We start from the raw sequence: 144179 nt of genomic DNA, 5'->3' as shown, positions 1-144179 counted from the left end.
TATATATACAGGTTTCCCAAGTGGCTCAGTGGCAAAGAATTCACTGCCAATCCTGCCTGCAAATGCGAGACATGCAGCAGACTTAGACTTGATCCTTGGGTCGGGAAGATCCTCTAGAAGAAGAAATAGCAAGCTACTCCAGTATTCTTGGGAAATCCCATGGACAGAAGAGCCTGGTGAGTTACAGTCTATGAGGTTGCAAAGAGTGGGACATGACTAGCAACTAAGCATGTATATATGGACTCTAGTTCACTGTGCTATATGGTAAGACCTTGTTTATCTATTTTATGTGTAGAGTTAAACCTATATTTTAATATATAGAAGTCATAGATGCTCATTGTAGGAAATTGAGAAAATGTGGAGGAAATTTCAAAAAAGAAAAAAAAATCACTCATATTCTACTATCCATATCCTTGGGTATGTGGCTCCAGATTGCTTTTTCTTTATACATATATTTGTTAATGTTTTAACCTACTCATTTTATTCAACAATACGCCAAGGACACCTTTTCAAGTCCCTATAACATGCCTTTTAATGGCCGAATTAACATTCCACTGAATGGCTATACCATGGCTTAGCCAACATATTGTAGGATATTTGAGTTACATAAATGGTCATTTTTAACACTTTTTAAGCAATAGGTTTTTTGTTCTATTATTTTGTCAATTGAGGGCTGTGTGAGTGCTTAAGAGTAATATTTGATAGGAATACATAACTAGTCTGCAACTAGAGATCCATTATGATGTTTGCATCTAAGTGTCAACAATACTACAGCTGGAGAAATGCCATTGATGGAATTATTAACAGAACTTACCAAAAGAAGTCTGACAAGATGGCAGAGTTTTGATCCTGAGTAGCCAATCTTGACCCAATCAGAAAGGTCTGTACTGGTCCCAGCACTTTTATTTACCAAATTACCAAAGAGGAATCCTTGGCATTTTATAACCAAACATCATTTCACACTGTCCATACACAAACTCATAATAATTATTGGAATTAATTACTCTTTACAGCAACTGCATGAAACAGCTTTCTGTTTCCAAGTTCTATAAATGGAAAAAAATAGAGATATATAAACAGTATGAGCTTCATAAAACAACAGAGGAAATCATGAGCAAAACAAAACAGAAGTCCTTACTTTTTTCCTTGTTTCCCATTTAGAAAAGAATTAAACTCACTAAACCTCGGTTAAGAATATTTTCTTGAATAAGACCTATTCATTCTTCATGTGGATCTGAAGCTACAGACCCTTAGAGAGAAGCTTATGCTTCTCAAAAGCATCTATATGGTCAGGGCTTTAAACCAAACAACTTACTTGATCAGGCATATGCAAATATTAGTTCATTTGAACTGTAATCGTCAATCTGGTCATTAGTGATGATGAGATAAAACCTCAAAGAAAGAGGATATGTACATGTTTATGTAAGTGTAGAGTATACAATTTTTATCTTTTATTGCATTTTTTGATTAAGCCATTCAATATTTTTGAATAAGTAAACCAAAACATTAAATATAACAGTATTATCAAGTGGTCATACGTGTTGATTAAGAAAAGTCCCAGTGATAAGGACTGCTAATGCAAATATAGATATCTGCTGTATGGGTGCAGTATAATTGCTTTTTCCACCATAAGTATGCATATATCTTTTTGTTTGAAGGAAAAATGCTGATCTATCTATACTATAATGTTACCGCAGACATTACCAAATGTCTCATTCCCAGAAATCCAATGAACAGACAAACCCCCAGTTCTTCTCCATAGAAATCCTCTGGAAAATACTACTAATCATGACTATTTCAGTAAACCAAACAACTAGTAAATAAATTTAGAAAAAAAGAAAAAAAACCTCTTTCTTTGATCAAAGTCATCAGTAAACTCAATCAGAATAACTGAACTCAGATCGTGAAACAGGCAACACTCTAAGACTCTTCAAAGGTTTTCCAGGACAGAAACAATTTTGTTTTCAAGGCACACAATGCAGTGGAAGAGAAATTGTAAAAATATCCTCCCAACAACAGTGCTCAACTAAAAATAAGCAGCAGAGATGCAGCCATGTGGAAGACTTTCTACCTTAGAAATCCCTAAGGATTTGAATAAGAAAGCTTAGACTAATAGCTGTGTGTGGTTCAGCGGGAGAAAACAGCCCTTCAGGAAAACTGTGTGTCTGGGTTAGGATGTGTCCAGTCAAGTTATTATGCCTGTCCTCCCTCAGAGAAACAGAATTCTTGAGCTATACAAAGAATAAAGAAAGCTAGATACATTTCTGTGTGGCACTGGAAATGTGAATTTTTCTTTGTTCTTAATATATAGAAACTGGGTACTGCTAACAGTGCATGGGCTTCGGAAGAAAATGAACTGGGTTTCAATCCCAGCATATCAGTGTATGACCTTGAGCTAGCAACTGAATGTCACCTTTCTTTCTTGTAAAGTAAAGATAATAATACCTGCCCATCTCTCAGGGCAAGATATAAGCAGTAAATTGCCCACTGAGGGGGGCAAAAACAGCTTATCATAGTACCAAGCACCTGCTAGATACCCCACAAATGTTAGTTTTATTTTTTCCTTTTTATAATTCTCAACTCTAAATACTAACACTTGAGTGTCTATATGAAAGATAATTTAGGATTGGGCATTTCTTTTTTGGCTGCACCATGCGTCATGCAGAATCCTAGTTCCCAGATCAGGAATTGAACCCATACTCCCTGCACAGGGCGCATGGAATCTTAACCACTAGACCACCAGGGAAGTGCTAGACTTCATAAGTGTGCGTAAGTGTATGCTAAGTCACTTCAGTCCTGCCCAATTCTTCATGATCCCATGGACTGTAGCCCACTAGACTCCTTGTTTATGGAACTCTCCAGGCAAGAATACTGGAGTGAGTAGTCATGCCCTTCTCCAGGAGATCTTCCCAACCCAGGAATTGAAGCCAGGTCTCCTGCATTGCTGGCAGATTCTTTACCAGCTGAGACACCAGGGAAGCCACTCCACAGCGGGCTGTCAATAAATATTCGCTGAAATAAAGAATAAATGCCTTATATGTGTGTTTTATTTAAAGCTGCTTCCATTATTTCTTGCTGAAACCACTGGCAACAACAACCAACTATTCGTAAACAAATATGTACATGAATAGATAGTATCATAATATATACTTTTACAGCTCCCCATAAGATTAATGGTACTCTGAGTGTAATCAACATTTAATCAATATTTGTTAAATGTGTTCTGACTCTTTGCAATCCCATGAACTCTACAGTCCATGGAATTCTCCAGGCCAGAATACTGGAGTGGGTAGCCTTTCCTTTACTCCAGGGGATCTTCCCAACCCAGGGATCGAACCCAGGTTTCCCACATCACAGGCAGATTCTTTACCAGCTGAGCCACAAGGGAAGCCCAAGAATACTGGAGTGGGTAGCCTATCCGTTTTCCAGCAGATCTTTCTGACCCAGGAATCAAACCAGGGTCTCCTGCATTGCAGGTGGATTCTTTACCAACTGAGCTATCGGGGAAACCCAAATGTGTTACAAACTCCTTATTCAGCCAATATATATGCGTGAGTATATTTCCAGCTGCCAGAAAGGTATTGTTTTTCATTTTTGTACAGAGAAATGACTGCCTTGTGTGAAGATAAAATATCATAGTCATGTAATGCTTAGTAACATATATTCATAATTTACCATAATAAGTACTGGAGGAGTCTTGTAAAAAGCAATAATCTGGGATTGAGTTGTCATTCATACATGTACAAACAAATATAATGTCAATAAATGTTTAGGTGTGTTAGGCATGCATATGTGTACATGCTTGTTAAGTGGATCCTGGCTGTCTATTTGTTGAATAATTTATTAATATATTCACATATGTGTATATAAAACAAGCTATAAAAATGCATAGACACAGTGGCATGGCACCATAAATGTTGGGATAAATGGTATATGCCAAATGTCACTGAATTGAGTTGTGAAGGAAGAAGGATGGTAAGGTTTGATTAAAAGAAAAGATAAAGTATGTGAGATGAGCTTCAAAGAAGCAAAGTTATATACCATGCTTCATTTATTTACCATCCATTTAATCTAGATGTTTTTGCCATGGATAAACGAGAGAAATGAAAAAGTCTTCCACTGGTTTTTCAAAGACAAGGAATCTTAGAAATGGGGGTGGCAAGCTCTGCACATTGAGACATTTGTAGCCAACCTCCCTCCCCCACACCCTCAGCACTTCAACTCCTGCCAGGCAGGAACTAGACTCTTTTGTAGAGCACCATTATAGCATTAGAAAGTAACAGGATCACAAAGGAGAGAAGAAAAGCTTCATCTATGTGACCAGGACGCTAAAAGGCTCCCCTGCGAGGAAGACTGTGGCAGCCTTGAGTCAGAAGAAAAGACCTCCCCAGCCCAACTGTCAGTTCCAAGAGAAGCCCTGAAGCTGCCTAGGAAAAACATTTCTCCCCCAGACGGCTTTCATTTATTTTATTTTTTTAAAGTTGGTTCAAGAGAGAACTCAGTACATTTGTATCATTCCATCCCTAATCTTGGCTCCAGAATAAAGGTTCTTCCATCTCTCACATACATATCTGGATTCTCATGTTCCTCCCACATCAGGGAAAATTCAGGTGTCTCTCGTGAAATGTGCTTGGCAAGTTACTGAACATTGGCAGAGGACGGCAATATAGATAAATACACACACACACACACACACACACACACACACACACACACACACCGGCTTGAAGGCATCTTTCTCCATTCAACTCTGTCGGTGAGAATATTCTCCTACAACTCTCAGCCCACATCACCCTCTCCAGGCCCTTTTATTCCCCTCAAGAACAGTCTGGGATCTTCCAAACGGGTGTGTGACTTTCTCAGCAAAGAAAAAGAAAACAATCCAATAAAATAATATTAAAAGTCTGGTAGCACCACCTCCCCCATAGCTCCCCATACACACAGGCACACACACAATGAATGGCACATATGATTATTTGTCCCACTTTACAATGGAACTCTGGCTGTTTCATGGGCCTCTGCTGGTGCTAAGGCCCCGTACATGTGAAATCCAGAAGCTGAAAGAAAATTAAAACTTAGGTGTGCAAAGGAGCCAGAAGGAATTGTTGCCTTTCCCGGGATTAGAACTGGAGGACATTGCCTTCTGTGATTTGCTCTTGCCATAACAGGGCTGCGAAAAGTCTCCCTGAAATGGGGCAGTAGGGGAGGGGAGAGAGAAGGTGAAAGAAAAATGGACAGCCATAAAAAGATTTATAATTTACTTCTGAGATAAATCAGCAAAGGGAGGTCCAAACTGCCACGTGCTCTGAGGCCCTGGGCTCCTGCCCTGACTAATGTGCTGCAGCCCATTTTGATCTACGCTGAAATTAACAATCAGCCAGCCACTTTATGAAATATTATCTTTGTTAGCTTTACCACTAACAAAAATACACTTCCAATTTTTCACATGCACACACTACATCTATTAAAGCAATCTGGGAAATTAGTTTGAGATAAACTGTACAGCAATTTTATTCATAGCTTCCCCATATCTCACACTGTTAATCTGCATCACAGCTCACTAAATAGTGCCTAATGTTTATTGCATTTAACTGAATGTATACAATTCTGAGGGTACGCCAGGGACCGATTATCATAATTATACATGTTTCTATGGAAACCCACAAGTCTATCAGTTTTGATTCATTATATTGTTATACCTTCTAGCACTTTCTAATTATTAGGTGCCCATAAAAAGTCTCTGTCTTGCTGTTACTATAGAAATGAGCTATAGACAGGCTTCAATTGTTAACCCTTAAAGGACCAAAATATATAGACTGAAACAGCTGGTAGCTATTCATGTAACTGAAATAGCTAATAATTTCATTTAATACTTAAGTTCATAACTGATTTTATGTAAATTTATGAAAACATTTTGCATAGCTAACTCATGAATGATTATCTCAGATTTTAGAAAACTGTCCTGACTTTGAGTTTCCGTAGTCTGGACATATCCCTTCAGGTCTGATAAAAGACACACAAATGCTAATGGAACCCAGAATTAATGATTACACCACAAAATGTGGACTCTTTCAAGACTGATTTCTTATTTCATAAATAAAGATGCATTTGCTGGTGTAAACATAGAATTATATGCTAAGTAATAAAACAGGTAACTCAAGATATTACAGGAAAAACTCAAATGCATTGAGAGCCTTTAAATCAAACATCTAAAATGGCTTCAGAGCAGTATGGCTATTTAGGTATAATTTAATATTACTACTTAAATTGCAATTTGTAATTTAATATTTTCATTTTACTTTTTCTCCTACATTCACTAACAGAATCCTGTGAAAATTGAAAGGGACTGAGCAGTTTCATTGTCTCCCTAACCCTCCTGCTATTACAGTTTTCAATTAGAAGTGCCTTTTAATTTAGATCAGGAAAGCTCTCCTAAAGTGACAGCTCGCCCTTCACACTGCATATCTATTTATTTCGGAAGTCAACACACCATTCAATAACCTGAGAACAGCCCTGATTGCTATGCTAATAGTATTCAGAAATATGTCGACAGCGATCGAAACAAGTAAACTAAGGCTAATTCATAAAGTGAATAATAAAAGGCAAAGGAAAGCCTTTCATATCTTCTGCTCCTTCAGCTGGAATCTTAAGCTTACAAATTTAATTTTTTTCCCTCCCTTAGGGAAATGAACACTATATGATAACCAAACTGAAATTAGATTTTACCTAATATTACGGCTTGCCTTTTTGACGCGGCTTGTGTTATTATATAAAGCTGCCATGGGAAGCACGGAGACAATGACCGTGTGTGTATATGCTAGTGTGATCCAGGAGATGCTTGCTCCAGCCACAGTCTCTTCAGCTCAGAGCTAAATGCATTTTGCTTCTCAAGGTGGGGGGAGGAGATGGAGAGCCATAAGAATTTTAAACGGGTGCCCACATGAAAAACAACAGCACATGCTAGAGAACCATTTTCTTCATATTCCAGGACACCAATGCCCACAGCAGCTCCCCACCAAGTAGGAATAAACCAGACTGCCTCAGGAACAAAAGGTATAGATATTTGCATGTTGATATTCAAACTCATAAGAAAACAGAGAATGGATCAAAGCCTTTTGTTCCCAACTCTTATACCGCTATTAGCATCTGAGAAAAGTAGATCTACCACTAAACAGAAAATTTAAAGTAGTTTAAGAGCAAATTAGATCAGATAATTTAAAAACTCTGTTCATCAATACATGCATATATTACTACTTATGTATATATAGCCTGAAATTGATTATATTTAATTCACATGAAAATGTCTTCTCCATATCACCAGTTATTGGTTATCCAGAATAATTAAATGTTTGTCTGCATATTTTTTTTACTTATCCATAGAAATGAAACTAACCTTCAATAATAAACATCTTATTTTTATCGTGTTTATACATTCATTCCCACAATTATTAATTTCTCCACCTAATTCAATAGCCCTCTTCAAAAATCTAAAGATCTTTTTCATATATTTTAAGCCAAGCAAAAATATACATTAATGGATAAAATGTAACCAAATATATGTGCAGAAAATATATGAATATTTCTAGATAAGTCAAAGAATTCTATGAGAAGAACAATGATACTAGGGTCAAGATTTCAAACACTCGATTAATAAGCCTTAAAAGTGACAATAAATGCTTCTGAAAGCAAGCTCACAACCCCTATGTGCTTTTGGAGAATACCTTTAAGATCCCTGTTCAGTTATTGAATCCTGAGGGGGAGGAGGATGAGATGAGGGTCAGATACGGAGGTCAGGAGGGTGATTAGGCAAAAAAAAGCAGAGCCAGTAAGTCATTCAAGCAGCAAGCATATTACCACCTGGGATGTCATTTATTTCCTAGAGACAGAGTCGAGTAAGTTCCCTGCACGTTAAGACCATGAATTAATTATATTCTGCCCCTCCCAGTGAGCATAAAGTGCTCAAATTTTCTTTTTGGGTGATAAGGGGGAAAGATGCCTTATCATTCATGGTTGGATGTTAAGATCCCAGAGGAGAAAGCCAATAAAAACAGTTCCTAGTGACAAAAATCTAGGAGCTGTACCATACTATCAATCAAACTGAAATGTTTTAGGATTCATATTTATTTGCACCACTTTGTCATGAGGAAAATGTCTAGTCAACTCAAGGATGTATAAAATTCTAGTTTTTTTGGTGCTTAAAAGAAAGGTGGAAAGACATTAGTGAGCTGTGATTCCCTTCAGTGGAGCGGATTTTTTTGGAACCCGTCCATGGCTAGGGTTGTTGAAGGACCCATGTGTCTCAGACGGACACTGTTTCCAGCCTCCGGGATCAGTTTCTGGGGGGCCAGCACCCACCAGGCCCCAGGACAGAGGCGCCCAGCTAGGATCCCCTCCTTGGAGTGTTGAGGGTGAAGCGGGAAGATAACATAATTTCTGTGAGGTTTTAATGGCCCTTGGGCAGTGGATCTTATTCTGATTGAATTATGAGAAATCAGAGAAGGTAATAGATGGCTTGCTCCCAGATTAGGAACAAGGTAGTAAGTGTAAACTAATCCCTGGTAGTACAGATGGTAAAAACTCTGTGTGCAATGTAGGAGACCTTGGTTCGATCCCTGGGTCTTGAAGATCCCCTGAAGAAGGGAAGGGCTACCCACTTTAGTATTCTTACTTAGAGAATTCCATGGACAGACCATGGGGTGGCAAAGAATCAGACACGACTGAGTGAGCAAAACACACACCGTCAGTATAACAGAGTGGGACCAGATAAAAGAAAACGGATTCTGATCCAACTTGAAAGAAGATGTTCTGGGGTGAAAATGTTGGAAGAGAAAGAAGACAAGGAGAGGGACTTCCCTGGTGGTCCAGTGGTTAGGACTTCACCTTCCAATGTAGGAGAAGTGTGGATTCAATCCCTGTTTGGGGATCTAAGATTCCCACATACTTCAAGGCCAAAGAACCAGAATATAAACAACAGAAGCAATATTGTAACAAATTCAATAAAAACTTTGAAAATGGTCCATATTGAAAAAAATCTTTAAAAAAATGAAAGAAAGATGACAAGGAGCTTGGCAGACTGCTGTGCTTAGTCGTTCAGTCCTGTCCGACTCTGCAACCCCATGGACTGTAGCCCACCAGGCTCCTCTGTCCATGGGGATTCTCCACGCAAGAATACTGGAGTGGGTTGCCATGCCTTCCTCCAGGGGATCTTTCCAATCCAGGAATCGAACACAGGTCTCCCTCATTGCAGGTGGATTCTTTTACCCACTGAGCCACTAGGGAAGCAGACACCACAAGCCAAAAGTTCTCACCTGCCGTTTCTTCTAGTACCATTTTTGGCTGATTTTCTTCCATATGCATTTAACACAGACATACGTATGCCTTTCAACTGTCAATTGTCAAGAGGCTATGAACACTCAGGATCTGAGCAGGACTGGGCTGGGTAACAAAAACAAAGAAATAAAGCCACTCCCACAGGAGATGAAATGTAATCACTAGACAACAGTATTGCAATACTATCAAAGCATTTTAATGTGCTTACTTTTAGCAGGCTCTATGCTTTATTTCCCTTGTGGCTCAGCTGGTAAAGAATCTATCTGCAATGCGGGAAACCTGGGTTTGATCCCTGGGTTGGGAAGATCCCATGGAGAAAGGAATGGCTACCCACTCCAGTATTCTGGCCTGGAGAATTCCATGGTTTATAAAGTCCATGGGGTCACAAAGAGTCGGACACAACTGAGCAACTTTCAGTTATACTTATATGCATTATTTCTGAAAATATTATATTGCTTATGCTTGAGGAAGTCAAAAGATCAAATATTTTAGTTTCTCCATTTAAGCAAATAAGAAATATAGTTCTTACTTTCTTTCTGTGTCTCTCATGTTCTCTTTCTCCCTCTCTTTCTCTCTCTCTCTAGCTCTCTCTCTTTTACACTTTCTTTTATGTTATCAGGGCATTATCCAAACACTCATTATTATTCACTCTGGAAAACAGTCATTTCAAAGGCTAATCAGCAATGCTCACAGTTTATATTTAGTTTTTATTCTACTTGAAGTTTAAAAATGAAAAATCACCAGTGTTAACACATGTTCTTTTGACTCTCACTGTCTGGCAGTGAGACTATGGATATTCTGCCCACAGCATATATGGCATATGTATGTTCCCTACCAGCAAACAGCTTACATTCTCTCCTAGAGGCAGGACGTGAGACTAAACAATTACGTATACGAGGGACTTACTGCAAACAAGTGTCAGCCAGTACCTGCTCTTTGACTCAGGGAAGGATAGGGTGGTTAGTTAGGGCTGAGACTACCTAGGGACTTGAACTTGAGCTTCAAGGAAGGGTAGGTTTAGCACATGGAAGACAGATTCAGAAATCTCTTTGACAAATCTGGACATTATAATCACCTAAGGTGGATGGTTTATTTAGATGCAGAAGAAGCAGGGTACTGACTGATGGTACAGAAGTTTGAGGATGATTATTATTGTAATAGAAAGGAAATCAACACTGAATATTCATTGGAAGGACTGATGCTGAAGCTGAAACTCCAATACTTTGGCCACTTGATGCGAAGAACTGACTTATTGGAAAAGACCCTTTTGCTGGGAAAGATTGAGGGCAGGAGGAGAAGGAGGGCAACAGAGGATAAAATGGTTGGATGGTATCCCTGACTCAATGGACTTGAGTTTGAACAAGCTCCCAGAGATGGTAAAGCACAGGGAAGCCTGGTGTGCTGCCATCACAAAGAGTCAGACATAACTTAGCAACTGAACAACAGCAATACTTTTGAATAGAAGACAGAGCTTGTATTTGTGGGAGAAAAGTTGAAAATTATGTGCCAGAACACTCAGATGAGGAAAGACTTTGTCCAAAAAACTCAATTAGAGACTCACATTCTATTATAGAAGAGAACTTTATACTAGAGTGCTCGTGAGGAGAGAAGGAAGAAATGAGGATGATAAAAGAGAAGTCAGATGAGCATATTATGTGAAGAGAGGAAGAGATAAGGGGTGAGCCAGGCAACCAAGGCAAGTCACAAAGAGATGAGATGCATTGGCAGAAATTGGTTTTGGGAGCAAGAGAACTAGCTTGGCTATTGACATATTGCAGGAAATTGTGATGAAGTCTTGGGCTTGTCAGGTGGCACTGGTGGTAAAGAACCTACCTGCCACTGCCAGAGACAGCTGGTTGGATCCCTGGGTCAGAAATATCCCCTGGGGAGGGCATGACATGACTGAAGCGACTTAGCACACAGCAGATACATGATAAAGTGCAGCAGGCAGTAGGACTAAAGATCAGAAAATTTTCTCTACAGACAGGTCACTAATTTTCATTCTCAGAGTCATGCACATGTTTTGTCTGTGTTTTAAATGAGCAAGTAGGTCAATGAGTATGAATAAATTTTTTAAATGAATGGTATATGCGATTGATATTTGACATTGTTAGAAAAAAATAAATTCTACATGAAGATATGGAGTGAGAGAATTAAATAAAAGTAAGAATCGGCTCAATTTTGACCCAACTATAGACAAAGAAAGAAGTAAAATAAGGAAAGAAAGGAAATAGAAGGAATCACAAAAGTGAAGAAAAAATTTGCAGCACTGTGGTTGGACTTGGAGGGTATCATGCTAAGTTAAATACTGTATGATATCACTTATATATGGGATCTAAAAAATACAACAAAGTAGTGGTCAGACACACAGATGAGATACAAAGCACCAGCGAGTGGTTTCCAGTGGGGAGAGGGGAATGGGTAGGGGCAACGTAGGGGTGCATATGTGCTGAGTCACTTCAGTCGTGTCCGACTCTGTGTGACCCTATAGACTGTAACCCACCGGGTTCCTCTGTCCATGGGATTCTCCAGGCAAGAATACTGGGGTGGGTTGCCATTTTCTTCAGGGGATTAAAAAATACAAGCTATTATGTGTAAAATAATCTATGAGGGTAAAACATGGGGAATTAACCAGTATTTTACAATAACTGTAAGTTGAATACAACCTTTAAAACTTATGAATCACTGTACTGTATACCTACACTATATATATATATATATATATATATATATATATACACACACACACACACACACAAACGAAGCCAAAAAGTATACTATATATAAGTATAGGTATACAATATATACTATATACTATAGTATATCTATACATATATATATAGGTATACATACCTATACCTAAACTGCTGTACACCTGTACAGCAACTATACTGCAGTTTAAATAAAAGGAGCAAAGCATAACGACAAGAGGATGTCAAGAAGAGAAAAACAGGTGGTGTTAGTGGTGAAGAATCCTCCTGCCAATGCAGGAGATGCAAGAGACGTGGGTTCAATCCCTGCATCGGGAAGACCCGCTGGAGTAGGAAATGGCAACCCACTCCAGTATTCTTGCCTGGTGAATCCCATGGACAGAGGAGTCTGGTGGGATACAGTCCATGGGACCGCAAAGAGTAGGACACAACTGAACACTGAGTTACTGGGTTGAACTTACCATGGGTATAAAGGCTGAAAGAATTTTGAGTGATGTTGAATGTGTGTGTGTGTGTGTGTGTGTGTGTGAAATAAGAGAAAGCTAGATACATCTGAAGGCACAAGAAGAGACACCAATGGAAAGATATTTTAAAGATTAAATGTTTCATTTTTTACAAGGACCAGTTGATGCTCCCAAAGACAAGGGAAGAGGGGATAAAGTTGGGAGAGTCCCAGAAGGATTTTAGACCTGGCAATGGTGGGAGGGTAGATTATTCTCTTGATAAGGAAAGAAGAGAAAATAGGTGATAATCCAGAGATATTTTGAGATTTGAAGAGATATATACACAAAGATATAAGTAGGAAAGAAGGAATGCATGCCAGATGGTCTCAAACTAGGAACAAAATGGCTGGGTAAACCAGGCATTAAAGAATCAAGCAAATGAAGCCAAAAAGTAAAATTAATGTTGAAGAGTGAAGGGCATGACCCTGGCTTTGCTACCATTAACAATAATCACCTGGATTTTTACTGTTCAGTAAAGTTTACATCTGAAAAACTTGGAAGACAACCAGGTAGAACAGTGAGGAAAACAAAACTGTCAGCAAAAGAAAAAAAGAGAGAGAGAATCTATCTTAAAACTCAATTCAATTAAAAATATATCTGGAGCATTGATTACATGCCAGGCACTATATTAGATATGAGCAGGAAAATTTTAATGGAATTCTAGGACTTGGAAACTTGCACACAAAAAGTTGTGCTAGTTTCTTAAAACTCTATAAATGAGTTTCCTTTAACCAGGATGACTCAAGATAGCATGATACTGGCCTCAGATGACCCCTCAGTTATTTTCAAATCTGGTTATTGGGAGAACTCTGAATAACCAGTAAAAAAAAAAAAATTTAATTTAGATGAATTTAGATGCTACTAATAATAATGCTATTGTGCCACCAAATCCAGAAAGAAATAATACTGGCCCATTACTCACTAATTTCCTTCTCATCCATCCCAACAGCTATAGCTTTTCTCATGACAATCAATGCTAAAGAAAACCAACCCTAAATTTTCATTGTAAGGGCTGAAGCTGAAGCTGAAGCTCTAATACTTCAGCCACCTGATCTGAAGAGTTGATTGGAAAAGACCCTGATTCTGGGAAAGATTGAGGCAGGAGGAGAAGGGGACGACAGAGGATGAGATATTTGGATGACATCACTGACTCAGTGGACATGAGTTTGAACAAACTCTGAGAGATGGTGAAGGACAGGAAAGCCTGGCATGCTGCAGTCCATGGGGTTGCAAAGAGTTGGACTTAGCGACTGAAAAAAACAACAAAGCATAAAAAGGAGCACAGTGCAGTGATGTATAAAGATGCAATCGACATTAACTTTTGAATGACCACTCTTTTAGGAACAGTATTCATGTCATCTCCTCTAATCTTTATATCTTTATGATTTTATCCCCATTTTAAAGGTGAAGAAATGAAAGCTAAAGATAATAAGTAACTTCCCAAGATGACTCAGTCGGTATGTGAACAATCACCAATTCCAACATAACTGCCTCTTTTTTCAAAGTCTATAATATTTTCCCTTATCCTAGTAACACACAGTCTTGTTTGCACATCAAAATAAGGTAGAGAAGTTTCAAAACATATCCATGCTGAAGTCTCATCACAGACTAAGGAAGTCAGAATGTCTGTGGGTGTGGAATCGGCACCTGGGTGCTAAACGATTTTCCTGAGGGGACTCTCTTGTGTGGTCACCACTGGGAACCACGTTTCTACATCAGGCCATCATCACTGAATCTCCTTTAATCCTGTGTTCCTCTGACTTCCTCAAAGTCAGCCTACTTTTTTTAAAATTGGTGTTTACACTCACAATAAGTGCAAATCCTGTCTTAGTGATCTTATATTTTCAAATTCCTGGTTTTCTGCAATTGCCCCCTCTAGATGAGAGTTTATGATTCTATACTTTATATGTATAACATGCCTTTTACATTTAAGTGAGTTACATTTGTATCTCTCATATACATAATATGCATTATTCTTAAAAACTTATTTGTCAAGTATCTACTATTTTTCCACCTATATTCTGGGGCTAGGGCTATGGTAAGAAAAAGAAAACACAGGATAATAAAGAGAGTCAACTCCTTTATCCTCATATAAAGTATACTTGTGTAGCTAAAATTAATAGGGGGAAGCTAATATAATCCTAGGGTTGCCCATGCAAATATTATGTTTATTACAATATATTCTGTATATGAGGGCTTCCCAGGTGGCTCAGGGGCAAAGAATCTGCCTGCCAATGCAGAAGACACAGAGACTTGAGTTTGCTCCCGAAAGATCCCTTGGAGAACGAAATGGAAACCCACTCCATGATTCTTGCCTGGAAAATCCCGCGAGGAGTCTGGCAGGCTATAGTCCAGTGGGTTACAAAGAGTTGCACATGACTGAGTGACTGAGCACACACCGTCTAGTTTTTAGACAAGAAGTAAAGTGCCGATGATAGCTCTATGTATCTGGAAACATAAAAAGAGACTAAGGATTTCAGCACCTGTGATGGGCAGTAGGGAGGAGCCTGGTAATACCATGGAGGGAGGAGTCTGGTAGGCTGCAGTCCATCGGGTCACATAGAGTCGGACACGACTGAGCGACTTCACTTCTTAAGCATTACTGTACACGTTTTTATGTGGACACTTGTTTTCCTTTCTCTTGGGAATATACCTGGAAGTAGAATTTCTGGGTATATATTAACCATTTAAGAAATTTCCAGAGTGTTTTCTGAAGTGGCCACATCATTTTACATTTCTACAAGCAAGTGATGAGGGTTCTAATTTCTATACATCCTTGCCGACACTCATCTTTTTTTATTCTGGGTGTACTAGTTGGTGTGAAGTAATACCTAACTGTAGTTTTGATTCACATTTCCATGATTACTAATACTATTGAGCATCTTTTCAGGGGCTTTTGGGCCATTTTTATATCTTCCTTGTAGAAATGTCTGTTCAGGTCTTTTGCCCATTATTAATTGGATTATTGGTCTTTTTTTATTGAATTGTAAGATTTCTGTATATATTCCAGACACAAACATAATATTAGACATATGCTTTATTAATATTTCATCCCATTTTTCACTTTGTTGATACTGTTTTCTGAAATATAAATATTTTTAACTTACATTATGTCCAATTTATCTTGTCATTGTGGTTCATGCTTTTAATATCATATTGAAGTATTCACTGCCCGATCCAAGGTCCTGAATATTTACTGTGTTTAATCCTAAGAGTTCTGTGGTTTTAGCTCTTCCATTTAAGTTTTTGAACTATTATGAATTGATTTTTGTGTATGATGTAAGGGTACAAATTCATTTTTTTTCAGGTGGTTATCCATTTATTCAAATGACTTTTGTCCATTCAATCGTTTCAGCATCCTTGTTGCAAATCAGTTGACTATGGACACATGGGTTTATTTCTGGACTCTTCATTCTATTCCACCTATCTATATGCTGGTACCACACTGTCTTGATTACTGTTGCTTTGTTGTTAAGTTTTGAAATCAGGAAGTGTGAGTCCTCCAATTTCATTCTTTTCCAAGATTGTTTTGACCATTTTGAATCTCTTGCAATTCTATATGAATTTTAGAACCAGCTTGCCAATTCCTGCAATGAAGCTAGCTGGATTTCTGACAGGGATTGCATTGTATCTGTAGATCAGTTGGAGAGCATTGCCATCTCACCGAGAGTAAGCCACCTGATCTATAAACTGGTTCTTACATTGTCAACACTTCTTATTATCTCTGTTTTTGCCATTGTTCAGTGTCTTTTCACTTAATTGGTCATGTGTAAAAGAGGAGAATAGTAAGGAAACAGAGAATCAAAGTATGGGGGTATGGACAAGGAACCATAATTAAGGAATAAAACATGGTTCCTGTGAATAAATCCAGGTAGAATAGTTTCCTGCAAGATCAATCTTTTGTGTTTGAGGGGAAATCCTGGAGGCATTCCATTCCAGTGCCTCATTTGGGGTCATGTCTCTTTCATATGCTGCAGCCCCGGGCTCCCATTTTTTCCTTTCTTTTTCTTTTTTTTTTATTGCTGTGGCTACCATGGCAACGGTTCACATGGGCTGGAAGAGAGAAGATGAGGCCTCTGTGGAGCCATCATTAGTGCTCCTGTGGCCAGCAGGGGGTGCCAAGAAGAGCAGGCACTTGCACCTTCTCTTTCTAAGTATTCACACCCACCCCCAGGAAAGCAGAGGACCTGCGACTAGCCGAAGGTGGTGTGGGCACCACTACAGAAGGAAATTTTGAGCTTTCTGGAGAGGTTTTAAAGATTTGTGAGGATTTCACCAAGAATTCACAACCTAACACGATGTGTGAGTGATTAAATAGATAGTAAAATGAAAACTTCAACATGTTCACTATAAAAGATAATCTTTCCAGCAATCAGAGATCATCTTCTTATTTTTACTTACTCATTTTTGCTACACTGATTTAATTTTTACATATCCTGCCCTAACAAGATACACACAGGTTAGCGTCTCTTTGTGCATGGTAGTCAAGCATCCCAAGGAATTAATAAATGTTTATTAAGGTGAATTCAAATGTCTGTTCTCTAGATACTGAAGCAAATTCTGTTTCCATTCAGTTAAGAGCAGTGGATCACCCATCAGTGCTTTCCTAGCACCATAGAATGAATTTCAAGAGGACACTGAGTTGTTATTTTACAATTCCATTCCATGTATGCATCAGAATATTGTACCTCACACACATAAGCATGCAGGCAGCTATTAAATTAAAATGTGATGCCAAATACACGTTAAAAGAACTGTGGAGAATAAAGTAATGGCCTTCTATCACCCTTTCCAAAATATCACATGGATAGTCATGGATGTATATTTTGGGGTTTATATTATGTGGAATAATTTGCACATCTCTGGCCTGTGAGCTTGAAATCTTCAGATCTTTGATGCCTGTGACTGGCAGTTTTTACCTTTGCAAATTCTTTGGTATGCAACCAGTGCTGCATGATACACGGAGTTGACTAAATATTTATCAAATATTCATATAGTTACTCAGCGGATTAATTATTGAACAAGCTTCCACTCAACCATCCTTCTTCTTGCTACAGCTAATTCTCTGTTGCTCCATTGACATATGTTCTGGGGAAGGCAGAGAAAGAGCCAACTCAGCAACTTTTATCCCTTTCAAGGTTATGCATTAAAGTGTGAGAAAGCCAGACACCCATGAAAGCCCACATCACTGATTTGGTGGTCTTAAAAGTTTAAACATATAGATGAACCTCCCAATGGGTTTCTGTATTTTGCTTTTGGAACAAATTTATATTTTAAGGCACTGTTTAATAATGTATTAACTGACAAAGAAGAAATTCTTTAAATAGCTAAATATAATTATCTTCATAGAGAATTATTATAGAATATTCCCCTGTACATCTGTTCCTGTTTTTTTTTTTTTTTCCTGTAAGAAACCCAGGCTAGCTTCTGTATTCCCATTTTACAGAGGAGCCATTTGAGGTTCTGAGTTACTTATTGATTTTTCCCAAATTCACATAGCTGATAAGTGGTCATATTGGTACTGAAACTCGTGCTCTGTTTTATGCTGGGCAGCATAGCTATGTATATTAAAGAAAAAATGGAAATATTTGCTATAGGGATCCATAGATTTTCATTTTAGCAATGTTTTCATCATTCTCTGTATTCAGAATTGAAATTACGTTATGCACAATTCTCTTCTTTTTGATAGGCTATACCAAAAAGAAGTTACTGTTCCCATAAATGTAGATGAGAAATGGGGAGGAGGGAACTAGGAGATCTTTGTCCCCTCATAGAGCCGCTGTGCAGCTGCATGGGGGCAGTCCGGACCATGATGAACAGATCTTCACTGATTAAGGGATGGGATATCACCACCAGTCACCCTCAAATTGGTAACTTTAGAAACGATTGTAGGAATAAGAAAGGTGGAGGTGGGAACCAACTTCTATTGATACTCAACTGTGGCATAGTCTTAAATAAAAGGACTCTCTTTTGGATCTTTTTATAAGTGTGTTTATTTTTTATGTTTGGCTGTTCTGGGTCTTTGTTCCTGTACAGGCTTTTTCTAGCTGCAGTGAGTGGGGGGCTACTCTTCTGGTTATGGCGCATGGGATTCTAATCACGGAGGCTTCTCTTGTTGCAGAACACAGGCTCTAGGCACACAGGCTTCAGTAGCTATACATGTGGGCTCAGCAGCTGTGGCTCCCGGGCCCTAGGGCATAGGCACAGGAGTTGTGATGCACAGGTTTAGCTGTCCTGAGGCAAGTGGGATCTTCCTGCACCAGTGATCCAATCCATGTCTCTTGCATCGGCAGGCAGATTCTTTACCACTGAGCCACCAGGGAAGCCTTCTTTTGGATTTTTAACATAAAATGTGTACTTTAGGGGAAAATATCAGTTCCCTTACAGAGTCTGATTTCTGCTTTCTATTAGTTCTAGGTAATCATATCTCTTTCACAGAAGGACAAATCTCAAGCTACAATGCATGTATCATGCACCTCAGCATTTCTATATTGAATCAAATACAGTGTTCCCATTTCCACACCTTTTAATTGGGTCATCAAGACTTTTTTCCATCAGACATTCTCAACAAGACCTTATAATGCACTACTATATGCTACATCTTTTAATTTTTCCCTAACAACATTATCATCATCTACCTAGTTTGGCAATCTATTTAAAATCTTAAAACTAGGGATTTAAACAATATTCTTGGGATCAGAGTAAATAAAGATAACAAAATACTTGAACATGCTTCCAGATTATCCTTTTGTGAAGAAAGAATTTCAAACAAACTATTGTTCATATATGTGGTAATTAATATCTATTATAAATAGGTCAGGATTTCAAGGTTCCTGACCAACCATTAATTATGAATGTGTTGTTTCAAACAACTAATAATACAGGTTATTTACAATATTATCAGCAGATGTGTTTGTGTTGTAAAACACTGATGATATATTTAATTACTTGTAAGTAATACAAATGCATGACATAAACTCTTGAGACTTCAAATGTGGAGATGGTTTGTGAAAAGCTTTGAAATCAACTGGCACATGCCATTCTTTCATTCAAGACAAATATGTGGGCGAATCAGCAGGAGTCTGTTCTGGCTTTCCCGGGAGTGCCCTGGAGCTGTCCACAGGAAGGTGCTGGAAAAGGCAGCCGCAGATGGTCTGGGTCCACAATTATTTCAGCCTGAAATGCGGCAGAATAATCAGACTCATGTTAGGGTATTGCTACAGTGTACATGACCTGGAAATTGCTTCATGAAGGCTTTCAGGGCCACCTTCAATCTCCTTTGATAATTATAAAGAAAAGATTTTTTTTTTCCCTAGCAAGAAGATTTACATAAGATAAGGAATCATTTATTTAGTCTCAGAGATTTAAATGACATTCCTAATAGGTACCTGGCTGAATTGCTAAATAACTGGCATTTTATTCCAGAAGATTTAAGGTCTTTATTGAAGAATGTTAAGTTCAGACTCTATGGATGTTTCTAGAATTTCCAACTCCAGATTGGAAAATAAAAGACCATTTAAAAAATCTGCTATTTACCCCCAATAGAATTGCCCTCCCAGCATACTGAAAAGAAAGGGGGATGAAAGGATTGATAGTTTTAGCAATATACAAGGACTGACTTTCGGATCCTTGGTAAAGGTCAGGTGTAATATTCAAAAACAAATTAAAAGGCAGACATTCTATTGGACTCAGAAGATTCCAGCAAGTGATGGGCACCCATGGGCATTGGCTCAAAATGTGTTTATTGTGATCATACCCCAGTTGATGCTGCAAGCACTATTAAGGACCCTATTCACCACCATCCTTCTTGCATTATGTATGCAGTTATTGTTTTGCATTATGCACTATCTAAAATGATACAAAAACATTTTGCTGAAAAATAAACCACTGGTTTTATGCTTAACACCAGGATTACAAAACGTGATGTCATGAATTATTCATATCATTCGATATAATGTAATCATTTTCTCCCCAGTGCTAAGCCTCTGTGAATGGTGTCCTCTGCAGCCACTGTTTTGAAGAACTTAATACAAGGGGGAGAAACACCTGGCATTAACTGACAGTAAATTAGGCTCATTGTCACTTTGGGGGAAAAATTGCAATTTAATCTTTGATCTTCTATACATCCTAATTCCAAGGAACATTTATCAGCACTATAAAATGAATCAACCTTAGGAATTTATAGAAATATTGACCTCAACATTTAGATGCAGACATACATAAAAGTACACATGCACATTTGAAATTTGAACTATAGAATGGAATTCATCTTTGTTTCTTTCAAAGCAACAGTGGGATCTATTTTGAATGTGTTTACACTAATAGCAAATAGATTCTGATACACATTTATAATTTATTTAAATCAAATCTTTCAAAGAAAGACTGACCTTAGGAGAAAGCATGTTGGGAAAGATAAATACATCAATGCAACTTAGCCTACAGATTAAAGTAATTTATCTTCAAGGCAGTCCAAAAAAAAAAAAATTAAAACCAAGAGAATAGAATGCTTCTGAATGTTTGAAACTCTTTAGAGAAAGTACAAACATTGGCATAAAACTGGTAGAAGCAACTTTTAAAAATCAGCATCCCTTCCTGGAGACCTATTTTCAACTTTGAATTCCAGGTTTTAACTAGAAAAGTTATAACAAAATATTTCTATTACTCTTTTAAAAAATACAATTTATTTATTTATTTATTTGGTTGCACCAGGTCTTAGTTGCAGCATGTGGGATCTAGTTCTCTGACCAAGGATAGAACCTTGCTTTGGGAACATAAAGTCTTAGCCACTGGACCACCAGGAAAGTCCCCATTTCTATTACTGTTAAATTAGAAGATTCTTCATTCTGGGATTGGATATATGACCAGGTTATAGTGAAAAGAGCAGAAATCCAGCAAAGCTGATCCTTAACCACAGTCCCCTTCAAAACCCAGCTCCTGAATATCTCAAAATTGTGCTCTCAGCTACCCTGCTACCCTAACGATTAGGTAGGGAGACTAAACAATACCATTTGAGGTAAAGCATATCTGAAACTCTGGCCTGAGCCACAAGTATGAAAAGTTATCATTTTAAATCAAAATGTCTGTGATCCCTATATGTTTGTAATCTACAGAAATGTTAGAAGGGATATGTAAAGATACTTATAGGTATCACTAAAAGACGGGTTTTTTCAAAAAAAGGAATTGGCTTAATAAGGAAAAAAAAAAAAAGCTTAGCAATGTAAAAATCAAATGGTACCCAAATCTGTATGGAATGTCTCACCCAGACAACCAGGAAAAGAAAGAAAAGCTGTACACAGTGCAGTCAAGATCATAATCCATTTCCAGGACAGTTTTATCTCTCATAGCACCTACTGTAGCATCTTGCACCTTAGTTGAGACTCAGCCCCTGTGGTCTGACTCACAATGAAGACAGCTACCATGGTCAACCAGTAATTAAAGGTTCATTTTTTATAAGGTCAATTTAAAATCTGTCAACTGCTCCTCTGTGATAACAAATGCCTGAAAAACTTAAAACTCGGGCTTTAGCAAATAATAATTGACAATGTTCATCACAGCAGTATTTTAAGGAGGTGAAGTGGTGGGAGGGGTTGGAGGGGGGAGAACAGAGGCAGAGTGGTAGATGGAAAGTTTTCCTTAAACTAATGGCTTATTTGCTTTGTTTCTATAGCATACTCTCTTTTCTACTTAATAGGTAAAGGGAAATTTCTCTTTCCCCTAAATAAAAATTATTAGGCACTTTGTCTCAGAAGCAGGCTTCAACTAGTCTCATTAACATCGCAAGCTGGGCCAGAAGAAACCGTGTCATGTTATAAGAACTGCCTTCCTTTCATTTCAAGAGCACGTTGACCTTCTCTAGCATCCTGCACACCCATCAGGGTTCTCACCGCTTCCCAGGGTGACCGTCTGGTCTCCCAAGAGTCCATCAGAACAGAGTGGTCCCTGGAGACAGTCTACACAGGAAGCCTCTGGGGTCAGCTTTTCATTTGCTCACTTAGACACTCACTCATGGTTTATTTGAAAAAAAAAAAAAAAAAGAATCATGGCTTCAAATCCACCCCCCCAGACAAAAAAAAAAAAAAATGTTTGTGCTTTAAAAAAAAATCTGGAGAACTGAGAACCAGAGCTGGTGCTTTAAGCGCTCGGTGAAGCTACAGCCTAATTACTGCCTGCTGCGTGGCGCAGTTAAACACAATCAGTCAGAAAGCCTTAAAGATACAATATCCCTTTTCACAAACTGTCTGCTTGTCAATTCCGAGTCACCCCCCTGCTTTAAATCAACCAACCACAGAGCTGTTATGAACAGCAACTGATTTTCCATGCAGTGCTGCAAAACAAAATCACACCGTATCCTATTTTTAATGGCCACAGTTTTTCAACTACATAACAAGAGTTAGCTGGCACTGCTGAGCTGAACGGTATCAAAAAATGGGTTCAAGTAGAAATAGCATGGAACCCTTGAAGTGAACAAGTACAGACCCAATTACAAGTGCATTGTCATGCTCAGTACCAATTACATCGAAATAACAGTGGAGTGAATTTCCCCCTTCATAGTTATATTGTAGACATCAACTTCTTTTATTTTTGTTCCTCTAGGATACAGCTTGATATTTACAAGGTGAGGGGGGGCAAGGCTGAATCATAAATATTATTAACACAGTCTATTTATGCACAAAGGCTTTTCTATGATGTCAGCTTCTAAGCTGACATGGTACCTTGGTCACCACAGAGAGGTTTTTTTCTTTCTTGCAGAGTTCATGATTTGTTGGAAATTTCACTTGGGAAAATCAGATTTTCTTCCTTGTGTACTGCTCCTTAGAAGCAATCTCTCCTCAAACAATACTCTTTTTGTGCTCACTTCGGCAGCACATATACTAAACAATACTCTTTTCAATTATTTGAGCCTTAGAGATATACACAGGCAGTATTAGGGATTTTTTTTTTTTTTAAGGAAACTTGGCCTCATCTCCAAAGTGTCAGTAAAATTAAGCATTCCACGAATTAAGGAACCTGCCACTTGGGCCCCTGGGGGTGAGTACATGACAGGTGCCTTAATAGGTAGAGAAAAAAAGGAAAAGGAAATAGGAAAACAAATGAGGCTGAATGGGAGTTGAAGAGATGCAAAAGAAAGTGCAAATACCAAACTGGTCCTTAAAACCCAGAGACACTATAGGAGAAAAGAAGCAGCGAAGGAGACCAGATTAAAGAAGAAGCAAGGGAGACCAACAAAATGCAGCAGTAGCGTTATGTGTGGTGTCTCTTTAAGTATCAAAGAGTCAGAGAAACGATGTGTCTTCCACGTCATGCTGTCTAACCCTGGACCACGTACCATCCTACTGGCCACTCTGCTGGAATGTTTTGCCACAGCAGCCAGCATTCACTTATTCCTTGGGTATTAACTTCACTTTCAGTTTCTTCCAGGCCAGGATGAGCACTAGAGTTGTCCACAGCAGCAGAGGGCCAGCCCCATCTTTCCATGGCTGGCCACTCAGGCTTAAGGAAGGCAGCAAGAGAAATTAACGATGTCTCCAGGGCTTCATCAACACGCTTCAGAGGATGGAAGCACAGTTGGGAGCAAAGAGATACCTTCCTTATTTGCCCCTTTGCTCTGCGCATTTTCTCTTTATTTGGAACCATGAGTCAGAGCATGTGATCCAAAATTTCCCACCAGCTTGGTATCCTGTCCTCTTTTCCAATTTAGTGTGAGCTTCATCCCTGAAACATGGTGAAACAGAAGAGTCTGTTTCAGATGTAAGATAAAATGAAGGTCTTTAAAAGTTTTCATTCAGAATAAAAGTTAAACAAGAGACATGCCCCTGATTACAAATAAATGATAGAGATTTCTTTTAGAAATCTTTTTAGAAAACTCTCTCATTTTAGAGATGGGGAAACTGAGGCCTCGCATAACCGTGGGTTTTACAGCACATGTCATCAGCAAGCAGTGGCATCAATAGCCCTGACACCTGGCATTGATCCCAAGACTCATGGTAGCAGGGGGATTGCTATTTATTGTCCATAGTGACTCACAAATCTAGGTTATGTGAACTATAAAAAGCCTGACTCAGAACTCCAGAGAGCAAGGAGCTAATACTCCTTGAAATATAGGCCATGCATCATGGTATGAGCATGTTTGTAAGATTATTTTTCAAAGCAGCATGATCCAGACTGCATTGAATATAGTCCAACCTCCACTAATGAACAGATGTCAGGAATTTCATGACATTAACCATGATTGTGATGACAATCCACATATATACTTCCGGGCATTTTGGGTGAGAGGAAGGGAGAATCGGGTTATGGCTGAGATTTGGGTGTTGGGGAGATGACCATAGGATGGGAATGGAGTTGGGGGTGGCCAGAGAGGGCAGGAGAAGCTGGGACCCCAGACCCACCAGCAACCCAGGACCAAGTCTCTGCCTGTCTCTGCTGACTATCTCTTTGTCCCTCTGAAAGGTCAGGGAGAAAAGTTATAAATGTTTCCACTGCCCGAATTCAACAGCTCCCCTGAAATGTCAAATCAAGTCTACCTTCAGGACCTCTGGATAATTCCAACCCTTCTTGCCTTGCCTCCAGTTTCCCCAGGCTTTGCCAATTGCTGACGTTCCTTGAGACTCTGAGAGCTTAAGTGACCTAAAATGCAAATGCTTGGATGAGGTAATGTTTAATCAGTGAAATAAAAAATAGAACCAACCCATCAAAAGGCAAAGACTGATGTGTGATTTTCTTTTTTCCTGTTTTGATGGACGAGAAAGTCTGTAAACAGTCAGAATATACTGGCTACCTCACATAGTGGGGGGAAGAAATCAGTTACAAAGAGAGGAAGCTGAAGACACAGAAAGAACACTTCAACAGCACAGCACAGCAAGAATATGCAGGGAGACTTAGCACCCAGTATATTTTAATCTGCAGCTAGGAAAATGGAGTTTTATCCTCAAATGATTTAGGGAGATTTTTGAGGGGGTGTTTCGGGGATGTTAGGCCAAGTTTTATTGTTTGCTTCTTCTGCTGTTTTTTTTTTTTTTTTAAACATTGCTTGCTTCCTATTTAACATCACTTGCTTCCTATAAAAGAGAAATTTTTCCTTCAGGGGATTCTATCCCTGTAACTATATTGACTTAATTCTGAAGCACCAATGCAATTAAAAGATGGTTCTAATTAATAGGCAATAGAACGGTTGTATGTGAAAGATTTAAGCAGTTTATGCTTGGTGCACTAAACGAATCTGAACAGTCACCAAAGGCGTCGGAGCTCCATTAGAATTTATCAGCTGAGATGCTTGGGATATTTTTCACATTGAGTAGTCACATTGCTCCCTGCCTTTGGGACTGGACTGAGAGCGGGGCGGTGGGGTGGGGAAAGGTCAAAAGGTTTTGTTGTACTGGTGGCAGTAAAACACTTCTCATTTCAGCTGAGAAGTGCCAGCCGCCGGAGCAAAAGCCCCTCTGCTACAGGAATGCCACTTCTGACCTGCCACAGGGAAAGCTGATAGCATCACTGTGCGTGATTTTCTAACACGTACAGTGAGTGGGTCAGACTCTGGTTTCCAATCTGACTCTGGCCACTTACAAGATGTAGAACCCTGGGTGGGTAACTTGCTCTCTCTGCTTCCAGGTCCTCATACGCAAAATGGGAGAAGAGCCTTTGTTCCTTGGGCGGTTGTGAATTACGTAAGTTAACTCATGTAAAGGACTCAGAATGATGTCTTGCAGTGCCCTGAGCACTCTATGTATTCTGCATTATTATTATCCAAGTCTGTCGTTACAGATCTGCCAGGGTCTTGTAAAGAAACTGCATGACAAAGCATATTTCATATTTCATATATTTTGTCCTGTGGATCTAATCATGCATGGTCAGGGATGAAGGGAGAAAGGTTCTAAACTCTCATCTCCTAAATAAATAAAGATCCCCAAAGGAAAGCTGTACAAACTATTACAATTCCATTTTCTCTTCTTTTAATGCCCATGATTTCTGAGCACTTGAAAAAAGATGATCCCTGGTTACCCACAGGGGCTAAATGCAGTAAATCTTAAATATTGTGTCATTATCACTTATTTACTTTTAAAAGTAATGTCATTAATATTCTTACTCCTGCATGCAGTCTGTATGTAAATTAGCAAGAACAAGTATTATTTAGAAATGAAATTATTTAGTCTCCTACCTCCTAGAGAACATCTTAGAAAAGTAACAAATGTATAGAGAATTTTGGTCTTTGCAAAAATCTAAGATGAGAAGTTATGAAGTAAGGAGGTAAGAGGGCATCAAGGATAATTTTGCCAGTTTTGGTGGCTGCCCAGCTTCTGAATTCTCTGCCTGTGTTTCAAGAAGTCTTATTTTGCGCACTGAGCTATCTTTACAGGATTTCCCAGGTAGTTCCGTGATTAAGAATCCGCCTGCCAATGCAGGAGACTCGGGTTCAATCCCTGGGTAGGGAAGATCCCCTAGAGAAGGGAAATGGCAATCCATTTCAGTATTCTTGCCTGGAGAATCCCATGGATAGAGGACTCTGTCAGGCTACAAGCCATGAGGTTTTCTAGAAGTTGGACATGACTGAGCATGCATGCCATCTTCACAGCCATTATACCTGCAGGAGTCCTAGCAGTTACCAAGAGCTGGACTAGGATGAGCTGGACAGCCTCTCTGCAGCATCCAGGAAGTGACTGCTGTGATGCTGGGAGCAGCTCCAGGCTCCAAATTCTGCAGGGGAGGAAGTAAATCTCTTGGAGTACACTGCCCATGCCAGTGATCTCTTCACTGGAAACCAATTGAAACCTGACACTGGGCCTTATTCCTGGCTGCTTAAGCTCTGGGGTTAGTTTTCTGGCCCTGGTGGAGATTCTGTAAACTGCCCAATTTATCTTTTTGAAAGAAAGTGAAAGTTGCTCAGTCATGTCCGACTCTTTGCGACCCCATGGACTACAGTCCATTAAATTCTCTAGGCCAGAATACTGGAGTGGGTAGCATTTCCCTTCTCCAGGGGATCTTCCCGACCCAGGGATCGAACCCAGGTCTCCCACATTGCAGGTGGATTCTTTACCAGCTGAGCCTTTTTAGTAAATTTCTTTTCTGCATACATCAATGACAGTAAGTTTCTGTTGCTCACAGCTAGAGACTTTGGTGGTCTGATATAGTGGCCCTGGATCTTTTTTTTTTTTTTCTTAGCCAGTTAGTGCTTGCTAAGTTGCTTCAGTCATGCCTGACTCTGTGTGACCCTATGGACTGTAGCCCTCCAGGCTCCTCTGCCCATGGGGTTCTCCAGACAAGGATACTAGAGTGGGTTGCCGTGCCCTCCTCCAGAGGATCTTCCCGACCCAGAGATCTAACTCGTGTCTCTTGTGTTTCCTGCATTGGCAGGGGGGTTCTTTACCACAAGCACCACCTGGGAAGCCCTTTTTGAGCCAGACAGTCTCATAAATCTTGAAAAGTAGGAAGTGAAGTAACCTAAGCAGTTTTCCCTGGACTATTCCTGATGAGAGTATATTGGGAAATTGCACAAATTTCTCAGTGCCAAGTATTGGGAAAGATATTGTCTTGATCCCAGTAGGTCAAAGCTAGGATAACCATGCAGTAACAGGGTAGGAAAACTATCACCTAAGGATGGTCCATAGGCTAGTTCTCCAGCTTGCTGCTTCCAGGCTGAAATAAGATAGAGGAACTGTAAGCCCGCTTTCCTTCAATAATCCAATACGATCCTCAGGAAAGTGTTAACCTTTCCTGGAGTAAATGTCCCCAGGGACTTCACCTTGGAGTAGTAAGCCAGATTACATTACATCTAAGATCTCTTCCCAATATAATACGTTATTCAAGCTTTGGAAGACCTAAAGTGCAAAATATTGTCTGGTGTCCACTAGCTATAATCTTAAACTTCAGTACCACTTACTACCTAATGGGAAGGAGAAAGAATATTTGACATCACCAGTAAAATATCGTATGTGTTCACCAATTTTTCTTACCTAAGTTTTCAAGAAGAACTATATTCAACACCTAGTAGGAACTCAATCAATACTGGTCTGAATTGAACTGAATTATGTCCGCGGCTCCATTCAGCCAAGAACATTTTTTCCATTTTTTCAGCTTATCATCCTCACTGGTTCCCTGACTCTGTGTTCACCTTCTTCCTGACCCTAAATTCATTGGCATCGCTTTAATCACTCAGTCTTCTTTGTCTATCCCCTACAGACAAGCACATCTCAGCTTCAACCTGACCCCAGATCATCAATATTTTTTCCAACTTTTTTTCTTCCTTTTCATCCATCTAGTCCAAAAACCAACTAGTCTCCAATTGCCCGAGCCTCTTTCTCAGAGCAGAGGGTCAGAAAATGTTTGTTGAATAAATAGGTCACTATCTCATAATGACTTTTTAAAAGCTCATTGGCTAAATTAAAAAGCTTATCATTTTTCTGATATTTCCTGATGTTAATGAGCACATATTTTAAGCTCCTCTTGACAGGTTAAAAAAAAAAAACAGATTTAAGATCTTTAAAACATCACTTAACATTTGTAATTTTTATTTTGGGTCTAAGAATATGCCTAGAAATAAAACTTAAGAGGCTGTCTGTGGTAAACATTCTATAAACTTTGAAAATGATAGCTCATTTTCAACACTATTGTTCATAGCTTAACATATTCCTCAAATTATGTGATATAACAGTGAAGATTAGCATTGCTGTAGGCAAAGCTTACAAATAAATGCCTCTTTTCATAGCACTAAATAAATGAAGACTATGCCCTTTATTAATGAACCAGGGCCAATTTGTCCTTATATAAAAAGGTACTGGTGTTACATGATTAAGTAGGGACTTTCCCAATTTGGGACTTCCCTGGTGGCTCAGACGGTAAAGAATCTGCCTGCAATGTGGGCGACCTGGATTCAATCCCTGGGTTGGGGAGATCCCCAAGAAGAGGGACGGCAACCCTCTCCAGTATTCTTGCCTGGAGAATTCCATGGACAGAGGAGCCTGGTGGGCTACAGTCCATGGGGTTGCAAAGAGTCGGACATGACTGAGCAACTTTCATTTTTCCAGTTTGCATTTGAACACTGAAAGTACTAGTCAAGTTGTAAGTATCTCATCTTAATCATTCCATCTCAAAATTTAGGGAAATAGTGCTGCTTCCACTTTCCTCACAATTGCCCAGTTGTTTGATAAGATATGGGGCTTCCCTGGTGGCTCAGAGGTTAAAGCGTCTGTCTGCAATGCAGGAGACCTGGGTTCGATCCTTGGGTCGGGAAGATCCCCTGGAGAAGAAAATGGCAACCCACTCCAGTATTCTTGCCTGGAGAATCCCATGGGCAGAGGAGCCTGGTGGGCTACAGTCCACGGGGTCGCAAAGAGTCGGACACGACTGAGCGATTTCACTCACTTTGATAAGATATAGAGGAGCTGGATTCATTGAAAGGATGACATCAGGTAGCCTTTAAAAATTTTAGCCACTAAAAAAGCATTTCTATTAATTTTTATCTTTCTTCCTTCAGACATTAATAAATAGTTCCAGTGATAATTAGCAGTCTTCCCTAATTACAGAAAATTGGCACTTCACAAATAATAAACTCTGATATTATCTAGTATAGTGCCAGTTTTCCTATTAATCTGGAAATTCAGCAATTATCACCAGTACTACATAGGTTAAAGTGTGTTGGATCCTGGGTAAACACCTTAAAATACCCAGCAATACAAGGTTTATTGACAAGGAAAGTTTAACATCGACTTTTAAAGAGAAAAATTTATTAGTGAGCACCCCTTGCTATCGCAGCTCTGTGGAAAGATGTTCCCAGTTTCTTTAATTTCAGTCCAGCCCCTCAGATAACATCAGTTGCAGAATCTGGACAATGTGCCTCATGGTCAGTTGGAAGAAAACAGCAACAAAAATGTAAATTCTCAAATTGGAAAGTGGCATATTCAAAAGTGCTGTTGCTGCTGCTGCTGCTAAGTCGCTTCAGTCATGTCCAACTCTGTGCGACCCCATAGACAGCAGCCCACCAGGCTCCCCCATCCCTGGGATTCTCCAGACAAGAACACTGGAGTGGGTTGCCATTTCCTTCTCCAGTGCAGGAAAGTGAAAAGTGAAAGTGAAGTCGCTCAGTCGTGTCCAACTCTTGGCAACCCCATGGACTGCAGCCCACCAGGCTTCTCCGTCCATGGGATTTTCCAAGCAAGAGTACTGGAGTGGGATGCCATTGCCTTCTCTGCAAAAGTGCTGTTTCAGGTCTTAAACGGAAGTTGACATCAGTTTTCTTTTCTGGAGACAGAAATTCTCCAGGACCTTTGTTGGGTGAGAAATAATTGACACAGTTTTGGACTTGTCAGTTCCTAACATGCAAATATTTTTTTCCTGAATGCAAACCAATCTTTATGTGAACTGTGTTCTTGGGGTTCACCTTGCTGTTAAGAAGTCAGGAGTTGGAGAAGTGCAGAATAACTCAGTTCATTTTGTAATAGCTTGTTTCATGCTGGCCCATCACAAGCCCCTAATTAACTCTGGTTAACACTAGGAGTCATCAGGTTGACTCTTACTTTTTCATCTTAATGTGTGTCAGGCTGACTCTCGGCATAGTGTCACTTAGTTTTATCTGGAACCCATCCTCAGAAGTTCAACAGCTGAAAGCAAATGCTTGTCTAGGCTTCTCAGCTTTCAGAAGTCTTTCCTGAACTCAGCAATTCTGAGACCAAAATTTAGGCTGCATTTGCATGTCATAAAAATAACTATTTTTTTCTGAAATGTAGAAAATTCAGGCAACTGAATCAATCCACAGGAAGCCAAATCAGTTTGACAGATTTTTTTTTCATTAAATTGACATGTGTTATGTGTGTTATTCAATTCTCCCTCAAAAAAAAAAAAGAAAAACAGGGTCAGGTGACAAGGGTGGTCAGATGTCTATTACTGTGATAAATAAAACTAGGGACTTCCCAGGTGGTTCAGTGGTAAAGAATCTGCCTGCCAATGAAGAAGATGCAAGAGACACGGGTTCAGTCCCTGGGTTGGGAAGATCTCCTGGAGGAGGAAGTGGTAACCCAGTCCAATATTTTTGCCTGGAAAATTCCATGGACAGAGGAGCCTGGCAGTCTACAGTCCCAGAGGTCACAAAGAGTTGGACACAACTGAGCACACACACACACACACACACACACACAAATAATATGACAGTTTCTGATAATGCCATTCAGCAATTAAGAACATATGGAAAATCACACTATGACTATGTTGGAAAGCATCACAATTGATTTTCCACTTTCATGGAGGGAAGACAAGAGTGAAGTGAACTTAAATTCCAACAAAAGTTATTTAACATATACTACTCTATATAAAATATCTAACCAACAAGGACCTCTGTATAATACAGAGAACTATACTCAATATTCTGTGATAACATTTACCAGAAAAGAGTCTAAAAAAGAATGAATATATTGTTTATGTGAGTTAAATCTTTACCTTGCATCATGTGGCGTCATAAGACAGTATAGCATTTAAAAATCAAGAAATAAGAGTATGACAATACTATTTAAAATTATGGGCATACAACCAACAAAGCTAACAGCAGACACCCAAAATTGTCACCTCTGGGGAGTAAGAATAGAGTAGGTGGGTGGGAGAACTTCTTCTCATGCACTTTTGAACTGTTTGATCTAAAATCAAATGATAAATCAAAATGTATGTTTTTCCAAAAACAGAAGAGTATGTGTGGATGAGAAGTAAAGATAGCAATTGGAATATAACATATTTCCAGTAAGAGGAACAGGTTAAGGAGTGTCTGAAATTTTAGATCCTATTTTCTTCTTCCACTACCAAGCTGCCTTCGTTATAGTTGACTGGGACAGGCTGACCACAGCACCAGGACTTGTATACTCATAGCACCATGTCGGTCCTTGCTCCAACCTGTTATCTTTTTCTCAAAACACCTGTCAAGGCTTTGTCATAAATTGTTACCTCCTTTCCCACTTTGTTTTGTGGCTGTTGAATTACTAGAATTATTGGTTTAATGCACCTGTTTCCTCATCTGCTTTTATAATAATAAATATAAATGACTTAATATATGCAAAGAACCTAAAACACGGTAGATACCTAATAAACACAAATTTTCTTTTCTCTGCCTGGGCTTCTGAACCCACTCATTACTTCTCAATGGAAGATTTACAGAGAGAGATATAATCAAATTGAAGTTTATGGACTGCAATGAAGCAGTGCCATTTTCTTAAAACTTATGTCCTGTTATTACTAGAGTCCATAACTGATATTTGTTATCCAGAATTTCTGTTAATACATAAGTACTCCTTTTTGTTTGTGTATCTGAAAAGAACTTCCCCAGTGGCTTCCCAGGTGGCTCAGTGGTAAAGAATCCTCCTGCTATGCGGGAGTCATAAGAGATGCAGGCTGGAGTCCTGGGTGGGGAAGGTCCCCTGGAGTAGGGCAGGGCACCCCACTCCAGTCCTCTTGCCTAAGAAATCCCATGGACAGAGGAGTCTGGAGGGCTATAGTCCAAAGGGTCACAAAGAGTCAGATAGGACTGAAGCAACTTAGCACACATAATAAGAACTGGTATATTGAAATTATCTTAGTGTATAATATTCTCAAACGGAGAAGGCAATGGCACCCCACTCCAGTCCTCTTGCCTGGAAAATCCCATGGATAGAGGAGGCTGGAAGGCTGTAGTCCATGGGGTCACTGAGGGTCGGGCACGACTGAGCGACTTCACTTTCACTTTTCACTTTCCTGCACTGGAGAAGGAAATGGCAACCCACTCCAGTGTTCTTGCCTGGAGAATCCCAGGGATGGGGGAGCCTGGTGGGCTGCCCTCTATGGGGTCACACAGAGTTGGACACGACTGAAGTGACTTAGCAGATAATATTCTCTAAAGGACGTTCAGCAGTTTTGTGGAGTATTTAAGAGGCTACCAAGATTGAGGAGCACCCAAACAGTTAATCTATGGAGGATCAACGTCACACCATCATGTTAGGACAAATTGAGAAAATAAGGGATGGGAATTCAGAGTTCTTAAATACTTTTGTTTGGTTGCTCTTACTATATGCAATGAAAAACAAATCCTTTTGTGATTCAAACATTTAACAAAAACATTCTAGAGAGCTCACTGTCATTGATTATGTATATTGCTGAAAATGTTAAATTATTTAGTTATTTTCTTAGCCATATGGACAGTTTATTCTTAGCAATGACAGCTAACAACACTCTCTTTTTCAGGTGGTTGTGTGGCCGCTAAGGCTAGTCCGCCAGGCTCCTCTGACGACGGGATTTCCCAGGCAAGATTATTGGAGTAGGCTACCATATCCTTCTCCAGGAGGGGATCAAGCCTGCATCTCCTGCACTGCAGGTGGATTCTTTACTGACTAAGCCACCAGGGAAGCCCTTCAGTTACTGGAGTGTTAGCTAACAGATGAACAAAGACATCAGGATATCTGGCTGAATTTTCCTCATTTCTTCGGGATTCCTGGAATCACAGAGGCGTTGAAATAATCCCTTTGAGTCAGATGCATTTTACTTTCTGGTAAATGACTGGTGAGCATCTGCTTAAGAAGTTCACTTGAAAGAAATTTGATGAAAGACAATGTCTTGATCACCTACAGTCTTCCTCAGTTTATGCACACTGGGCTCTGGATAGGAAAAAAAAGAACTTCCCAGAGCATGAACCAAGTACCTGTACTATTTTTCACCCCACCTCAATTCTGAATCCTTTGAAAAACAGGAGTTTAAAGTAATGTTGTTAGACTTAGAAATGAACTTATGGCCACTGGGAGAAAGGGATAGTTAGGAAATTAGGGATAGACATGTACCCACTGCTATATTTAAAATGGATAGCCAACAAGGATCTATTGCATAGATCAGGGAACTCTGCTCGGTGTTATGTGGCAGCCTGGATGGGAGAGGAGTTTGGGAGAGGACGGATACATGTGTATCCATAGCTGAGGCCCTTCACTGTTCACCTGAAACTATCATGACATTGTTAATGGGCTATTCCCCAACACAAAATAAAAAGTTCAAAAAAACAATAAAATAATGTTATGAAAAAAAAACTGATCTCAGTCGTCATCATCTAAAAGACACTGTGCTATAGGGAAATAATCACCTGAGAATTTTCTTTAAAGAGAACACACTTCCCAGATGCATTAGCTTCATACTTGGTTGCCTTCAATGTCAGTTGTCACACTTTATAACGTGGGATATCTCTGCTTACACGGAGCTATTTCAATAAAGTTGTTGAAATTCAGATTGTGAAGCCCACTAGTCACTGGCTTATGAAAATTTTTATATTAGTATATTCCGCTACAAAAAAAAAAAAAAAAAAGCTTTATCTGTGGATGGAGTGAGTGCTACCTATTTGTAAAATCCCAAACGGGTCTCCTTGTGCCAAAGCCTATTATCTTACCATTACAATCCCATGTCTTTGAGTCCTAAAAACTTTCTGTATTCAGAAGTTCCCTATTATACTTGTATGCACAGCTCTTCAAGCTTGTGTTTCTAAAATTGTAGTAGATCTACCACCTGGCACATGCAGAATTGTGTCAAGGGAATGAGAAGCTATATAATAAATATGACATCTCCTCCTGGAAAATAAATTTCACTTTAAGATTTTAAGGCAGTAATTTAAATGAAAATTTAAACATTTTTATATTGAAATATATATATATTTATATTATTGAATAGAATTCTAACTGTGTGTGAATTGTCTGGCTAAAACCCAAAACTTCAAATAATTTTGAGGGTATGGAGTTTGTGCTGGTGATTTTTATTTGTTTATTTCAAGTGGCACAAAGGACCCAGGTGGCTTAAATGCAAAAGGAACATATTTGCTTTATTTTATTTTATTTTTTTTTAATTTATTTATTTTTTATTTAACTTTACAATTCTGTATTGGTTTTGCCATACATTGACATGAATCCACCACGGGTGTACATGCGTTCCCAAACCTGAACCCCGCTCCCACCCCCCTCCCCACAACATCTCTCTGGGTCATCTCCACATACCAGCCCCAAGCGTGCCATATCCTGCATCGGACATAGACTAGCAATTCTATTCTTACATGATATTATACATGTTTCAATACCATTCTCCCAAGTCATCTCACCCTCTCCCTCTCCCACTGAGTCCAAAAGTCCGTTATACACATCTGTGGCTGTCCTGCATACAGGGTCATCATTGCCATCTTTCTAAATTCCATATATATGTGTTAGTATACTGTATTGCTGTTTTTCTTTCTGGCTTACTTCACTCTGTATAATTGGCTCCAGTTTCATCCATCTCATCAGAACTGATTCAAATGTATTCTTTTTAACGGCTGAGTAATACTCCATTGTGTATATGTACCACAGCTTTCTTATCCATTCATCTGCTGATGGACATCTAGGTTGTTTCCATGTCCTGGCTATTATAAACAATGCTGCGATGAACACTGGGGTACATGTGTCTCTTTCAATTCTGGTTTCCTCAGTGTGTATGCCCAGTAGTGGGATTGCTGGGTCAGAACTACCTTATGACCCAGCAATCCCACATATTTGCTTTATATTCAGGTATAGCTTGTCCAGAGGCTCAAAAAAATGTCTCCTAGATGTTTATTTTCATCCTCTCTCAGAATATTCTCTCTTCCATATTGACTTCATTCTTATAATCAGAAGATGAGTGCCAGAGCTTCAGGCTGTACATCTCTGTCCTAAATAACAGGGGGGAGAAAAGCAAGTGTCTCTCCTAGAAATCTCAGGAAAAAAGACACTGTGAATCTCACTGATTCCAGCTGGGTCACCGAGTGAATAATGGTGGAAAATTATAGAATTAGCCAAACCTCACAGCACCCTAGAACTTCAATGGAAGTCTATAAATTAAGAGTGAAAGAATTCTCACCCTACTGGAAAAATTATGGGGTGTTTTCCAGAATAAAAATGAATTAGGGGACTTCCCTGGTGGTCCAGTGGCTGACTCCATGCTCCTAGTGCAAAGAGTCTGGGTTCGATCCCTGGTCAGGGAACTGGATCCCACAAGCCACAACTAAGAGTTTGCATGGCACAACTAAAGGTCTTGCAGACTGCATCTAAGACCGGTGCTGCCAAAATAAATAAATACAAATTTTAAAGTTAATAATGCTACGTGTTTTACATACACATGCTATGTTTTAATGCTATGTTTTACATACACACGCATCTCTGTTACCATGCCTCATCTCATATACATGTACAACTTCCCAGGTTCAGTTCTGTTTCTCAAGAGGTATGCTGATGTAAAAAAATCTGAGACACACTGCTTTAACTTACCCATCCAAACTTTAGCAGGGATTAATAGCTGGTGGAATCTAGCCATGCTCACCAGCAATAGAAGTACTCAGATTAGTAGGGCGTCCCAAGTGGCTCAGTGGTAAAGAATCCACCTGCCAATAAAGGAGAGGTGAGTTTGATCCCTTGGTCTGCAAGATCCCCTGGAGAAGGGAATGGCAACCCACTCCAGTATTCTTGCCTGGAAAATCCCATGGACAGAGGAGTCTGGTGGGCTACAGTCATGGGGTTACAAGGGTCAGACATGACTTAGCGATTAAACCACCACCTGGATCAGAGGCTTCTAGCACTACACTGACAGTAGGTGCATCAGAGACCCTTAACTCTGTTCCCCCTGACTCCTGATTTCCCTTATTTCTTGTCTCACCTAATGACTTGCTGTGTGTGTTAGTCACTCAGTTGTGTCTGACTGCTTGGGATTCCATGGACTGTAGCCTGCCAGGCTCTTCTGTCCATGGGATTCTCCAGGCAAGAATACTGGAGTGGGTTGCCATTCCCTTCTCCAGAGGATCTTCCCGACCCAAGAATTGAACCTGGGTCTCCCACATTGCAGGCAGATTCTTTATTGACTGAGCTCCCAGGGAACCCTAATGACTTACTGATGGGAGGTAAACCTTGCTAACTTAGCATAGGCAGAGCTGGAAGAGTATTTTCAGGATAAGAGGCTATTTTGAACTCATCTTCAAGGTTGGCCAAGACAATTGCACACAGTATAATGAACTATAATAATGACGCTGCAAAAAGTTGCAAAGTGCAGGATTATCAGTGCTGAATTCAAAGAGCATCTGATCCTCTGGGCAGATCATACAACTGGGAAATTCTTTGCTAACTGGATAAAACTGTTTCTCTTAAAACATCAATAGCAGTGAGTTTTATTCCATGTACTATATGCAGCATTATATTTTCCCTCACTCTTTTTCCTCCAAAAGTAGGAATTCCACTCTGCCTCAAGAGACTACATTAAGAGTATGGTAGGCAATTTATAGTCTGGTTAACTACTTGTTAAATATAGGTCAGGCAGAGGATCTTGCTAGTTGTCTATCCATTACCCAGTCTTTTCTTCTCTTATTAGGAGAGGATACAGATTTTGTTTAAGGTGGCAATGTGCCCAGAAAAATATACCTTCCATTTGTTGTTTAGTCGCTCAGTTGTGTTCAACTTTTTTGCGACCCTGTGGACTGCGGTACAACAGTCTTCCCTGTCCTTCACTATCTCCTGGAGTTTGCTCAAACTCATGTCCATTGTGTCAATCATGCCATCGAACCATCTCAACCTCTGTCATCCTCATCTCCTGCCTTCAATCTTTCCCAGCATCAGGGTCTTTTCCAATGACTTGGCTCTTCACATCCGGCGGCCAAAGCATTGGAGCTTCAGGTTCAGTATCAGTCTTTCCAATGAATATTCAGGGCTGATTTCCTTTAGGATGGACTGATTTGATCTCCTTGCTGTCCAAGGGTCTCTCAAGTGTCTTCTCCAGACCTATAGTTCAAAAGCATCACTTCTTCAGCACTCAGCCTTCTTTACAGTCCAGTTCACACATCTGTACGTGACTACTGGGACCCTCCATAATTCCAACCTTAGTCACAGATCAAGGTGACCTTTGGGCACACTTCTGTCCATAGAGATATAAGCAGGTTTCTGTAGATTTCTGGAAATATTTTCAATTTTTGGTAGTACCATCCCTTTTTGTCCCATTTCAGTGACTGCCTGACATACAGACAGCAAGGTTGACCTGAAGCTTCCATTCTGTGACCATGGGGGTAAAACCACATATGTGTCAAGGGAAGTACAGGGCAGGAAAGCACCTAGAACAATGACAGAATGTGCTGTCTAGTCTTAACAGTTAGATGAAAACCTTAATGTATGTTGTATGAAGCTGCGATAATTGAGTTTCCTTCTATTTCAGGCAGTCAAATATATTCTTAAACAATAAAGTCCACTTTTAAAAATTCTGCAAAATCTTATTGATTTCTCACAATAGCAGAAAAAAATTAGTTCAAAATAATTCATTCCATTGGGAGATCAGCCTGTAAAATTTCTTCCCATTTTCCAAGGCCATGTTAATACTGACATCTTGGACAAGCTTTCTGAAATTCACTTTCTCCATCTCTAGAGTGCCATTAACATATTACTTATTTATTACTTATTTCCTAAGGTTGTTGTGAGGATTAAATAGAGTAATCTGTAAATATTCCGTGGTGAAAAAAAAAAGCACTAAAAATAGGAAATTCATTTTTGTTAATTATTATTGGATAATCTAGATGAGAAAGAAACACATCCAAAGGCACGTGTGCGTGTGCTCAGTCGCTTCAGTAGTGTCTGACTCTTCATGACCCCATGGACTGTAGCCCGCCAGGTTCCTCTGTCCATGGGGTTCTCCAGGCAAGAACGCTGGAGTGGTTGCCCTCTCCAGGGGAATCTTTCCAACCCAGGAATAGAACCCACATCTCTTGCATCTCATGCATTGGCAGGTGAATTCTTTACCACTAGCACCACCTGGGAAGCCAAAAAAGCACATAGTAAACCCTTAATAGGCATTTATGGATAAATGTTTAACAGTGGTTATGTAGTTGTTGGAAGCAAAAGAGCTGGTGATTCTTTTCTCCCTTTTTCTGCATTTTCTAAATTTTATTGGATAAATGTATTTATTGTTGTATAAGAACATTTGATTCATCCACTCTAAATCCCTAATGATCAAAATACATATATATATATATAATACTTAGTATAATATAACTTCATTTAACAGATATGTTTGATAAATGTTTAATATATTTATTTCATATTTATCAAGTGTATATTTATAACATAGCTGAAGCTTTATTTAAAAGGCTGAGTATGTTAGAACAAACGGGAAAATGCAATGATGCCTGCATGAATACAAACACATAGGCACATAGACATACACAAACAGACACAAATTATAATAATAAGCTATTTGAACAAGACACCCCTAAACCATGGCATCAGGAGTTTAAAAATAAATATGTATTCTATAAATAAAGCAAGTATGACAATATTACTATCTGACACAAAATTCAAGGTGACAAGCATCAAATAGAACAAAGGTAAATATTTCATACTGCCAAATTGAATAATCCACTATAGAGAAATAACAATTTTGAACTTTTATGAACCTCACTGAACAGCTTTGAAATATATAATAGAAAAACATTATATAAAAGGGAAAAAATCTACAATCATAGTTGAAGTTTTATTGTTCCTCTTTTAAAAATCAACAAATCAAGCAAGAATGTGAAGAGCTTCAGTTATATAATTAATAATATGATCTGTTTTTATGTAATAAAATACAACAAATATTGTGCTGTATATTAAGAATTAAGAATTTCTGTGTATGCAAAGTAGAATTAAAAATAAAAAGACACAGCAAACACTTGTAATGTTAAATTGGAGTTAGTATTAAATCATAAACTTTTTTTTTAAGTGTAAGAGAATCGATTACCAGTTATTGTGCCTTGCAAGAAATGTTACAAGCTCTTTAGAAGGAAGAAATATAATATTGGTAAGAAATTTAAATTTATATAAAGAAAGGGAGAGCACTGAAAAGAGAATAAGTGGAGGTAAACTAAAACCCTTTATTTTACTTTTACTTGGTTCTTAATTGATCTAGTAGATAACTTTTTTTTCAAAACAATAACAACAATGTATTCAATAATTTGTGTGTGTGTGCTAAGTCACTCAGTTGTGTCCTACTCCTTGCTACCCTATAGACTGTAGCCTGCCAGGCCCCTCTGTCCACGGGATTCTCCAGGCAAAAATACTGGAGTGGGTTGCCATGCCCTCCTTCTGGGGCTCTTCCTGACCCAAAGATGAAACCTTCATTTCAAGTCTCCCCCGTTGGCAGGCGGGTTCTTTACCACTAGCACCACCTGGGAAGCCCCTATATAGGTATTTGGGAATGCTTACATGTAAGTGAAGTGAATGACAATAGTGATACAAGGAATGAGGGAGAAGGAATTAGGGTAATTTTGCTATAATAAGGTACTCACTACCAGTGAAGTGGCATAGCTTTCTTTAAAAATGAGTTTGGATTAGTTGTAAATATATACTGCAAACTCTAGGGCAAGAACTAAGATAGAAAAAAAAGAATCAAGTACAACTGCTCTGCTAAGAAAGGAGAGAAAATAGGATCATCTAAAATACTCAATTAAAACCAAAGGCAGAGGGACTTTCCTGGCCATCCAGTGGTTGAGACTTCCACCTTTCAGTGCAAGGGGTGTGGGTACAATCCCCGGTTGGAGAGTTGAGATCCCACATACCTTGTGGCCAAAAAACCAAAACATAGAGTAGGAGCAATATTGTGACAAATTAAATAAAGGCTTTAAAAATGTTCCACATTAAAAAAAAAATTATTTAAAAAAAAGGCAGAAAAAAATGAAAGACAAAAAGAGGAACAAAGAACAAGAGTTACAGCTAGTAAAATGTAATGGTAGATATTAATGCAAGCATATCAATGACCACTTTGAACATTTTCAGTATAAAAGCACCAGTTAAAAGACAGAGATTGTCAGGAATTCCCTGGTGGTCCAGTGATTAGGACTTGGTGCTTTCACTGCAGGGGTTCAGGTTTGATCCCTGGTCAGTGAACTAAGAGCCCACATATAATAAATAAATAAATAAATAAAATAAAATAAAAGACAGAGATGTTCAAAGTGGATCGATGAACAGGACCCAACTGTCTGTCATTTACAAGAAGCCCACATGATATGTATTGGGTCCATTAGATTAAAAATAAATGGATGGAAAAATATCTACCATGCTACTACCAATCAAAAGAAGGACTAGCTGTATTAATCTCAGACAGAGCAAACTTCAAAGAAAGGAAAGTTAGAAGGGATAAAGATAAAGAAGGGAATTACATAATGATAAAGGGGTCAAGTCTCCAAGAAAACATAACAATCTTTAATGTGTATGCACCTAAGAGCAGAGCATCTAAATATGTGAGGCAAAAATTGATAAAACTGCAAGGAGAATAAATGAATCCACCATCATAGTCGGAGACGTCAACACCCTTCTATCACAGATGGAAAGATTTAGCAGGCAAAAAAAAATCAATAAGGACTTAGTTGAACTCAACAGCACCATCAATCAACTGGATATAATTAACATCTATTGACTGCTTCATCCAACAACAGCAGAATACACATTCTTTTCAAGCTCACATGAAACAATCACCAAGAAAGACCACATTCTGAGTCATAAAACATACATTAACAAATTTAAAAGAATAAAAATCATACAATGTCTACTCCCAGACCACAATGGAATTAAGCTAGAAATCAATAACAGAGACAACTAGAAAAAAACACACTTCTAAATAACACAGGTCAAGAAAAAAACTCAAGAAAAATGTTAAATATTTTGAACTAAATTAAAATGAAAATGTAACATCAAAATTAGTGGGATGCAGTGAAAGCAGTGCTTAAAGGGAAATTGATAGCATTGAATGTGTACTTAGGAAAGACAAGGACAGCGGTGAGCAGAGGGGGAATTGTGAGAAGGAAATAGCAACCCACTCCAGTGTTCTTGCCTGGAGAATCCCAGGGACAGAGGAGCCTGGTGGGCTACAGTCCACCGGGTCACACAGAGTCGGACACAACTGACGTGACTTAGCAGTAGCAGCAGCAGGTCAAACAGTACAAACTTCTAGTTATAAGATAAATAAAGTCTAGGGATGTAATGTGGAAAGTGACAACTATAGTTAATGCTGTGTAGTATACTTGAAAGTTAAGACAGTAGATCCTTTCTTTTTTTATATCTATATAAAATGATGGTTGCTAATTACACTTATTTTGGTAATCATTTCACAATATATATAAGTAATATCATTATGCCCTATGCCTTAAACTTACACAATGCTCTATGTCAATTACATCTCATTAAAAATAGGGGGGAAGAGAAGAAAAATCTAATATTGGGCACCTAAGTTTCCACCTTAGGAAACTAGAAAAAAAACAGCAAATTCAACCGAAAGTCAGTGGAAAAAAAAATGATAAATATGTATAGCAGAAATCGATAACACTGCAAACAGGAAATTAACAGAGAAAATCAATAAAACCAAAAGATAGTTGAAAAGATCAGTAATCTATAGGCCTCTAGCCAGAATAACTAAGAAAAAAAGAGAGTGGACACAAATTACTAATATTAGAAATGAAAGAAGGCAATGGGTTTTTAGATCCAATACCAAAAATATGAACCATGAAAGAAATGTCAGATAAGCTACACTTCATTTAAATTTAAAACTTCTGCTCTGCAAAAGACAGTGTTAGGAGAATGAGAAGACAGACCACACACTGGGAGAAGTTATTTGGTAAAGACATATTTGATAAAGGACTGCTAGCCAAAACGTACAAAGAACTCTTAAAATTTAACAGCAAACCCCAAAGAATCCAATTTTTAAAATGGAACAAAGACCTCAACAGACATTTCATCAAAGAAGATATAGATAGCAAATAAGTATATGAAAAGATCCTTCACATCATATGCCATCAGGAAATGCAAATTAAAACAAGCTAGCTAGTGTGTGCTCAGTCATGTCTGACTCTGCAACTGCATGGGTCCATGGGATTCTCCAGGCAAGAATACTGGAGTGGGTTGCCATTTCCTCCTCCAGGAGATCTTCCTGACCGAGTGATAGAAACTGAATTTCCTGCATCTCACCATTAGCAGGCAGATTCTTTACCACTAGCACCACTAATGGGATATTACTATTGCACCTATTAGAATGGCCAAAATCTGGAACACTGAGAGCTCCAAATGCTGGTGAGAATGCGGAATGACAGGAATTCTCATTTATTCCCACTGCAAGAGCAAAATGTTATAGCCACTTTGGAAGACAGCTTGGCAGTGTCTTACAAAACTAAACACATTTTTATATAATCTAACAATCATGCTTTTTGACATTGCTAGTGGGAATGGAAAATGCTACAGCCACTTTAGAAACATGTTTGGCAATTTTTTACAGTTAAACCTACACTTAGCATTCAACCCTGAAACTCCATTGCTAGAAATTGAAAGACAAAAACTGAAAACATACATTCACAAAAAGCCTTGCCAAATGTCCATCAGCTAGTGAATGAACATACAATTGTGGTATATCCATACAACATTAATAAAATAGTCCCTGGCAATGAAAAGTGAATTAATGATACATGTAATAATATAGATGAATGCCAAAAGCATTATTTCAAATGAAGAACGCAGGCACAAATAACTAGAGTTTATACCATTTATATGACTTTATATAACTGTCACATTTATTCCCTAAGCACGTTTCTGTTTCTATGTGAAATACACTTTTCCTCCTCACCTGGAAAATTCCACTCATTATCACAGTACAAGCCTACACCAAAATACAGCAGTCATTTGTTTCTGACACAACTTTTGGGAAGTTTCAGTTATAGAAATCACATTTTTAAAAAAATATTTTTTATTTCTATTTTCCCCAGAAAATGTGAATTCCTCAAGGGCAAGGAAGCTCTCTCCTTTGTATTCCTAGGGCTCGACAATGACTGATATATGATACATTCTCGATCCATGTTGAATAATATGTTTAGTTTTCTGTATTCCAGATTTCATCTCAGGCAGGATTTCTATAATGAAAAGCAATGAAACTAAAACTAAGCTGCTTCTATTTAACTTATTGGTATTGTCTAATCCCCAGGGTAGGAAATGGCAACCCACTCCAGTACTCACCTGGAGAATTCCAGACAGAGGAGCCTGGTGGGTTACAGTCCACAGGGTCGCAGAGAGTCAGATACAACTGAACCACTGAGCACACATATTGTCTAATTATATAAAATAATCCAAAGAACCAGTGCCTATCTTAGTTTAAGGATGTACAGGAGAGTTTTGTTATTTTTGTACGTGAAAATACAGTTTTTCTCTTGGTCATTTGATAGCAGAAACTAAGTCAGTTCTTCTCCTTTCTTGCTTCCTTCTTCCCTTCCTTCCTTTTTTATTCTTGTCAGTATTTCCAGCTAAGGAAATTAAATGAGGTCATATTTAACTTAAGAAAGATAGAAAAATCTATTTAGTGGACACAGAAAATTTTGACAGCGACCATATGATCGAGCTGGTGATAATTATATTTTCACAGACAAGTTGCTGCTGATATTTAAGCAAAATACATTGAGAAGAAAGAAAATGATGGTAAAAACATGGCACTTCATTTCTATTTTCAAGAAAATTCCAAATTACAAAAACTTCTTTAGAAAAAACCACCATGAATTCTCATTTTGTTAGGCTTGATTGGCCCTGAGAAAATCAAGGTTTTGTTTTTTAAGATATAAACATGTGTCTGTCTCCACAGACATAATTAAGAAAAGTGGGCATAGCGAAAACAACTTTTATAGGTTAATAAAACATACTTTTATTTAAGGGCTTGAAGGTAGAAGGACTATGAAATATGGAGCTAACAACAACATTTAAAATAACCAACAGGAACAAAAAGAAAGTAGAAAACTAAGATCAAATGAATATAAAATGGATTTATAAACATACACACTTTTAGGGGAAAACTATTTTAAAGTGTAACTTTAATACTGTATAGCACACAAACAAAACACAATAAAAGGTAGCAAAATAAAATTTTCACCACTAGAATAAGCAAGGAAATCTGAAAATATGAGCTCCCCACAAAGTTTGCTAAAACAAGTCTTCATGAAATCCATGTGTAGATAATCACTTAGAGGAGAAGAAGATTGAGTAACACATCCTAATACTCATAATCTAAAGTCAACAAAAGTGGAAACAGTGGCAGATTTTATATACTTGAACTCCAAAATCACTGCAGACAGTGATTGCAGCCACAAAATTAAAAACAAAAACAAAAACACTTGCTCCTTGGAAGAAGAGCTATGACAAACCTAAAAACTGTATTTAAAAAGCAGAAACATAATTTTGCTGACAAAGGTCCATATAGCCAAAGCTATGGTTTTTCCAGTAGTCATGTATGGATGTGAGAGTTGAACCATAAAGAAGGCTGAGGGCCAAAAAATTGATGCTTTCAAAAAGTGGTATTGGAGAAGACTCTTGAGAGTCCCTTGGACTGCAAGGAGGTCAAACCAGTCCATCTTAAAGGAAATCAACCCCAAATATTCATTGGTAGGACTGACGCTAAAGCTGAAGCTGCAGTGCTGTGGCCACCCGATGCGAAGAGCCAACTCATTGGAAAAGACCCTGACACTGGGAAAATGAAGGCAGGAGAATGGGGTGACAGAGGATGAGATACCTCATAGAAAATTCTCTTTCTCCACTTGAACTTCCTCCAAAATAAAATATTTGTAGATGTGAAGAAATTTTAAAGTAGCCTGGAGGGGACCTTGCGATGTCTGGGCTCTTGAGAGATTTGAGCTTAAAAGGCTTATGGAAGGGATGTCAACAACCTGAGGTCTCTGAGTCTCCAGAGACATTTGGGTTAAAAGGAGTGGAGTCCTTTCTAGGGCCATGAGCTTCAAAGAACACAGTACATCCCAGAAGAGAAGCTGGGGCTAACTGTTCAGGACTGACTCTAGCAAAGGTAGAGGAATTGTTTGAGTTCCTTTTTCTGCTGCTCCTGCTTATCTAGAGGCAAAATTTCAAGACAAAGTCATGTCTATAAATTATGAAGATGATTTTGGAGTTAACCATTTATCATTGCTGCATCTCTTGGGGCCTAACCCAAGGAAGGAGGGACATCATTTGGGGCAGTCAGGCACTTTAATAGCTTCCATGCAAATCCCGGAGGGGAAACTTGCAGGGGAAAATAATCTCCAGCACAAATGATGAAAATGCACAACTTGAGGTCTTTAAAAGTCCAGGAGATACAGAAAGGAACAGACTTTCAATGAAGAAAGTCCTCCCGCATATGCCATGAAATGGGTATTTAAGTTTATAGTATAACCGAGTTTGCCTCAACACAAAATATAATACATGATATTAATTTTCCACCATTAATCTGATTACTCTGAACTTTGGGACAAACCAGCTGCCCTAATGTATAGCTCTCTCTGGAATATATAACACTTGGGGTTAGAATCCTCATAAATAAGGGTGGTGATGATCACTTGAACACGTTCTTTTAAATTTTAAACTGAGATAATACAGAACCTGACATACAGGAAGTGTGGGATAAGTGGGTTTCATTTTTCTATAAATATCTATTCTCCATCACCCCAACTTCTCCTTTTTGCACATTCTTCCTTGTCATGGTGCTCAGTAGCATCCAACTCTTTGCGACCCCATGGACTTTAGCACACCAGGTTCCTCTGTCCATGGAATTTTCCAGGCAAGAATACTGGAATGGGTTGCCATTTCCTACTCCAGGGGATCTTCTCAACCCAGGGATTGAACTCACTGTCTCTTGTGTCTCCTGCATTGGCAGATGGATTCTTTACCACTGAGCCACCAGGGAATTCCACATTCTTCCTGCTGCTAAGTCACTTCAGTCGTGTCCGACTCTGTGCGACCCCATGGATGGCAGCCCACCAGGCTCCCCCATCCCTGGGATTCTCCAGGCAAGAACACTGGGGTGGGTTGCCATTTCCTTCTCCAGTGCATGAAAGGGAAAAGAGAAGGGGAAGTTACTCAGTCATGTCCGACTCTTCACGACCCCAAGGACTGCAGCCTACCAGGCTCCTCCGCCCACGGGATTTCCCAGGCAAGAGTACTGGAGTGGGGTGCCATTGACATTCTTCCTTAATGGCCCCCAAATTCCTGATGGCATCAAAAGCCAGTGTCAGAAAGACCCACCAGTGGATTATTAGGGACAGTGGTCTCTATGCTGCTCTTAAAGTTCTGGATGTGGGATATGGATCAGTTGGGATTACATTTGAGTAGAGACGGAGATTCAGAGCAGAGATTTAATAGCAAGTCAGAGAACGTCTCCCAGAGCAGCTTGTTAATTACATGTACCAAACACTGTAATAACATAGCATCTATCCATCCAGGAAGTGTTCCTTTACTTGCTGTTTGAAAGCAATGATTTCCATAGTTGACTTGTGTACAATTATTCCTTCAGTGACTAAGTGTCTGTTTAAAGTAGTTCAAGAGCTCAGAAAATTCCCTCTGATGTGACTACATGGCAGGAATAGTACTTAGAATATTTTAAAATTGACTCTAGAATTCAAATTCACAAACATTTATCAAGGGCCTTCTGCGTCAGGTACCCTCAGGTGCTGGGAGAGTAAGAGAAACAAGACAGGATAGGGTTTGCCTTCAAGAAGCTCAGAGGCAAACATCAGGTGACTTAGTACCTTGTGAAATGACATGCTGTGATAGAGAGGGGGCACTAGATCCAGCTATCCTGGGAGAGAGAGGATGGACTCATAAGAGGTGATATATGAGAGAGGTGATATATGAGAGAGAGGAGGACTCATAAGAGGTGATATACGAAGAGAGTCTTAGGGAGTGACACAAGCCAAACAGTCTGCAGCAGAACAGAGTGTTCAAGGAGGAAGGGGGCAGAGAGTGTAAATCAACTGTGGTCAGAGGAAGTAAGTGTCAGTATGTGGAGAACCTTGATTTCGTATTATGTAAAGGAGCTTAGAATTCAGACTAAAATGGACAAGGTGCTTCTGAGAAGATTATCAGAGGGAAAGTGAAAGTTGATCAGTTGTGTCCAACTCTTTGCAACCCCATGGACTATACAGTCCGTGGGATACTCCAGGCCAGAACACTGGAGTCAGTAGTCTTTCCTTTCTCCAGGGGATCTTCCCAACCCAGGGATCAAACCCAGGTCTTCCATATTGCAGGTGGATTCTTTACCAGCTGAGCTATCAGGGAAGTACCCTAAAGACTTCAGAGGGATGTCATGGTTAAATCTACCTTTTAGACAGATAACTCTGATACTCCATTTAATCAGATTTAGTGCTGCTGTTAGGAGGTTATGGCAGTGGTCCAAACAAAAGCTATTAATGGCCAAATTTAGGATAGGGCTGTAGGTTCAAAGATAGGTTGAAAACATACATGAAGGAGAAATCATGATATTGACTTATTCATTATCCATGGAAGGTATAAGTCCTGGGTTCTTTACTTGAGCAAATATTAATACCAACACCAATGACAAGGATATAAGAATTCTTTGAAGCAATACACTGCTGTCTAATTTCAAGGGATATACAGCATGTTGATGGAGAGCATGAGCTTTTCAGCCAGAGTGGCTTGGTTCAGATTCCATCTCCACTGTTTAAACTTAGATTAACTTGGATGAGTGCCTCTCTTCTTCTATGCAATTTTCTCATCTATTGAACGGTGATGATACTGGCAGTACCTGCATATTGGGATTGTTTTGAGGATTACATAAAGAAGTATATGTGATATACTTAGAATAGTTTCTGACACAACAGTCAGTAAACAACTATATATACACAAATGAAAAACACTCAAGGCCAGAAGATAAGTGGAACAAAACCCACACTGCAGTAGACACCAAAGTTCAAAGACAGAGATAGCAAGTGGAACATGAGGTAGATCAAAGGGAGAAGGGTGGCATTAGAAAGTCCAAAGAAGAGTTTCAAGGAGAAACAGTGAGCAAGTATTAGATGATGGTAAGAGTTTAAGCAAAGTCAACACAATAAAGGACTTTAAAGGTAGCAGATAGGAACACAATGAAATAAATCATCCTTTTTTTCAGATGAAACGCTATTGTGTTTGGGAAGTCTTTTTAATTTCTAAAAATTTATTGGAGGATAGTTGCTTTACAATGTTGTGTTGGTTTCTGCTGTACAACCAGTGTAAATCTGCTACAAGATTACATATATCAGGGATATCCTGGTGGCTCAGACAATAAAGGATCTGCCTGCAGTGCAGAAGACCTGGGATAGATCCCTGGGTTGGGAAGATCCCCTGGAGAAGGAAATGGTAACCCAGTCCAGTATTCTTGCCTAGAGAATTCCATTTATAGAGGAGCCTGGCAGGCTGCAACCCACGAGGTAGCAAAGAGTTGGGCACGACTGAGCAACTAACACTTTCACTTTCATACATAGATCCTTTCCCTTTTGAACCTCCTTCCCACCTCCCACATCCTAGGTTGAAGCTCTATTGTATTTTGAAAGCAAAAATTATGACTACTTTTCTCTTGAGTTCCATTTCACCAAACCAATAAAAGATATAAGAGTAAATGTCATGTGGGACAACTGGCTAACTCTTTAGGAAAGCTAAAGGACAGCTAAACTGGATCCTTATACCACCTCTCATACCAAAATAAATCCCAGATGTGTCAGAGACTGATATATACAATACAAAGTCAAAATAGACAAGAATAAATTCATAAACGTTTTGTAATCCAGGGGTTAAAATGTATTATTTTTAAACATAAAATATTTAGACAGTATAAAGAAAATGATTTACAACTTACTTATAGAAAAATATAATAAAGAGAAAATTTTTTTAAAGATGACATATTTGTTGACTAAGACTCAAATATTTGAAAAACTGGCAAAAACATGAGTGAATAATTCATAAGACATGAAAAACAAATGAATAATAAATCTTTAAAAAATATTTTCAATGTAAATGTGAATTAAATCTACAGAGCAATTCTATCTATCACCATCCAAGTAGGCAAAGGTTAATGAGATAAATATCTTCTAATATTAATGTTATTAGAAAAAACAGCCATTAATATGTACTAGTATTTGGAGTATATAGATTATTAACACATTTTGGGGGTCAGGGGCTTCCCAGGTGGCTCAATGGTAAAGAATCTGCCTGACAATGCAGGAGACACAGGTGATGTGGGTTCAATCCCTGGGTCAGGAAGATTCCCTGGAGGAAGAAATTGTAGTCTGCTCCAGTATTCTTGCCTGGATAGTCCCATGGACAGATGAGCCTTGCAGGCTCCAATCCATGGGGTCGCAAAGAGTGGGACATGACTGAGCAACTGAGCAGGTATGCATCTATAGCAATGACTATTAAAGTGCAAACATCAATCAATCTATTCCACACAAGACCTGGCCAGCTCAGTTCAGTTCAGTCACTCAGTCATGTCCAACTCTTTGCGACACCATGGACTGCAGCACTCGAGGCCTCCCTATCCATCACCAACTCCCAGAGTTTACTCAAACTCATGTCCAATGAGTTGGTGATGCCATTCAACCATCTCATCCTCTGTCAACCCCTGCTCCTCGTACCTTCAATCTTTCCCAGCATTAGGGTCTTTTCAAATGAGTCAGTTCTTCATATCAGGGCCACCCAAGATGGATGGGTCATGGTGTAGAGTTCTGACAAAACATGGTCAACTGGAGAAGGGAATGGCAAACCACTCCAATATTCTTGCCTTGAGAACCCCATGAACAGTATGAAAAGGCGAAAAGATAGGACACTGAGAGATGAACAGTATGAAAAGACCTAACCACTTCTCTTTAAAACTATCAAGGTGATGGGAAACAAGTGAGAAATAGTCATAGATGGGAAGACACAGGAAACCTGATGACTAAATGCAGTTGGTATCCTGGAGAAGACTCTGGAACAACACAATACATTAATGGAAACATTTTACTGAAATCTGGAATTTGGTGAACTGTAATGTATCAACATTGCTTTTTTATTTTTGACAATTAAATATGTTTTATTATATGACCATGCTAATATAAGATGGCAATTTTAAAGCAAAGTGGGTGAGGGGCTTATTATCTTGCAGCTTTTCTATAAATAAAAAATAATTCCAAAATTAAAAGTTTATTTAAAAATTTGTTTAACTAGTAATTCATTTCTAAGAATGTATCCTATAGAAATACTGCAGCAAGCATTAAAAATGTGTAGAAGGATATTCACCACACATTAATTACAAATTGGAAAAAAACAAATGTAGAAAAGAAGATTAAATAATTGAGCCTGAAGCTATAACATGGAATATTAAACATTCATTAGAATGTGCTCTAGACTTACAACTGTGGCAAGAAAGATGTCTATGGTATATTGTTAAAAGAAAAAAAAGCAAGTTGCTATATACAGACACAGATAGAATGAGAGATAGAAATAGACACATATTTATGGTTAAAACATACATATATACAACAGAAGGAGTCTGGAAAAAAAAACACATATAATTGGTTTTTGAGGGAGAGAAAAATGGAGGGTTTTGACTTTCCAGGTTTTTCAAATTTTCCCCCTGGAACATTATTAACTTGGTTAGTACAATTGATATGTTTCTTTTAAAATTTTGTATTGTAATGGGGAAAAAAGTGGACACAAGAATTAGAAAATTAGGAAATGTCCAGCTTTGCCATTGGTTATTTATATGACCTCAGGTACATGGCTTCATTTGTCTGGTCCCTCATTTCCCCAGATAACAGGAGGAATTGGGATTCAATCATCTCTTGATGTCTTTCTCAGACCTTAAAATTCTACTGGTCAATTGTCTTGAAGACTGGGTGATACTGACATTCTAACATCTATGTAGAAATTGGTATTTTTGGTCTTAGAGCATCTCTATTTTGTTGTTGTTGTTTAGTTGCTAAGTCGTGTCTGACTCTTTTGTGACCCCATGGACTGTGGCCAGCCAGGCTCCTCTGTCCTTGAGACTTCCCAGGCAAAAATACTGGAGTGGGTTGTGATTTCCTTCTCCAGGGAATCTTCCCAACTCAGGGGTGGAACCCGAGTCTCCTGCATTGCTGGCAGGTTCTTTACCACTAAGCCACCAGGGAAGCCCAAATCTCCATGAAGAAGGAATAAATATTATCTTTCAATTGGTGGAGGAGGCGGCATGGGCTATATTAAGGAGTTTTTAAAGCAACTGGAGATTCATGTCCAATTCATAATGAACACAACTGGTTGTGGTTCATTACCTAATGGTAACATTAGGTTCCCTAGAACACTCTTCTTTTGGAAAATGGTTTTGACCAGATCACTGGACATCATCAGCCTGAGAGACTATATATATTCTCAGGGTTTAATGGACATTTCAAAGGCACCATGATTCAAGCTTTCTTTAAACTCTTTTTACATACTTTAATGAGTTGTTCCTAGTCAACCTTGGGCACACTCATTACTAAGGAGGAATCACACACATTCTTTCCATTCCTAATAATTATATATATTTTCTACAATCTATTCAGTTATTGCAGGCAATGTAGGTTTATCAATTACCTCTCCAAGCTGTCCATTATCTATTTTGAGAGTATAATTTGTTTCCCGCATAGAGTATGTGTTAACAGCATGATGCGTTTTACATTTGTAATTAATTTTGAACTGACAAAGAAGGTAGGGAAAATTCTCCCATAAATAAAAGTAATGAATGCAAGTATTTAAACAAAAGGTCCTAGTAATTTCCAGAGACTAAAAAAGGAAAAAAAGGAAAAAACTCAACCTTCTCTTTTAAAAGAAAAATAAGATATCCTTTGTTCCTTCTTCACAACACTCCAGAGATTTTTAAATTCTAATACGAAAAAGGATAATAAATGACAGGTAGGCACAGTACATTGAATCTGTGATCAAGAAATTGTTTACTTCTCAATAAAATTAATAAGATCATTTTTCCTGTACATGACTAATTGGCTTGTTCATGCAAAGTTGTATCAAAAAATCATTTTTCTAGACATAAATTCTGCCCCATGATGAAACTAAATATTTTGCTACTCTTAGCACTTTTTAAAATGATAGAGCGCTTGAAATTAAATTACACTAAATGCCTTTATATTTATTCAGCATTAAACCTTATTTTCCTTACTGTCATCCTGCCAGCGTGATATCATCAGAGTTAAAGAGGGATGCTAATGCTATTTATATTACACTGCACTGTCCTCTAATTGACCTTGTTTGTGCAATGGAATGGCTGCTTTTCTCAAGCTGCCAGCCCTTTATTGCAGCATTTTGACCATGCACTAGTGGCTCTTTGTGCTGCTGCTGAGTTCAAGAATCAATACTGCATTCCCCACAGCCAATAAAGGCAGCTGACAGCATGAATTAACTGAGTGTGGCCAGTTGCATGGGGGACCATTGTCTTTAAGGAAAATCTGGACGTGATTACCAGTCTCTATCTCCAAGTGAAGGTTTTAATGCAAAGTGTGAGGTTGCTGTAATTTAATTTTGGCCTGCTGCTCTGACACACTCCCCTTTGCCACTGCTTCATGGAATCCAAGCTATAAATGGCTGCAAACCAAAACACATACAGAGACAAAGGCAAATACTCACAGTCACAGGATAGCAGCAGTTTCACCTGGCTTGGCCATCCTTGTAACCACTTCTATTTCTTCAACCCAGTCTACCTGCTAAAGTACTAAGTCAAGCCAAAGTTAAAAATTAAATTTGTTACAGCCTCTATTTCTAAATGAAATTTTCCTATGTGGCAAGGTGGGAAAATCTGCATGAACAACTCATTGCTTTCAAATAGATTTGTCAAAATTACAGAAAAATTTATCTATACTTCCTCATCCTCCACCCATGGCAAGATGATTTCTATTTCTAGTCCACTGACCTATTTTTCCCTACAACAAAATCAAATAGATTATTCCAGTTCTTATCTTCGTCTTAGTATTTACTATTAGACACTTCCTCCTTCGCCAAACATTCTCACCTTTTGGAATCTGTTTCCCTCTCAGTGTTGATGTTCTGCTCATTTTACCCTTCTTCTCTTCTCTTACTTGAAGGTGGTCCCTCCGTGTACAGTCTCATCCTTTTTCATCCCTATAATCCCTTTTCATCTCCTTGTGTTGACTCACAAGTATTAACTTTCATTTTCATCTCCAACCTGGTCCTCTTAATAATTCTGGTTGTCCCATCGGTATTTTGAACTCCTCAGATCTCTAACTCAGAGTATCATCTCCTGTTGGATTTTCCAGTTGAGTAAGTGACCACTAGTTTCACATGCAAGAACCTGGACCTTTCCTTGAATCCTCTCTGTTTTTCACTTTCCACAATCAGTCCGTTTTCAAGTCCTCCTAATCTATCTTTTATTCTTGCAAGGTAGCCATTCCCTCATCTCCAACATTTCCAAGGCTACCACACTAATTGGGTTCTCCTTCAAGGTCTTCCTTATCCATCTCCCAGACTCCCTGAACATGTTCCCTTCACTGAAATATCTAACCTGAAATTAACCTTATCTTTCTAAAAACATCAAATAGGTCCACACTACTTTTCTGTTAAAACATTTCAAAGATGCTACACTAAGACTTTACATCTTCAGTTTCAAGTTTTATGGTGTGTTGTCTTTTGCCCCTTCCCAATGACACAGATTTTGGTCCCATAACTACTAACTCAATGGTTTAAATACAAGGACACGGACCATGGCGGAGACTTAGTTTACAACCAGAACAGAGAAAAAACACCTATTAGATACTTGACTGCATTCATTAAGCTCCAAAGCTGCAGTGACTGCCCAACCTTCCACAAGCATGTTAGACAAAGGGAAAATCCACAGAATTACAAAGGGAGATTTGTGTAAGCCTTTAAAAGGGGAAATGACATGTCATTTCTTGCTTTATCAAAAGACCTATATTTCCGAGAGAACTTTGGTATTGAAAACATCATTTCTGTTTATAACAGGCAATGCTCTTGGTTGAAATTAATTCAAGCAGAGTTATTCAAGGGACAGTGTATTATATACAAACCATTTAACTTGAGCTTTAAAACGATTTTTCATGTCTGAGAATTATCAGAAAGATACCGGTTTGGATCAACACTTTCCACAAACTGGAATAAAGCCTGTGGTTTTTAAAGGCTTTTATTTTAAATGCAAACATGAGTAAGACTTTTAAAGGCCCAGCTTCAGATCTCTTCCTACTCAAAAATTCTATTGCTATTCAGTTTTTTCAGGAGAGTTTTATTTTACTTCCATTGTCCCCAAACATCCTTATTAAAAAAATGAATTAAAGTCTGTAATTCTTACATTCCCACTTTCAGGAAGGTTGAAACAAAGTTGGTAATGCACAGCTACTTAAGCTGCCTCATTCTCCCCAGAATATGTAGCTATAAAACAAGAAATAGGTGTGTTCAGCTTCAAGTCAGAACATGATGATCCTTCTAGAATATATGAAGAAAAGGTATTTTCTGCTTTCCTATCCTTCCTCCCACCAGCTCTTTCATCTCTCATATGAGGCACTTCCCTGGCCTGAGAAACTTCAAGCGTTTAAGGCTTGGTGCTTCAACACCATTTGAGGGTTCTGCTGAGAGTGCAAAAAAGGCAAATGAAAGGCAAGCACACACTTCTCTGTCCTCCACATCTCTCATGGAGGACAGAGAATTAGAGCGTGGAGGGAGGCTTGGGCTACCTCCGTAAAGACTGAGATGCTGCTACTTGTATTACATGGTGAGATATTGTGCAAAAGTGGGAGGGGCATTTTGTGATACACAGGTGCATTCACTTGGGAGTCCAAGAAGCCCAGGCAGGAGTCGCCAGGGTCACATCTCTAACTCACCTTCCCTTATTCTGTCAGGAACCTCTTGGCATCAAAGCCTGGCTACTTGCAAGAAAGCAAGTGGACGCAAAAAATGAGAGAATGTTGCACCCCCTTTTTACTTGGGAAGGTATATTTGTGTAACTGTTCTCAAGACTTCAAAGTGACCAGTTAAACCTATGAAGTATCTTTGCTCCTGATTTGTTTTATCTAAAATGATTCTTCTGAGTAGCAAGATGATTTTTACCAAGTTCCCTTTCATCGGAGGCAACATCCTCCGGATTAAATCTGCCTAAAATGTGAATTTGATAGGATTCAGCGTACTTTACACCTTCCTGAAATAACCTTACACTTTTAATGACAATTGTGGTTGTCCGGCCTTTTGACCTCACAGAAGAGTAACAGCAGTCCAGCTGCTTGAAGCAGCACAAGTCTGGGTGGGGAGTGGGGGGAGCTGAGAGCCATTCATCAAAGTCCTCACTGTGGGCCCGACTGCAGGAATCGCTGTACATCAAGACCTGAAAATATATAGGCTTCTTCTCTCCCTTGGTAGTGTGCAAAAGCCATGTTTATTTGTTAATCCATTCTCCATCCCCTTACCCTCACCCCAAAAGTACTGTCTCTGTTTATAAGAAAATTCAGCTGCTTTTTGTTTTCCGATCCAAGGCTCTGAGTGAATTATCTGGTCAAAGCACAAGGCCAGGCAGCCCTCTGGGCTTTCTGGATGATAAACGAGAAGGCTCTATGGCCTCAGCTGGGAAGTCTGCAGCCAGCATTGAAATAATCAAAAGTGACCCCCATGCAATCATAGCCGGTGTGACAGTGAAGAGGGGACACCGGGAAGCAGGTGGTCCAGACGACAGAGGATCAATACTCCTGGAGAGGGGGTAAAATAGATTCCAAATGGAAAATAAACTTGTCGAGAATACGTCTACAAAGACAAGAGAAGAGGAGGGAAAATAAGCCAAACCTGCAGGAAACAACACAACAAGGAGAAAGTGAGGGCATGTGGGGTTGGGGGGAATGGTTCACAGTTGATGTGAAGATAAAAACTGACTGCATGAGAGTCAATAGGAATTTGCTTCCTCGGCAAAGAAAGGGACAGTGCAAGCATTCAGGAACTTGAGTTGTCATGTCACAAGAGCGAGGATCTTCTCTAGTCTAGTCTAACCTGCTTCAAAAAAAATCTCATCATTGATACAAAGTGTTGACAGCCTCAAAAACTTGGTTTTGTTTAGTGAGGCTTCATTTTCAAGAAGGAAATGAGGACAACCCATATTGCATTTCTTTTGAAAATATATTTCAATGAAAAAGAAGATGGAGAGAGGTAAACCTAATTTGCATCATTTAGTTCAAAAGAAATGTTGCTTTGATGCCACTATGTATATTTGCAGTGCTTCCTTGCTCTCCTGGGAGCCCATGTGTATTAACATTCCATTCTTCTTTTTTCATTATTGCTATCACATATATTAAAAACACACATGGATGTGGGCACACACACACAGACACACACACACACACACACACAGAGTATTAGCTGATAAAACCATCACAGCAACCTGCAGTCTAAGAACTTTCTCCTGAATTCAATGCCAAGCAGCATAAGTAAAACTAAAGACTCTGACAAATGTTCATAAAATGTCATTAGGTTCAAAGACAACATTGGAATTTCATGATTCCCTGTTCCTCTCACAAGTCGCAGTGAATTCGTGTTTGCAGGGAGTCACACTATTCTGTAGTCAGGCCTGGAGAATGTTTCAAATCTCATTCAAATGGTGGAACATTGCATTCTCTACGGCATCATCTTGATTTCTTCCTTTTCTTTTTTTTTGTTAACAGAAACTGGAGATGCGTTGCTGCCGGCATGCTGGGAAGGGAGTGGGACATCTAGCTTCCCAACTGCCTGTGGATGCACGACCTGCTGCGTCAAACGCTACGGCAAACCTACATGGAAATCAGAAGTCAAGAACTGTGATCTCCCTACAGGAACAGCTTTAAAAATCCCCGGTTATTCCTGCGATGCAGCAGATGCTCGGGCTGCTGCCCAGCTCCGGCCGGCTCTCAACACTGCTGACGCCAAACCTGAGATGCTGCAAGGAACCAGCATCATGTTTACACAGAGCTGCTGGGGGGCCTGAGATGCCCTCCTTGGCATGCCCTTCAAGCACTTCTTTCCTTCCCGCATCCCCATGTGGCTTGAAATGGTCTTGCTTCCCTGTGTCTCTGGGCTCACTCTGGCTGGATAGTGAGCTCCATGAGGGCAAGTCTGTGCGTAATAACCCAGGTATCGTCTCTAACACCCATCTCACAGCAAGCACAGCCTGACCCACGGTAGGAAGTCTGAGACCACTTGCTGGATGAATACATGGAATTAAATAACCTTGAAGAAGCCTCCTAAGATGAGTCACTTCCTGAATCTGGCATGTGGCTCTGTGTTCCTAAAGGAAGACAAAGAACTCAGAACAGCTGACCTCCCTTCTGCCTAGAGGGGTAGAAAAACCAATCGAGCCCCTGATGCTGAGGACCCATCTGGACCAGCACCAAGTAGCATATAACTGGGGCTGCGTGGAGAAACACAGGCTGAGCCCTTGAAACAGCTCACTCAAAGGGAAGGAAGGTTTTCATGAATTGCCTGGAGGGCTCAGTCTGTTCTCAACACAGCCCTCAGTTACATGCTTCCTGACTAGAATTCCTGTGCTCCCTGAGGATGAACCTCAGCAGTGGTCTGAGCTACCTGCGTGTCCGGAACTCAACTAGGAAGTGGGACGTGGCTTCCGAAGTCAAAACCAGGGTCAACTTTTGACCCTATCATTTTCATTTGTGGGAAGTCATAAACAGTAGAGATGGTACTTGGATGATTCCAGCCCCAGCTCCAAGTTTATTGCAGCCCTAACCTCCATGCCTGAGACACAAGACCCACGGAGATGCTGAGCCCCTCCTGCCACTGTCTTTCTCCTGACTGCCTGGCCCTGCTGGCCCAGTCACCCTGCTGCAACGTGACAACGTGTGACCCACGGCTGTCTGCACCCAGGCAGGCAGTCTTTCGCTGGAGCCCACAGAGCAGCTGTACCCTAAGAAGAGCCCACATTGTATTAAGTCTTTCCCTCAGTAAGATCACAGTCATCTCTACCCCGCCCCATCACCTGGGAAGTGAAGACTACAGGGAGCCTTAGAGAAGAGAGGCTGAAATAATTCTTATAGCTGAAATGTGGCTGGGATGGGAAGGGTTACTCTGTCTGCCAATGAAACATGCCATATGCTCTTCTGTAAGCACAAGTGACTGAATTTATTCTTTATCTGAAAGATAGTTAAAATGAGTTGTCAAACACTTTTGGTGCAGCACCATATTCAAGACTCTTTTATTTTTTGTTTCAAACAGTTCTTTGCATAATTAGGACATTCTTAAATACATGAAAAAGACCTCTAGTCTATTTACCTATCTAATAATTTTCAAATTTAACTGTCAGGAGTGAATCAGGGAAGATCTAATATAGAAATGGTTTCTGTATTATTAAACCATGCTTTTACTCTCCAGCCCTTCTAGATGAATATTTTAGTCTGGGGGCAAGTAGATAATGCTAGCAGTGCATAAACATACCCCACAGTGCATAAACATACATGCTCCTAGACACATATGTGCACATATATGCTTGCACACACCGAGTCATCTTTCTGAGGATTCCTGCAAACTCTTTTTTTATGCCACAGGCAGGATATGCCCAAGTGAGAATTAAAGCCCTTTGTGGAAATGGCAACCCACTCTGTTATTCTTGCCTGGAGAGTCCCATGGACAGAGGAGCCTGTCTGGTTATAGTTCACAGGGTTGCAAAGAGTCAGACATAACTGAAGCGACTTAGCACATAGATTAATAAGGAGTTAAATGAAAAGAATTGGAATGTCTCTCTTTCTCAGACCCGGCCTCTCTTTGTCCATCATATCTAGGTTTTAAATGACCCCCCACTTACCAAAGGCTTAATCTCACTCTCTGTGAACCACCTGTGAGGTCTTCACCTTGGGGACCCAAAGACTCTGTGGAAAGTATCAAATATATTTTATAAGGAAAACTCTGTTTTACTCATCTGAAGTTACCAAACATAGAAAAAGAGTGCTTTTCAGTGTCGTTTTAATGTGTGAACTGAGGGATCATTTACTTAGCCAAGTGAGGGAGCTTTCCTGACGTGACCTCCCTGAGGGCTTGAGGTTTGCTTAAACCCATTCACATGCTGCTATATCCAAATGGGTAACTTGGGAAATTTTTTTCTGTTCCTTAATGTATAAACTCCAGCCTGATTCCTGAAAAAAAAAAATTCTAAGAAGAAATTGAGGGAAATATCTGCTTATCTCTCCTGTTTGAATAAAGAACAACAAAGTAACCTAAATGTCCATCCACAGAGGATGTGATACATATATCCAATGGAATATTACTCAGACATTAAAAAGAACAAGCTAATGTCATTTGCAGCAACATGGTTGGACCTAAGAATGTCATCCTGAATAAAGTAGTCAGACAGATAAGGAGAAATATTGGATGACGTCCCTTATATATGGAATCTTAAAAAAAGGCGGGGGGGGGGACAGAAATGAACTTACTTACAAAACAGAAAGAGACTCACAGACTTAGAAAACAAACTTATGGTTGCCAGGGTGAGGGGACAGGGAGTTTGGAATGGTCGTGTACACACTGCTATATTTAAAATGGATAATGAATAAGGACCTGTTGTATAGATAGACTCTTCTCAATGTTATGTGGCAGCCTGGCTGGGAGGGGTGTTTGGAGGACAATGGATACATGTATACCTATTGTGGTGTCTCCTTGCTGTTCACCTGAAACTATTACAACGTTGTTAATCAGACACACTCCAATACAAAATACATTAAAAAGAAAAAAGCTGGGGATATATAAAGGCAAAAAAAAAAAAAAAAAGAACAGTAAAGGACAGCATGAGCCAGGAACTGGCAAATTGAAAATGTGGTTTTAGAAAAAAATTATTCACAATCTGAGAGAAAAAATTCATCCCAGGTGAAATCTGTTCTTTAGAGAAGAGGATGATTTCACTGATGCTCTGAATGCAAATGGTAGGAAGATATTCAGGCACTTGATCTAGCCACCTGGATGGGCTTTTGGATTCTGTAAAATTCAATTTTCTTGAGTCTTAAAACATCATTTGTTTTCTTTATCTAGATATGTAAAGGGAAAGAGATACAAACAAACAAAAATAAAATTACTAAAAGAGACAAATTATTCCCTAAGCAATAACGATTGTGGAAAGCAGTCTTTTGTAGCCACAAACTTGTTTCTCTAAGTGAAAAACAAAAACAAGTTGAGGACAATTTTCCCTTGAAAGCTATGAAGTGATTCTCAGGATTATCAAAATGATTCTGTATCCTCAGAAATATCAAACAATTCATAGGAAAAACTGGAACTACCAACCTATTATAATGATACCTTAAAAAGTGAAAGAGAAAACAGAGACAATATTTCTAAAAATGTCAGTGCAAGAAAAAACGGAGACTTAAAATGATCTGTCAATCTTAGAAAAAGATTTTTGAAATAATTTAGCAACCCTGATCTCTAGAGTTTTGCCTTTTTATGCTAAATGTATCTATTTTCATTTAATCTTCTTTTTTCCTAAGGTTTAAGATAAATCTTCTGATGTATAGCTACTGAATTAGACAAATGACATTTGTTTGACTAATATCTCTCATAAGCAAGGACTCTATGCCCTTTACATGCTTCTGTCAGGTGTCATTTAGGCTGCATTTAAATTTAGGCTAGGATCAAGACAATACTGGATGAAGGCTTGATTTTGCTATGCTTTTTCTATTCACAGATAATTAGTGTGAAATACTTTTTCATAGATATATGAAACGAGAGAAGGGACAGTGTCAACTCAGAGCACATTTTATTTCAAAAATAAAATGGAATAAATTTAAAATAAATTCTGCAAGACTTGTATGTAACTTTCACTCCATTTGGCATATTTTTTTGCATTTATGTACCATATTTGTATTATTATGTGACCCATATTAAACCAGTTTAGATTGTTGTTGAGGAAGGTTGAGCAGATCATTTATATTACCACAAATATCTTAATGTGATATTTTTAATCACTAGCTAATTTAAACAGTAATATCTAAGATTGTAGTTATAATTATGTAGTTATAATCTTTCCTTTAACTGTTAGGGATATATTTAGCTTTAGGTAATGAAGTATTGATGCTTTTGAACTGTGGTGTTGGAGAAGATGGACATGAGTCTGAGTGAACACCGGGAGTTGGTCACGGACAGGGAGGCCTGGTGTGCCACAATTCATGGGGTCGCAAGAGTCAGACACAACTGAGCAACTGAACTGAACTGACTGAATGAAGTACTAAACTATACTATCTTAACAAAGTAAATGTTGGCTTTCTCCTCATAAAAAAGCAAAGTCAAGCTGTTTCTGATGTGAGTTGGCCAGCTCCAGGATGTCAAGTCAGACATGGGTTTTTCCTTACAGTCACAAGATGGCTGCACAGCTCCAGGCATTACATCTGTATTCAAAGGAGGAAAAGAGGTGAAAACTTGTGTCAACCATGTCTGTTCTATACAAAAAGGGGAAATCCTCTGCATAAATAATCTTAACAGACTTCTTTTTAGAATCCGTTGGCCAGAACTGGCCACTCTTATGCCTGAGACCAGGAAAGCAAGGAAAATGACTGTCATGACTGGCTTTGACTACTTACAATCTATATCAACTACAGAGATAGGGCAAGGCACATAAACATTCTAAACAAATGCAGGTTTCTGTTCGAGAGGAAAAAGAAGACTGGATGTAAAGAAGGCAATAACATTGTCTGTCCTGCATCCATAAATAGAAATTGATGGTTTGCTGAAATATGCAACCTGGCAGGCGTGCTTGCCTTCAAACTCCAGTGTGTGTCCAGCTGACAACAGCTGAGCGCATCATCTTGGTATGCAAAGATGCACACTTCCTACTGATTTCCATGGCCTCTTTGATATCGATCATCAGAACTGATGTTATATGACAGCAGAACTTAAGCAAAGTTAAGTTAAAACAAAATATTTTTCTTTTTCTACTGTCATTTGAAAAGGGCCTATAAATGTCTTCAGACTCCATCTTCTCTACATTTACTCTCCAAGTCAATAAGAAGCAGGAGGTTTGGTTTGTTGTAAGATACCTGGACCATCCTCAGTGTTACTGAGAGTTGATAGAGCTTAATGGGAAGTTCCTATAGCTTTCTCTGATGGGTAAAGAATCTGCCTGCAATGCAGGAGATATAGGAGATGCAGGTTCACTCCCTCTGTCTGGAAGATTCCCCTGGAGGAGGAAATGGCAACACACTTCAGTATTCTTGACTGGGAAATCCCATGGACAGAGGAGCCTGGTGGGCTACAGTCCATGGAGTTGCAGAGAGTCGGACATGAGCATTTAATTATGTAAATATATAAAGGGAAATTCACAGACACTGGTAAGATACAGAGCCAAACTCGCATCCAGGTTTCTTCTACTTGCTGCCAGATCTTTGGTAAGTTATTTATCCTCTTTCTACTTTATTTTTCTCATCTGGATATGGGTGTAACCTTTCCTAACTGATGAATAGCCCAAGGGTGGGACGGATCACATAGACCAATGTTCAGGACACCTTCTACTGTGTCTCTGTCTCATCCCCTTAAAAGTATAGCCTTTCCTGGAGACCAGCAGAGGGGAACCAAAGTCCCATTGAAGATTTCAGGGCTGGTTTCAAATCTCACCCTTCAGTCTGCAGAGAAAAAGCTTTCATTTCCTAGATTACAAAAGGTCTTTCATTTTGCTGCAATACTAAATGGATTCAAATCCTTCCAAGTTTAAATCTGCAGTCCTAGAAAGTAGAAACGCAGCCTGATGATTTATGGGAATTGGAGTTGGCATCTTCTGAAAACAGAGATCCTAGACACTGGGGACAGGGGAGAGGAACAGTGACCTTGTGAGAGAAGGTGAGGAGTTTCTGAAGCTGTCGTCAAGGCTTCCTTTCCTGCAGACTTCAGTTCTCATCAAAGTAACTGATCTCTCCTCTAACCTCTTTACTTTTCTGAGTTTATTTTATATCCAACCTAGCTGATCAGTTTTATGATGATGTAACAGATCCAACCAGTTCATTCTAAAGGAGATCAGCCCTGGGTGTTCTTTGGAAGGAATGATGCTGAAGCTGAAACTCCAGTACTTTGGCCACCTCATGGGAAGAGTTGACTCATTGGAAAAGACTCTGATGCTGAGAGGGACTGGGGGCAGGAGGATAAGGGGATGACAGAGGATGAGATGTCTGGATGGCATCACCAACTCGATGGACATGAGCTTGAGTGAACTCCGGGAGTTGGTGATGGACAGGGAGGCCTGGCGTGCTGCAATTCATGGGGTTACAAAGAGTTGGACACGACTGAGCAACTGAACTGAACTGAACTGAACATGTTATCTACTTTCTCAACTGTAAAAACAGAATAATAATCATCTCTTTTTCAGTGACATTACATGGGGATTAACTGAGATAATGTAGGCAGAGTGCCTAGCCCAGTGCTTGACTCATTTCTTGTACTCCAAATCTTTACTAAGTGTGTGTGTTTTTTGACTAGTTATTCATCAGGACTTGACAAAATAATTGTCATCATTCTTTGAATAATTTGGGGTTTTTTATACATTTCCAGCTTCCCCCATTTTATTCACTGTAGTCTTTTGGAAATCTTCCCAAGGGATGTTATGTACTAACTGATGTTCTGCCTACACAAAATAAACATTTCCGAACCATTACATTTATATTAAAAATCTTTTTTTTTATCTAGCTGCAAAATTTTGTCTACAGCACAGACTGTTAAAGCGAAATCAGTGGGGAACAGGCTCTATGTGACTCTGGTCTAGAAATAGTTCCTAAAAACAGCAAAAGCCACTTTTCTAAAGGTAAGTTTTGATGGAGAGACTTTCAGGGTAGAAGTGATTCTCATATTAAAAAACTAACACCCTACCTGCACCGATAATTCCTTTCCAAACCTTCATTCTGTGATAGGTAGATGCAGCCTTAATGGTAACTAAACACTGTGTTTGAGGGATTGTTTTTGAAAATTGGTATGAATCTCATTTAAGTAGAACTAGAAAGAGTGGCTGTGCTACTTGCAAAGCATTAGAACAATATGCGGATCATAAATAAAATAAAAAGGTGCATGGAGTGTTTTAGAACTTAATTGATTATGCTGATCTGGGGATTTCTTCTTTCCTGTTCCCCAGACTATTTAAATAATAAAGTTTTAATTGCTATCTGCACCGATTCAGGGCTTCCCAGGTGGAGCTAATGGTAAAGAACTCACCTGTCTATGCAGAAGATTTAAGAGACATGGGTTTGATCCCTGGGTTGGGAAGATCCCTTGGAGGAGGGCAAGGTAACCCACTCCAGTACCTTTGCCTGGAAAATCCCATAGACAGAGGAGTCTGGTGGGCTACAGTTCATGGGGTCGCAAAGAGTCAGACACAGTTGAAGCAACTTAGCTCACACACGTGCAACAATTTAGAGTCCTTGGCAAAAATATTTGCAAGCAATAATAAATGATTCAAGCCTATAAATACAATAAGAATATGCTTAAATAGGCATGATAGACTGTACACACAAATGAACACACAGGGGGCTTCCCTGCAGGAGAATGGCAGAGCCCCCACTTTTTAACATTGCCATTTTTCTGTAGCAAGGGAAAAGGCAGCGTTAGCAAACAAAAATTGCTCTCCACTTTGCCAGCAAGCTAAACAGAATGAAATTTCAATGAAAATGACTGGAAAATGTACATGATTGATGCTAAATTTGCAAAAATTCCAAAGATATGGGTACAGTTTGTCACACAAATGATGTTGAAATCTTTTTGTTTTGTCAGAAAAATTATGCAAAGCAAAAAAAAAAAAATTGCCAATTTTCCTCCTCCAGCTCTTGTCCTTGCCTATTGTAGAATCTGTAGGCTTTCTGAAGAAAAGAGACAGGAATATTTTTGCTTTTTACATCTTTTCTTTTGCTAATCACTAAGAATCTATGGCAGCCATGTTTCCGTAGGAGCTTTCATGGAGATAATAGGCCTGTATCTCTCCCGCCCAGCATCAGAGGAGGACCTGAGACAGAGCCCTATATGAAAGCCCTTTGTAGACTTCACAATGCCCCCAAAATGTTCATTTTCTTTATTAGATCAATGATACTTAGATAAGTTTAAATACTGTTTGTGGGAAAGAAGATTCTAAACTCAGAATCAAAGGGAAATCAGATAGCCTTAAAAGTAAGGGTGGACGATAAGAAAAAACAAAACATGCTTTTACAAAGATTTATAGATCTGCCTTAGATTCAGTGCTTATCTTTTATAACAACAGCAACTCACTTTTTTCTTTTTCTCCCCCCACAGATTAGAGGAATACAGTCTTGTCCAAGTCTTCTCTGAAAACCCAGCCCTTAAAACACTGGAGGTCTATGGAAGAAGATCTGTAAACACACATTCAATGAATAAGTGAATGAATGATCACTGATGAATAGGTACAGGTCTACAGTTTTTTTTGTGTGTTAATTCACCAAAATTAATCTTTACATTAAACATACAAAATAGGTTTAGTCCCTCATTTTTGATAAGAAAACTAAAAATTGGAAAGGTACTTGCTATATGCTTAGAGTTGTAAGCATTTCACATAATTATATCATTTAACCTGCCCTACAGTCCTATGAGGTGAGTGCTATTATCCCCATTTAAAGTGAAGAAAACCGGCATGAGATAAAGTAAAATTACTTCCCTAACAAATGGGGCCCCTCAGCAGAATTCCCATCCAGCTCTCTGTCCCCTGAGACCTCACGCCCAGTGTGAGTATCACTCTGCCTTCCCTCCTGAGGACACATGTCATGGATGTGGTACCGACAAGATTTTGTATCTGACTCTGCTTGACTCCAAAATGTGATCTCTTTGCATCCCACCTTCAGAAGACTATTTCAAAATTTGCCAAAAACAGAACATTGGAGCCAAAAAAGAGTTGGAGGACTGGAAAAGTCTTGGTAAGAGTAATTGAGGTTGATAAGCCCTGTTTCAGGGTCGGTTTTGCTAAAGAGACAAAGAGGAAGACAGCGTTGATGCACTGATGTGAGGGAAGATGATCAGATCCAGGAGAGAATCGGACATCTATTACTAATGAGTGGGTGACACTGAGTTGTTTAATGCTACTGATCTAAGACTCAGTTCCTTAAATGAGAGAATCAAGTAAAATGCTATGCAACTTGGATTTTATACCAAAATAAGTGGGACTATAAAGTTAGAAAATTCAACTGTGAGTGACAGTATGGCTTAATTCTTTTATAGGAACTATTGGCTGTAATTGAAAAGTAATAGACCAGGCCAGGTTTGGTGGAAAGGAGCGTATGATGTTCAATCCTGTTTCATCTGAAAGTTCTTTTGAAAGTCAGAATCTTCAGCTGGATCATAGAGTCAGCTTATTTTTTAAAATTAAATACAGATTGCTCTAGAGTAAATATCATTCAAAATCCAATCAATTTTTTTTTCAAATCAGATACAAGGTATTTTTAAAAGAATGAATCATAACAATGAAAAGGACTTCAGAAATGCATCTAATTCAGCCCTGTGTATTTAAGCCCTATTTCCTCCAAATGTCTTTAAATGGTTCAACTGTGACCTCTTCAATTAACTAGTCTATTGAATACTTATTGTGTAACAGTAATATTTATTGAATAATGCTCTGTATCATGTACAGTGCTAAACTTAATTTGCATTATCTCATTAAGTACACACAACAACCCTTCTAAGGAGTGCTTTTATTATTACCATTTCATGGACAAAGATGGGCACAATAAAGGACAGAAATGGCATGGACCTAAGAGAAGCAGAAGAAGAGGTGGCAAGAATACACAGAAGGACTGTACAGAAAGGATCTTCACAACCCAGATAATCACGATGGTGTGATCACTCACCTAGAGCCAGACATCCTGGAATGTGAAGTCAAGTGGGCCTTAGAAAACACCACTATGAACAAAGCTAGTGGAGGTGACAGAATTTCAGTTGAGCTATTTTAAATACTAAAAGATGATTTTGTGAAAGTGCTGTACTCAGCATGCCAGCAAATTTGGAAAACTCAGTAGTGGCCATAGGACTGGAAAAGGTCAGTTTTCATTCCAATCCCTAAGAAAGGCAATGCCAAAGAATGCTCAAACTACTGCACAATTGCACTCATCTCACATGCTAGTAAAGTAATGCTCAAAATTCTCCAAGCCAGGCTTCAGCAATACGTGAACCGTGAACTCCCTGACATTCAAGCTGGTTTTCGAAAAGGCAGAGGAACCAGAGATCAAATTGCCAACATCCGCTGGATCATGGAAAAAGCAAGAGAGTTCCAGAAAAACATCTACTTCTGCTTTATTGACTATGCCAAAGCCTTTGACTGTGTGGATCACAATAAACTGTGGAAAATTCTGAAAGAGATGGGAATACCAGACCACCTGACCTGCCTCCTGAGAAATCTGTATGCAGGTCAGGAAGCAACAATTAGAACTGGACATGGAACAACAGACTGGTTCCAAATCAGGAAAGGAGTACATCAAGGCTGTATATTGTCACCCTGCTTATTTAACTTATATGCAGAGTACATCTTGAAAAATGCTGGGCTGATGAAGCACAAGCTGAAATCAAGATTGCCAGGAGAAATATCAATAACCTCAGATATGCAGATGACACTACCCTTATGGCAGAAAGTGAAGAAGAACTAAAGAGCCTCTTGATGAAAGTGAAAGAGGAAAGTGAAAAAGCTGGCTTAAAACTCAGCATTCAGAAAATGAAGATCATGGCCTCTGGTCCCATCACTTCATGGCAAATAGATGGGGAAGCAATGGGAACAGCGACAAGACTTTATTTTGGGGGGGCTCCAAAATTGCTGCAGATGGTGACTGCAGCCATGAAATTAAAAGACGCTTACTCCTTGGAAGAAAAGTTATGACCAACCTAGATAGTATATAGAAAAGCAGAGACATTAGTTTACCAGCTAAGGTCCATCTAGTCAAAGCTATGGCTTTTTCAGCAATCATGCAGGAGACCTGGGTTTGATCCCTGGGTTGGGAAGATCCCCTGGAAAAGGGAAAGGCTAATCACTCCAGTATTCTGGCATGGAGAATTCCACAGATACAGTCTATGGGGTCGCAAAGAGTCGGACAAAACTGAGTAACTTTCACTTTCACTTCCATATGTATCGATGTGAGAGTTGGACTATAAAGAAAGCTGAGCAACGAAGAATTGATGCTTTTGAACTGTGGTGTTGGAGAAGACTCTTGAGAGTCCCTTGGATAGCAATGAGATCCAAACAGTTCATCCTAAAGGAAATCAGTACTGAATATTCACTGGAAGGACTCATGCTAAACCTGAAACTCCAGTACTTTGGCCACCTGATGCAAAGAACTGACTCATTTGAAAAGACCCTGATGTTGGGAAAGAGTGAAGGCGGGAGAAGGGGATGACAGAAAATGAGATGATTGAATGACATCACTGACATGAGATGGACATGAGTTGGACATGAGTTGGACATGGACATCAATGGACATGAGTTTGTCTGGGAGTTGGTGATGGACTGGGGGGCCTGGCATGCTGCAGTTGATGGGGTCCCAAAGAGTCGGACATGACTAAGAGACTGAACTGAACTGAACTCATGGACAAAATGCCTGGAGTGTATAAGGAGGTTAAGGTATTATCCAAGACCAGAGAAGTCATAAGTGGTCAGACCAAGATTAAAACTGTGTGTCCACAAAACTAGAGTCCATGAAGCTAATCCTCAAGCCATAGGGAAACCGTAGTTGGTGGTATGGTAATTTGGAAAATTTTATTATCTGGAAATACATTCAATTTACAGAAAAGTTAAAATAATAAGAGTAGCGGCAGCATACAAACAACATCATTAGACCCTGCACATGATTCACCTGTTAAATTTTGCTCACTTGCTTTGTCATTTTGAGGATAGATAGATGATAGATAGATGGATGGATAGATAAATAGATACTTAGATAGGTGATAGGTAGATGACAGTTTAGCAAATTGATATTGTGAAAGGAAAAATCAAAATTGAGTCAGTATTACTAAGAGAACTCTGTAAAATTAAGCCTGGGTGGGAGCGGGGCATTACTGAAGGGAGACTTTACATTTCTCACCTTCAAAGGAATCCGATCTTTTGACCACTTATGTCCTAATGAAGTCATCCAAAACATCTACCAGAAACTCAAGGCACCTATCAGACTCTTCCCCTAAAATAACTCACTACATCCTATTTACTTATCAGACTCCCAGCCTATAATAACTTGTGATTCCTTAAGGACAAATGTTTCCAAATTTGATTCAATCACAATTCTCAGGGCTTTTTATGTTCATAAGCTCCTAACTCTGTCTTCCCCAAGCACTTTTTTGCTTTTACCCTAACCTGTGTCTTCCGAATTGCAATTCTTAAAGTGAAAGTGAAAGTCGCTCAGTGTGTTTGACTCTTTGCAACCCCATGGGTCCATGGAATTCTCCAGGCCAGAATACTGGAGTGGGTAGCCTTTTCCTTCTCCAGGGGATCTTCCCAACCCAGGGATCAAACCCAGGTCTGCCATATTGCAGGAGGATTCTGTACCAACTGAGCCGCAAGGGAAGCCCAGGAATACTGGAGTGGGTAGCCTATCCCTTCTCCAGTGTATCTTCCTGACCCAGGAATCAAACTGGGGTCTCCTGCATTGCAGACAGATTCTTTACCAACTGAGCTAGATAGCAAATAAACTCCTACTTGTAGCCTTGTGAATTGTGTTTTAGTTGACATTACTAATATATCTATAGATTAATGCAGATAGATTAGGTAGGAAGGTAGGTTAGTAGATAGATAGATAGATGGGTAGATAGATAAAAAGATAGATATTACTTTACTGATATAGATAATGTTATGTATCTTTTTTCTGAATACTGAGAGAGTGAGCTGTATATTATCAGGGTCCATTATCTCTATATACTTCAACATGTAATTCTTAAGATATTTTCTAACATAAATTACAATTATCAGTATAATTAACACTGATAGGATACTTTCTTCTGATCCCCTGTCTGTCCTCTGATATTTTCAAAAGATCCAATAATGTACTTCACAACATTTTTCCCTTGAGTGCAAGATCCAGGCTAGAGTAAGTTAATATGTCTTATTTTTGTGTCTCTTCTGCCTAATTTAATCTAAAACATTCTACAATCTTTCTCTACTTTTTTTTGACATTGACAAGTTGAAAAAATAGCCCTTTTTCATATTGGGATATTTTTCATTGGGGGTTTGTCTGTTTCTTCATGATAAAGTTCAGCTAATACATTCCCGGATGGAATAATTCATAAGTAATGATGTGGCTTCCTCAAGTTATCACATCCTTTTGCCCTTCATTGGGAATGTTAAGTTGGATCAACCAGAGATGGTTTGTCTGGTTGCATTGCAATTGTTATTCAGTGGCTAAGTCATGTCCCACACTTCGTGACCCCATGAACTGCAGCACACCAGGCTTCCCTGTCCATCAGGGAAGAGCACGTTAGAGAAGTGCTCTTAAAGAATGAAAAGAGCTGAGGACCATCTCAGAGACCTCTGGGACCATATCAAACACACCAACATTCAAATTATAGGGGTCCCAGAAGAAGAAGAAATAAAGAAAGGGTATAAGAAAGTTTTTGAAGAGATTATAATTGAAAATTTCCCTAACAAGGAAAAGGAAATAGCCAGTCAAGTCCAAGAGGCACAAAGATTCCCATACAGGATAAACCCAAGGAGAAACATGCCAAGACACATACTAATCAAACTAACAAAGACTAAACACAAAGAAAGAATATTAAAAGCAGCAAGAGTGAAGCAACAAGTAACATACAAGGGAAACCCCATACACTTAACAGCTGATCTTTCAGCAGAAACTCTGCAGGCCAGAAGGGAATGTCAGGATATATTTAAAGTAATGAAAGGGAAAAATCTACAACCAAGATTACTGTACCCAACAAGGATCTCATTCAAAATTGATGATCAAAAGCTTTTCAGACAAGCAAAGTTAAGAGAATTCAGTACCACTAAACCAGCTTTACAACAAATGTTAAACAGACTTACATAGTCAAAAAATACAAGAGAAGAAAAAAGATCTACAAAATCACCCCCAAACAATTAAGAAGATGGCAATAGGAACATATATATCAATAATTACTTCAAATGTAAATGTATTAAATGCTCCAACCAAAAGACACAGACTGGCTGAATGGATACAAAAACAAGACCCATATATATGCTGTCTACAAGAAAGCCACTTTAGACCTCAAGACACATATAGACTGAAAGTGAGAGGATGGAAAAATATATTCCATGAAAATGGGGAGCAAAAGAAAGCTGGAGTACCGATACTCATATTAGACAAAATAGATGTTAAAATAAAGAAGATTATAAGATATAAGGAAGGACATTATATAAAGACCAAGAGATCAATCCAGGAGGAAGACATAACAATTGTAAATATCTATGCATCCAACATAGGAGCATCTCAATACATAACACAAACACTAACAGACATAGAAGGAGAAATTGACAGTAACACAATAATAGTTGGAAACTTTAACACTCCACTCACACTAATGGACAGATATCAAAACATAAAATTAATAAGGAAACACATCTTAAATAATACATTAGATAAGATGTATCTCATTGATATCTTTAGGACATTTCATCCAAATGTAGAAGAATACACCTTCTCAAGTGCACATGGAACATTCTCTAGGATAGACCACATCTTGGGTCACAAGTCAAATCTCAGTAAATCTAAGAAAACTGAAATTATATCAAGCATCTTCTTCAAACACAATGCTATGAGACAAGATACCAGTTACAAGAAAAAAACTGTAAGAAATACAAACACATGGAGATTAAACAACACATTTCTAAATAAGCAAAATCAAAAGGGAAATCAAAAATTTTTTTAGAAACAAATGACAGTGAAATAAAAGGGAAATCAAACAAATGACAATGAAATCAAAAGGGAAATCAAAAAATTTCTAGAAACAAATGACAATGAAAACACGACAACTCAAAACCTATGGGATGCAGCAAAAGCAGTTCTAAGAGGGAAGTTTATAGCAATACAGTCCTACCCAAGAAAGAAGAAAAACATCAAATAGACAGCCTAACTTTACACCTAAAACAAATGAAAAAAGAAGAACAAAAAAAAATTAGAAGAAGAAAAGAAATAATAAAGATCTGAGAAGAAATAAATGAAAAAGAAATGAAAGAAACAATAGTAAAGATTAATAAAACTAAAAGCTGCTTCTTTGAGAATGTAAACAAAATTGACAAGCCTTTCGCCAGACTCATCAAGAAAAAAAGAGAGAGGAATCAAATCAACAAAGTTAGGAATGAACAAGAAGTTACAACAGACAATGCAGAAATATAAAGGATTATAAGAGACTATTATGAAGAACTATATGGCAAGAAAATGGATAACCTGGAAGAAATGGACAGATTCTTAGAAAAGTTCAATCTTAATAAGACTGAAACAGGAAGAAATAAAAATTATGAACAACCCAATTACAATCACTGAAATTGAAGCTGTGATAAAAAAAAAAAAAATCTCCCCCCAAACAAAAGTCCAGAACCAGATGGCTTCACAGGAGAATTCTATCAAACATTTACAGAAGAGTGAATGCCTGTCCTTCTAACACTCTCAAAAAATTGCAGAGGAAGGAATCCTTCCAAACTCATTCTATGAGGCCACCATCACCCTGATACCAAAACCAGACAAAGACAACAGAAAAAAAGAAAACTACAGGCCAATATCACTGATGAACATAGATGCAAAAATTCTCAATAAAATTTTAGCAAACAGAATTCAGCAACACATCAAAAAGCTTGTATACCATAATCAAGCTGGATTTATTCCAATAATGCCAGGATTCTTCAATTAATGCAAATCATTCAATGTGATACACCATATTAACAAGTTGAAAGATAAAACCCATATGATCGTCTCAATAGATACAGAAAAACCTTTGTGAAAATTGAGCACCCATTTATGATTCAGTTCAGTTCAGTTCAGTCACTCAGCTGTGTCCGATTCTTTGTGACTCCATGGACTGCAGCATGCCAGGCCTCCCTGTCCATCACCAACTCCCAGAGTTTATTCAAACTCATGTCAATTGAGTTGGTGATGCCATCCAATCATCTCATCCTCTGTCGTCCCCTTCTCCCCGTGCCTTCAATCTTTCACAGCATCACAGTCTTTTCAAATGAGTCAGCTCTTCGCATCAGGAGGCCGAAGTATTGGAGTTTCAGCTTCAACATCAGTCCTTCCAATGAACACCCAGGACTGATCTCCTTTAGGATGGACTGCTTGGATCTCCTTGCAGTCCAAGGGACTCTCAAGAGTCTTCTCCAACACCACAGTTCAAAAGCATCAGATCTTAGGCACCCAGCTTTCTTTATAGTTCAATTCTCACATCCATTCATGACTACTGGAAAAACCATAGCCTTGACTAGACAGACCTTAGTTGGCAAAGTAATGTCTCTGCTTTTTAATATGCTGTCTATGTTGGTCATAACTCTTCTTCCAAGGAGCAAGCATCTTTTAATTTCATGGCTGAAGTCACCATCTGCAGTGATTTTGGAGCCCCAAAAGGTAAAATCTGCCACTGTTTCCACTGTTTCCCCATCTATGTGCCATGAAGTGATGGGACCAGATGCCATGATCTTCGTTTTCTGAATGTTGAGCTTTAAGCCAATTTCTTCACTCTCCTCTTTTACTTTCATCAAGAGGCTCTTTAGTTCTTCTTCACTTTCTGCCATAAGGGTGGTGTCATTTGTATATCTGAGGTTATTGATATTTCTCCTGGCAATCTTGATTCCAGCCTGTGTTTCATCCAGCCCAGTGTTTCTCATGATGTACTCTGCATATAAATTAAATAAGCAGGGTGATAGTACACAGCCTTTATGTACCTCTTTTCCTATTTGGAACCAGTATGGTGTTATATGTCTAGTTATAACTGTTGCTTCCTGACCTGCATACAGATTTCTCAAGTGGCAGGTCAGGTGGTCTGGTATTCTCATTTCTTTCAGAATTTTCCACAGCCAGTTGTGATCCACACAGTCAAAGCTTGGCATGGTCAATAAAGCAGAAATAGATGATTTAAAACTCTTCAAAAAATGGGCATATAAGGAACCTACCTCAACATAGTAAAGGCCATATATGATAAGCCTACAGCAAACATTGTTCTCAGTGGTGAAAAACTGAAACCATTCCCCCTAAGATCAGGAACAAGACAAAGGTGTCCACTTTCCCCACTATTATTCAACATAGTTCTGGAAGTCCTAGCTACAGCAATCAGAGAAGAAAAAGAAATAAAAGGAATCCAGATGGGAAAAGAAGTAAAGCTCTCACTGTTTGCAAATGACATGATACTGTACATAGAAAACCCTAAAGATACTATCAGAAAATTACTAGAACTTGTCAGTGAATTTGGCAAAGTTGCAGGATACAAAATCAACAGACAGAAGTCACTTGCATTTCTATATACTAACAATGGAAAATCAGAAAGAGAAATTAAGGGATCAATCTCATTCACCATGGCAACAAAAAGAATTAAATATCTAGGAATAAACTTATCTAAGGAGACAAAAGAACTGTACATAGAAAATTATAAGACCCTGATGAAAGAAATCAAAGATGACATAAACAGATGGAGAGATATTCCATGTTGCTGGGTAGGAAGAATCAGTATTGTGAAAATGATTATACTACCAAACACAATCTACAGATTCAATGTGGTCCCTATCAAATTACCAATGGCATTTTTTCACAGAAATAGAACAAAAATTTCACACTTCATATGAAAACACAAAACACCCTGAATAGCCAAAGCAGTCTTGAAAAAGAAGAATGGAGCTGGAGGAATCAACCTTCATGACTTCAGGTTATACTACAAAGCTACAGTCATCAAGATAGTATGGTACTGGCACAAAAACAGAAATATAGACCAATGGAACAAGATAGAAAACCCAGAAATAAACCCATGCACTTATGGGTATATTATTTTTGACAAAGGAGGCAAAAATATACAATGGGGCAAAGACAGCCTCTTCAATAAATGGTGCTGGGAAAACTAGACAGCTACATGTAAAAGAATGAATTTAGAACACTTCCTAACACCATACACAAAGATAAACTCAAAATGGATTAAAGACCTAAATGTGAGACCAGAAACTATAAAACTCTTAGAGAAAAACATAGGCAGAACACTCGATGACATAAATAAAAGTAAGATCCTGTATGACCCATCTCCTAAAATAATGGAAATAAAAACAAAAGTAAACAAGTGGGACCTGATTAAATTTAAAAGCTTTTGCACAGCAAAGGACGCTATAAGCAAGTTGAAAAGAGAACCCTCAGAATTGGAGAAAATAATAGCAAGTGAAACAACTGCTGCTGCTGCTGTGCAACCCCATAGACGGCAGCCCACCAGGCTCTGCTGTCACTGGGACTCTCCAGGCAAGAACACAGCAGTGGGTGGCCATTTCCTTCTCCAATGCATGATAGTGAAAAGTGAAAGTGAAGTTGTTCAGTCATATCAGACTCTTTGCGACCCCATGGGCTGCAGCCTACCAGGCTCCTCCGCCCATGGGATTTGCCAGGCAAGAGTACTGGAGTGGGTTGCCATTGCCTTCTCTGTGAGACAACTGACAAAGGATTAATTTCCGAAATATAGAAGCAGCTCATACAATTCAGTACCAGGAAAACAACCCAATCAAAAAGTGGGAAAGAGACCTAAACAGACATTTCTCCAAAGAAGACATACACATGGCTAACAAACACATGAAAAGATGCTCAACATCGCTCATTATTAGAGAAATGCAAATCAAAACCACAATAAGATATCACCTCACACCAGTCATCATCAAAAAGTCAAAAAAAAAAAAAAAAACAATAAATGCTGGGAGGCTGTGGAGAAAGGGGAATGCTCTTGCACTGTTGGTGGGAATGTAAATTGATACAGCCACTACAGAAGATGGTATGGAGATTCCTTAAAAAACTAAGAATAAAACCTCCATATGACCCAGCAATCCCACTCCTAGACGTATACCCTGAGGAAACCAGGGTTGAAAAAGACACATGTATCCCATTTATCCTGTAAACATGTATCCTGTTTACAATAGCTAGAACATAGAAGCAACCTAGATGCCCATCAACAGATGAATGGATAAAGAAGCTGTGGTACATATACACAATGGGATATTACTCAGCCATAAAAAGGAATGCAGTTGAGTCAGTTCTGACGAGGTGGACGAACCTAGAGTCTATTATGCAGAATGAAGTGAGTCAGAGAGAGAAAGATAAGTATTGTATTCTAACACAGATATACAGAATCTAGAAAAATGGTCCTGAAGAACTTATCTACAGGGCAGCAATGGAGAAACATACATAGAGAATAGACTTATGGACATGGGGAGATGGGAGACAGGGTGAGATGTATGGAAAGAGTAACACGGAAACTTACATTACCATATGTAAAATAGATAGTCAATGGGTATTTGCTGTATGGCTCAGGAAACTCCAGGGGCTCTGTATCAACCTAGAGGGGTGGGATGGGGAGGAAGATGGGAGGGAGTTTCAAAACGGAGGGGATATATATATACCTATGGCTGATTCATGTTGAGGTTTGACAGAAAACAACGAAGTTTTATAAAGCAATTATCCTTCAATTAAAAAAATACAAACGGTAAAACAAACAAACAAAAAACTCATAAAAAGAAAATAAATTTTCCTCTGAATCGGTAATTCTTAACTGAGCCAAACTTTAGCGAGACGATTGCAAAATGCTAATTTTCTAACTCCAGCATTTCCTCTATATTTACCAGCAGGCACTGGGGATTCTACTGTAAGCAACAACCCTCCCTATTCCCTCTTTTATCTCTTTCTCTATATTCTTATTTTTCAATGATCTGTTACTCTACTTAATTGTTTTGATGCTCGGATTGTCTTAGATGTGGCCGGTAGAGGTCCTTGGAGCTGTTCCTGTATTCTTGTAATACGTTCCATCATTTTATTAATGGGGGGAAAGGGGCATTTAATTTGTGGATTAAGGAGATTTTCACAACTCATTTTGTGCCTACTGTACCTCAGCCCTAAAGTCAACCATTTCTTCAAGGAATTCTAATTCCTTTTCATAAGGGAACAGTATTAGAGACAAAATGTTAGTATGATAAGCTTTATTTTTAATCTTTTATCATTCCTTAATGTAGAATTTCTAAAATTTTTAGAGCTATTAGAAATCTTCTACTAATTAGAGCATGAACTCTTTCTTATACACATGGGATTTTAGTGGGTCTTGAAGGAGTTATAGGAAGATAAGGGAAGGGAGAAATATGGAGACAAGAAACTAATGAAGAGTTTCTTGAATTCCACCCCTAAAAATTTTAAGTGAGGAAACCTCAACCTTGAATGTCAGGAAATAGGTTTTTAGAAGGTTTAAGCTAAACATATTATGAAGAAATGTCATCCCATGCGCTTTTGTTCTATAGTCTGTATTAGCATTTCCCCAAGTTTGTTTGGTGAAAACTAGTTTTTTAAGTTCCTCTTTGAGAAAGGCACTGTGGTCAAATGTAGGCAATGGTGCTTGCCAAATATTAGCAAGTTAGAGGCTCTGATGAGTACTGCATTAGAGAGACAATTGGTTACCTTTAACCCAACAATGCCAGATTTATTTGAACCCCACCCAATAACACCTGTTATCATCATTCAGAGCATTATGTGAAAATGCTCATTTGTATATTTGAAGTGGCTATTGAGCTGCTTTTAAGGTCTGTTCTCTTCTATCCTTTTCTCCTCTGAGCCCTCAGAGGAACCTTCTATGACAGCTCTTAGTAAATTGCTTTGCAACCAGTGATTTGCTTAGCAAACAGTTCCATTTGACAGAAAGGTCCTGGAGGACAGACGTCTGTTGTTCTCAATATCTGCCATATCTGCTACAGTACGTGGTACTTAACAGGCATTCAAAAAAAATTATATATATATATATATATACACACACACTGTTACATTGGAGCAGGGACTTGCCTAAGAGATATCAAATTCACTTGAAATGTTATCTTAGGTCAGAAGTTTCTCTTCCCTCAGCTTTATCCCCACTCAGTGAATTATTCTTTAATTTAACCCTGGAAACTTAGTGATCACTCTCCTTTATCCTTAAAGAATAGATACCCAGTCACAAAACAAAGCAAAACATAGCCTATGCGTAACAGTTCATTTAACACCTAGGACCAATGAAGTTTTAGGACAAACAAGGTCCCTACTCTCATAGAACCATATTCTAGTGGATGAAGATAAATGTAAAGAAAGTGAGCAAATAAATAAACAAGAAAGTTCCCTAGAGACCTAAGCATTTTGGAGACAAAAAAACAACATAAGGTAGAGGAGAAATAAAGAGAAGCTGAAGCTCCAAGACTTCAGCCATGTAATGCGAAGAGCCAGCTCACTGGAAAAGACCCTGATTTTGGAAAAGATTGAAAGCAGAAGGAGAAGGGGATGACAGAGGATGAGATGGTTGGATGGCATCACTGACTCAATGGTCGTGAGTTTGAGCAAACTCCAGGAGATGGTGATGGACAGGGAGGCCTGGCGTGCTGCAGTTCATGGGGTCACAAAGAGTGAGGCATGACTTAGTGACTAAGCAAACCAAGAGAACAGGACTAAAACTTTGGGGACAAGAAGAAGCCAAGCCTGTGAAAATTTAAGGGCTGAGAATCTGAGAAGGAGGGAACAGCAGGTGCAAAGGGCTGGGGGAAGGATGAAACTTCCACAAGAGGCCCCATGACAATGAAGCATCAGCATCACACGACAGTCTACTGCTACAGCAGGAGACTATTCTTAGCAGCACCTAGTGAAGGAGGGGGATGAGGGAGTAAATGATAGAGAAATGTCTCAGAACTGTGAACAGCAATAAACAAAGGAGGCAAGGCTTTAAATTTAAGTGATGGATGATAATGTACAGGATCCACGTGAGCAACGCAATGGGAAAACAGCACCACTGCTTAGCTGTTCATCCCTCACATCTCCTTGCTTGCTTTCTTTTTCTCTCTTACTCTTTTTCTTTTCTCTTCTGCCATCGGCGTCTTACCTTCTGCGCTTGTCTCCCCTAGCCCATCAGCCCATCAGATTTCGCTCTTCTCTACTTTCATTCTCTCTCTCTTTCTTATTCTTCCTATGTGTTGTAGTTCCCCCTTCAGCTCGGCTTTCTCATTCATATTAATTTATTTGACAAACCTTCAGCAAATTACTACTTTAACAAGTTACTGTTCTGAGAACCTGAAGAAAATAGTAAGATGAATCAGCTTTACTGCTCTCTGCCCCCAAGGAACTCATGGACTTCTAAGGGAGAAAGATGAACACGTGGTTACAATACAATCTGTGCATATGTGTGCCATCTATGCATATACACATTTACATACACATTTATGTGATGTGTATATAAGTGCACATACACACGGATGGTCCCTCATCATCATACCCTTTCTTCTCTCTGCCTTAAACAATCACAATATAGTAAGAGTTGCCTGGCATTCCTACTTTTATCTCTCTGCCTTAAAATCTAGTTCACATGCTGCCTTAAGACTAATCTCCCTGAAATACTGTTCTTGTAAATTTTTGAGTGAGACAGAAATGAGTTCAAAATGATTCCCTCCAAAATAAAAACTATATGCATTGTGGAATCCTGGTTAAGATCCTGGAACAGAAAAAGGTATCAGGAAAGAAAATGATGAAAATCAAAGAGATCCATGGATAAGTTATCAGACCAATGGTAGTGTCCTAGTTGATAACTGTTCTACAGTCAAGTAAGATATTAACCTTAGAAGTAAGATGAGCAGTCTGCAGGAAACTGTACCACTTTTGGGATTTTTCTGTGAATCTAACATTCTTTTAAAATATCGATTAAATCTTCAGGGCAGCAATGGAGATGCAGGCATAAAGAACAGACTTGCAGACACAGGGCAGGAAGGAAAGGGTGGGACAAATTGAGAGAGTAGCATTGAAACATATATATTACCATATTTAAAATTAGTCAGTAGAAAACTGCTGTATGCTGCAGGGAGCTCAAATCCAGTGCTCTGTGACAGCCTAGAGGGGTGGGATAGGGTGGGAGGTGGGTGGGAGGTTCAAGAGGGAGGGGGTGTACATAGACCTATGGCTGATTCATGTGGATATATGGCAGAAACCAATACAATAGTGTAAAATAATTATTCTCCAATTAAAATCAATCCGTTTAAATAAAATGACATATTAGTTAAATCATAGTTAATGTTAGTTAGCTAAGGGACTTCCCTGGTGGCCCAGTGGCTAAGATTCTGCAGTCTCAATGCAGGGGAGCCAGGTTCAGTCCCTGATCAGGGAACTAAACCCCATGTGCCTCACCTAAGATTATACATGCCACAACAAAGATCCCGCCTGCCAAAACTGACACCTGGTGCAGCAAAATTAATTAATTAAAAATATTAGTTAGCTAATACTAGTTAAAGTGTCTTTAAAAATTAAAAAGAAAGAATACATATCGTTGAAAATATTCAAGAACAGGAAACATAGAGTATTTCTAGCAGTACTGTTCTTAATAACAAAAAAAAAATAAAGCCATCCAAATGTCAAACAGAAAAAATGTCCACCAAAAAGTATTCATACAGTAGAGTTCAGGATGGCAGTGAAAATGAATGAACTGCAACTACATCCATCAGCACAGATGGATCTGGTAGACACACATCACGCAAAAGAAACAACCATGGCAGAATCCATGTGGTGTGAGTCCATTCCTCTAAAACCTAAGAGTAGGCAAGTAAAATACTAAATGTAAATCCATTGAGAGGAACATATGTGGGAGGCATGTATAGAAAGAAAAGCAATGGGATGACAACCACAAAAATTAGGGTGAAATACCTCTGATGTAGAAGTGTGGACACATGCTCAGGGAAGAGCCACACCCTTCTCCTAGTGATGTTCACATGTTTATTTGTTTCATTATAATCCTTCAGTAGCACATATACCCTTTATCATCCTTATGATTGAGGACTGTGCCTAACATTTTTAAGTATATACAAAAATTAAATATTATTCAAAATTATATACATTCTTAGTGGGGAAGGGAAAATTTTTCCTCTAAATGTCTAGGGTCTTCTGGCCAGTCAAAGAATTAAATTGACATGAGTCAGATAACCAGGAGAAAATTGAATTTAATTTTGTACATATAGGGGCTTTGTGAGAAAATGAGACCCACAGACAAGTTAGGCAAGTGAGGCCTATATGCTGTCTGAGAGGAGAAAGGGAAAGAGCTTGGGACTTCGGAGGGAAGGAAAGTGATTCACAGGAAGATGGAAAAGAGCAAATGTTTGATTCACAAATATCTGCTGGGCTGCACAGAAACAATGGGACACAGAGAGGAATTTTAACAAAGAGTTTACAGAGATCCCCCTGTCTACTCATACCTGTGGTGTGTGTAGTTATCTACAGGGATGGGTTTCCCAGATGGCTCAGTGATAAAGAATCTGCTTACAATGCAGGAAACCCAGGTTTGATCCCTGGGTCAGGAACATCCCCTGGAGGAGAGCATGGCAACCCACTCCAGTATTCTGGCCTGGGAAATCCCACAGACAGAGGCGCCTGGTAGGCTACAGTTCATGGGGTCACAAAAGAGTTGGACACCACTGAACAGCTAAACAACAACAGTCTACAGTGATGGCTCTCTTTTTGGAACAGGTCCTCTGTCTACATTCTTTCAGGCAGTTAACAGGAAGGTAAAAAGGAAAGTATCGTGAGTCTTCAATTTCTTAAAACAATCAGCCCCAAATAATCCTCATTATTTAGCTCCCCTATGGCTCCAGTACTAGCAAGCTGTGTGATTCCGGACAAGTTGCTTTTCTTGCTTACTTGTTACTCAATTGATCGTAATGGTGATTAAATCAAATGATGTGTAAAGCACTTAACACAAGCATGGTTAATAGTAACAACTCAATAAATGCTAGTTTACAAGTAAGGAGATATATATACATTTATATGTAATATATACATTTTTTAACATGTAATAAAATAGTAACAAAAATAATAAGAAGAACAGAAAATGGTCTCTTTAAGTCAGAATTAAATCACTTTATTATCATTATAAGGAGAAGGCAATGGCACCCCACTCCAGTACTCTTGCCTGGAAAATCCATGGGTGGAGGAGCCTTGGTAGGCTGCAGTCCATGGGGTTGCTAAGAGTCGGACACAACTGAGAGACTTCACTTTCACTTTTTACTTTCATGCATTGGAGAAGGAAATGGCAGCCCACTCCAGTGTTCTTGCCTGGAGAATCCCAGGGGCGGGGAAGCCTGGTGGGCGGCCGTATAATTGTCATTATGGTGTCAAAGTAATAATAGCTAATATTTACTGAGCTGATACTATATTTTAGGAGCTGTGTTAGTTCTAAGGGGGCCAAGAGTTCTAGATGTTTAGTTTTATAGGTAATTCTCCAGCTGGAGAAATAGAACTCTCGCAGCACTGTCCCATAGCAAGAGGTTACAAGTGTCTTAAAATGTAGGTTTTATTATCATTCAAGTATAGTAAGGCTGACAGATCAGAAGATGACTGCCATTGAAAAGATATTTTGTTATATTCACAGATCCCAAGAGGAGGGCGGGTCATTCATTTCATGGAGAGCCACCTGGGGCGGTACCAGCGTCAGTCAAGAGGCAGGGATGATGGGGTAAGTGGGTAAGAACCTTTATTGTGGAGTTCCATAGGGAGGAATGGATGAGGCAGGGCAAGCAGGCTTGGGACTGGCTAGTTTGAATAATTTCAGCCTGCTGTGGGGCATAGGGTACCCAGCCCTGGGGTGATTAGAGCAGGGGGATAATGGCTACAGCACAAATGGAGGTAATAAAGGAGGTAGCTGGGGGTGTGGGCTCTGGGATGTTTGCTTTGTATATGGAAGGTACTCTCACATGTCAACCTGTTTGGCAATTGGCAAGCCAATTGCTATCTCTGGAAACTGGCAAGCCCTGGGAGAGGCAGCCCCTTCAAAGGGTCAACAAAGCCCTAACATGTCAAAGCATCAAACACAGAAACTAGAAAATGTGAGTTGTTAAAGCAAGCCACAGATGTAAGTTTACAATTCTTAGTAACCATTTTTAAAGAGTTTAAAAAAGAAGTGAATTCTAAGGAAATACCTTAAATATTATTTAAACTTGTAATTATGTAAAAATTATTAATGAACTATTTTATCTTTTTAATACTAAGTCTGAAATCCAGGATGCATGTTACACTTAAAGCATGGGGCGATTTTGACGAGCCACATTTCAAGGGCCATAGGAGGCTGGTGACTACTCTGCCGGACAGTGCAGCACTAGAGAGTCGGAGAAAAATTCACTGAGGTTGGTGGAAACTTAAGAGGAATATCTGAGCATCTGTGGGGGCAGCCAGGTGGCTCATTAAACTGATCAGTACCCTGTCACCCCCAACTCCACCTCAGCATATTATCAATACTGCTCTTGTCTTTCGCGAGCTCCTCTCTCTGCCCTCCATCTCACGTACCAAGTTCCCCATCATTGCTGCCATTTCCTCGTTCCTAGTCTCCCTATGAGTGGTCTCTCCTGGGCAAGACAAAGGAAAGATGCTTGCTATTGCTTCTCTCAAGTTATTAACATAGAAATCACTCCTTGAGAAGGGACCGGGAGTGACCTTGGTGGAGGAGAAGGACCCCAGAAGAACTTCCTGGACAGGCTTGGGATGTCAAAAAGTAAAAATTTTTTAAAGATAATCACAGGTCCCATATTCACTGCTGTACACACAAACAACACTTACCCAACAATAAAACTTCTTTCTTGATGATTTCGAATCATATATCCATATAAAGGAAAAAACAGATTTTTTTTGTTGTTTTGTACAGATTGTTGTAATAACAATCTATGTGTCAGCGAAAGAGTCACAACAGAAAGACAAAATATAATTTATATTATATGAAAGGGTAAAATTTTTAGCACAAAGTAGCTTGCTAGTCTCAAAGGAAAAAAAATAACTTCAAGTCATGTCTGCTTTTTTTTTAATGAGACACTTTTGCTTCTGATCATTTGGAATACTTGCCAGCATTCCTGGTGAAATTTAGTACAATTCAAGCAGTTTTAACATCTAGATGAGCAAGGTCCATGTAGCACTCCCCAACCTAGATACCACATGGCGAGCTAAGTTCCTCAAGACAATGTTCCCTTGGTTCCAAGGTCACTTGCTTTTGATCTCTATTTTTAAGGTATGAATCTGACACACAAGAAACTGAGAAGTACGTAGCTTTGTCCCCAGCCAGGAATCCTGTGAATTTATCTCAGGCAGGTTGATTCATAGGGCTCAGCACACGCCCTGTGACCTGAGCAGTGCTCTTGTCTCCACTGTGCTTTCTATAAATAGTGGTTGACCACAGATCTTCACAGAAAATGTCAGCTCCAGTGACATTTCCAGGACTAAGAATTTAGATCTACCTTAACATCTCTCGAAGTTACATAAAAGATTTATAAAAATGTAGCTAGGTCTGATAATGGCTGTTCTGACTTTGGCTAGGATGTTGAAAAAAATTCTCTATTTTCAATCAAGTTACTCCTTGCAAACACCTCTGATAAAACTCCCCAAATATGAATGAGAATGAACTTGAACTTTAAATGATCCTGAAAAATATGCACTGTTTTTCCCTATAAAGCAGTACTTAAAACGCACAGTGGTTATATGACCACATGAACCAAAAAATTGGGCTTCACTCTCAGTCTCAATTACTTAAGTGATACAGGACAGGATGCTTCAAAAAAGATTTCTCAGAAATGCTCCGTGTCCATGATTTCAAAGGAAATCACTAGTGTGTTTTCAAAACACTAGTTTGCACTGGTAGAATATCTGTTTGATAAAAGGCCACAACCCAGTACAAGGTAATCATTAGGGAGACATTATTATTATTTTGCTAATTAGTCAAAAATCATTGGCTTTCCCGTGGCTTCTTCCTGCTGAGCAATCATTTGATCTTGCTTATGTTGACAAACACGCACGTCACCGATTCTGCCTCATTTATCATTTGACAGGGATGATGTTTGCTTCTTCGTGTGTGAAAAAAGGAAAACTGAGTGTTAGCAAATAGACCATGGGAACCAGGCAACAACTCAAACTTATTTTCTTGTTTAGAAATAAATTTAAAAAGAAAGAAACAAACAAATAAACAAACTAGTTTTTGTGTGTACTGGCAAGTACTAAGAGGTGTCATACCACTTAAGAGTAAATCAGATCACAACGTGAGGAAAATTGGTATACTTAATATTGAGAGAAGGACCGTTAATAACCTAACAAAAGACTGAAAAACCTTATAAGAGTCAAAGATTGGGATATTCTTTTTTGTTTGTTTGAATTAATAATCATCAAACATACGTTCAGTTAGACAAAAAGTAAAAAGGACCTTTTCTTTGCCTCTACGTGGTTAAAATATAAGAAAAATGTTCCATTCCCTGTAAGACAGACTTTTCAATTCAGTGTGACGATCATTTGAAATTCCAATCAGGCTACTTAGCTTCTGTTGCTAAAAAAAAATTAAATCAGGGACTAAAATAAAGTGCCTAATAATTGCTTTGGGAAAAATATATTTGCTTCCATAGAAGAATGCATCAGATGGAACTTAGCAAAATTTTGTGATTGGGGCAGCCCTAGACAGTTAATGGGATCAAAAACATGGTTGACTGATTGATTCTTTATGCAGAAATCATCATCACGATAAGAAAAAAGAAGTGGATACAAGGGTTTCAAGGAACAGGGCATCTGGACATGGCTAAGGGGGCAGATTGGGACAAAAGTGAGGCAAAGAGGAGACCGCACATCCCAGGTTAGAATAAACTGGGAAGAGGAGTCTGTTTTTAAAGTGAAGAGTTGATTTGGGAGCCTGATGTTCCCAAATGGTGTCCCGGTTCTATGTCATCTGTAATCTCAGGTGGATTAAAAATCACCTAGTTCATCTGCAAAATGAAATAGCCATTTCAGCCAGATATACTGCTACTAAGCATCTGACCCCAACATTCTTATAAATGCTGATGTGGTGCCTCCTCTAAGAAAATTGAAAAAAATCTTAGGCAAAAGATTAAGCAACTGCTGAAATATGAGAAACACAAGACAAGGAAAATCCCCTATATATTATGTTGGTTTTTAAAGTATATGTTCAGCAACATGGATATGATAATCCATTAAAGGGTCTGGTACTTTTTATTAGCCATGAAAACTCCACTTATATAAAATTCCTTTTAATCTGTACTAAATTTTGCTCATGGCTTTTATTTATGAATGTAATTCATATTAGAGAAACACAAATTATATTTTAAAACACCTTTCTTCCTTTTGAAATATAATATGTTACAGCTTAACTTCTGTATTTGTTAAGAGGCAATCAGAATTCAATAGTTTAACCCCTTTCTTAACTAGTATCCCAAGAAATGTTACATTTTTCATGAACCAAGAAAAACGTTATCTAAAAGATAACAATAGTCCACAGTTAATTTGCTTGGCAACCTTCAAGAGGTTAACTATGCTACTGCCCTTTTATACAGGAATTTTTAAAGGTGAGACCATTTTCTAGTTTATGTGGTGTATGGAATCAAGGTGGCCTAGATGCCATGCTTTAACGTTGGAGAAGAGTTATTAGCTAAAAAGAAAAAAAAAAAAGTTAATGTGAGGTGCTATGCAAACCACTGAAAGTACTTTTATAAGCCATTTTAATAAATTTTAAAAAAAGCAAATTTACCATGACGAAAGATTGCTGCTGCTAAGTCGCTTCAGTCGTGTGCTTCTGACTCTGTGTGACCCCATAGACTGCAGCCCACCAGACCACCGTCCCTGGGATTCTCCAGGCAAGAACACTGGAGTGGGTTGCCATTTCCTTCTCCAATGCATGAACGTGAAAAGTGAAAGGGAAGTCACTCAGTCATGTCTGACTCTTAGCGACTCCATGGACTGCAGCCCACCAGGCTCCTCCATCCATGGGATTTTCCAGGCAAGAGTACTGGAGTGGGGTGCCATTGCCTTCTCCAATGCATGAAAGTGAAAAGTGAAAGGAAGTCGCTCAGTCATGTCCGACTCTTAGCGACTCCATGGACTGCAGCCCACCAGGCTCCTCCATCCATGGGACTTTTCAGGCAAGAGTACTGGAATGGGGTGCCATTACCTTCTCCGGATGAAAGATTAAGCAGAAACAAAAACAAAAATCTTTCTTTTATTCACTATTACATCTCCAAAGACACCAAGTCTAGGTTGTTTAGGTACCATTTAAGCACTAGCTCAAATGCTTTCAAACTTTGTTAAATGGTGGAGTTTGGCTTGCCACAAAATTTGTGTATGTATTTTATGTATTTAATTCCACCAAAAAATTCTGCCAGAAAAACAAAATGCCAGGGCTCTTATTTCCCTAGCTGACTGTCCAGGACACATTTTTTGACACTTCTTTTTAACCCAGGCCTTTAGTGATAAAATGAACTCCTGAAGAAGAATATAAGGCTTTCTGCAGAATGTTTGACAAGTTTACAAAGAGAAAAATCAGTATTTTAGTCACTACTGGCAAGTAAAATATTATTAAAAAGTGCTTGTTCTCATCTTTAAATGGATGCATGATATTAGCAAACAGAATATTCAAGGCTTAACTCAAATGATTAAAAACTGTCGCTGTCTCATTAATATAGGATTTTAAGGTAATGAGACAACGGCTCATTGGTTCCTTGTGTGAATAATGTGATCAGATGAGGGGGGAAGGGGAGTGAGGTTAAAAGACTATGGAATCATATTAGCTTATTTCCATTGCCCATGAGGAAAATATATGGAATAGTGTCCTATTCTCTTTTTCTCCCCCTGAAAAGGATTTTGAAATGTTGAAAATACCCTTTTTGAGGTTGTTTGTCAACAATGATGGCTAAGAGTTACCCAGAAAAAGAAATTATACAATGTGCTCATTAACTTGGATTATTAACAATTTGACTGCTCATATTCCTTTTCCACTTTAAATTGTAAGAGTTATATTTTGAGACTGATTATGTTATATGAGTGTCCAGGTGTGGTGAGAAAAGGGACACACACACACACAGAGGGCACCTCTGGGCTATTGCCTCAGTTTCTGTTAATACCTATCATCAACATATCATCTCATATTTGCCTATTTGAATAGCATCTTTGTTCCAGACCCACAAAATTATTTCACAAACTCTACCCATTAAGTCCCATGTCCATTGTTCTTTTCTTAAGAATTATCCCATTTTCCAGATTGAAAAGTGAAATCACAGGGGAAAATGAATATTTCAAACAAGAACTAAAAGTGAAAAAAAATCTCACTAGAAAAATCTCACTCCTTACTTATTGTTTTTTCTCAAGTTTTTGTACCATTTCTTATTTCTCTCAAGAGTGCTAAAAATCCCCACACATGCAGAAGAGCCTTTAAACCAAGTTACATGAACATTGAATCTGCTATGTGAAAATTAAGAAATATACCACCTTAATTTGTAGTAATAATTTCATGGTTTTTCAGCATGTCATCTGTTATCAAAATTGTGGAAAAACATCCAGATTAATTTGCTCAATGATAGGATAGCACTGTGTTACAAGATTTTTCTTTCTTTGTGTCCTAAATCCTATAAAATAGAGCAAAAATAAACAAAAGAAATATACATGATTCATACACAGAGTGTACAATCTATGTATTTAAAGAGCAGAGTTTGTCACATAAAGGTAATAAGTACTTTCCTAGAAAAACTGACTCAAAAGAAAACCTAAATCAATTTTCAGTAGACAATGGAACAATTAAAAGGCTTCCTTCTGAATACTTCTCTGGCACTGCAGCTTGAGATGTATTTTTAGGGTTAAGTGGGCCACAGTGGAGGCTCCTATAATCCCCCACATTCTGGGAGGCTGTTTGCTCCAGGGCTTGGGCTGGCCCATCTTCCCTCTGTCTCAGTTTCTGCCACTGCCTCGTCCTGCCTCCCTGCGTCCAACGTCAAAATCACACACCATCAAGAGGAAGAAAGCCTGTGCTTTAGCAGTCATTGTGAGTGATGGCTACACACCAGGACGTTGGTGAAAGTGCCAGAGAGTATTACCTCCAATCACCCGCAATTATCAGAGAAGCCCCCCTGAATTCCACCCTCAGTCCAAGCCCTGGGAGGGGGTGCTGTGGTGGCGAACAGAGGCGTACTCCGGAAACCATTTCATCTTAAGATTTCTATGCCATGCATTTTTAGCCTCTTTTTTCTTAAGGACTAGAAAAATACCACCTCCCATTTGTTTCCCAGGGAATGTCACTAATCTGTTCTCAGCCTAAAGAATATCCTTGTCAAGAGTGGATGCTAAAATCCCAACACGGACAGTGAATATTTTTGTTCCATTTTAATTAAATGCTGAAAACCCTCAAGGCATCCACAGTATTCATTCTAAGAGTTATTTATCTAGATAAACTGTATTAGTGTAGGTGAGAGATTATCATTTTATCACATTTTATAAATTACACGTGGCTACATGCCTGCATATCCGTCTCCGTTTCCAGGAGATACTGTATTTGTTTAAAAAAACAAAAGAAAACCAAAGGCAGCATTTTATTTTTTTATATACAACAGTTTTAAAAACTATGTGCTAGCACATTTTATTTACCATGTAAGTTATGTACATAATTCTGCTGGGTAGAGGTATAGCTGGATAAGAGTGCTATTTCTAACTCACCTGAACAGGCTTAAAATTGCACAAAGATGGACTAAGGCTTAAAGTTCTTGATAAGGAATAAATATATTTTCACAGCCTGCACGCATTCCTAAAGGCAGATCCTGCTGCAGCCTCCTCTGTAAGCTATGCCGTAGGTGTTTGCATATCTGCGTAAGATGCTGCAGTGGGATGGAGGGCTTGACTCCTTTCCAGAACGAGGGAGCCTTCATGATTGGTCCAATTGATCACTGCAGTCGCTTGATATTACATAAAAGGTTGGTGTTGAAGCATATGGATTGGATAATAATCAGAGTTGTTCTGACATGGCCTATTTAATAATTCAAAAAGGAAAATTTGAAAATGATTCCACACAAAGCTGCAGCGCCCGGTTGACACTTTATTTATAGCAAATGCTCTTTGTATAGTTCGTGAGCTGTGCAGATTGTCTGTTCGATGGAGTTCTTTTTTCCTGAAGCATCAACATTCCAAATCAACATCAGCAAACAATCAGACGCATCACCTGTCACTGCGGCAAGGGGTTGAAATGTTCAGCTTCTCTATACACTGATGTAGCAGAAGAAACCAACCCGCAGGAAAATCAGCATTTATGAATGTGTCCGAAATGCACAGAATAGGGTTAAAGGCTTGGTGGATGTGGTTAGTTCACTTGGAAAAAAATTACAGGTAACATTTGATGTGGTCAGAGTGTTTCTGTTGAATGTATTTGTATCACTGGAAAACATCCGGGGGGGTGGGGGAGGTAAGCTGTTGGGTGAGTGATGCTAACCTGCTCTCAGGTGAGCTTGGGGCCAGGCTGTTTCAAAAGCTGGGAAATAAAAGCCAAAAGTGCGTGGTTCCACATACTAAGCCCAGACCCTTGATAAAGCTCTGAGCATGATGGGAGAAGAGCAGGCAGGTTGCCACATCCTCAACTGGTAGCTCCTCCCACTATGCTCAAGACTCCTATCGGCAGGTGCCCTCGCTGGTCACCTTTTGGCCTCCATAGCATAACTGTTCTCTCTCCATCTGTGTACTTAACTCCCCTCACCTGCAACATGGAAATAGCACTATGATACATTCCAGGCTTTCTTTCTGGCTACTCTAACCCAAGAAATGATTTGGATAGACCTACAGAATTTTTTAGATATGCCTTTGAAATACTAAATAGTAACAACTTAAGTTTTCAAAAGCAAAGTCAGTCATGACTGAAGTGCAAGAAATATATTCTCATCTTACCTTGTACTTGTGTACTTATATTTTCTGTCTCAAAAATTAATCACAGCCTATGGGCAAGTCCACAATTCATAAGAGCAACCCTCACCAAAAGGTTCTGACTCCATCAACAAGGGCAGGTCACATGTTGCCATAACCATATACCATTTTAAATGCTGAATTTGCTTCCTAATGGTTTTCCTTGATAAAAGAATTATCCAAAAGATTTTAATCTTGAAGGAAAGCTGCCATCTTTAGTATCTCTTCTAATCTTTTGTATTTCATCCTTGTAAGAATCGATACATGAAGCACTGACATATATTCAGCCTCAGAAAGAACTAATTTAAATAGACACAACCCATAATTCCTAGCAGCCATATCAAAATGTACTCACGAGATACCTGATTGTCAAAGGTAAATCTTTTTCAACATACAAAATAATTGTGTGAACATTTTCTCTTCCCTGCATGTGGATCTAAGAAAGATAGAGGACAATCAACATACAAGGGACTTCTAAACTGAAAATAAAACAAATTACCTGACGCAAAAACATGGTCAAGTAAGATCATGCACATTCAAAAAGGCCCATCTTTCTTGGCTTCAGTGTTCTTCATTTCAATTCCCAAAATACTTACAACCCATCACTATTGTCACCGGTTACAATCAATATTTGAGATGAGGCAATATGGTTTAGGATGCCATTTAATATTTCCCAAAGTTATTATTGGAAATAATGGATAAATATATCTGATTTGGGCTTCCCTGGTGGCTCAGTGGTTTAAAAAAAAACTCCTCCTGCCAATGCAGGAGACTCAGGTTCGACTCCTAGTCCAGGAAGATCCCCTGGAGAAGGAAATGGCAACCCATTTCCACGACATTTTCCAATATTCTTGCCTGGGAAATCCCATAGACAGAGGAGCCTGGGAAGCTACAGTCCAAGGTGTCATGAAGAGTCAAACACGACTGAGCGACTAAACAACAATATCTGTCTTACATAGAGCAGCCTAGAGCAGCCCCAGGGAGAGGAGGTGAAATCTGTGCTTTTGAGTAAAAACATCCACTTTTTTCTTTCAAGTTTTTCCTACCATGATGAAGCAGTTACATTACGCTCCACTGCCTTTGTGCAAAGATGTCCTCATGGACTTTGGTTTTCCGAAGAATATTCTGGGTATATTTAATGAACAAGAAGGTTAGGGACACACCACATTATGATAAATCAAGAAGACATGAGACCTGAAATCATAGGTTTTCCCTTTAGTTTCTGATCACAACTTTTTAAATCCTGCAAAAGAGAATGTAATCAAGTGACCAGATGAAAGTTCACAGATGAGTAAAAGACCATGACCTCTGTATGTATGCCAGTGACGTTTAACCCAGGATCTGGGTCTACATATCTAGATGTTAACAGGAGATGTTGATTATATTCTTTTGTGGCCTACGCTGATCTATCCAGTCCCCTGGCCAATGACAACACCCATTACTTGGTCTGTTCATCTCTCAAGTGAATGACAGGCAAAAATCCCTTCATTAGTTTATTTCGTACTAGCCGTCTAACTTCATCCTGAAAAGTGTTTTTAAAGTGTCATTAACCCCATTTTATTGATGATGACCCTAAACCCTAGAAAGTTTAATTAACTTACGTGGGGTCAGACCTCTGATAAAGTGGTGAAGCTGGGTTATCAACCGTAAGCTTTAGAATCCAAGTTCCTAACCAAACGACAGATAATAAATGACAAAAAAAGAACAATGTGCATCCTGTAAATATGGCTAATCAGCATCCTCTATGTATGTAGAGGACAGTTCACTCAATTATCTGTTATCTAATACCTGATTTAAATAATGATTAATAAGTACAATCATGTTGTCAATTATGATTCATGGAACTGAGCCTATTCCATGAAATAATAATCACAAAAATATGACAGAAGAGATGGGAGATTTGTCAAAGGCTTCCTAAACCACTCTCCCCCAAGATAAAAGTCAGCAACATAGAGATTATTTAATGACATCAAAGTATTTCTCTATAGGTGCTTATCTCAGGGGTGGGGCTATTGTTACTTTTCCTCAGAATGCTATTGTTTCAAATTTTAGCCTGGTTTCTAAATAAAGTGGGAAATTAGAGATCATCCCACCTCACCAAGATCTAGTTTTCTTGCTGTTTCCAGACCAACGAGAAGCCTATTAGGCAGTCCATTTGAACCTCTTTTCAATTCTCTATCCACCATAAGAATGGTGTCTTTGAAAGTTATCTCGATGTACTCAATACAGACATTCCTTTTGTTTGTTTGTTTTTTTATTTTTTTACTTTACAATACTGTATTGGTTTTGCCATACATTGACATGAATCCACCACAGGTGTACATGAGTTCCCAACCCTGAACCCCCCTCCCACCACCCTCCCCATATCATCTCTCTGGGTCATCCCAGGGCACCAGTCCCAAGCATCCTGAATCCTGTATCGAACCTAGACTAGTGATTCGTTTCTTACATGATAGTATACATGCTTCAATGCCATTCTCCCAGATCATCCCACCCTCTCCCTCTCCCACAGAGTCCAAAAGTCTGTTCTTTACATCTGTGTCTCTTTTGCTGTCTCACATACAGGGTTATCATTACCATCTTTCTAAATTCCATATATATGTGTTAGTATACTGTATTGGTATTTTTCTTTCTGGCCTACTTCACTCTGTATAATCGGCTCCAGTTTCATCCACCTCATTAGAACTGATTCAAATGTATTCTTTTTAATGGCTGAGTAATACTCCATTGTGTATATGCACCACAGCTTTCTTATCCATTCATCTGCTGATGGACATCTAGGTTGCTTCCATGTCCTGGCTATTATAAACAGTGCTGCGATGAACACCGGGGTACATGTGTCTCTTTCAATTCTGGTTTCCTCGGTATGTATGCCCAGCAGTGGGATTGCTGGGTCATAAGGCAGTTCTATTTGCAGTTTTTAAAGGAATCTCCACACTGTTCTCCATAGTGGCTGTACTAGTTTGCATTCCCACCAACAGTGTAAGAGGGTTCCCTTTTCTCCACACCCTCTCCAGCATTTATTGCTTGTAGACTTTTGGATCGCAGCCATTCTGACTGGTGTGAAATGGTACCTCATTGTGGTCTTGATTTGCATTTCTCTGATAATGAGTGATGTTGAGCATCTTTTCATGTGTTTGTTAGCCATCCATATGTCTTCTTTGGAGAAATGTCTATTTAGTTCTTTGGCCCATTTTTTGATTGGGTCATTATTTTTCTGGAATTGAGCTGCATAAGTTGCTTGGATATTTTGGAGATTAGTTGTTTGTCAGTTGCATTCCTATATTGGATAGAGGTTTTCACATAATATGGTTTTTTTAATTGAGTACCTTTTATATTTATTGTAACAGATGGCTAAATTAAAGGGAAAAAAAAAAACCTATGAATGCTTTCACAACCTCAAATACTGGATTTCAAAATTAGTTGAAAGAGCACAGAGTTTACAGGAATAAGACCTGAATTCAAGTTCTGCCTGTGCCATGTACTATATTTCCAGAGCCCTATGTGAATGTCAGTGGTCTCGTCCTTACTTTTTTATCGGATTCCTTTAAAAGTTGATTAAAACAGTTTGCACTAATGCATGATGTAACTGTAAATGTACTATGAAACTGAAAATGGCATCAATATTTTTCCATTTTAACTCATGCAAAAGAGAACATAATCAAGTGACCATGTGAAAGTTAACATCTTTACAAACTCAGATGTTTTTGCAATTATTTTCTTACAGAGAGATCCAACTCTTCTTCAAAATAAAATCGAGACCTAAGATCTGAAAAAAAACAACCAAGAAGTCTTGTCTAATGTCCCTCTCAACCTCAAATGAAACTACAACCCCTGTTATCCTCATTCATAGTCTCTGTAGTTTATCTTCACAACAATGACTGAAGATTCTTTTTCAAAAATTAAAAAAAAATTCGACTATTGGCTTGAACTTCTAGTCTATAAGAATCTAAAGTATTTCCCATATTTTCTGCTAATCTGAGAGCATTTAATAAACCATACCCCATAGGTTTTGGGCTTTCTAGGTGGTGCTAGTGATAAAGAACCCACCTTCCGATTGAGGAGACATAGAGATTCAAGTTTGATCCCCTGGTCAGGAAGATCCCCTGGAGAAGTGGATGGCAACCCACTCCAGTATTCTTGCCTGGAGAATCCCATGGACAGAGGAGCCTGGGGGGCTATAATCCATAGTGTTGCAAAGAGTCAGACACGACTGAAGTGACTTAGCTTGCTCACACACACCATTTCTGTCACCCTATGCCACCTCGATTTACTTCTCTTGGTATCCAGGGTACCCAAGGTATACACACCCTTCAGTATCTTCAATACCCGCCAAAGCAAGCTCTTTTCAGTATTTGTCCGAATATTTCTGATTTCATTCATGGAATAATTTCTACTCTCAGCTCTTAACGTAAACTTTTCTGTCCTAGTTGTCTTCATCTTTATTTGTATAGTCATTTGATGCCTGTCTCCCGAGTTAGACTGTCAGTTCCATGAGGGACCACATCTATTTTTCTCATCACTGAATTCCTAGCACCATTGCATAAATTCTCAGTAAATATTGATTGATTGAAATTAATAAATGAGAATGAATAGAATCTAAAGGAAAGACAGAAGGCAGAATACAATACAGGTAACTGTTGATGGACATTAATTTCTCTTTCGGTGTCTATGCCTCAGAAGTGGTTTTCTTCCCTTTTTCCATCATACTTGAAGAGGAGGAAGAAGGAGAAGCAGAAAGGGCTGGGAGGTGGGAGAAAGAAAACAATTTGAAGGTTGATATTTAGATTGCATTGCATTTTTTAATGAAACATCTACTATTTTCCTCAGAGAATTATTAAATGTCATTTTTATTTAGAATATTTAAATAGTCAAGAAACAGGCCTTATACTGGGTATATATCAGTAAGGAAACACTGAAAAAGACTATAGGAATTATTTAAAGAGCTAGAATTTCTGAAAATACATTCAGACTTTTTATCATTTTGTGTTAAGCTTTAACAAGTAGGAATACTATTTATTGGACTGAAGGTGGGAATCATTTTGATCCTTGTTCTGTTTTAAAGAATTTAAATTTCTGGTTGGAGTGAAATGAAATTCTGGAGGAGCAAGTATATGCCTTTCTCTAGATGACAAAAACACCTACCAAAGGGCACAATGGATTCTAATATCATGGGGAAACGCATCTGCCATGCGGTCGACTTTCATTCTGGTGAAATGGTTTGGGGTCAGCGCACAGTTGCAGCCCTTAAATGCAAATGCTGCTTGATCACAAGGAATGACATCAGCGCCTTTGATGAGAGGGTAGAATCAATACAGAGGTCAAAGGTGCACCACTGGGAAAAGAACCGCAATCAGGCACAGGGATTCCCTGAGATTACAATTCCCCCTATGAGACAGGGCAATTGTAAGAGTCTCCTTCGTGAAGAGGGCTGGGGGCTCTCTACCTATCCTGCAGAAAGGACCAGCTGGTGATGGTTTCTCTCTACCCACACTCATGTCTGCCCTGACTTGATTGGATGATATTGCAAAGTTTGCCAACAAGATGCTGACACGTAAGACTGAACTTTCAGAAAATCAATACCAAGTAATTGCCCAGACCATGCTGGAAGATAAACTTATCCTGCACATTATGTACCTTCCGTTCTAGAGTGTGGTGAGCCTCAGGAGCCCAGGGAGCCAAGCTGTTGTTATTGTGCATAATATACCTTTATATATCAGCAGGCAGTGCCAATCATCTCCTTCCCCATTGCTCCATACCTAGATATCCCATCTCGTCTATATTCATTTTTTTGTACCAGGCTGATTCCCCAAGATACTACACTGCTGTCAGTTCTTAGATGTCCCTTACCTGGCAGCCAAAGGGAGTGCTTAGGAATGCATCTCTTGTCCCTATGCTAAATGTCTCCCAGTGGTGGTATAGTTTGATAAGTTTAAGAAACAGATCATAATATCAACCATACTGTATTTCCCATAAAATCTTGTCCTACAGAATGCGCTTCTCAATTTATTTTTCTACTGAATAGATAAGTGATGAGGTGAAACAGATACAAGATGCCCTTTTTTATTGTAATATTTCCATAAAATGATTTCTGCATTCAACAGTTTTAAAAGTCAAGATATCAAACCAATTATAGTATAGCATATACATTTCTTTATACTTCAGTGGCAAGTGCTGTTTTGTTCTATCAATTAGAGCAAGAACCCATACAGTTCCTCACATTTCTAAGCTTAGATTTCCCCTCCTCTAATTAAAAAAAAAAAAAAGAAAGATTTATCTTTTGGATCATAGCTGTGTGTCTTCTGTATTATTGGTTCCAAAATGTGATTTCAAGCTTAGACAACAAAGCAATGACCTAGGAAAAAGCAGTTCAGTTGCCAAATGTATGAACTCGTAATTCCTACCTCATACACTGTCATTTTTATTATTGTGTTAAGAAAAATAGATAGCTGAAAATATTTCAATAAAAATAACAGACATGCCTATTCAAAACTCTTCGGATGCTAAATTCCTGCCAACCTTGTTCATCTCAAAGATATCATACTCCCATTTATAGAAAAATGTACCACATAATATAATTTGGAGATGCAGGCATAGAACAGGGGGGAAAGCCAGGAATAAAAAGAAACGATGTCAAGGTATTTTAGCATGAAATTGGCTTGAACAAGAAAGAAAAAAAGAGCAGGGAGTTTATAATAACTGGTGCTGGAATGCATATTCACCACCTTAGAAATATATTAATTTTGCATGATTGTTCCCTTGCACTTTATGACAGAAAGCAAGGCCCTGTTAACATCAGTCCAGCACCATCTTTAATCACATTAATTCAGTAACGTGTTGTAATTGGAAGATGAAAGACTAGTGCTTTATTTACATAAATATAAACGATACATGAGCAATTCCTGGATTGAACCAAATCAATACACACTGCATTGTCATATTGACCTCACTAGCCTTGAGGTCAATAAATGTGTGAATCCTCTGAATAAAATCCCGTCAAAACCAGAGACGAGTCTCCTAGTCTCCAGGGATGTTTCCACTACCCATTTATCTACTAGTCAGAGGCTAGCTGATGAATATGTGACAATGCTAGATGGATGAAATGCAATATTTAGAATTAAGGGGGAAAAAAGTCCAGCCTTGGTGACTCCCTGGCTAATATCTAGTGTGTATTGTCGGCTGCAGCTGGTAGAGGTTAGTTAGCAGGCTCTTACTCACCAAATGAGTGAACCCCAGATGGATATGCTCAACTGGTATGTCAGCCTAGTGTCCTAACTTGAGGACCGATAATGTAATTTACTAACAACTGGAAACCTGGCAAAAATATGCGATATCCACAGCATCTCAGTAGAATTTTCTGTTTCACCACAAAATTGTACCTTTATGCCAGGATATTGCAAACTTGTGAAGACTATGTCTTGTCATTATAAACAACTCACAGTGCAATCAATTAGTGAATGTTACCTGAAACTGCTTTAAGAAATTGGACCGGACTAAGGTATAGAGAGAAAAAAACTACCCTTCCTGTAGCTTATTGAAAAATAAAGATTACTCTTCCACAGCTACTCATAAATTATTATCCATACTATGCTATCTGCAGTATCCAAACATCAGAATAAAATCAACAAATATGTATTGATTACCTACAAATCTAGACTATTCATTAGAACAAGGTTTCAAGATCATTTACTCTCTGAAAGTGATTTATCATCTGATGATAGATTAACAAAATGTTAAGACTGAAAGGGATAAAAAGATTCATGGGAAAATATACCAGAAATATACATATGTAAAATATAATACAAAAGATAATACTGTTTGTTTATCTTATCTCTGAGGCAATTTGAAAAGGAGTTCACTTTTGAAAGCCAAAGAACTATCCACATTAAGAAAAATAGCCTGTATTTCTGACTGCATGACATCTAAGAATTAAAGATTAATTTTTTAAAAGATGGGCAGTGGAAGAGGGTTCAAGAGCAGTATTTTAGATGAAAAGAAATGCTAATACACATTTTTGAGAATACCTGACATATAAAATATTAAGGTATTATTATTAATTTGGTACAATAGTGGAATTATAGTTGTTTTTATCTTTTTAGAGTATATATTAAAATTATAGGAGAAAATAATATGTCTGGAAATTGCTTTAAAACAACCCAGACAGAGAGAAGAAAGTTCTGTTTATGAAACAAGATTAACCATAAATTGATAACTGTTAGAGGTAGCTGATGGACTCATGAAGTAGATTCATTATACTATTCTCTCTACTTTTGTATATGCCTGAAATTTCATACAATATTTACATGTATATACAAAATATATTTACATATGCTTTTAAATATGCATAAATTATAAATTTATATGTATGGATGCAGTCCATGGGGTCTCAAAGAGTCAGACATTACTGAGTGACTGAACAACAAAATACAAGTGTTAAGCTTGTATGTATGTATATACATACATAAACATATATATGTACATATTCATATTAGAAACACCATAAAGTAAGTTTATCTCTACTCAGCACTGAACATTGGTTCTCCGGGTTTTCTGCTGAAAGTCCTAATGTCTGCCCCTCTTGCTGAAATCTCTGCTGTGCTGTGCTTAGTCATTCAGTCGTGTCCGACTCTGTGACCCTATGGACTGTAGCCCACCAGGCTCCTTTATCCATGGGGATTCTCTAGGCAAGAGTACTGGAGTGGGCTGCCATGCCCTCTTCCAGGGGATCTTCCCAACCCAGGATTGAACCCAGGTCTCCCGCATTGCAGGTGGATTCTTCACCATTTGAGCCATCAAGGAAGCTTTAATCCATCCTATACTGATTCTATGTCAGGTCCTGTGTTAGGTTTTGAAGATTCAATGATCACTGACAGGTTTCTGACTTCACAGTGCTTAAATTCGACAGGAGACAAGCATTCATCAAGCACACAAATAAGCAAAAGATCTACATGTTGTGATCAGAACTCTGAGGAAAGTAAGTAGAGAAATAAGAGAGAGAGAATTAGAGGAAGACCCTTGAAGAATGGTGATCAGAGACTTCCTCATTATGGAGGGGACATTCGAGTCCAATAAGTGAGACTGTAGCAGCCATGTATATTAGATGTTGGAAAACATTTAAGGCAGAGAGATTAGCTCAAGTGATCATCCTAAAATAAGAATAAGTGTGATATGTTTAAAGAACCAAATGTCAGTTTGGTTGGAATACAACACTGACCATACTTGGTGATGGAGTACATGTGGGGCATGAGAGAAACACAGACTCTACTTTTATTTCATCTATCTATCCATCCATCTGCCTGCTGATCTACATATGTGCTGTGCTGTGCTGTGCTATGCTTAATCGCTCAGTCATGTCTGACTCTTTGCAACCCCATGACTGTAGCCTGCCAGGCTCCTCTGTCCATGGGATTCTCCAGGCAAGAATACTGGAGTGGGTTGCCATGTCCTCCTCCAGGGAATCTTCCCAACCAAGGAACTGAACCCAGGTCTCCCACATTGCTGGCGGATTCTTTACCATCTGAGCCACTAAGGAAGTGATCTATCTATATATGTTTATGTAACATATACTCCTTATACCATAGATATATATTATCCCAATAGAAATATGCATATTTTATATCCTAAATATACAACATGTAATCTTAAATTTAAAATATATTTTATTATTACAAAGACAATAAAATTTCACTGGGAAAGAATTAGAAAATAAGCATGTATAAAAAAGAAAATATGCAAAAATAAGGAAATTAAGGTGAAAGAGCCATAACCTCTCCACACATACACACAAAAAGAGCCACAATTACCATATTATTCTTTTAATCCTCTCCTTCCATATTTTGGGATAAAATAACATAAAAATAATGCATACAAATTTTAATCTGATTTATTCACTTAACAATATAGTGTGAATAGCTTCCATCTCAACTATTTATTACACATTACATTGTGAGGATAATTTATTTAACCCATCCTCCAACACTTAGCATGTAGATTACTTCTATTTTTTTTCACTATTAATAGTAACACTGAGATGAACACTCTTATAGAAAACTGCATAAATCTTTAATGATTTCCTTATGATACAATTTTAAAAGTGGAATGGCTTAGCCAAAAATCATACACACCTTTCAAGGCAAAGTGCTTACTTTTACTGGAAGAAATGTGCATCAAAAGAAAAATAATTATCTCCACATTATTCAAATCTCCTTTCTGTTCTATTTTAATTCTAGATCTTCAAAATTCTCCTGTCTGCAGACTTAAATCCTTACATAGGACTTATTCCCCCAGGATGGTATTTAAGTACAAATTCACACAGACAGACTTTGATATTTCTTTTAATAAGATGTATTGAATTCATCCTTCACATAAAGAAAAAAGAGTGGGAGTGAAGGTGTTTGTTTTCTTCTCTTTTACTTGGGGACCATATTTAAACTATGTGATAAATCCTAAATTAAGTTAGACTCCAGCAATTAGAAATGGGAAGAAACTTAGAATTTCCCTTATTCTTGTTCTTCTTCCTTATTCAATGGAATTTGCCAGTGTCCCAGTTAAAATATGGTGCTCAGAAATGAACATGACTTTGTTTTCCATGATCTGAATATTATTAAATGTTGTTAATTGTTAATGTCAATTAAATGTTGCCTACAGTGGGAATCTTTGTCTACATCTTGCTTTCAAAAAATAAAGAAATTTTTATTTTTACTGGTTGGCCTTCTTTGTTTATTTTTGTTTTGTATTTATTTATTTATCTTCATTGGAATATAATGCTTTACAATGTTGTGTTGGTTTCTGCCATACAACATCATGAATTAGCTATATATATATATGTACATATATCCCCTCCCTCTTGAACCTCCCTCCACCCCTCTAGGTCATCACAGAGCAGCAAGCTGAGTTCCTTGTGCTACACGAGCTATTTTACACGTGGTCGTGTGTATACATCAATGCTACTCTCTCAATTCATCCCACCCTCCCCCGTGTTTACAAGTCCATTCTCTACATCTGTGTCTCTGTTCCTGTCCTGTAAATAGGCTCATCAGTTCTATTTACTTTCACCTAAGGAGATCCAACCAGGCATCCTAAGGGAAATTGGTCCTGGGTGTTCATTGGAAGGACTGATGTTAAAAGCTGAAACTCCAGTATTTTGGCCACCTGATGCAAAGAGCTGACTCATTTGAAAAGACCCTGATGTTGGGAAAGATTGAAGGCAGGAGGAGAAGGAATCGACAGAGGATGAGATGGTTAGATGGCATCACCGATTCAATGTACATGAGTTTGGGTAAACTCCGGGAGTTGGTGATGGACAGGGAGGCCTGGCGTGCTGCAGTTCATGGGGTCACAAAGAGTCAGACACGACTGAGCAACTGAACTAAACTGAATAATTTCATCTTTTCAAGATTTCCATCCCCCGGTCTGCAGTATACATACTCAAAGCTTACTGCCTATTAAGTATTTTGAAACATTTTGGAATTCTTTCTCTGGTTAATCTTTCATTTCTCTCTCCTTTTTTTTTTCTTTCCCTTTTGTGCAGCTACTCACATGTTTTACTTGTGTGAAACATGTGTATTCAGGGCCATACTTTCTGGAAGGTTGAAGTACATATGAAACTGGGTAAGAAGAGAGTGAACCACCCATTCTCCAGATTTGTTCAAGACTCTTCTCTAGGACTTGCCCAAAGAAAGTCGCCCTTGTTCACCATGCATGAAGCAGCTCTACTCTCCACTTAAAAGTAGGGTGCACACTGGCTTTTAAAACAAAATGCAGCATTCTGTTGGGACAAAATCATCCTAAAGTTTGTCATTTGGAACGAAGTTAATTGAGCTCCTTGGGCGTGGAGAAAGAATTTACATGTATTTTCATGCTCAGTACTCTCAGTGGATTGAGAGTTCCTCAAGTCAGGGGCTCTAGTTTGTTGATTCTTCTTTCTCCAGCACTCTGAAAAGTGCCTGGAACAAAGGGTTACTAGAAATATCTGTTGACTGGGCAATTAATAAGTAAATTGATGGGTAGATTTCATGGCACAAATTATTTATAGTATTTACAGGGCATGAAGATCAGTTTTCAAATTTGCAATTTCAGATTAAATTAATATACATAAAAACTGTCTGATTCTGCTTTTCATACATAGAGAACCCTCTACACAATCGCCTTTATTTTAAACAGCTTACTGTTAATTTTTTTAAGTGTAGCTAATGTATGATATTATATAATTTACAGATGTACAATATAGTGATTCATAATTTTTAAAGTTTATACTCTCTATATAGTTATAAAATACTGGCTGAGTCCCCCATGTTGTATAATAGATTCTTGTAGCTTATTTAAAACAATTGAAATGCACAAGCCTATGCTTACTTCTTTATGACTATTTAAATTTCCCTAAAAAAGTACTCATTGTAATACAAAATCAACATGTTCACAATGGTTACCTTATTACTTTTTAAATTTTTCAGTTTTAAATTTATTCATAAAAGTATTCTAAAAATGTACAACTTTTCCTTTTTAATTATTTACTTTGGAATCCAAAAACATTTCCCCAAATAGTATTTGCTATAAACTACCTGACCTGCTAAGTGTTAAGTAATTCTGATTTCTTATTTTTGAGTTATAAGTTCTTCTGAGTAAACCATGTAGCTTACTTCAGTTTAGTCGCTCAGTTGTGTCTGACTCTTTGCAACCCCATGAAATACAGCATGCCAGGCCTCCCTCAGAGTCCACCTAAACCCATGTCCATTGAGTTGGTGATGCCATCCAACCATCTCATCCTCTGTCATTCCCTTCTCCTCCTGCCCTCAATCTTCTTTTCAAATGAGTCAGCTCTTCACATCAGGTAGCCTAAGTATTGGAGTTTCAGCTTCAACATCAGTCCTACCAAAGAACACCCAGGACTGATCTCCTTTAGGATGCACTGCTTGGATCTCCTTGCAGTCCAAGGGACTCTCAAGAGTCTTCTCCAACACCACAGTTCAAAAGCATCAATTTTTCGGCACTCAGCTTTCTTTATAGTCCAACTCTCACATTCATACATGATTATTGGAAAAACCATAGCCTTGACTAGATGAACCTTTGTTGACAAAGTAATGTCTCTGCTTTATAATATGCTGTCTAGGTTGGTCATAACTTTCCTTCCAAGGAGTAAGTGTCTTTCATTTCATGGCTGCAATCACCATCTGCAGTGATTTTGGAGCCCAAAAAAATAAAGTCTGACACTGTTTCCACTGATTCCCCATCTATTTCCCATGAAATGATGGGACCAGATGCCATGATCTTAGTTTTCTGAATGTTGAGCTTTAAGCCAACTTTTTCACTCACCTCTTTCACTTTCATCAAGAGGCTTTTTAGTTCTTCTTCACTTTCTGCCACAAGGGTGGTGTAATCTGCATATCTGAGGTTATTGATATTTCTCCCTGCAATCTGGATTCCAGCTTGTGCTTCTTCCAGCCAGCATTTCTCATGATGTACTCTGTATAGAAGTTAAATAAGTAGGGTGACAATATACGGCCTTGATGTACTCCTTTTCCTATTTGGAACCAGTCTGTTGTTCCATGTCCAGTTCTAAATGTTGCTTCCTGACCTGCATACAGGTTTCTCAAGAGGCAGGTCAGGTGGTCTGGTATTCCCATCTCTTTCAGAATTTTCCACAGTTTATTGTGATCCACACAGTCAAAGCCTTTGGCATAGTTAATAAAGCAGAAATAGATGTTTTTCTGGAACTCTCTTGCTTTTCCGAGACCCAGTGGATGTTGGCAATTTGATCTCTGGTTTCTCTGCCTTTTCTAAATCCAGCTTGAACACTGGGAAGTTCATGGTTCATGTATTGCTGAAGCCTGGCTTGGAGAATTTTAAGCATTGCTTTACTAGCATGTGAGATGAGTGCAGTTGTGCAGTAGTTTGAGCATTCTTTGGCATTGCCTTTCTTTGGGATTGGAATGAAAGCTGACCTTTTCCAGTCCTGTGGCCACTACTGAGTTTTCCACATTTGCTGGCATATTGAGTGCAGCATTTTCACAGCATCATCTTTCAGGATTTGGAATAGCTCCACTGGAATTCCATCACCTCCACTAGCTTTGTTCGTAGTGATGCTTTCTAAGCCCCACTTGACTTCAAATTCCAGGATGTCTGGCTCTAGGTGAGTGATCACACCATCTTGATTATCTGGGTTGTGAATATCTTTTTTGTACAGTTCTTCTGTGTATTCTTGCTACCTCTTCTTAACATCTTCTGCTTCTGTTAGGTCCCTACCATTTCTGTCCTTTATTGAGCCTATCTTTGCATGAAATGTTACCTTCGTATCTCTAATTTGCTTGATTATATTCTTTGCAGCAAAAGATGGAGAAGCTCTACACAGTCAGCAAAAACAAGACCGGGAGCTGACTGTGGCTCGATCATGAACTCCTTATTGCCAGATTCAGACTGAAATTGAAGTGGAAAAAAACCACTAGACCATTCAGGTATGACCTAAATCAAATCCCTTATGACTATACAGTGGAAGTGAGAAATAGGTTTAAGGGACTAGATCTGATAGACAGAGTGCCTGATGAACTATGGACAGAGGTTCATGACATTGTGCAGGAGACAGGGATCAAGACCATCCCCAAGAAAAAGAAATGCAAAAAAGCAAAATGGCTGTCTGGGGAGGCCTTACAAATAGCTGTGAAAAAAAGAGAAGTGAAAAGCAAAGGAGAAAAGGAAAGATATAAGCATCTGAATGCAGAGTTTCAAAGAATAACAAGAAAAGATAAGAAAGCCTTCCTCAATGATAAATGCAAAGAAATAGAGGAAAACAATAGAATGGGAAAGACTAGAGATCTCTTCCAGAAAATTAGAGATACCAAGGGAGCATTTCATGCAAAGATAGGCTCAATAAAACCAAGTAGACACATTTTCTATTATTATTTTTTCCTCAAAATTTCAGATCATATTCAAGATGAGAGTAAAAACAAATAATGCAGTTTGCTTTTGAAATTATTTGTATATACTACTGAGAATTCCATCTTTTCTTAGGTAAAGGTTTTTATTCGGTTCAAAGAGATACCCTCTGCCCTGCAGAAAGGTTTCGTTTTGTTTGGGCGGGTCCTTCTGCCCACTCTGATTTTTTTTTCATAGGCAGGAACTTAGTCTCTTATAAATTTACAACAATCAATCAACCTCCTCCACCCTTCTCAGTTTATGTGAAGTGCCCCCAAATAAGTCTCTGCTTGGTGTGGACTGTGATTAGCCCTTTCTTAGGGATCTTTGTTTTCAGCCAGATCTCTGCTTCCCAGCTGTGAAAGCTTACTTGGCTTGCTACTTCAAACTCAGTGCATTTCACTACAACATCCTTTATAAAATTATGGATTAGATTATTATCTAATAATCTTATTCTTTATTGACATTTCCAGAGTTCCACAGCCCAAAGATGAAGGATGCAAAAGGGCATATGGCATCACTGCTTGGAGTTGCAGATGCAACTTGATTAATTATGTTGATAAGTGTGGCTAAGATTTGAAGTTTGACCTTCTAGCGTTTCCGTATCTAACACAAGATGATAGGTTTACAGTTTAGTCATAGCATGCTCACCAAGAATGTTCACAATTCTAAATTCTGCTGTATGATTTTAGTGAATGAACTCATAACTTTTTAAAAAGTCTGAATCGAATATGTGCATGTGTCCTAAGTCACTAAGTCATGTCTGACTCTTTGAGACCTGATAGACTGTAGCCTGCCTGGCTCCTCTGTCCATGGGATTCTCCAGGCAAGAATACTGGAGTGAGTTGCTATTTCCGGCTCCAGGGGATCTTCCTGACCAAGAATCGAATCTGCATCTCTTGCACTGCAGATGGATTCTTTACCACTAAGCCACCTTGGAAGCCCAGGCACAAATATAGTTGCTATAAAGTCTTGAGATGGATGATGTGTGTGAAGAGAAATAGACATATTTCCCACCTGGTCTCCTCCATGCCCCAAATTCATTTTATAGGCAGAACTTTTCTGCATTTGGAATGATCCCTGTGCAGTAAAGGATGGTGAGATATGTAACATAGCATAGCATTAATGCCAGACAATCACAGTTTGTGTGGAACACTGAAGAATAGAAGACAGGCTCCCAGAAACACAGCGCCTAAGGACAAGACAAAGGAAATGAAGATCCTGGACAAAAGAGATGGGGAACAGTCTGCTCGGAAGGTAGGGATGGTGCCCAGGAAGCTCCAAATCCAGAGTGAACAAATGAGGAAGGACCCAAAGCGTGGGATTAGATTAGCTTAAAGATGTGAGAGAAAGACCCTGGCAAGGAGAATGGTTGAGCACTGCTTGTTCTGTGTCACACTTCGGGGGCACCAGCATTGCTTCTGGTTGGTATGGATGACTAAGCCCTGGTTTCCTTACCTACCTTGCTCCTCCAGGTTCATCCCACTGACACTGTGGATGTGGCAGGTACGACCCCTCACTTAGACTTGGCTGTTGTTCAGTCTCAGTCGTATCTGACTCTCTGCGACCCCATGGACTGCAGAATGCCAGGTTTCTCTGTCTTTCACTGTCTTCCAGAGTTTGCTCAAACTCATGTCCATCGAGTCAGTGATTCCATCCAACCATCTTATCTTCTGTCGTCCCTGTCTTCTGCCTTCAATCTTTCCCAGCATCAGGATCTTTTCCAATGAGTCAGCTCTTTGCATCAGGTGGCCAAAGTATTGGAGCTTCAGCTTCAGCATCAGTTCTTCTAATGAATATCCAGGGTTGATTTCCTTTAGGATTGACTAGTTTGATCTCCACAGACTTGGCTACAACCACAAAGTCACAACTTTCTTAGGTGAAATGATCACATTTCCAGATGTGAATCTAAAGCAGTCTTTCATTAAAATGATGTTTCATTGCAACTCCGGGTTCTGAGGAAATTTTCCAGTGTTCTTGTCACAAAGATAACAATTTGACAAACACTTTTTGTTCCCATCAAAAAAGTTATATGTTACAGGAAAAGTTTTTGTCTTCCAAAATCTCCTACAGTGAAAGATTCCCATTTTCCTGTTTATACAGGGAGGGGGAAGACAATTGTATCCCCAATTCCCCCATTCCCAACCCTGACCATAACATTGCTGGAGTTAAATGTACAGAGGTGCCATGATAACCTATTCAAACAGTTTCTTCTGCCTCTGCCTTTGGTGTCAGTAACTACCAGTCCCAATCCCTGAGAAATACCCTGTCATCACATCTATTCCAAACCACAAGATGTGTGGAGTGGCAGTGGGGAGGCGGGGGTGGGATGGAAATTGAAGAGTTGAGCATTCATTTTGGTTGATAACCTTTGAAAATACAGTGTCTCATATTTTCTATACAGAGCTCTCATACCCAAAATCAAACTAAAAACCCACTGAAGGAAAGACAAGCCTGCACAGTGTATGCACAGCACAGGAAATCAATACGTACTTTTGGAATAAAAATTTAAGTGAATTCACCATTTCTAGGGGCTTCCCTAGTCACTCAGTGGTAAAGAATCCACCTGCCAATGCAGCAGACCTGTGTTGATCCCTGGTCCAAGAAAATCCCACATGCTAAGGAGCAACTAAGCTAACGTGCCACAACTACTGGGCCTGTGCCCTAGAGCCCAGGAGCCGCAACAAGAGAAGCCAAGACGATGAGAAACCTGCACACCTCAACCAGAGAAAGGCCCCCACAGCAACAGAGAGCCGGTACAGCCAAAAATACAAATAAAGAAAAATTATTTTTAAATCTAAAAATAAATTAATTCACAATTTCTTTTTAAGACCTACCAGAATTAATGAGAGAGAAGTTCAAGCTATAATTTAATCCAAGAGGAAATCTTCAACTTTTTAAAATCAACAAAAAGAACATTTCAGAAAAAGGCTTGTTACTAATTATATTTTGCTGACATATGCCAATTACATTCAGCAATATTGTTCTCCCAGCCTGTTGGGTCACGTAACAGCCTGAGAGAACAAAGATGCTGAATTAACAATTGCAGTGAAAGCTTTCAAGAATCTCTTACTCAATTAGATACTGACAAATTTACCTGTAAGTCATAAAATTTTTATGCAATTTAAATAGTTTCATAAAGTACATGACTTCATATGGTTAACACAATAGCAATGAGATACTGAGTCCACTTTTATGTATTTAGAACATTCTATATTTAAGTGACTTACTAAGTCAAATATTTTTGTACATTTTTAGCAATTTCATCACATAATGTATGTATTAAGTTGTCTCTGCAAGTCATTTGAAGCTAACGTAGAAAATGTAATTCACGAATTCAATGGCCTTCCAAGTGATGTCCAGTTGCTTTATAATTATAAACAAATAAATTAACCTTCAGAGGCCAGTGGTGATAGATGTTAAAGCAAAGCTTAACCATACGTACCAAAATTAAGCCAACAGATTAATGTTTTTAAGTATTCATGATCCATAAAAAACATCAATAGTCTGATTGAGGTATCAGAAATAAGCACTACCATTTGCATTACAATATCATTAGGAACGCATTTTGCTTTCAGAACACAATTGCTTTGTATTACATTATTAATTTAGAAAAAGAGGAGAGTGTTTCCATGGCCATTATACAGATGGAAAAATAGAAGTACAGAGTTAGGACTGCACTATAAAATATTACATAGAAAATCTCACACAGACTGAAACGTGCTCCAAGAGCTTCTCCAGATTCTATATTAATCTCTCCCCTCCGGTGGGGCGTTCAAAGATTATTCAAACCTTAAGAACACATGAGAACGACAATCTTACAAAATTTAACTTCAGGATCTTTATATATATATATATATATCTTAGGTATTTCTTTGATTGATTGATTGAACAGTTCTCCCTGTTAGTACATATATAAGTACAAACTCCTTGAGAACAAGAATTTTATTTAGCTTGTTTAAATTACAGACCAGCAAACATACAAGTTTCCGAAAACAGAGGCTTCCTACAAAACCTTTCTTAAGTGAAATGGTGAAAGCAAAGAAGCAATTACCTCAGGTCACATCTTGCTACCGGATGCACAAAATAAACAGAGTTAAAACACAAATGCTCACAGATATGGTTCAAAGCTATGGTGGCTGGATGCGGAGATGCTGACTGTGGTTCCCGGGGAAGGAGTTTGGGGGTGCCACACTCACAGTTCCGGGTGCCCTCTGCTTCTGTAACCGCTGGCTACCAAATAAACGCTAAACTAGAGTTTTGCTTTTTGCCTTTTTTCATGGAAGCAACAATCTCCTTCCAATGTCTTTGATTTCTTTCAGTTAGCAAAAACAGATACTAGTGTAGGTCTTTCAAAAAGCAGGGAGATACCTATATATCATCTCTAATTGAAGCAAGCTTTACTAATTCCATGAGAAAATAATTATAGCAGATTTCTTGTACTTAGCTTATAGGCTGACTTTACTTAGCATAAAAACCATGTTGAGCAAGGCAGATTCTGACTTTCCTTAAAATTTTATTTTTTAATTATTTTTCTTTTAATGTTATCAAACGGCCACCTGTCAAATAATTTTCCCATATTATAGCGTATTATTCAAACAAGAATAATTACAGTCTTTATATTAAAAGTCTTCAGAATAGCATAGTCTTCATAAAGCATTCTTGGGCTGCACCAGGAAGAACTGAGTAATTTAACAGGAAATTTGGGAAAATCCAGGGTTGTCATATTTTTTCCTTTGAAAATAAGCGTGTCTACATTTCGCAGTCTCATAAACCCTGGTAAGTTTTCCTAGATACTTTCCATTTTTAAAAATTCAAGATCAGCTGAGATTTCCTTTCCATAATCATTTCTTAAACCATAGATGCTGACTGCTGGTTCAGAAGTCCTGTGGTCAGGGTACCCTCTATTTGGTCTCATTTACATGCTCTCTTTGCCCTCTGGTAGATAGGAATAGCTTATGGAGCCCTTACTTGATTTTGCATCTTGACCTTGACCACTGAGGCTTTAGAAAAATGCTTCTTGCTTGTGCAAAGCAGCCATGGCTCTAGGAATTCTTCCTTTCAGTTCAAGGTCATGAGATATGCCTTTTCTCTGGACCACTATCTTTGTTTGGCTTTTCCTCTTGAAATTATCTTGTGCTGATTTCCAGACTTGCACTATCATTCATTCTTTTTTGCTCTCTTCTCTCTTATTCCCTCCCTTTTCCCCTTACTTGCGTGCACACACACACACACACACACAAGCATACACACACAGAGGAAAATCTATATGTGTCAGACATTCAGCAAGGGAAAGACAAAGGCACTGAGTTAATTACCCATCATTTACTGCTGCTGAGAAGAGCAGATGGCAGCAGACGATATGTAAATGGCAAGGGGCAGTGAATTATTCGATTTTTTTAGATTAATCGTCGATGACAAAGGAAGTGATTACAGGCTGTGACATTTATACAAATGTATAAAGTACATCACACTAAAAAATAGAGCTTAATATTATTATGAGGATGTCAGACATAGGAACACTATTGTCATAATACAAAGCAACAAATTTTACAAAAACCTAAGGATATGTTCGTCTTTTACCTTAAAACTTTAGGGAGCCCTAGACTCTGAAAAAAAAAAAAAGATGAACTCAAGATGAACTGAATATCATGAAATAGTACCCTCCAAACCCAACCAGATGAAATAAGGTACAAGAACAGGGAATGCACCACCACGCAGTAGAACAATGTTTATGGGAACATGAAACAAAACCGTATTGTTTGCTCACACCAGATCTGGGGCTGTATCAGTGATTCGACTGTAAAACAGAAAAGGTGCTAATAGAGTACAGGCTAGAAATAGAAATTAAAATTAAAGGTGATGTTTGGCTGAGAGGCCCATTTAGGTGGTGTGGAGAGAGAACAGGTTAAAAAGGAAAAGAAAAAAGGACTGTGCTCTTACTTCATCAAAATACTACCTTATTCGGGCACACACACAGACAATCGTGCAGTAATTTTCAGGGTTAATATGAAGAAATTTCTGGCCAAGATTCCCTTCTAAGTAATACACACGTATGTATACACATGTGCTCAAGAGCACAGACAACAGAACACACACACACACTGCAACCTCTTGCAGCAGCTCGTATTTTCTGTTGCTTCAATAATTAATTGGTACACGAACAAATCAGATGCCTTCAGTCTTTCCTCTGCAGATCAGAGAAACCACCTCGTCTTCAAGATGTTTTCTATCACCCCATTATTAAATCTATACAGTGCTAATATTACTGAAAAGCGAGGAAGCGGTGGAGACACATAGTGGTCCCTGAAAGCATTCTGGCCACTGGGTTTCTGAGGCTGCCCCATAGGATGAGAGCTTAGCTCCGAGTATCAGCAGAGAGAAAGGGGGAGAGTTTAGGACACATTTATTTATACTCTTCAGAAATACTTTCAAAACATGCAAGACGAAACATCACCAAAATTACTGCCGGGTACTTCACCATTATGCATTCTTTGTTGACAATAGGGCCACCGGTGCCTGTGAGTGAGTGTATGTGTCTGTGTCTGTGTCTGTGTGTAGGAGAGAGAGAGAGACAGACAGAGAGAGAGGGGGGATCAGAGGGAGAGAGAGGAAGAGGAGAGAGAGAGCGCGCGCGATCGCTGGGTGTGATGGGTTGGGAGCCGCGGTGGGGGAGGGGTATTATTAGTCAGCAGCAGCGGCACTGGATGGAGCATTTAAGTCTGCCAATCCATTTCGAATGAACGTGGGTTCAGGAATAAAGTGCAGGCAGAAGCAATCTGCCCTGAAGAGAAGAAAAGCATAAAATATTGCACAAAGGAAGGAGAATTTCCAGGGTGGCTTTAATAGGTTCCCAAACTGGCAGGTGCAGGAAGCAAACCATGAGCTTTGTGTGCTGGTTTTAGAAAATATTATTGTTTGGGGTGAGGGGGCTTCGTTTTCATTTAACCATACAAAGCAATACTCACAGATGCAAATAATGCTGATCTAGGCCTTGCTGTAAATGAGATGGGTACAGGACTTTACGATTTTCGTTTTGCATTTTACCTGTACAGATGCATTGCTGATATTGTATAAACTGATGCTTAGATATGGGTGACTTTTGCCTTTAGTGGAAATGGAGTCTAAAATGTAGCCACCTTATCTTTACTCGGCATTTTATGGTTGTCAATGTAACTATCTTTTAAATAAAAAGGTTGAAATATTAGTGAAGGTTAACTACCACATGCAAAAGTTACCTAAATCTCGGGACCCCATGACAAAAATGGACAATTATTTTAGCCAAAGAGACTTGTCTATGTGTGCTCCACATCTACTCTGTCCTCTACAGACTCAGGGCACCTGGCCTGTAACTTTACATTTATCACTGGCAAGTAAAAAGAAACCAAACAAAATAATTCTCCGTGTGTGTGAAGAGGGAAATATTCTGGAAGAATTTAAATGTAAGAAAAACTTCTGGAAATACATGCAAAATCTTACAGTATTAAAACAGCCACCCTATGAAGCCAAATTGTTTGCTGCTATTAATCATTATTAGAAAATCCATTGAAATCAACACTTTTGCTCCAGATAAGTTTCATTTTAAACAAAATAAAAATTAGAAAACATATTTACCCACGGTGAAAACTGTATCAAAAAGATTCTTTATTAACAACAACAAAAAAAACCCTCGGAAAGGAATATAAATAATTTTTGAATCTTCCTTTTGTTAGAAGTCTCTCTTCCCAAATTCATAGAAAAAAAGAAAAAGAAATATAATTGATAATCAAACCCTTCTACATCAACAGTCCAGTTGCCACTGTGTTTATTCTTTTAAAGCAAAATATTTTGTAAATAAAAAAATGTTGAGAATGCTTTTATGGATAATCAAACCAAATTTTATTTGCTTGGTAACAGATCACAGTAAGGACATATGTTATGAACACACAATTCATAAATAAGGATTTACTCTTCATAAACACAATATTAATAAACAAGGGTTTGCTTATTAATGTAATCAGATCAAAGTTTCATATATAGCAAAATCTTAGTGGGCCAAAACCATTATAGTGAAAATAATTATAAGAAATATAAATTATACAAAATGTATTAATATACTATTACATATAAATATACACCTATTATACATAGATTATATACTAATGGTTTACTCAGAATATTAAATTGTAATCTGCATTTGTATTCAAGAAAATCTAGAAGAAAACATTTAGGTAGTGAATACGGGCATTTAAGATGCCAATATTTCTAAATGATATTTAGAGAGTATTTTAAAGGGGTGTTTCTGGTTATTTTAGGTAAATGCATTTTAGGAAATATAATCAAACTTTAAATTATTTATTTAAAATGAATATTAGTTATGCCAGACACATCAAAGTATAACAATATTTTCAACTAGACACAATAAGATAGGTTACAAATTTAAAAACCTGTCTGTTCATAGAATACAATGACCTCTACATTTCAAAGAACACTGAAAGAGATGAGATTAAAAATTAGAAGTCAAAAAAATCTATGGTCCAAAAGTAACTTGTTTTAGTTGATTTTTTGCTTTACTTTGATGCATATATTGTAAGCTTCTTTGATTTGAAAATAGATTTAAAAGCTAGGCCTAACATGAAAAAGTAATCTGCATGCTATGCCTAAGTAAAGAAATATATTTCACTAGAGCTTATTCTTATGTCTTTGTATTTCACCTTTCTAAACAGTACAGTATCACTTATCTTTGTAAAAATATTTTACTAACATTTTGCATTTTGCATGCATACAAATATATATTTTACATATTAAATATTTACAAGGCATTTTATGTACATACCACAGCTCCTTACACCAACACTAAATCATTTGCCAACAGCAAAGATAAAATGTCTCTGAAGAGAGAATGAATGCAGTCGCTCCTTTTTTCTTTTAAAATGTAACTGAATGAGGTAATATTAATAGTACTTCAAAGCATGGAATATCTCTAATTTGCCTATTTTCTTATTTAGAGAGGGTAAAATGTATTTTCTCTTTTGAAAAGAACATCAATTCAGAGAATTATGAAATTCTGTCTTATAAGAGGAGACCTTACATTTAATCTTCAGATGATTCTTCCAGTTCAACTCAACTGACTCCATTTTTATCGGTTCTATTTTTAAGGATAATACAGAATTTACTATAGCAACCTAAACCCAAGTAGTTTTCTCTTACTTTCTCCACCTAAATCAAACCCATGGAGCCCTCTGTTGGAAGGACTTCAGATTGCACTGCGTTGCCTTTATTTGGAGCACGGAAGATGTTCGGAATGTTAACCTTTTTTATCTTATGCTAACAGTTTTTATTTCAGAAGGCATAGGACACAGGGTTACAAGCAGCTTCCCAACACAACAGAAAGCATTTTGTGCCAAAATAGTAAAATATATAAGCACATCATACCTTTGTTCCAGAAACTCCAAACTGTGCTGCATTAGTTGGGGAATGATATTAAGGCAGGGGATTCTACTCACTACCTTCTTCGGTCAGTAAAACACTTGGATACTGTTTTCACAAAAGGGAGGTAAGCCAAGCATCCTTTGGAGCAGCCTGTAAGAGTGATCTAGAGGTAAGAGATACACTCGTTTGACAGGGAGTAATTTATAAGGGTTCTAGGAGTTTTTAAAGTATTAAACTATTTATGCATTCATTTGTAACAATATTTTCCTATGTTTAAAAAAAGATTAATGAACTGCTAAAGTTTTTTTTTTTTAATACAAAGCTTTGTGCTTAGCACATTTTTAATATCAAACTGGGAAGGAAGACGATTGGTATACAGGGTGCCACCTTTCTGGGATAGCTCCATATGCTGCAGACACCCTCGGAGTCTCCTGTAGGTTTCCTCCACTTATCCGGACTCCCATTTGGTTTCAGCAGCGGCTGTGTCTTATCACTTCCCACCATCCTTATGGCTGCATCCCTGAGCTTCAACCTCATCTCCCACAGAAGGGTCCTCCAGATCTGGTGAAGCTCGGCTTCCTGTAACAGCACCATGACACATTTTGCTTCATCTTTTATAAAAATCATTGTTGCTCCACATGCTAATGGAATGACTTGTATGGGTAATGTGGCTGACCTCTTGGCTCGGTCAAGAAGCATCTTAGTTGGCATTGAATAACTAATTTTTTAATGCATTGTGTTCATGAAAGTTCCCGCTCAAAGCATGTGGCAGACTGCCAGATTCGGAAAACCCTGAAGATGACCCCACAATTTCTAAAATTCTCAATTTCTATGAAATGAAAATGCATATTTCAATCATACTTGGAGGCCAAAAAAAGAGAAAAGATGCCTGCTTGTCAGTTTGTCTTCTCTCAAGAACCCTATAGCTTATATGATATAAATTTTTAAAAGTCAAACTAATTCACCTCAGAAAAGGCTCTTCGCTAGCCCCGGGCAAAGGGCACTAGGTCTGTTTTTTAAAAGACTCAATCATCGGCAGTATTTAAGAAGATATCAGAAAGTAGGCCTTAGGAATCTTCTCTACATGAAAGGAAGTGCTGATCTTCTTACCCCTAAGCCAAACTAAAGCTTTTCTTTAGTGCTTATCTAAGTATACCTCGTCTCCAACAAAACTAGTGGAACGTTTATAAAATGCATACCTAGATAGATAAATAGATAGATACCAGTATGTACCAATATATTTTTAGGGAATGAAAGAAGAAACTTAAGCCAGAGGAAAAAAACTTAGGCATGAAAATAAGCAATGGCCCCTAAGTCAAGATTTAGGAAGGGAATTTGGGAATAAGCTCAAAAAAAAAAACTCAAGACGGCTGCTTTGCTTTCATCCTTCTGGCTTTAGCTTTCATGGGACTCTGTCCCTGAATAACTCTTCTGTTCATTTGCTACAGGCATTTATGTCTTTTACCTCATTTTGTAAGGGGAAGGAGAGGAAATGGAGGGGATGGTTGTGAAGGAGGATATGGCATTGGTAAAGGTGGGCAAAACCAACCCAAAGTGTTTGAGACGATGACATTGGGGTAAAGGAGGTCAAAAGACTGAAGTGCATTTCAAAAATAATTCCAAGACAAATCCACAGAATTAGAAATGGGATTTGGAGGGAAGGCCAGTTTTCCTCAACTTGAATTCATTTGCATAATCCTAAAGAATTTTCTTCAATAACTATAAGATAAGGCTTGCAGTTCAACAGAGAAAGGTTCTCAAAACTGCAACTAAATGAAGGAGCAAAGTCTTCAACCAAAATTAAACTCAGGGGGCCAGTATATATCTATCAATTGATTCTAGCCTCTTGGTCTTAAATTCCTGAGCTCAGAGCACAGAACCTGGGAAGAATATATTTCCCTGGTGAGCAGAGTCACCTCTGCTGTTTCCTGGGTGACAAGAGAGATGTGCCTGTGGCCAGAAGGCAGCACACCAAGTCACTGCAGCCAGAAGATTTGCACCAACATCTTGGCAGACATGAATGTCACTGTGAACTAGACAGGGCATTCTGAACTGGTGGGCCCTCTGGGTTAGGCCTCTAGATAGAGTCTCTGCATATGATTTTGTACTGATTAGGTTTCCTGGGTTGGCTCTGAGGCTGACAGTCAAATGGAGGTGCTGGTTTAACATTTGCATTTTTGTACCTGAATGCTCTCATTTCAAGAAAAGACACCACTTTGGGAAGATAAAGTAAAGAATCAGGTTTCTCATATACATTACCACTTGTAAAATAGATAGCCAATGGGAATTTGCTGTATGACTCAGGGAACTCAAACTGGGGCTCTATAACAACCTAGAGGGGTGAGATGGGGTGGGAGTCTCAAGAGGGAGGGGACATAAGTATACCTATGGCTGATTTATGGTGATGTTTGGCAGAAACCAGCACAATATCATAAAGTAACTATCATTCAATTAAAAATAAATAAATTTAATTATTTTTAAAAAATCATGTTTCTTTGTCAGGGACACACATTGAGTGCTTATATGTGAGAAAGCATCACGTGCTAAAAACAATTTTCTTAGCTCCACCCTAAACTCCCGATACTGGGGAGCAAAGACTGCTCATCAGTAACCAAAGTAAGAGTCACCAGTGCTTCTAAAGACATGGTTGCCAGGTATATGCACCTGTGTCCTCATTAAAACTTGCTGAGAATATGATTTCAACTGGCCACTGTATCATAGCCTCTGATATTAATTTCTACCTGTCCTTGCCCCTGGTGACAAAGGAAAGCACTTGGATTTTCCATATCAATAGCATTCTACAAATACATATTTTAATGTATTTAATGAAAAAAATTATATTTTTTTTTATCAGGGGGCTTCCCTGGTGGCTCAGTGGTAAAGAATCCACTTGCAGGAGATATGGGTTCAATCCCTGGGTTGAGAAGATCTCCTGGAGAAGGAAATGGCAACTCACTCCAGTATCCTTGCCTGGGAAATCCCATGGACAAAAGAACCTAGTGGGCTACATACAATCTATACGGTTGCAAAAGTGTCAGTCCCGACTTAGCGACTAAACAACAACAAACAATATATATTCAACATCTTTAAAATCAGTTTCAGGATTGGATGAGTTCCCTGGGTCTCTTCTCTTTCAGTAAAAATATTTAGCAAAATCACTTGAGGAAATAATCAAACCATCAACAAGATGTATAATACTATTAGTTTTCAATAGGCTAAAATTTCAGCAAATTAGATCAAATTTGATCAAAGTTGATAAAAAGAAAAAATCCATTTTGAAAACTGTCTTAAAATCATAATCTTAGAAATTCCTTTATCCAGAAATAAAAGCCCTTAAGATTTGCTTTCTTCCACTAAGAGAGTAAAAATGCATTCAGTAGGAAATCTAATTTTAAATAGCAACCAGATAAACCTCTAAAAATGAATAAAAAGTATGCCCCAGTGTTTCCTAAGTCTATCTAAATAAATATCCAAGGAGAACATTACTATTTAAACTGCTTCCTTGTCTTGTGAACTCTAAATCAAACCAAAGCAATAGCGTCCCAGAAACAAATGCTCATCACTAAGAATTCTAGACAAAGCTGGGGGCAGTACCCCTACGCTGATGGTATGTGACGGGCTGCTGAGCGTAGCTCTAGAAGTGTTGTATTGACAGTCCTCAAAGCCTGGACTAATGGTCACTAGAATCACTTTCAGGATGGGCACTAAACTTTCATCCAGCATCCTCATATTCTGTAATTTTCTAAATTGTAGAAAAAACAAATATATCTTTAGCTTTTACAGTATCAAGAGAATTCGGTCTCTATATATGAGAGAGAAAGTTTAAACTGGAAGAGAATGCAAAAGGGCCAACCCTCCTGCCTCTAAGTTCACTCCCTCTCCGAGCCATTCTGGCATTTTATCCAGCCAATCTCTGTTAAAATGCTTTCTTCATCTGTTCACTCTGCTCTTTAAAGCCCTCGGTGATGCAAGGTCAAGAGCAGAATCCTTTGCTTGGAGTTTATGGTTGGGTTGCCAGATAAAATATGGGGTGCTTAAATTTGAATTTCAGATAAACAAATACCTTTTTTTAGTATAAGTATGCAGTATTGGGAACGTAACTTAGACTGAAAAATTACTCCTGTTTATTTGAAATTCACATTGATCTGGGCATCCCAAATTATTATTTGCTAAATCTGGCAAAGAAGTCCTGTCACCACACTCTGGTCAGCTAATTTCCCCACAGTTGGCAGCCTTCTGCTCCAGCCAGACTAGGGGCTCCGTGCTCCCCACACCTGCTCCTGACTCCATGCAATTCTGCCCAACACTCCCTCGCCCTCTTTTCTCCACTTGATTAAAACTGTTCATCTTGAAGACCCAGTTTAAACTGCACCACTTCCATAAAATCTTTCTCAGTCACTCCAGTCAATTTCTATAGCCCATCGTCTCTCACATTAATTCCTCAATTGTCTCTGCCCTATAGTTTATCCCCCATTGGTAGCTTTTTTTAAAAAAAAAAAAAATCTATTTCTTTCTCTTTTTATTTTGTCCATGCTGTATGGCTTGTGGGATCTTAGTGCACCAAACAGGGATTGAACTCTAGTTCTTGGCAGTGAGAGCTCAGTGTCCTAACCATTAGACCACCAAGGAATTCCCTGTTAGCTTCCAAATTTCATTTAGAACCTGGAGTCGGCTTGAGACTTTTTTCCCACTTAGGCTCACACCCTTGAAGAGTTTACATTTGCTGTTTATCATGTGCATTTGCTCATAGACCCCAGAACACCATCTTGAACAAAGCATACTTTCAGGAAGAGAAGCAGATGTGAACAGGGACACTGGGGGTGGGGGCCTCAAGGTGCTGAATTTTCACATGTTATTGTAAAATAACACATCCTTGCAACAGACCGGCAGCATCTTCCAACGGAAGAACCCGAGGCTTTCAGGGGTAAGCAGCTTGCCCGTGAGAATAATACCAGAGGCAGAATCTGAACCCAGTATCTGACTCTTGCATCAGTGCCTCCATGAATGCCCTTGTCACTTGCTGCTGCTGCTCCGGCTGCCTCTGCTAGGTTTTCAGGGTGGGTTTGGAAGGCTCAGTGGGCTTCCCAGGCAGTGCAAGTGATGAAGAACCCGCCTGCCGATGCAGCAGAGATGCAAGAGACACAGGTTCAATCACTGGATTGGGAAAATCCCCTGGAGAAGGAAATGGCAACTCGCTCGCGTATTTCTTGCCTTGAAAATTCCAAAGAGAGAGGAACCTGGTGGGCTACAGTCCAGGGGATCAGAAAGAGTCAGACAAGACCAGAGCATGCACACACATGGGAAGGCTTGGGGAAATGAAAAATCTAGGCAGGGCAGCTGAGGTCAAGTAGACAACTAAGGAACCTTGTAGGAAGCTCGGATTGCAGCAGGGGCGGGGACTCTGTCATCCTGGGAACAGCAAGAACAGCTGGGGCAGCAGAAGAGAAAAACCCAGTGCATGGGGTGAAGAAAATTAAGTGGAACAGGAGCAGAGCTGACTCCACATTTCCTGGTAACTGCATGTTTGCAAGCAAACAGCAGTCCGGAGGCAGCCCGGGAGGAGAGGCTGGGCCTGCGTTCTCCCTGTGGGCTGAAGCAGTTGGGGCCCTGCTACAGCACAGGACTGCCTGGGGAAAGCAGGAAAGGAGAGAAGCTGCAGGCAGAAGCCTGGAGCTGAATTCCCAGCAGAAGCTAGGCATTTACGTGCGGTAATTGCCTGTAGGTCAGTAGATTCTTAAACAGCATGAAAGCTACCGAAAGGTCAGTGAACGTTTTTAAAAATTTCAGTCCACATCTGTGCATCACATCGCATGCTTTGCTGTGCAGAGGCTCAGCAAGGGAGAAAAGTGGTGACTCTAGGTTCTGAGAGCCTCACCCTGCCCTGTGGAAAATACCATCTACAAGAGAAAGACACCTTCGTTCACCCACCTGGACTCTTGGAAGGCTTATCTGGTGATAAATTTCATTTCTGCCTCCCTACTGTTCAGAGGCCTCTGCCGTCAGCGTGAGTGAGATAAGAACAGAGGAGCTGGGTTTTCTCCCTCTCGCTTTTGTGGATTTCTGACACGGAGGCCTCTCATTTTAACATATTTTGTGTAGTTAAAGGGGAGCCATTTGGAAGAAGAACATTCCAGTGAACCTTTGCCTGCCCATTAAATAGCCTCAGTTGCTAAGATGGAACGCAGACTGTGCTTGTCAGGATAAGCAATGATTCTCCCACGATGCCTAAGACATTATTATCAACTCAGGATCAATAGACATTACAAAGCAGCATTGCTTTTATTTTCAGCTTTAACCTTTGAGAAAATCAAGGCTTCAGAATATCGAATCAAGTCAGCGCATCAGCGATTGCAGACACAGATACAATTAGGGCATCTGGGTGCAGCCCAACAATTATAAATCTTCTTCGTGAGGTGCCACAGTTTCCCATGCTGTGTGGTGTCCACACAGATAAAGCATCTCATTGAACAGAGCTTTGGCCTTAACACTTATCAAAGTGCATTTTCAGTTCACAATTATGGGATATTCCATTTTAGATATAGGAAAACTAAAGTCACGGGGCTTATAAACCCTGCCTGCGTGCACATATGCTCACTCATTCAGTCATGTATAATTCTTTGTGACCCCACAAACTATAGCCCACCAGGCTCCTCTGTCCATGGAATTTTCCAGGTAAGAATACTGGAGTAGGTTGCTATTTACTTTTCCAGGGGATCTTCCCGACCAGGGGTTGAACCTCATGTCTTGGGTCTCCTGCATTGGCAGGTGGATTCTCTACCACTAGTGCAACTGGGAAGCCCTAACCCTAGATTCGGATTCACCTAGCAGTTGTATAGCCAAGAGGAGTGGCTAAAGCTGAACTAAGTCCAGGAGGTATTATTAGCATCAAAGATGTAAAATCTATAAAATATCAACCAGCTAAACAACCCTCTGCAATTGACGAAAGCTTGGTGAGTTAGAGACTTCTGTTCAGCCATAACCCTGCAATCCCCTTACAAAGGAGACACTCAATTTCTGAAGCACCTTGGATCTTGCATACTTTTCCTGCTAAGGTTGTTTTTTTTCTGCCCATTTGTCACTATTTCTCATGGCCCATAGATTCAGACTTGGGGAATGGACAAGGGAGTTTTGCAAGTAGGACAAAAGTGAATAGCAATATTAGGAAGCCGAGCTCCTTGGCTAAAGCTCCAGTTTGTTATCTGTTTTAGAAGCAAGACAAATCCTTCAGACATTTCAAGGGCACACAGATATCCTGAAATACGTAATCTTACTAATAAGAGACAGCAGCCAGCCAACCGCACTGGCTGGCAAGGGGCCACCAGAGGCAAAGTGATTCTCTTTGAGCTATACTGTGGGTCAGGCCCTCTCTCTCTCTCTATTATATACACACACACATACACACATAAAAACCCACATATACACTCATTGTGTGCGCATACCACTGAGGTCAAGTCTGTGACAGAATCTGAAATCCAGGGAAATTCATTCTTTAAAAAAATATGCTCATGATATCTTTATGAATTTATTAATATCATATACATGATGTTTATGAATATCATATTTTTGATATCTATGAATATCATAAAAAATTATTTCTGCAGGCCTCAGAAGACCTGAGTTTGATCCCTTCCAGGAAGATCCCCTGGAGAAGGGAATGGAAACCTACTCTACTGTTCTAGCCTGGAGAATCCCATGGACAGAGGAGTCTGCCAGGCTACAGTCCTCAGGGTCGCAAAGAGTCAGACACAACTGAATATGCACACACCTGCACAGTATTAACAATGTATTTGGTACTCATTTTACACCAAAACACATCCCATGAGAGTTATTGTTGAGTTTCACACTACCACTTGCCCTGTCAGCAACAACGGACACAGATATTTACTCCCTCCTTCTTGAAATCCATCCTTCCTTTGGCTGCTGGAAGAGCACTTTCCCTCCACCTTGCTGGTTCCTCCTTATCAGCCCAGCCTCCAAATGTGGACATGAGCTCAGTTCTTAGACTTCTTCTCTTCTCTGGCTATACACCTCAGAGATGTTTTCTTCTGATCCTGTGGTTTTAAACACCACTTCATTTCCAACACTCCCAAACTGATGTCTCCACCCTGAACTTGTCCTAACTCCAAACTCATATCCACCTGAATACCCTACAGTCTCCTTGGATCTCTAATAGAGAGAGAGCTAATAAGATCAAGCTCCCGACATCCCTCCTCCTAGGTCACCAAATTTGCTCATGTCTCCATCTTTGCCATCTCTCTAAGTGGAAAATCCATTCTTCCAGTTGCTCCAGCCCAAGATTCTCAAAGTCCTTCTTATGTCCCCTCTTCCTCTCCACCCCACATTCAATCCACAGTAAATTCTGTGAGCTATACTCTCAAAATATGCATAATTTAACTCTGTCTGCCACTACCACCCTGTTGCCATCTTCTGCTTTGATTCTTGCAACACTATACCAATTCATCTCTCTGCTCCTACCCTTGCCATCCTAGGTAGTACAGAGTCACTCTTTTAAAATGTGTTAGTTCATGTCACTCTCCTGCACACGTTCTTCATTGCCTCCAAATTCATTCAGACTAAGCCCATGTCCTTACGCTCCATGTTTGCCTTGGTCCCCACAGACATAGGTGATTGGGTCTCTGACCTCATCTCCTATTTTTTTTTTCACCTCATTCATTCATCTGCAGCCATGCCAGCTTCCTTGCTAATCTATGATCATGCCAAGCACACTTTCACCTTTGCACATCCTTGGAAATTTCTTCTCTCACATACACACACTACTCACTTTCTCTCTCTTTGCTCAGAGGACACTTTAATAGTGAGACCTTCCCTGACTAACCATTGTATAAAATACTATCCCCTACCCCAGCCCTGTGCCAGCTTCTGCTCAATTATCCTCTCTCTGGGGTCATCATATAATTCACCAGCCAAAAAGACATTTACATGACTGAAAGGAGGCACTATTAGTGACTCTTACACGTCACACATATGCCAGCACTTTTCTAGGCTGTGGCTCAGCTGTGGCTGATGCTTGGCCATCCCATGGACTGTAGCCTAACCAGGCTCCTCTGTCCACAGCATTTTCCAGGCAAGAATACTGGAGTGGACAGCATAAATGGCCCAGGGTACCTGTCACCACTCAGCATAGTGTTTACTTGGTTGCTTGTTCATTGTTTGCTTCTCTTCAGTAGAATATTATCCAAGACTTTGGAAACTTTTGTTCACAATTACATCCCCAATGCCTGGAAGGTAACCAGCCAAAGTTTACTGACTGAATGGATCATTTACTGGTTGAATCATTTACTGACTGAATGGATAGCTGGATGAATCAGTATGCCCTGTACTGAATTGAATCCATGAAAACCTGTGCTATACCAATAACAGTTCAAAATACTAGCTAAAATTTTGGCTTACTTACTGAGTAAATGGCAGGCACAAATACGATGGATACTGTATACACATCCTCATGGACCCTCGTACCCAATCCCTTACTCCCGTTACAGACTGAAGGATGGTGCTCAGGGAGCTGAATGATCTGCGGGTGCTCATGCAGCTAGAACATGCTGGAGCTGCACTTCAAACTCAAGTCTCGCCAGCTCTAAAATACTTTTGAAGGTCAGCCCCATGATCTGTAGACCAATCTCTCTGCTATGATCTGTCTCAACTCCATCCCTGGTTCTACCTTCTGGGTGCCTTCCTAACATCTGCCCTCCACCAGCTAGGCTTTTCCATGGACTCTCCTGCCCAGCCCTCAAAGTTCCCTGGGATGGTGAGCTTGCCTGCCTCTGGCCCTCACTCGATGCGCCTCCTCCCACTTTGCCCGGTACACTTGCAAGTGGGCGGCAGCTGCAGCTCTTGATTTCTGCTCTGATCCTCAGCAGCATGAGATTTCAGTCTCTTGCTTACGCTAAGACCCCTTTCTTTCCCCTCTTCCCCTTTGTCCCATATTCGTCAGTCTGCCCCATCCCATCCCATTTCTCCCATAACATTTCCCAAATGTTACATCATTTAGTAAAAGTCAAGCTCTCTCTCTCCCAAACCGGAGAATACACAGTTACACCCGTTCATTGTTTATTACAAGGCACTTTAATAAAGCTCTTTCTACGTGGTTATTAGAGATTCAAAGGAGATTGGACCTTACCTAATTCCTCCTTGTATCTTAGCAGGGCCTACCAGAGTGCTCAGCTCCTAGGAGGAGCTAAAACTGGTATTGATTTTGCTAGATGTGCTGTGCGTGGATTGTTTAAGAAGCAGTTAGAGAGGCAGAGCTGAGGCTCCAGTTAGAAACTGTAAAACATCCACGTGTCGATGAAAAATACATGTGTAAGTGAAAATGAGAATTTTGAGAAAACAAGTGACAAGCGAGAAAGCTTTAAGTAATGCCGTATTTAAGGTAGAAGTAGAAAAACTGCGTAATTTTTTAAGAATGGCTTGGTACTCGTAATTCTATGCAATATGTAAATATATACACTCTGACAGAGAATTGACTGAATAAAGTGTGCAATGATAGGAATCCCCTCCTTTTTCATGGAGTACCTGGGACGGATTTTTTGGCCCTGATCATTTAGCTTCCCTGTAGATGGGATTTCAGAGCAGACCGCATACGGCATCAGAAATCATATATAAGAAATATGGAAGCTACTATGTGGAGCTCTAGACCTTCAGTCTAAGGGGGTAAATTACATAATGGCTCATGACCTAGAGGTCATGCCTTTAGGCTACTGTACAAATTTGCATGACCCACAGACCTATTTGGGGGAGGAGGAAGAAGGCTGGGTCTAAAACAAATTAAAAATGAAAATTTAAATAAAATGTTAAAATGCAGCCTCACACAAAATAAATCAGTTTCTTTGATATATTACCAAACACTGACACAACAAGCATTATATATAGGTTTAGGATAAGTCATAAAAAATCTTGCAAGTGAATGCATTTTATTTGCAACTTAATTTGCAGATCAAGTGTGAGAACAATTTCTGGATTTTTGAAAACAGACCACACAAATCTCCATTATGCCGGGACACGAGGCAAAGTTTCCAAGGACCATAAACCACTGTTAGCCTGACTTGCACCCATACCTGAGCTATAAATTACTTCACAGGCAATTATATCACTGAGTTAGTCTGTCCTCCTGCAAGGTTACCGTTAAGAGTATCGTCCCACAGATCAAGCCAAGGTTTAAAGTGGGAAATGTGTGTGTTTGACTAGGTTGTTAAAAGTATTGCACACAACCAGGTTGTGTTCAGGTATGAGTGGCCTTCTTGGCATGATCATCACAAGAGCAGCTGCTGCTTTTCTGGTCTCTCTCTGAAGACCCTGCATCTCTTTCATTAGGAAGCGGATGGTGGCATCTCCCAGGTGTGTTGCTGTACAAAGGGCATTCGTTCTATCAGGGCCCAGGCATTAAAGATAAAGGACGCCAATTACAGTTGGAGCTGTGTGTGTGGATAAATGAGGCAGCGAGGGGATAATCTTCTTGTGCTTCCTGAGTAATCCTGCCCTGAATTCTTGAATGCTTGTATAGATGTCTCAGCCAAGAGAGAAATAGAGCTTTGCGTTTCCTTGCCTTGAGAGACAATGAGATACCCCATGAACATTCTGCCTCCTCCTGCTTATAGGAGAGTCTTTTAAAATGCTGAACTCTTAAGCCAGTTCTACAGTGAAGATATTTAGAAGTATATCTATATAGGAGATGTTGTGGTGCAGGATGATTTATACTTTTCCACCCTGGAACATTCACAGCACTCTTCATTTTAAACCAGTCTTAAGAGGAAACTCGAGGGAAATAAATAGCAAAAGCCAGCCCGTAGTGAGAGCGTACTGTAGTCCATGAACTGTTCCCAGCTTTGTATTTATTAACTTATTTAATGATTCAGTATTAGTGGAGCTTCGCCGGTGGCTCAGTGGATGAAGAATTTACCTGCAATGCAGGAGACATAGGAGACTCAGGTTCCATCCCTGGGTCAGGAAGATCCCCTGGAGAAGGAAATGGCAATCTACTCTAGTATTCTTGCCTGAAAAATCACGTGGACAGAGAGGCTGGCGGGCTACAGTCCAACAGTCCATGGAGTCACAAAGAGTTGGACACGACTGAGAGACTAAGCACCATGCACAGGTATTAGTACCCCCATTTCATAGAAGAGGAACCTGAGATACATTGGGAGATTATATAATACATTGAGATTATATAACTGACCCAGGATTACATAGTAAATGCAGGACTGAGATTTAAAATGCAGGTTGTCTAACTCTAGAACTTTCCTCCTGAGCACTTGCACTCTGTAATAGCTTACACTCTGAAGCTATTACATCTCCTTACTTAATAAGGTTTCAATTAAAACCCAGTATTTTCATCTACTAAAATAGCTATTGCTTCCTCTTCCTTAGTAGATTATTTAAATTCTCACCTGGATCTGTCCTAAGGCAGCCAAATGCTTTTAAAACGTATTTTACTTTTGAAAGGGCAGAAGGATACAAAACTTGTCAGTCGTATTTCTGGACTACAGGACAATGAGTAAAAGAGGTAAAGGGAGAAGAGGGGGATTTATAAAGGTGTTAATATCTATTGAGTGACTGTACGAATTGAAGTAAGATATTCAAGGCTGTATTAACTTCCTAGGACCACCATAACAAAGTATCACAACCTGTGTGGCTTAAACAAGAGAAATGTATTGTCTCAAAGTTCTGGAGGCTGGAAGTCCAAAATCAAGGTGTTGGCTGCATTGGTTTCTTCTCAGGTCCATGATGAAGGAATGTGTTCCAAGTTGCTCTCCTTAGCCTTGAGATGGCTATTTCACATTGTCTTTCCTCTGCGTATGTCTGACTCTACGTCCAAACTTCCCCTTTGTGTCAGGCATAATGGATTAGAGCTTGCCCTAAAGACCTCATTCTAACTTAAAATGAGGGTCTCTATAAAGAACCTACCTCCAAGCAAGGTCACATTTTGAAGCCCTGGAGGTCAGATTTCAACCTATAAATTCTGAAGGACCACAAATCTATCCAGAAGAAAGGCCACAGAGTTACTAAGAGGTAAGAAAGGCTGGGATTCTAATTCAGAGTCTTTAGATGTCAGAAGATGTTCTATTCATTATCATGCTACTTTGCATTTGAAAGTGAAAGTGTTAGTCATGTCCAACTCTTTGTGACCCCATGGACTGTAGCCCACCAGGCTCCTCTGTCCATGGGATTCTCCAAGCAAGAGTACTGGAGTGTAGCCATTCTCTTCTCCAGAGGATCTTCCTAACCCAGGGATGGAACTCAGGTCTCCTGCATTGTGGGCTGATTCTTTGCCATCTGAGTCACTAGGGAAACCCAATTAAAGATTTGCAAGTAAAGTCCAACACCAAATTCTGTGGTCTTCAGTAATTTGTGTGAGGCTCTAAAGTGGTAAAAAAAAGAATATATATATATATAAATATATATATATATTGCTATATATATATATGCAAAAGGTTTTCTTTCTGAAAGTAAATACCTTTAATTTCTGTCTCTCCAATGTCCCTTTCTCCCACTGGAAATAATATTAATCCTTCAGTCCTCCCATTGCGGAGCGGGCCCTCCCCTTTCTACGTTCTCATGGTTGAAAACCTCCTACTGCCAAACACAGGGCGGACTCAGTTCCCATCAGCACCTCTTTCCCTTGGGTCTGAAGATTGTAAAGATGTGTGATCCTTGATTTTCTAGAGGTAATATCCCCCCAAAGAGAAGCCTGAGATCTGATTCTCTGAGCACCAGCACATGAAAGCCAAGGACAGACAGAAAGGTAGGGAAAAAAGACAGAATAGATCATTGGACAGAGCGGCTGAGGTCAGTTACTCCTTCAGACCCTGACTTTATTTCCCCTGAGGCTAGATCTACCCCAGCCTGGGCATGGATGGGTTGTATGAGTCAAGGAATGATCCTCCCCCCCCACCTTTTTTTCTCTTTTCTCAAGGTAGTTTAAAGAATATTTTACTCACTTGCCACCAAATAATGGTTGGAAGTGAATAAATCCTGAATCTCACTTTTATATACGTAATTGCATCACAGAATTTATAATGTATGAAGTACCATGATAGGAAGTAACATTTCAGAAGCAGAATTCATATAGTCCTATTTCAGAAACTAGTTTAAGTGTTTGAAAGGTCATAAACTCTATGTTTTCCATTTGCACCATAATCAGTTTGACTCATAAATTCACACAGTAACCCCTAGAGCAAACCATCAAGATGGTTAATTCATTTTAAGATGAAAAAGTGAAAATTAATAAAAGTAAATATGGGGGCTGCTATCAAACTGCTGCTACTAATGGATATGTTTTTCATCTCATCATTGCAAATCATATTTTAGATCAGAGATTCAAAATATTCTATATAACATTTTAAATAAAACTATACTGCATTCTCTGAAATAAAAAAAGATTTCAGAACCATTGCCAAATACAATAAAACAACTCTTCATTACATAAACATCTTTATTACTCAGTCATATTCTTCTATATTAATCTTGAGCTTATTTACCAGACTGGTGCTTTAAAAATTAGTCGTAGAATCTGTATCTCTGCAGGTAACACCAACAATATTTTCTGGAGGAATACCATCTTCCTCAGGAATGAAAGGAAAACCAATGGCTAGAAACACCAGATTTAAAAAACTGAAAAGTTCAGATTTCAGGTGAGAAATTTTATATCTGCAACACAAGAAGACTTTAAATTATATATAATGTCACACTTCTCCCAGGAGTGTTCCTCCTGCCAATGTCATATAAAGAAAAAGTTCATAAATCATATGTGCATACTGTGTGCAAAATGTTGTAAGAATATTTCACCTGCTTTGAAGCAACATTAATTCTAATGGTTGAGAAAAAAATAGGACATAGAGGACAAGAACCATTTGAACCTAATTTTGTATGTTCTTGGAAGTATATGTACTGTCAGTGTTCGATAAATATTTATTCAGTGGCTACATTTGTATAATGGATCGTCTTTAACAGAAACACATTCCAAGATGCTATAGAATAAATAATTTTTATATAGACAATATGTTTGTGTGTGCTAAGTCACTTTAGTCAGGTCTGACTCTTTACTACCCCGTGGACTGTAGCCCACCAGTCTCCTCTGTTCATGGGATTCTCCAGGCAAGAATACTGGAGTGGGTTGCCATGCCCTACTCCAGGGGATCTTTCCAACCCAGGGATGGAATCTGCATCCCCTGTGGTTCCTGCATTGCAGAAAGATTCTTTACCCACTGAGCCAGTGGGGAAGCCCATATGGACAATAGGTGGATATAGATCCAAACAAACATGGATACTGACACATATGTAGATATGCAGATGCAGATATAGGTATAGCTATAGAAACGTGGCACAGACATACAAGGTGCCAGTTATTTATAGTTTTCTGCCTGGAGTAGACATCTGTTATTTCTGTCTCTCCAGCATCCCTTTCCTCCCACTGGAAATAGCACCTCATTACCTTCCATTGGGAACAGAGCCTCCTCCACACATTGTGGTCAGCTGCAAATCACAGCACCTCTTCCCACAGCCAGACACAAGGTGGATTCATAAGTTCTCACCAGCACCTCTTTCCCTGGGGTCCAGGAGCTATCAATAAATGGTGCCAGATCTCCCAAAGGTAATACCTGCCTCTTCCCCAAAAAGAAGCCTAAGATTTGGGGCACCACTCTCATAAGCCATATGGAGAGCCTTAGAGATGGACAGACAGAGAGCCAGACCTGGTATGACCTGAGGCTCCATGGCATTCATCTGTTATACTTCCCAGATTGTAGCAAAAGACAGGAAAGGGAAGAGAGAGGTGATGTTTGCAGATTCCAAAAAGGAATTTGAGTCTTAATGTGAGAGGAAAAAAAATGTTTTTCCCAAAATTTGGATTCAAGAGTATTTTATGAAGCATGAAGGGTGTTAAACATTGAAATAGGATATCATGAAATTTTTCTTACCAGGAAGTATTTAAATAAAGATACACTCTATTCCTCAATCAGACTTTAGATAAAATCAGGAACTTTTATGTGAAAAGCAGAACTTAGAACTGTAAGGATGCAATGGTTGGGGCAAGGCTAAATATACAGATGTCTCACCATTCAGTGTACTTTCTACAGAATTTTCCTAAAGGACATGAAGATACAGGTGCAGCTAATTTAAAAATAAGGTGAGTGACCATGTGGATGTCTGCCTTGCAAAACTCAAAAAGGCGAACTCCTTTTTAAAATAAAGAATCTTCAGCATTTGATGTTGGCTAGACATAAATAAGGAAGGAGAAAAAAAACTGAGATAATTCACACAAGCTCTCTGGAATTACCCAGGTAATCAAATAATTCGGGAAGGAACTCTTTTCTGGGAACCCCCACCCCAAATGCTCTCTTAGCCTCTGAAAATAGTACTCTAATTGAGATACGCACCTTCATTTTAAGATTTAGAGGTAATTCAACAATATACTTGTGCCTCTCTCATTTCTATCAAATGAAGAAACGTTAAAATAGTTGTTCAGAGTTAAATTATTCTACCCAGAGTTACCATTCTCAGCCTCAGCTCTCTGGTGCTTCATAAATTATCTAAGTGAGCAATCAAACTACAGTTTAATTTCACCAACAATGGCTGTAGTTTGCTGTAGCCTTGAAGTTAGACATATTAAAGGAAGCTAGAGAAACGTAACTCTAAAATGTTTAATTACAATATGAGTTATAATTATCAACACTAATGATTCGTATTTTAAAAATATAATGTGTCTGGCTGCATCATGGTTTTGAAAGGGACCCATTTACTAAGTCTTTTGCCTACCATGTCTATTGACTTATTCCCAATGCACTAGAGAAGAGGCGTTTACACTGGTTCAGGGGATTTTCAGTGGCAACTGCCCCTTAACAAACTCTCAGCTCTTCCTTCCAAGCATAAAGAGTTGCGCTATCAGAAACTGAGACATTCTCAGTAATCAAGAAGATTATTCAGGATAGAAATTTAAGAACCTTATCTATACATAAGAAACACACTCACACAGATTCATAAAAAATTGTGTTATCCTTCAACTCTAAAGGACAGATAAATATTACTTATAATGTCACATATATTTTACAGGGTGGTATAACATATCATGGTCCTAGTTCCACTACTGTTTTTCATACTTTTCTTTATTCCTTTTTTTTATTCTTTGAGAAAAAAAAAGAAAGATAAGGCAAAGTGAAACTAATTCATTGGCTTAAAGAGGTAGTACAAAGTATTTCTGGGCTTCCCAGGTGGCACAGTGGTAAAGAATCTGCCAGCAATGCAGGAGAAGCAAGAGATTCGGGTTTGATTCCTGGGTGGGGAAGATTGCCTGGAAATGGCAATCTGCTCCAGTATTCTTGCCTGAAAAATTCCATGGACAGAGGAGACTGGCGGTCTACCATCCATGGGGTCATAAAGAGTCAGACATGATTGAGCGAATGAGCATACATAAAATATTTCCATCAAAGAGAGAACTAGAGTCTAAGTGATTGTCATAAAACTGTTTCACGTGTTAATAAGCTTTCTTTCTAAAGTTTGTAAATCCTCTTCTAAAGCGTATGTTGTCAGAACCACTTTCAAATCTCCACGAAACTTTAATAATGTGCTTAAGTGTTTAAGGATGCTTGGATGTTCCTAGGTAATTATTAGGATTTGAGGAAAGGCTTATTTTTGCTCTTGGGTCAAACAGAGACGTATTTAAGCTCAAAATATGAATATGAAGTGGTGATGGCTAGGAATTGGCAAGTAACTTCTCTCTTGAAACAACCCCACTATCCCTGCCAGAGACGTCAGAAATAACACTACACAAAATGGCAATCCACTCCAGTACTATTGCCTGGAAAATTCCATGGACAGAGGAGCCTGGTAGGCTACAGTCCATGGGGTCGCAAAGAGTCGGACACGACTGAGCGACTTCACTTCACCATTCCTGTTGGACCGCTGTTCACTCAGCCTGCCAGCACACAGTGGACCTTAGGAGAATGACTGACAGTACCTACCACTCCCGAGGCCACAGACAGGACCTCACAGATCTCAGGGTAGGGGTCCCAGCTGCCTATGAGGCTATCCCCCCAAATTCCACAAGGACGAATGACTTCATAACACAGCTCTGAACACCTGCCTGAGATAGTCTCATGGAATCTACTCTAACTCCTTACATTGGTTAATGTTAAGTTTAAAAGCAGAGTAGCATGACAAGTTTTAAAACAAAAATCTATCTCAGGCAAACAAAGTCCAGTGGTGGGCAATTCAAGACTGATAGGTAGGGAATTCCCCGGTGGTCCAGTGGTTAGGACTCTGTACATTCACTGCCCTGGGTCCCAGAGTTCAATGCCTGGTCAGGGAACTAAGATTCTGCAATAAATAAATACGTATAGAGTCAGGATTCTGTAAAGATATATTTTAAAAAGAACTTACAACCCAATAACAGCAACAAAAAAATAATATGAAAAGAAAGACTGGCATGAGGATCCTCCTTCTATCTTTTAGCTCTGCTATTTATTCTTAGCATATGACTTTACCTCATAGTCCCAAAGAGCTGCTCCAGATCCAGCCCTCCTATCCACATTCTAACCAGGAAGAAAGAAGAGAGTTTAAAATAAAGTTTGACCCTTACTCACAAGGATACTTTATGGAAGTTATATATGTCACTTCTGCTTACATAATAAAACAGAAGTGCCAAAACATAATCTTTTGGCCAAATCTATCAAGGAAGCCTTAGGGATGCAGTCTTAATCAAAGGTAGCCAAGGAAAACCAGAGGATTCTATTGCTAAATTAAAAGAAAATAGCTATTATTAATGGATGAATAGCAGTCTCTCTCTCTCTTTTCTCTTCGAAAACACTTTAGAATTTAAAAGTTAACGGAAGGATGCTATTACACAATCAGATATCAATAGCCAGTGTGGAAAATATAAAGACGGAGAAAGATCATAAGTACAGCAATTTCAGGTTTCTCACTTGAGCATCAGGATACACTATAAAATTATATTTAAATAAACAAGCCTTTAAAATCTGTTATGACAAGATACTTTACAAAAAAAAGAATTTGTCATGGGCAAAATCCCACTGAATCTATGTGACACAGATTTTTTAAAAATTATATATGCAGAAAATTATACATTTTATCCTGTTAGAAAAGACTCAAGGATAATGAATCCTATAACCAAGAACAAGACATTTCTACAAATTCTTTACTGAATTATTGTTAATTATTAGAGATTACATTTCTGTAAAAATGAGTAGATTTTAATATTATCTGTTTGACGATCAACTTAAGATCTGGGGCAGATAGAAACACTGAGTTTACACAGTGACCAAAAATTGCGTTTTTCCAGCCTTGCAGTTTGGCTTTCATTTTTTAAAAAGTCTCTTTAGAAGTAAGTCACTTGAGCAGAAGTCTTCATGGCATACTATTTGACAGGGTCATCCACATGACAGTGTTGACGGTTTATGAGAAAGTTAATTTTGCCAATCCAGGTACATTCTCAAATTCACAGTTCAAAAGCCAGAGATCAAAATATACCAAATTATAAGACAAAGCAAAATAAATACTAAGATGTTAATATGCCTGAAATATGAATACCATCTAAGTCTAGGATCTTTCAAGATAATATTTCCACTAACATTTCTGGTTGATGTCCCACTAAAATATGGCCTGTCCTATTCTCCCTTCTACATCCCTAATCTCCCATCCAACAAATAAATGCTCGTGAAAATAAAATTTCAAACTCACTGAGGGAGTTAATCTGGAAAATTTTATCAAGAAGAGATCAATTTTCCTGTGTGTGATCATTTTTAATTTCTCCACTCCAAAAAGGAACAAATACCATTCACAGCAGCGCCAAGGACTATCCCAACTCAAGTCAGGTCAAGGTTACAGCAGATCACATTCCGGCGGGAAAATAAAACCTCTCAGAATAGGAGCTAACAAGCAAGCATCAGAAGCCACCGTAACCACTTTCTGAGCCCTTCTAAATGAAAGAAGAAAATGTACGGAGACTCCACATTTGAAATATGTCCCTTAAGCTCTAGAAAAATTGTGTTGAAAAGACTTTAAACAACTGCTTTACTAGTTAAGGCTATGCGTTTTGTTTATACATTTCTATTAATCAATGAACACTTCTGGGTAACTGCTGCTAAAGTGGATTCCTTCACTCATTTATTCCTCAAACAAATAGCTACAATTTGAACATTTACCATTCAAGTCCCCTGAGAAACAGCAGGGATGAATCACACCATCCTTGCCTGCACAGAAATGACTCTGTGTGTGTTGGGTGGAGGGGGGGATGCGCACGCACACGTGCAGAATCTTAGAAAGGAAACTGACATAAGTATTTTAAATATTACATAAAGGGAAAATATGGAACTATGTATTCCCTCAAAGGAGCATCTGATTGACTCGTGGTGGTGGTGAAGTAGGAAAGGGGCAGGGCACACTTCTCAAAGCAAGTGACATACAGACAGAGCCCAGAAGGTGAACAGAAACAGCTGGAGGAAAAGAGAAGACAATTTCAACTTGAATACAGAGAAAGAGTTGAAAATAAATTCATGGTCTGATGCTCCAACTGGTCAAAAGAGCTATTTTCACCAGCTACTTCTAACTGAGTATTGGAGGCATTATTTACATTCATTCAACATATTCAAGATATTGTAAACTGAGCACTGTTCTGGGCAGTGGATGTGCACAGAAGGAAAAAGAGGAGCTGAGACCCCTAGATTCTATCTCTAAAATGTTTTCTGTTGGTTTTGAAAGTCTTAAATTAAAAACACTAAACACTGATGCAAGGATGAAAGCATTCTATTACTATTCATCCCAGTCACTGCCTCACAGTGGTTCCACATCCTCCCTGAGGCAGTCACCTCTAGTGGTTATGAATACAGACTTGGCAGCCAGATTGCCTCCGCTTCAATTTTCACTCTGTCATTTATCCGTTACGTGAGCAAGACTGGGATAATTAACCTCTCTGGAATTCCGTTTTCCCATCTGTAAAATGAGGGTAATAATAACCGTTCCTACCTCACATGGTGGTTTGAGGATTAAATGAGTTAATACATGGGAAGCATTTAGAATACTGTCTGCTCCATTGTAAGCAGTCAGTCAGGGCTGCATATTATTATAGAGGAAAATTCCAGCATAATCATCCTGGAGTTCAATTCACTCTATGTTACTCTGAATAAATAGCATTCTGTCAGTCTCAGGGCTTTTATATAACCCTAGACAAGTCACTTAAACATCATTAGCCCGAGTTTCCTCCTCTGCAAAGTGGGGGCAATAAGACCAACCTCACAAGATTGTCTTGAGGGTTAAATGAAATAGCAGATTGAAGGGCCTGTAGGCTGCAAATTGCTACGCAATTGTTGCTTGTTGTTATTATCATGCTCTTTTTAACCTTCATCCCCAAATTGGTAAGTGCTTCTCTCCTTAGGAGGAAGACAAAAATGAACACACATGACTTTGACATAATGTTTCCTGCTCTTCAGACAGTTCAGAGCTGATAAAAACAAATGCCTCCAAAGTGAGGACTGGAAACTAACTTAACATCAATTTATAAATTTGAAAGCTCATATGCCTTCAATACATTGGCCACCTGATACACAGAACTGACTCACTGCAAAAGGCCCTGATGCTGGGAAAAATTGAGAACAGGAGAAGAGGCCAACAGAGGATGAGATGGCTGGGTGGCGACATCGACTCAACGGACATGAGTTTGAGCAAACTCTGGGATACAGTGGAGGACAGGGAAGCTGGTGTGCTATAGTCCACGGGGTCACAAAGAGTAGGACATGACTGAGCAACTGAACAACAGCAACAACATACTTTCAGGGATGAAGAGAAGAACCAATACCTCTTTTAGTTTCTGCTTTGAGTAAATGCTGCATTCTTATATGAATGGACACCTGCATTGTGTTTTATTCAAGCAGTGTTTAGACAACTGAGAATCTAATGTGCCCGCAGCCCCTCACCTCCAGGTATCATGTGAGCCCCACCTTGCACCCACTCTGATTGCTTTCTGTGTGCTGGTTTCCCACAAGGGCAGCCACACCAGCTTTTCCTTTGAGAAACACACTCCAAAGACAGATACTTGGAGGAAAGGAGAGAGCTGACCTGACGAGCCCAGGAATCGACTTGGATTTACTTCACTGCACCATCTGGTCATTGGACACCGACTGCGTATCTGGCAATGTATGGAGTGTCTGTGAAAATGTGCCAAAGTGAAGTTGATAGAACCCCAAGTCCCAGGGGACTCACAGACTCTTGTGGGTGAGATGGACAGAAATGCAAATGACAGAAGTCAGAATGTGGAGTGGGAACTAAAAATAAAAAGTGTGACTGAAGTCTGGAGGCTCAGAGCCAGTAGATCAATGAGGAGGGTGCATTAAAACACGTTTCGGGCTTCCCAGAAGACAGGGAATCTGAGCAGGGACTTGAATAACAAGGAAGCTTCTTGAATAAAGAAAGGAAGAGACAAGAACACCAGGCTGAGGGACAAGGTAAGCATGTAGATAAGCAACCCTGAATGTTCATTGGAAGGACTGATGCTGACACTGAAGCTCCAATACTTTGGTCACCTGATGTGAAGAGCTGACTCATTGCAAAAGACCTTGATGCTAGGAAAGATTGAGAGCAGGAGGAGAAGAGGGCAGCAAAGGATGAGGTAGTTGGATGGCATCATCGACTCAATGGACAGGAGCTTGAGCAAACTCTGGGAAATACTGGAGGACAGAGGAGCCTGGAGTGCTACAGTCCCTGGGGGTCACAAAGAAATCAGTCACAACTTAGTGACTGAAGAACAGCCACAAAGCACAGAAACAGGGAAGAACAATTTGTGTCCCCAAAACAAGGAGAGGAATAAAGGGACTGGGACATGGAATCTGATGGGGATGAGAAGGAAGAAAGGAATTAAGGTAAACAAATGTTAGGCCCAAAATAGACCATAGACAGAGTCATGAGAAGAAACTGGAATTTTCTGGGCAGATTTGGAGCAGTGGAGTAGATGACCCACACCTGGATCTGCAAAGCTAAACACCTCTGCTCTGTACAAGAGGCCCCAGGGATTCATTTCCTTCTAAGGAAGAGTCACCATCAGCAAGCAGACAGTATTCTGTCTGCTCATCAGCTTGTGAAACACAAGCAGGTGTGGCGTACCCCAACACTGCAATAAGGACACTGTGGGACTTGGAAGCTGGAAAAAACATTAAAAAATCATACTGCTCACTCACTGGGGACAGCGTTACTACCTAGAAAATTGACAGTATGGAGATACTTAGTGTTGGTCACTCAGTCATGTCCCACTCATTGCAATCCCATGGACTGTAGCCTGCCAGGCTCCTCTGTCCATGGGATTCTCCAGGGAAGAATACTGGAGTGGGTAGCCATTCCCTTCTCCAGGGATCTTCCTGACCCAGGGATTGAACCCAGGTCTCCTGCATTGCAGGCAGATTCTTTACTGTCTGAGCCACAGGGGAAGATACCTGGTCATTTAATTACATGCTAGTAACACTTGCTTTCTCTGGCATGTACATATGTGCGTGTCTGTGTGTATTCACGTTTATAAGGAGGCCCGTTACTGCACTGGATTATGTTATTCCTTTCATTTCAGGTGGAGTGTCTGCATAAAATGGAAACAATTAATTTCAAATGCCTCAGTCTCCAGGGAGGAAGGCCAGCTTCCTCTGATCAGCCCCAAGGGAGTAGCTGGCTGTGCGCTGGCATTTTACAGTTTTTATTGTGCTTTTCCTGCCTGCTCCTAGCCCCGAGAAGTTCTAGAATTTGCCTGTGATTTCCTGCCATCTCTTCCCCAGGATTCCTTCCCAGAGGAACACACAGACAGTGGGGCGGAATGATAGGCGAGAAACAGATTGCTGAACTGGCTCATTCCACAGCTGTTTTATGTTTTTTTTTTTTTCCAAGTAGTTTAGACAAGGGGAAAAGAAGGCAGTCACAAACTAAACCACCACACAGCTTTTTATAATCCTCTGTTCACACTCTCTTCAAAAGCGGGTGAAAATTAAGGTCCCAGTGATTTCAGTTGAGCCCGAGTCAGGCAGGCAGATGTTGGCTGATCAACAGTGTTTTGAAAATTTTGCTTGGAATTTAGAGCCTGAGAAAGAAGGCCTGCCTCTCCCAATCATTGGTGTTCTTTTCAAGCTTATCTTATTCATTTTTGAAATTTGGAGAGGAGGAGCTACTTTCATGCTTGTTTTACTGACTAGGAAATCATGGTTCTAGAAGGTGGAGCCAGAGATTGACAGTTGGTATTCTTGGCATTGGGCTACCCAGGTGGCATTAGTGGTAAAGAACCTGCCTGCCAGTGCAGGAGATACAGCAGACTCAGGTTCCATCCCTGGGTCGGGAAGATCTCCCTGGAGGAGGGCACAGCAACCCACTCCAGTATTCTTGCCTGGAGAACCCCATAGACAGAGGAGCCTGGTGGGCTACAGTCCATGGGGTGGCAAAGAGTCAGACATGACTGAAGCAACTTAGCACAGCACAGCATTCTTGGCATTCTTCCTATTTTGTCTAAGAAACTGGCATAGTTCCAGCGCAGTGAGGACATCTGCCTGTCATTATTCATGACGAGATCAGTACATGTTTATTGAACCGCTACTATTAGGAATCAGAAAGACATAGTCCGTATTTTTAAAAGCCACTGTATTTCAGGAAAGTTTATTCTAGAATAAGAAATAAAACACTAAGAATGAACTTCTTTACAGAACAGAAATAGAGTCACAGATGTAGAAAACAAGCTTATGGTTATCAAGGGATGGGAGGAGGGATAAATTGGGAGATCGGGACTGACATATACACACTATTATATATAAAATAAGGCTTCCCTGGCGGCTCAGCGGTAAAGAATCTGCTGTCAATGCAAGGGACCACCCGCAATGCAGGAGACTGGGGTTCGATCCTTGGGTCAGGAAGATCCCCTGGAGGAGGAAATGGCAGCCCACTGCCACTAACCTCCTCTGTCCATGGAATTCTCCAGGCAAGAATACTGGAGTGGGTTGCCATTCCCTTCTCCAGGGGATCTTCCCGACCCAGAGATCAAGCCCGTATCACTTACGTCTCCTATATTGGCAGGCAGATTCTTTACCACTGAGCCGCCTAGGAAGCCTTATTTTATATATAATAGTGTGCACATGGTCTTAGCCAAAAGGCCGAGAAGTGCTCCCACTATGGGGCAATAACTCTATTATAATTTGAGTAGGCAATGATGAACAAAACAGACAAGATGCCTTCCTTGGTGGAGTCAAGTAAAAGGTCTAGAAATGAAACAATGAATCGCATGTGTAAATGCAAACTGTAAGTTGGGATGATGCTGTGTGGATCAGGAAGAACTATGTGCCCAGGAGAAGCTGAGGGAGGGAAAGAGCTGGGGAGGGAGAGTTCAGGGAACACTATTCTGAGAAAGGGAGGTTTGATCTGAGACACAAGGGGCGTTAGTCAGAGGAAGAGAAGGCAGCGAGTGTGACAACAGGGGACAGAGATCGGTGTGATCAGGCACTGATGGCAGTAATAGACCTGGCAGGAGAGCACCTGGGGCATGAGAATCACGGCAGACAGAGAAGCTGCAGCCTCACAGAGGAGTCTGCACGCTGTTCTGATACAAAGGGACATCATTTTAATGGTTCCAATAGAAGATAAATGTAATCCATTTGCATTTTTAAAAACTCAGCCTAGATGCCCTGTGAGCAATGACTTGGAGAATCCAGAGAGGGTGCAGGAAGAGCGGACAAGAAATGTTTTGCAGAAGGACATGGAGAGCGGATTGAAGAGAGAGGAAGTGATGTGGTGGTCTTTTAGGGCATGCTTCCTAAAGAAATATAGATTTCTGGGACATGTTAAGTACTCATTTGAAATGCTATTGATACATTTGAAGAAAAATCTGCCTGTCCAGTTTGTTATTTTCACCAATGGCAATCAACTGCTCAGATGTAGCCACAGGGAGACAGATGGTTGGATTTATCCTGGTTTGGGATTTTGCCAAGAAATACTGCGGATGGAAAACATGGTGGATGAAAAGTGGGGCAGATCAACTGAAGGCTTTTTGCAAGGAAGTGATAATAACGATTTACCACTGAATCCTCATGGGATCAGATGGCAAGGAGAAAATGGGGAGGAAAATAGATGGCAGAAATCTATGGAATGATGCTTCCAGGGTATATTTCAACAAGTGAATTAGGTGGAGGTTGATGGGAGAGAATAGGCCATTTCATTTATGTTATTTTAAAGGTAATAACTTTCCATGTAATACCCTTCCTGGTTATGGCAACATCCAGAATGTGACTATAGGAGAAAGACGGGCAGTGGGAAAGACTCACTAAAGATCAGTGGTCAAGGAACTAGGCCATCTTTGTGATCCAGAATCCATGATAAACAAGGAGCTGGTTACGAAGAGATTACTAGCAGCCCACATCTAAGGAGTGACAGGTGGTTTTACCAGATAGTATAGGGTTCAAAGTAATAGGATAGAGTTGGATTTTTTTAATAACATGGAGCAGAAATAATGGCCAGAATTGGCAATAGGGATGGAAGAGGACACCAACTCCATCCTCAGCCCTGAGTAACTGCCATTTGAGAAAACACACAATGAACCTCCAAGTCTTTGTGGAACAGCTGAGTGCCACTTAAGGATTCAGGAGGTGGAAGCAGAATTTAGAGAAGAATCTGGGAATCTAGGGAAGACTAGTGAGTTGTGGACAAGAACGCTGAAGGCAGATTGTAAAACTTGAGTGTGAGAAGGGAGAGAGGGTTGGATTAGATCAGAGGAAGGAAAAGGATGTGATTGAACAGTAAGACTTATCTGTTTATATAACTCCTTAACCCCTAGGCAGTGTTTGAAGACTAAGGATTTTGTCTTGCTTCTTTCTCTATTTTAGAATAATGTTTGAACTATTGGGTGCTGAGCAAATGTTTGTGGAGAGAGTAGGGCATGATAAATGGCAGTTACAGAGTGTAACTTCGATGGTATTCAGGGGGAAGAAGTCTATGGTTTACAAAAGCCATGGAGACAGTGCTTGTGCACTGTATGATTTGAGCAAAACCACAAAATATACAATGGAGTAAAGACAATCTCTTTAACAAGTGGTGCTAGGAAAACTGGTCAACCACCTGTAAAAGAATGAAACTAGATCACTTTCTAACACCGCACACAAAGATAAACTCAAAATGGATTAAAGATCTAAATGTAAGACCAGAAACTATAAAACTCCTAGAGGAGAACATAGGCAAAACACTCTCCGACATAAATCACAGCAGGATCCTCTATGATCCACCTCCCAGAATTCTGGAAATAAAAGCAAAAATAAACAAATGGGACCTAATTAAAATTAAAAGCTTCTGCACAACAAAGGAAAATATAAGCAAAGTGAAAAGACAGCCTTCCGAATGGGAGAAAATAATAGCAAATGAAGCAACTGACAACTAATCTCAAAAATATACAAGCAACTTATGCAGCTCAATTCCAGAAAAATAAATGACCCAATCAAAAAATGGGCCAAAGAACTAAATAGACATTTCTCCAAAGAAGACATACGGATGGCTAACAAACACATGAAAAAGATGCTCAACATCACTCATTATTAGAGAAATGCAAATCAAAACCACAATGAGGTACCACTTCACACCAGTCAGAATGTCTGCGATCCAAAAATCTGCAAGCAATAAATGCTGGAGAGGGTGTGGAGAGAAGGGAACTCTCCTACACTGTTGGTGGGAATGCAAACTAGTACAGCCACTATG

General features: G+C 39.1%; 1 long non-coding RNA gene across 1 annotated transcript; it reads right to left on the bottom strand.

Annotated features, from left to right (window-relative positions):
* Positions 1-44650: 44650 nt before the first annotated feature.
* On the bottom strand, positions 44651-111209 carry LOC120878618. Its single transcript, XR_005724590.1, has 4 exons — positions 111106-111209; positions 66520-66620; positions 53941-54025; positions 44651-44807 (listed from the first exon to the last, which is right to left on the bottom strand). It is a non-coding gene; the product is annotated as an uncharacterized LOC120878618 (long non-coding RNA).
* Between the last annotated feature and the right edge of the window lie 32970 nt (positions 111210-144179).

Source organism: Oryx dammah, unplaced genomic scaffold, assembly GCF_014754425.2.
Source record: "Oryx dammah isolate SB20612 unplaced genomic scaffold, SCBI_Odam_1.1 HiC_scaffold_19, whole genome shotgun sequence".
NCBI classification, from domain to species: Eukaryota; Metazoa; Chordata; class Mammalia; order Artiodactyla; family Bovidae; genus Oryx; species Oryx dammah.
The sequence above is the reverse complement of the archived record's forward strand: the minus strand, read 5'-3'. Positions and strand labels throughout refer to the sequence as shown.